Source organism: Chlorocebus sabaeus, chromosome 5 (genome assembly GCF_047675955.1).
Source record: "Chlorocebus sabaeus isolate Y175 chromosome 5, mChlSab1.0.hap1, whole genome shotgun sequence".
NCBI lineage: Eukaryota > Metazoa > Chordata > Mammalia > Primates > Cercopithecidae > Chlorocebus > Chlorocebus sabaeus.
The window spans coordinates 27,906,808-28,014,489 of record NC_132908.1 but is presented as its reverse complement, the minus strand read 5'-3'; the positions used below and the strand labels follow the sequence as shown (position 1 = coordinate 28,014,489).

At 54.6% G+C, this 107,682-nt stretch overlaps 6 protein-coding genes and 1 pseudogene across 10 annotated transcripts; 2 read left to right on the top strand and 5 right to left on the bottom strand.

Moving 5' to 3' along the window:
- Window positions 1–6,616: 6,616 nt before the first annotated feature.
- Window positions 6,617–24,905, top strand: STX1B (syntaxin 1B). Its single transcript, XM_007990460.3, has 10 exons — window positions 6,617–6,933; window positions 16,003–16,077; window positions 16,329–16,428; window positions 16,520–16,594; window positions 20,251–20,324; window positions 20,743–20,851; window positions 21,046–21,119; window positions 24,213–24,350; window positions 24,457–24,567; window positions 24,796–24,905. Exons 1-10 carry the CDS (start codon window positions 6,904–6,906, stop codon window positions 24,874–24,876), a joined length of 867 nt encoding a protein of 288 aa, XP_007988651.1. The 5' UTR covers window positions 6,617–6,903; the 3' UTR covers window positions 24,877–24,905.
- Window positions 24,906–26,777: 1,872 nt separating this feature from the next.
- Window positions 26,778–29,233, top strand: LOC140711670 (uncharacterized). The gene has a single exon (XM_073015316.1). The coding sequence runs from the start codon at window positions 26,784–26,786 to the stop codon at window positions 27,819–27,821; it is 1,038 nt and encodes a 345-aa protein (XP_072871417.1). The 5' UTR covers window positions 26,778–26,783; the 3' UTR covers window positions 27,822–29,233.
- HSD3B7 (hydroxy-delta-5-steroid dehydrogenase, 3 beta- and steroid delta-isomerase 7) lies at window positions 29,065–33,409 on the bottom strand. The gene is made up of 7 exons (XM_007990382.3): window positions 32,948–33,409; window positions 32,417–32,588; window positions 32,034–32,189; window positions 31,707–31,815; window positions 31,534–31,633; window positions 31,236–31,398; window positions 29,065–30,453 (listed from the first exon to the last, which is right to left on the bottom strand). The coding sequence occupies exons 1-7, from the start codon at window positions 33,245–33,247 to the stop codon at window positions 30,038–30,040; spliced, it is 1,416 nt and encodes a 471-aa protein (XP_007988573.2). The 5' UTR covers window positions 33,248–33,409; the 3' UTR covers window positions 29,065–30,037.
- Window positions 33,410–33,583: 174 nt separating this feature from the next.
- SETD1A (SET domain containing 1A, histone lysine methyltransferase) lies at window positions 33,584–61,359 on the bottom strand. Of its 4 annotated transcripts, none has more exons than XM_073015315.1 (20): window positions 61,178–61,359; window positions 60,597–61,065; window positions 59,691–59,855; window positions 59,386–59,481; window positions 57,060–57,330; window positions 54,809–54,930; window positions 54,341–54,570; window positions 53,209–54,058; window positions 52,285–53,070; window positions 51,610–51,786; window positions 51,083–51,170; window positions 48,997–49,154; window positions 48,766–48,853; window positions 46,782–47,123; window positions 38,324–39,376; window positions 37,843–38,015; window positions 37,647–37,757; window positions 37,318–37,437; window positions 34,476–34,613; window positions 33,584–34,397 (listed from the first exon to the last, which is right to left on the bottom strand). In XM_073015315.1, exons 3-20 carry the CDS (start codon window positions 59,838–59,840, stop codon window positions 34,224–34,226), a joined length of 5,127 nt encoding a protein of 1,708 aa, XP_072871416.1. In that variant the 5' UTR covers window positions 59,841–59,855; window positions 60,597–61,065; window positions 61,178–61,359; the 3' UTR covers window positions 33,584–34,223. The 4 variants fall into 4 exon arrangements, with proteins under 4 accessions (XP_072871416.1, XP_007988612.1, XP_007988623.1 ...); XM_007990421.3 differs by having other exon boundaries at window positions 60,636–61,065; XM_007990432.3 differs by lacking the exons at window positions 60,597–61,065; window positions 61,178–61,359 and adding an exon at window positions 60,438–60,551.
- Window positions 61,360–63,638: 2,279 nt separating this feature from the next.
- Window positions 63,639–69,649, bottom strand: ORAI3 (ORAI calcium release-activated calcium modulator 3). The gene is made up of 2 exons (XM_007990340.3): window positions 69,127–69,649; window positions 63,639–65,402 (listed from the first exon to the last, which is right to left on the bottom strand). Exons 1-2 carry the CDS (start codon window positions 69,352–69,354, stop codon window positions 64,743–64,745), a joined length of 888 nt encoding a protein of 295 aa, XP_007988531.2. The 5' UTR covers window positions 69,355–69,649; the 3' UTR covers window positions 63,639–64,742.
- Window positions 65,296–95,890, bottom strand: FBXL19 (F-box and leucine rich repeat protein 19). 2 transcript variants are annotated; one of them, XM_007990359.3, is made up of 12 exons: window positions 95,011–95,890; window positions 93,559–93,759; window positions 92,044–92,187; window positions 91,836–91,922; window positions 91,531–91,749; window positions 90,863–91,024; window positions 88,607–89,118; window positions 77,572–77,735; window positions 77,313–77,474; window positions 71,688–71,906; window positions 70,071–71,583; window positions 65,296–65,402 (listed from the first exon to the last, which is right to left on the bottom strand). In XM_007990359.3, the coding sequence occupies exons 2-11, from the start codon at window positions 93,733–93,735 to the stop codon at window positions 71,405–71,407; spliced, it is 2,025 nt and encodes a 674-aa protein (XP_007988550.1). In that variant the 5' UTR covers window positions 93,736–93,759; window positions 95,011–95,890; the 3' UTR covers window positions 65,296–65,402; window positions 70,071–71,404. The 2 variants fall into 2 exon arrangements, with proteins under 2 accessions (XP_007988550.1, XP_007988560.1); XM_007990369.3 differs by having other exon boundaries at window positions 90,992–91,024.
- A 4,312-nt stretch (window positions 95,891–100,202) lies between these two features.
- LOC140711616 (uncharacterized) lies at window positions 100,203–105,910 on the bottom strand (annotated as a pseudogene).
- Window positions 105,911–107,682: the final 1,772 nt, after the last annotated feature.

The following is a 107,682-nucleotide window of genomic DNA, read 5'->3' as shown; positions in this document are numbered from 1 at the left end:
ATCTCAAAAAAAAAAAAAAAAAAAAAAAGAAAAAAAAAAAATTAGCCAGGCGTGGTGGTGCATGCCAATAATCCCAGCTACTGGGGAGGCTGAGGCAAGAGAATCACTTGAACCCAGGAGGCAGAGGTTGCAGTGAGCCGAGATAGCGACATTGCACTCCACCCTGGGCAACAAGAGCGAAACTCCGTCTCAAAAATAAATAAATAAAACAAAATAAATAATAAAATTAGCCAGGCATAGTGGTGCGTGCCTGTAATCCCAGCTACTCAGGAGTCTGAGGCAGGAGAATCGCTTGAACCTGGGAGGTAGAGGTTGCAGTGAGCCAAGATCGCACCACTACACTCCAGCCTGGGCGACAGAGCCAGACTCCATCTCGAAAAAAAAAAAAAGAAAAAAAAAAATTAGCTAGGCATGGTGGCGCGTGCCTGTAATCCCAGTTATTGGGGAGGCTGAGGCAAGCTAATCCTTGAACCTGGGAGGCAGAGGTTGCAGTGAGCCGAGATGGCGCCACTGCACTCCAGCCTGGGTGATGGAGTGAGATGCTGTCTCAAAAAAAAAAAAAGGCTGGGCGCGGTGGCTCAAGCCTGTAATCCCAGCACTTTGGGAGGCCGAGACGGGCGGATCACGAAGTCAGGAGATCGAGACCATCCTGGCTAACCCGGTGAAACCCCGTCTCTACTAAAAATATACAAAAAAAAAACTAGCCGGGCGAGGTGGCGGGCGCCTGTAGTCCCAGCTACTCGGGAGGCTGAGGCAGGAGAATGGCGTAAACCCGGGAGGCGGAGCTTGCAGTGAGCTGAGATTCGGCCATTGCACTCCAGCCTGGGCGACAGAGCGAGACTCCGTCTCAAAAAAAAAAAAAAAAGGCTTTTGAGACAGAAACTACCACCATCTTGAAAATCAATTATTCTTTTTTGTTTTTCTTTCTCCCCCCACCCCCTTTCCTTTTATGCTGGGCTTTTAATAACGCTTAACTCTTGCTTGGCGTAAAGAACTCCAGGAAGTGGCCTTGAAAATCTAAGCAGGGAATCAAGGTTGCAGCATGTCCCGCCCTGGGAAGAATGCTGAGTGCCTCCTGTATTCCTGTTGCACCCAAACCAGTGCCAGCCAGACCACCAGATGGCCCACTGCTCAAGACTGTCATCGAGACCAGACACACTGACCCGCCTTGAGTCAATCTGAGCATAGCTTCCCTATATCTCCTCTCATAACCACCCCCTCTCATAACCAACCCCACACCGGCTGGGCGCGGTGGTTCATGCCTGTAATCCAGCACTTGGCAAGGCCGAGGTTGGGGGCTGCTGGTTGTAGGGGCGTCACTTGAGCTCAGGAGTTTCAGGCCAGCCTAGGGAGCATAGCAAGACCCCATCTCTACAAAAAAAAAAAAAAAAAAAAAATCAAAAAGTGAGTCAGGTTGGTGGCGCGCACCTATAGTTCCAGCTATTTCGGAGGCTGATGTGGGAGGATCGCTTGAGTCTGGGAGGTCAAGGCTGCAGTGAACTATAACTGTGCCACTACACTCCAGCCTGGATAACAGAGTGAGAGCTTGTCTCAAATACTAAACAAATAAATAAATAAAACCCAGCCAGCCTGAAAATTTTGAGATGAGACTTTCAGACATTAGTCTGCCATTTCCTTGGTTTGCTGGCTCTCCAAATAAACCTGCTTTCCTCCTACCAACTCTTTTTTTTTTTTTCGAGACAGCCTCATTCTATCGCCCAGGCTGGAGTGCAGTGGCATGATCTCGGCTCACTGCAACCTCTGCCTCCCGGATTCAAGCGATTCTCCTGCCTCAGCCCCTGAGTAGCTGGGATTACAGATGTGAGTCACCATGCCCAGCTGATTTTTGTATTTTTAGTAGAGGCAGGGTTTTGCCATGTTGGCCAGGCTGGTCTTGAACTCCTGACCTCAGGTGATCCGCCCGCCCTGGCCTCCCAAAGTGCTGGGATTATAGGCCTGAGCCACCGCACTCGGCCCCCAACTCTCGTCTCGTGTTTGGCATTTGGGCAATGAGCAGCTGAGCCTGGATTTGGTTATGCTTTCCCTCTAGCATCAGGAAGGCCAAGAAAGACACTGTGGTTGAACTTTGATAGAAGAGCAGGAGGTGGGCTTGGGGATGGTAGAGAGAAGGGAGTTCCAGGGGACAAGAAGGACACGAGGAAAGGCATGGAGATATGAAAATGCAGGGAATAACGGGATAGGAGTAGAGGGTCCATGAGAATAGGTAGCATGCCCTAAAGCGGAGAGCCAGGTTAGGAAATTGGGGCTTTACTCCATAAGCAATGGGAAACCAGGGAAGTTTTCTGATCAGAGGCTGGCCTGGTTATATCGATGCTTTAGAAAGTTTGGCCAGGCACAATGGCTCACACCTGTAATCCCAGCACTTGTGGGAGGCCAAGGCGAGTGGATTGCTTGAGCTCAGAAGTTCAAGACCAGCCTGAGCAACATGGTGAAACCCTGTCTCTACAAAAAATACAAAAAATTAGATGGGTGAGAAGGCACGTGCCTGTGGTCCCAGCTACTCGGGAGGCTGAAGGGGGAGGATCGTTTGAACCTGGGAGGTGGAGGTTGCAGTGAGTGGAGATTGTGCCACTGCACTCCAGCCTGGATGACAGAGCAAGAGCAAGGCGCCGTCTCAAAAAAAAAAAAAAAAAAGCGGGGCTGGGGGCAGGCACTGGGTAGAAGACTGCATAGGAAGTTCCTTCATGATTCAGGGCTACTTTGGGTAGCCCATAAGTGATCATGAATGTAATGAGCTTGAAATCACTGATCAATGAGAGGAATTGCCATATGTGTGTGCCTGTGTCCATCTTTAGAGCGGCAGCCAGATATGAGTGGTGCGCCACTCACTCATTTATTCCTATAACACATAATTACTGAGCGCCTACCATGTGCCAGGTGCCGTGGAGCCACTGGAGAACCAGCAGTGAACACAGCAGACAAAACTCCCTGCCTTCACGGGACACATTTGCTTTGTTCTTTATGCCTGAGTGAAATGGGTGAGGGAATATGCCATTTATTCATTGTGATTTTTTAGTTTGTTTGCTTTTGAGACAGAGTCTTGCTCTGTCTCCCAGGCTGGAGTGCAATGACATGATCTTGGCTCACTCCAACCTCCACCTCCCAGGTTCAAGCATACTGATTGCCTCAGCCCCCAGAGTAGCTGGGATTACAGGCACACGCTGCCACACCCGGCTAATTTTTATATTTTTATTTTTAATTTTTATGTATTTATTTATTTATTTTTGAGACAGAGTTTCGCTCTTACTGCCCAGGCTGGAGTGTAATGGCATGATCTCGGCTCACAGCAACCTCCACCTCCCGGGTTCAAGCAATTCTCCTGCCTCAGCCTCCCTAGTGCCTGGGATTACATTGGTCAGGCTGGTCTCGAACTCCCAACTTCAGGTGATCCGCCTGCTTCAGCCTCCCAAAGTGCTGGGATTACAGGCGTGAGCCACTGCACCTGGCAGGTCACATTTGTTTTGGGGGCAATCACATTAAGGACTGGGAGGAAGATATATGTAAAGGAAAGGCGCTTCATTCAAGTAGGAAGACCAGAGAGAGAAGGCTGTGCTGACGGCCCAGGTGAAAGACAGTGAAAATTAGTGAGGGACTAGACTGAACTGAGGTGGTGGGGACAGGAGAGGACCTGGAGACAGCTCTGGGTGTCACAATTGAGAGAGGAACTATAAGAGCATGCTTTTACAAGAATGGGCTGTGAGCTGGGTGCAGTGGCATGCCCCTGTAGTCCCAGCCATTCAGGAGGGTGAAGTAGGAAAACTAATTGAGCCCAGGAGTTTGAGTCCAGGGTGGGCAACAGAGTAAGACCCCATCTCTTAAAAAAAGAAAAAGAAGACAGAAGAAGAAGAAGACGAAGAGGAGGAAGAAAAAGGAGAAGGAGAAGAAGAAGAAGAGGAGGAAGAAGAAGGAGAAGGAGAAGAAGAGGAAGAAGAAGAAGGAGGAGAAGGAGGAGGAAGAAGAAGAAGGAGAAGAAGAAGAAGAAGAAAGAAAGAAGAAGAAGGAGAAGAAGAAGAAGAATGGGCTTTGCAATCAAAAGATGCAAACAAGGTCAGACACAGTGGCTTATGCCTATAATACCAGCACTTGGCAAGCCAAGGTGAGAGCCCAGGAGTTTGAGACCAGCCTCGTTTCTGGGAGAAAAAAAAAAAAAAAAGTTAAGTTAGGGCCAGGCACAGTGGCTCACACCTGCAATCCCAGCACTTTGGGAAGCCAAGGTGAGTGGATCACCTGAGGTCAAGATTTCCAGACCAGCCTGGCCAACATGGCGAAACCCTGTCTCTACTAAAAATACGAAAATTAGCCAGGCATGGTGGTAGGCACCTGTAATCACAGCTATTTGGGAAGTTGAGGCAGGAGAATCACTTGAACCTGGGAGGCGGAGGTTGCAGTGAGCCAAGATTATGCCATTGCGCTCCAGCCTGGGTGACAGAGCCAGACTCTCTCTCAAAAAAGAAAAGAAAAGAAAAGAAAATTAGCTGGACACAGTGGTGTACACCTGTAGTCCCAGCTACTCAGGAGGCTGAGATGGGAGGATCGCTTGAGCCCAGGAGGTCGAGGCTGCTGTGAGGTGTGATTGCACCACTGCACTCCAGTCTGGGAAACAGAGTGACATCCTGCCTCTGGAAAAAAAGAAAAGAAAAGGAAAAAATACAAATAAGACCCCTGCCCTTTATTAACCTTGTGAACTTGGATATGTTGTGTGACCATTCAAAGCTTCAGTGTCCTGGTCTATACACTTGGGATCTTAGCAGTGGTTACTGTGAGGTTGGGAGGTTTCTGGGAGCCACCAGCATAGTGAATACAACACGGTGGATGCCCAGAATGTGGTGGCATTATAATGATGGGGAGACAAGGACAGCTTTCTGTGCTTTGAGTGGCTGGGTGGATGGAGATGATGCCACCTCTGAGGGAGAGCACAGAAAGGAGCACTTTGGGGAGGATACAGCCACCTCCTTGAGGTCCCCACATCAGCGCTAGCCATGCCCACTATAGTCATGGGTCTACTCATGGCTCTGGTGGCATCTTCAGTCTCTGTCTTCTTGGTGCCTGGCTCAGAGCTTAGGCACATAGTAGGGGCTATCTTACAGGGGGAGGATCTGGCTCGCAGGTACAGATGTGGGCACTGCAGACACAGAGGTGCAGAAAGGTGCAGGTAGAGGGAAGAGAATGCTAGGCGTGATGGCCCAGGCCTGTAGTCTCAGCACTTTGGGAGGCTGAGGCAGGATGATCACTTGACCCTAGGAGTTCAAGACCAGCCTGGACAACATAGTGACACCCCATCTCTACAAAAAATAAAATTAGCCAGGTGTGGTGGCGTGTGCCTGTAGTCCCAGCTACTCAGGAGACTGAGGTGGGAGGATCACTTGAGCCTGGGAGGTTGAGGCTGCAGTGAGCCGAGATTGTACTACCGTACTCTAGCCTGGGTGACAGAGTGAGACCCTAACTCAAAAAATAAAAATTAAAAAAACAAAAAAAAGAGAAGAGAATGGACGGAGCCCAGGGACCCCTGAGGTTGAGGGGCTGTGGGAAAAGGGAAGGACCTGGAAGAAGGCTGGAGACAACACTCACAGGTCAGGTCGGGGGGGGGGCGGGGTGGGCGGGCGGAGCACCACAGAAGGGAGGGTTTCAGGAAGAGGGGCTCATCAGAGTCAGGGATGGTAAGGCCCGACTGGCAATGTGGGATGAGGGTTTATCAGACACGAATTTGGCACCAAGGAGGTCACTGGGTACTTGGCAAGAGAATGCCAGGTGCGGTAGCCCAGGCCTGTAATCCCAGCACTTTGGGAGGCTGAGGCAGAAGGATCGATTGAGAGTCAAGACCTGTCCCATTGGGGGCCGGCGCCCCATTGCAGGGAGTGGGAGGAGTTGGTGTGGTGTAAGGATGGGGAGAGGAAAGGTGGGCATCAGAAGAGGAGGTCACTCAGACCCTCGGGGGCGCCTGATTTCCCCTCCCACTAAGGACAAATTTCATGTTCCACAGTCAGGGCCATCTGCAGATGGGCCAGGAGGTCCTGGGAGGTAGTGAGCACCCTGTTCCCGGAGGCAGACAAGCAGAGCTCCAAGACCCACTGCAGCGGGAGAGGCCCAGGCTGTGCAACACAAGCCCCGTGTCCTTCTCGGCAAGCACCTGGCTGGTTCCCTGCATCGTAAAAACCACACAGAGGGTCAGTCTTTCTATTTCTAGTGTCTAAAGAGCCTCCTGCAGGAACACACACGGGCTCGCACCCAGAGGTGGTCGCGCGCAGCCTCACGCAGACACCAGATACAAAACATAACCGCTATCTGTGTCTACTGGAAAGGGATCCACATCCCGGCTCCCAGGTTATTCCCTGAATTCATTCCCTCACCCACTCTTTCCACCGGGCCACCCCACCCCCCCAGGCCACCCTAGCATCTCCTCTTGGCTCTCTGCATCTCTCCCTGCTCCTCGGGCTCTGCCCACCCCCACCCGCCTCCAGGCCTCTCCCGCCCCCTCCTCGGGTGTCCCCCAAGCCGGTGACTACAACCCCCAGGCGCCCCCGGCCCGGGCGCTGCGCATGCCCCCTGCTCCCTGCGCGCTCCCGCTCCCCCCGCCCTCGCTTCCTCCTCACCTCCCTCCGCCCCCCTCCCCCGCGCTCGGCTCCCGCATCCCTCCATCCTACCCTGTGCCGCAGCCGCATCGCCACCGCAGCCCGGCAGAGCCGAGCCCGGCCCAGGCCCCTGCCCCTGCCCGGCCCTCGGCCAGCAGCCCCCGGCCCCGCCCCCGCCCCCGCCCGCAGGCCCCCCGCAGCGGCCGCGGCGCCCCCCGGCGCCCCCAGACCCCGGCCTCCGGCACCGAGGCGGGAGACCGGGAGCAGCAACAGAGGCAGGAGGACGAGGAGGAGGAGGAGGAGCCGTCGCAGGATGAAGGATCGGACTCAGGAGCTGCGGAGTGTGAGCTTGGGGGTGGGGAGAATGGGGGGGCGGGACCCCAGTATTGGGGAGCGCGTGGGGATGGAGTGGGGGAGGTGCTGGAACGTGGGGGCGAAGGATGAGATCGGAGGTTGATAGCCAAGGCACCCCAATATCTTCAGGCGCCTGATGTCTCTCCAGTGAACCTGCATTTTGGGGACAGTAGCTGGAAGGGGTTGGAGGCCATTAAGACACAAGGGGGCAGGAAGGGTCTCAGGGGCCTCGAACACCCCGCATTCCCAGGAGGGCCCCGGGGTCTGGTCTGGAGATGGGAGAGAGTGGATGTCAGGAGAGACCGGAGGGGACTGTCATCCCCTGGGCAGATTTGCCAAAGAGAAGCATGGGGGCGGTGACTGGGCCAGGCTGAGAGTCTAGCAGGACCCAGATTCAGGGGATGCTACAGGGAAGGACACAGGTTGGGACTGAGATGCCAGTACCTGGCAGTGAATGAAGTGTGTGTGTGTGTGCGCACACACGCGTGTCACTCCCCATAGGGAGGGGGAATCTCTCTGAGACAGGGAGGAAAGAGGTGGCCTCCGGAGAGAGCCAGAGGGCCAAGGCCTGAGATGGGGTGACCCAGAGGTGGGAGATGGGGATGCGGAGGACAGGGCCATGGAACACGGGCCGCGCTCTGCTGGGGGGAACTGGGGCACCCCAGGCAGTCAAGGGCTGATGCAGGCCCCAGGTCTGCAGGCCCGAAGAGGCCCGGCTCCAGGAGTCTGGCCAGGCAGTCCCTGGTTTTGTGGGGACAGGGTAAAGACTGCAGTGGAGGCTGCTGCCTGGAGGAACTGGGGAGTGAGGCTGGATGAGAATGGTTTCCGGGGCAGGGAGAATGCTGGGGCATTTGGAGAAATGACCTGGGGCCAGAGGAGGCAACGCTGACAGTCCCCGCTGAGCTGGGCTGCTGGTGTCATGTTAATAAAGGTACCGGCCCGGCTAAGCTGCCCAAGGCACTGAGCCTTTACAGGGAACTGGTGGGTTGTTAACCCAGGGGTTATTACCCCATTTGACAGATGAGGAAACTGAGATTCAGGCATGGGAAGGGACTTGCCCAAGGTCACCAAGCAAGTGGGTGGGGGGCAGACTACAATCTGGGTTTCCCATCTGCCAGGTTGACACAGGTCTCTGCTTTTCTGGCCTTTGAAACAGAAGTTTCAGCACTGGGGGTGAAGAGCTGTCCCCTGGATTTCGGGGTGGGGACCCAGGTTACAGACAGAAGAGAAGGTGTTTGGAGGCAAGTGACTGTTGTCTCTGGGGACAGACAGGTTGTCAAGTGGGAAGCAAGGAGGAGCTGGTGGCTGAGGGAGGGAATTTTGAAGGTTTCTTTATTACATTTTTACTGAATATACACTCCAGCATGAGGAAAATGACAGTCATAATAAACATTGTTTGAAGTGTTTTATGCACATTCGCTCATTTTGATCCTCACAGCAATCCTATGAGACTGGTTATCTCATTTCATAGATATATAAATATCTTTTTAGATATATAGATATATGCTATCTCATTTTATAGATAAGGACCCTGAGCTCAGAGAGGTTAAGTAATTAGACCAAAGTCACACAGCTGTTAAAGGCAGAATTCAGATCCAGGCAGGCCGGCTTCAGCATCGGTGCTGTCAGTTCCCCTCCTCATGGTGCAGTTTGCAGAGCAGGCTTTCATCTGTGATCTCATTGGAGCCCCACCGACCTCCTGGCAAGTGGACAGAGAGGCTCTTTCATTTTCGAGTTGGGAAAACTGAGGCCCGGAGTGGTTGAATAACTTGCCAAAGGTCACACAGCTAGCAGGTGAGGGATCCGGACTTGAACCCAGCTCGCCGGCTACCAGGACTATTCCATGACTCCAAAACCCAGGGAAATGGAAGTGGGTTGGGATCAGGTGGTGTGGAATTGGGGTATAATTCAAGAAAGAGGGAGAGAAAAGGCTAAGCGGGGTAAGGGGGAGGCAGGGGAGGGGGAGGCCTCATGAATGAGTCAGGGGCCCCTGCTCAGAGGTAAGGAATCCTGCTGGCTGTGGCTGCCAGAGGTGGTGTGGAAGGGTGAAGGGGCTGAGTGGAGGTGGTGGCTTTGGTATTAGTCACAGCTCAGGGAAACTGGAGATTCAAGAGGGGGCGGGCGGGGTGGGAAAAGCCGACAGATTCGGGTAGTGTAAGGGTCTCCCTGCTGCAGTTGAGAGTGAGGAGGTTGGGATGCCGGAGACACTGGACAGGGTGTGGGAGACCTGGAAATGGGGTCTCTGAGACACTGGGAGGGATGAGGCAGGGGCGGTGGTGGGAGGGGATATTAGCCCAGGGGACTAATTGTCTTTCCAACAGTACCTTGGCATTCCCAAGAGGTTCTCAAGTCCGTTTGTCACACAGTGGTTTCGGGAGCCAGACTGTCTGGGTTCAAATTCTAATTTTACTACTTCCTGTGTGACCTTGGGCAAGTTGCTTAACCTCTCTGGTCCTCAATTTCTTCACATATGAATTGGGAGAAGTAAGAGTACCTGTTTCACAGGGTTATCCTGAGGATTGAAAGTAGTTAATATGCATCAAGTGCCTAGGAGGGGGCCTGGCGCCCAACAGTGCTGTGTGTCTGTTACCCAACAGATGGTTTATTTCTCTTCAACATCACACTAGCCCCCTGCGATGGGCAGGACATGACCCCTATTTTATTTTGGAGTACATTGAGGGCCAGAGGGGGAAAGAAAACCTGACTTGTCCAAGGTCAGATAACTCATAATGGTCGAGGTGGGCTTGAACCAGGGTTTTCTTCGTCCAGTTTACCAGGCAACCTTGGTTGGTGCTAGGCTGGATGTGGAGGCTGCGATGAGGAGTTAATCAGCTAAATAGGTGTCCCAGAGTCCAAGGAGTGAGGGCAGAGTGGGGCTCAAGAGGAAAGAGCGGAGCAAGTGAGGTGGAGAGGAAGGTGGGTTATGGGAGAAGACAGGAGGGGCACAGGGAGGGCTGAGGTCTGAGAGGCAGCTGTGGAGTCCAGCGGGAGAAGTGGGGAGACAACCTGGGAAGAAGGCGGGGCCTGCAGTGCAGGAGCCTGAATCTGAGGCTGGACAGGATGAAGTCTGCTGAGGGACGATCCCGAGCCCTGAAGGCCCTCAGGTATGAGGCAGGCATAGTAGGTGCTTTAGAAACACAGCCCTGAAATCACAGGCAGCGGAGACCACGAACCCTGGGTGATGGATCCATATCCTCCAGCTGCTCTGGGCTGCCTTTATTTATATTTTAAAAAATGTTTTTAGAGGCATGGTCTTCCTCTGTTGCCCAGGCTGGAGTGCAGCAGCACAATTACAACTCACTGCAGCCTCGACCTCCTGGTCTCCAGGGATCCTCCTGCCTCAGCCTCTCGAGTAGCTGGGATTACAGATGCGCACCACCATGCCTGGCTAATTCTTTTTACTTTTGTAGAGATGGGGTCTATGTTGACCAGACTGGTCTTGAACTCCTGGCCTCAAATAATCCTCCCGCCTCGCCCTCCCAAAGTGCTGGGATTCCAGGCATGAACCACCACGCTGGGCCGGCACTGGGCTTCTTTCTGACATCCAAACACACAAGTTTACCCCTGTCCGAGGACCTTCGTGCATGCTGTTCCCTCTGCCCTGAATTCTGTTTCCCCATCTTTGTGGCCCAGGGCCCAGCTCAGATGTCACCTCCCCAGAAAAGCCCTGCTGACTGTCCTGTAGAAATCCTTCCACAATCCCCCCCAATCCCCGTGTCTCTCGATCCCATCTTTCTGCTTATCTCCCTTCTGCTATTCAGCACAATCTGAAATGGTCTTGTTCACCTCCCATTGTCTGCCTCCCCCACTGGAATGCCAGCTCCCTGGAGGCAGGCCCTTCTCGCCTGTCTTCTTCACCACCACATCGCCAGCAGCACCCAGAAGAGCACCTGGCACAAATCCAACGCATCTGTTAGATGAATGAATGACTCCATGAGGCAGAGGGAGGATGAGGAAGGGGCAAGGGGTAAGGCAGGAAAGATGGAGGAGAGGTCGGGGTGAGAGGGCCAGGCTGCACGGGGGAGGGAGCAAGGAGAGGCCCCAGCCAGGGAGACAGATGGACTGAGGCAGAGGGTGGGGGAAGGGGCATGGGGGGAGGCTGCTGCCTCCGATCAAACGATGATACTTGCACCCCTGAGGGGCATGGGGAGCCCGTGTGCGTCAGTGCTGGGGCACGCATGTGTTTACACACACACACTCACACGCATGCACACTCTCTCCCTCTGACTTTTCTGTCACCCAATTCCAGTCTCTTGCCGCCTCTGTGTTTTTGTCACCATCTCACCATCTGTCTCTCTGGTCACTGACTTGCTGGCTCTCACTGTCACTCTCCTCCTTACGTTTCTGTATCTGTCCTTGATGTCGCTCCGCATCGACATACACACGAGGCCCATGTCGAGGCCCGTGGTGGCTCCGGCGTGGAAGACCTGGACTTAGGGGGCCCCTGAGGAGGTCAGGCTACAGCTGGAGGCTTGGATCTGATATGCGCAGTCCCCAGGTGCTTCTGGAAGGGGCTCAGGGGCACTGCACTCTCTCATTCAATCCCCCTCAAGTGCTCAAGGAGCCGTGTGCTATAGAGCAGAGTGCCTGGGTTTGAGTCATCCCATCAGCTGTGTGATCTTCGGCAAGTTACCCAATCTCTCTGTGCCTCCACCTCCTCATCTGTCCAATGAGAGTAAGAATATGACCTCATGGAGTGGTCGTGAGAATTAAACAAGAAATGCAGGCTGGGTGCGGTGGTTCACACCTGTCATCCCAGAGCTTTGGGAGGCCAAGGAGGGAGGAACTCCTGGAGCCCAGGAGTTTGAGACCAACCTGGGCAATATAGTGAGACCCCATCTCTCCAAAAAAAAAAAAAAGAAAAAAGAAAGAAAAAAAATGCAAAGCACTTGTAATAGCACCCAACTCATGGTAATCAGCATATATGTGTTACATGTATGTGAACTGTTATTCTCCTTGATTTGCACATGAGGAAACTGAGGCTTGAATCATTCACCTGTAACCTGAAGCCACCATAAAGTAGACTGGGGCACATTTGATCATCTTTTCCTAGGTAGTCTGGTTTGCCCACAGCCTGCTTGCTTTTTGGCTGGCCTAAGTTCTTCCAGAAATGGATGCTGTGCTCATTACTAAATATGCATCACTCAAAGCAGGGAGGGCCCCTCAAATCAGGGTAGGTACTTGCACCAGCCTGCTCATTTCAGCGACGAGGGAACTGGGGCCCAGGGAGGAGTCGAGGTTTGCCTGGGGTCACACAGCAAGACAGACGGAGGCTGGGAGGCCTGGCCTCCTGTCCAAGCTCTTCCTGCAGCCCTGGGCCCCTCCTACTGATTTTCTGTCCTGGCCGCAGGAATTCAGCAATCCTGAGGACATGGCAGAGTGGGCTCTTTGTGACCAGGAGGGACTGCCATCTGTCAGCAGGACAGAAGGGAGAGAGCCTGACATTTAGTGCCAGACAGTCTTGGGTTCAGGTCCTACCTCTGGCCTCATTTGCTGTGAAGCCTTAGGCAGGTCAAACAACCTCTCTGAGCATGTTTACTTGTCTGTAACATGGGATCGGCCAGGGGTAGGCATTGTTACCATTCAGCAAATGCAGAGACTGAGGCTCAGGGGTAAAGCCAAATGGTCTTCTAACAGCTGACCTGGGGCAAGTTCCCTTTTTTTTTTTAAGAGACGGGGTCTCGCTCTGTCACCTAGGCTGCAGTGCAGTGGTAGTGGCACAATCACGGCTCACTGCAGTCTCTCAACCTCCTAAGCTCCAGGGATCCTCCTACTTCAGCCTCCCAAGTAGCTGGGACTACAAGTGCCCACCACCATGCCCAGCTAATTTTTGTATTTTTTTGTGGAGACATGGTCTTGCTGTGTTGCCCAGGCTGGTCTTGAACTCCTGGGTTCAAGCGATCCTCCCACCAGAGCCTCCCAAAGTACTAGGATTACAGGCGTGAGCCACTACAACTGGCCTGAGTTATTTAGCTCTATGCCTCAGTTTCCCCATCTATAAACGGGGGCTATAATAATACTTCCTAGGGGCCGGGCGTGGTGGCTCACATCTGTAATCCCAACACTTTAGGAGGCTGAGGCGGGCAGATCACAAGGTCAGGAGATCAAGACCAACCTGGCCAACACGGTGAAACCCCGTCTCTACTAAAAATACAAAAAATTAGCCAGGCATGGTGGCGGGTGCCTGTAATCCCAGCTATTCGGGAGGCGGAGGCAGGAGACTGGCGTGAACCGAGGAGGCGGAGCTTGCAGTGAGCTGAAATTGCGCCACTGCACTCCAGCCTGGGCAACAGAGCGAGACTCTGTCTCAAAAATAATAATAATAATAATACCTCCGAGGGGGCTGTTGTAAGACTGAAATGGATAGGTATATGTGGAGCACGTAGAACAATGCCCAGCACATTGTAAAACACCATCTAAATATTTGCATAATTTTAATTATGTTGGCCAATGGTCCTTACAGAGTTCTAATGAAGATTAAATGAGATAACAAGAATGTAAGACTTATGCAAAAAATACCATCAAGTGATCATATTTTGCTAGGTTGTCCGGACACAGAGCCTTCCCCAGATCGGGATTTAGCAGGCGCTCACCTAAGAGGGAAAGTAACTGGGAGCGGAAAGTCAGTGGGGGAGGTAGCCCAGTCTGAAGCCTAACAGGGGTCTTTGCAGGCCTGGATGCCCATGGTTTTCCGGCCCTATATGGCCTGGGTGCCCTTGGGCAAGTCACTCTCCTTTTTCCCCTCTGGCTTCTTGTTCCCTCATCTGTGAAATGGGGACGATGATGTTTGTGCAGCTTTTCTCGCAGGGCTGGTGTGCCGAGGATCAAAATGGATTATGGATGTAAAAGTGTTTGTAAAAGGTAGAGGATTATTAGCTCCCAGCTCTCTTTGTATTTATTATACCAAATAAACCACACTGGGGCCTTCTATCTTTCTTCCTCTCTTGAGGACAAATAGGTAGCCCAGGGTGCTCCAGAGATGAACCTAAGGGAGGTGGCTCCAAGAACAACAGGAGAGATTGAAATTAGATTTTAGGAAGGACTTCCTAACGTTAGCATGGGGAAGGGAGAGAGACAGAGAACGGGAAAGTCCTCAGGCTCCCCGGCCAGGGAGAGGCCGCATGACCTGCGTGAGGCTGGTGGCTGAGTGAGTGGTTGAAGGGACGGAAAGGGCAGAGGAAGGCTTTTGGCTCTAGGGGAAGAAGGCCTTGTAGCACAGCTGGGTTTTGAGAACAGAGAAAATGAGGAGCATCATGGTAGGCCCATGGGTCCCCAGAGGTGAGCCCAGCATCCCAGAGCCTCTCAGGGTCCCCAGCTTATGCCACCTGTGCCACCCCACTTTCTGGGGGCAGCTGTGAGCCAAGATGGAGGAAACCCCCTTTCCAGGCAGATGTTTGGAATTGTCTGGAAATTCAACACAAGTGCTGAACACATTTTCCGACACAGTGTGGGCCCAGCGTCTGTGTGAAGACTCCCTGGAGTTCCATTTGGGCCAGGCTTAGCAGGAAGGCTGGGGTGGCTTCAGGAGCGTGGAGCTGGAGGCCCCCCGGGCTGTGCGGGCTTTTCCCGGGGCTGTGGGGCGCTGGTGATCCTGAGTTTTGGCTGTGTGGACTGCACCTAGGTCCCATCTGGCCCTGTCTAGGTTCAATCTGAGCTGTCTGGGATCTGTCTGGGATCTGTGTGAGCCTCGGCTAGTTCAGTCCGAGCCTGTCTGGTTTCTGTCAGGCCCTGTCTGCATTCTGCTGGGACCCTGGCGAGCTCTTCTTTTTAGATTCCAACGGACTACACCCCCAGGTGGATGCTGTTTGGATCCTGTCTTGATTTCACCCAGGCTCTGGGGGTTGGATTCTGTCTGAGCTCTGGCTGGGTTCTTTTTGGAAATCAGGATGAACTCTGTATGCATTTCCATTGGGACTGATCAGGGCTACAGATGTCATTAAGCTTGATGGGCTCAGATTTTGCCGTCAGACCTCTGTCCCAAGCAGAGAAGGACTCAGGCGTGTGTAGCACGGTGCGCCTCCCCTACAGCCTTTCCTCCTGTCCAGCTCTGAGCGTGTGTGCAGACATGAGGCTCGGAGAAGCTGGAAGAACAAGCCCAGTGAGCCCTCCCAAATGTCCTCGGGGGTGCAGCTGAACGCCAGTGTCCGCACACATCAGTGCGGCTCAGCTGAGTCTGCGTGCGGGTGAACGCCAGCATCAGTGCATCTCCATGTGGGTGTCGGGGGGCCTATTCCTGTGTGCCTTGGGTGTCAGCTCTTCTGTCTGTGTTGCGAGTCTGTCTGTCGGTGGCAGTGGTGCTGTGGGTGGGTAAATCCTTTTGTGTCTCTGAGCCCTGCGGGTGGAGGGTTGAGCAGCTGCAGGTTGCAACCGGGAAATCCAAGCCAGCAAGAGTAGGTGGGTGTGAAGTTGGAAGGGGCTGGATGAAAGGAAGTGAATCCACTGCGAGGGAGAGCCGGCTGGGAGGGGAGGGAGAGTGGGCGGGAGGAGGGGGGCACAGGGCGCAAGGGAGGTCGGGGTGCTGCCTGTGTCTCTTATCCAGCCCTCACTGCTTGCTCAACTTCGTGCCTGCCGCTGTCAGTGAAGTGACCTTGCACAGGGGACATGTCTGGTTGGGTGGGGCAGGAGAGGAAGAGAAGGAGTAAAATGAGATCCGGGCAGGAGAGCAGGGACAGTAGGGAGATCCAGGCTCCTGGGACTCCAGTCCAGGACCCTTCACGGAGCCCAGGGTCAGTTACTGCAAGCCTGACATTGAACCGGTTGTTGAAATAATTGAAATCATCGCTATTGGTTGGTCAAGGCTGACTCTGCGCCCCCAAGGCCACATCTGCCCTGAGAGGGGGTCTTTTGCCAATTTCTTCTAAGGAATCCTTTGGGCTGACAGATACTTTTGATGCCTTTGTCATCTCCCCTGCATGGGACCCCTCCCAGGACCCCTTCTCTGAGCCTAGAGCTGGGAGCAACTGTGTGTGCATGGCAGGGAGAGGGCAGGAGAGCCAGGAGCCAGCCTTGGGGACCCAGGTAGGGCCTGCTCATGGACTCAGCCTTCCTTTGCCCCCAGGCGAAAGACAGTGATGATGAAGAGGAGGTGGTCCACGTGGATCGGGACCACTTCATGGATGAGTTCTTTGAACAGGTAATGGGCCTCCAAGGCCCCCAGCCCCAGCCCCCAGCCCTAGTGCCCAGCCCCAGCCCCAGCCCCAGCCCCCAGCCCCTAGCCACCAACAACTTCCTTTTCCCTGTCCCCCACTTCCCTGCTCCTGCACTCTCCCCGGCCTTTTATCAGCCCTTCTGGGGCTAGTCCTCCCCCTGAACCCTGGCTGGTTCCCCTGGAACCCGTTGTTTGGCCTGACAACTTGGCTGGGTATAGCCGATTTTCTCCTCCAGGTGGAAGAGATCCGGGGCTGCATTGAGAAACTGTCGGAGGATGTGGAGCAGGTGAAAAAACAGCATAGCGCCATCCTGGCTGCCCCCAACCCAGATGAGAGTGAGTGTGGCTGCCAGTGACTGTGGGGTGGGAGGAGAAGGGGTCTGGGGTTCCCACCCAGACATCTCACTTGTCCTCGCTCTCCCCTTAGAGACCAAACAGGAGCTGGAGGACCTCACTGCAGACATCAAAAAGACGGCCAACAAGGTTCGGTCCAAATTGAAAGGTGAGGAGTTCAACCCCTCAACCAGGGAGGAAAAGAACTGTGGGTAGAGCATGGTGGCTCAGGCCTTTGAGAGGTCAAGGCGAGGCCAATTTGCTCGATCCCAGGAGTTCAAGACCAGCCTGGGCAACATGGCAAAACTCTGTCTCTACAAAAAATACAAAAATTAGCTGGGCCAGTTTGGGAGGCCGAGGCAGGTGAATCATGAGGTCAGGAGTTCAAGACCAGCCTGGCCAAGATGGTGAAACCCTGTCTCTACTAAAAGTACAAAAATTAGCCTGGTGTGGTGGTAGGCGCCTGTAATCCCAGGTACTCAGGAGGCTGAGGCAGAGAATTGCTTGAACCCAGGAGGTGGAGGTTGCAGGGAGCTGAGATCACACCACTGCACTCCAGTCTACGTGACAGAGAGACTCCATTTCAAAAAAAAAAAAAAAAAAATTAGCTGGGCATGATAGTGCGTGCCTCTTGTTCCAACTACTCGAGAGGCTGAGGCACAAGAATCGCTTGAGTCCAGGGTGTCAAGGCTGCAGTGAGCCGAGATCATGCTGCTGCACTCCAGCCTGAGTTACAGACAGAGACCCTGTCTCAAAAAAAAGGGGGGGAGGGGCAGGCGTGGTAGCTCACGCCTATAATCCCAACACTTTGGGAGGCCAAGGTGGGTGAATCACCTGAGGTTAGGAGTTCGAAATCCTAACTAAATTGTGGCCAAAATGGTGAAACCCCACCTCTACTAAAAATACAAAAATTATCCGGGCGTGGTGGTGGGCGCCTGTAGTCCCAGCCACTTGGGAGGCTGAGGCAGGGGAATCACTTGAACCCAGGAGGCAGAGGTTGCAGTGAGCCAAGATCGCACCACTGCACTCCAGCCTGGGGGACAGAGCAAGACTCCTCAAAAAAAAAAAAAAAAAAGAACTTTGCCATCCATTGAGAAAAACAGGCCTTTCTTTAAGGAATTTCTACAAAGCTCCAGGAGCCAGATTATTAAACAGTGAGAAAGCACAAAACCCCAGCTTTCCTCCTTGCTCCAATTCATTGGAGAAAGATGTATGATAGGAAATAAGGGAGAGGAGAGTGTTTGTCTAAATTGCAGCTGAGCCCGGCTGGTTCCACCAGCATGAAGGTTCACTAGACAAAGGTGGTCTTCCGAGTGGTTTCGATTTCATTAAGTCCTCATTTCTCCTAAGCAGGACTCCGGCATGGCACGGAGCACCCAGTGGGTGGGCCCAGCAAATGCCTCTGAATCGGTATCCTTGGCTCAGGACAGATTGGACTTGTGTGGCTGACATCAGGGGCTGGCGAGCTTTCAAGACGGCCTTGCCAAATGTTCATTTATTCACTCTAATTTAAGGACTAGGGTGCTGGTAATAACCACCTTCCCCCAAAGCACCGTGGGTTGGGAACCTCCTTGTCTGCTCATACCAGGGAAATAGCAGTGTTACCGGCACGATGTTTTGCATGCTCCTGGTAATTCCGTATCAGAAAACGTATGCTGAGCACCTCCAATGTCCGAAGCACATTGCTAGGCTTTGGGGAAGAGGAACTGTATCAGCTACCTGGCCCAGAGAGCACTGACCTTGCTCCAGAGAGAGGAGGGTATTAACTCCATGCCCTCTGGACTCAAGGGGAGGCCATAGGTGAGCCTCTGGTGTGGATTTGTAAAAACAAGCCCTTTGTACTCAGGAGAGTCTGCTGGATGGAAACTGTCTGAATCTGGGAGAATGTTAAGTGCAAATCCAGGCAGACAGAGTCCAACCTCCACCATCAGCTCACCGTGGACAAGTCCCCTACTCTCAGCTTCCTTATCAGTATAGTAAGAAAAATGAAAGCAATTTCAAAATTAGCTTGTTTTAGGGATGGGGGGTGGAGGGCATCAAAATCTTTTTTTTTTTTTTTTTTCCAAAGTCATACAAAGAATCCCAATATATATAACATAAAAGTCAGGTTGTTCTAGCTGAGCTGGAGCTGGGAGCACCTACCTGCCTGATCTCTCTTCATTCTCTGCAACAGCCCCTGAAATTCCTTCTCAGAAACAAGGTTCCTGCTGGCAGTTTAAAATCCCCTGGGCTCCGGCGGGGCGTGGTGGCTCAAGCCTGTAATCCCAGCACTTTGGGAGGCCGAGACGGGCGGATCACGAGGTCAGGAGATCGAGACCATCCTGGCTAACACGGTGAAACCCCGTCTCTACTAAAAAATACAAAAACAAAAACTAGCCGGGCTCGGTGGCGGGCGCCTGTAGTCCCAGCTACTGGAGAGGCTGAGGCAGGAGAATGGCATAAACCCAGGAGGCGGAGCTTGCAGTGAGCTGAGATCCGGCCACTGTACTCCAGCCTGGGCGACAGAGCGAGACTCCGTCTCAAAAAAAAAAAAAAAAATCCCCTGAGCTCAATGGTTTCCATCAAGCCTTGACCTTGAACACTCTCTGTAAGACCCTGGGGAGGGCTCTGTGGGTCAGGGGTTCAGGAATGCCCTGAGAAAGAAGCTGGAAAAGTGACGGTGGTTTAGAGAAGTTGACCTTTCAGACCTCCAGGAAAGAAGACAGGATTCTCTTCGTCCTCTTCCAGCTGGTGGCATGAGCTCATGCTTTGGGTGTGACCTTGAGTGAGTGGTTTCGCCTATTGGAACCTGAGTTTCTAGTCTAAAACATGAACTGGTATCACTGAAATTCCAGGAATGTTGTAAAAAGTCAGTGAGATCCTGCAAGAGACTCCTCTCTCTGGACTTGGCTCCAGCCCCAAGGCTGACAGTAGGGCCCCAACCTAGGCCAGCTGATTCCAATATCCCTGGGCCATGTGTTGCTGGGCCAGAGCTGTCACTCAATCGGGGGAGCCTTGGGGTGCCATCCGCGGGTACCTTCCTCACTGCCAGCAGAATGGAAGAGTGAGGCTCTTAGGAATGGCCTGGAGGCCGGTGAGGTCTGAGAGGGCTGGTGATTCATCCCTGCTGCATTTTCTGATTTCACCGAGGTAGATTTTACCACAATCTTTTTTTTTAGAAAATCGGAATGATAGTGTCAGGAGTGCGTGATCCAGAAGCAGGAATCTCAGTTAATCTGTGCACTTTTCCAGAACATCCTTCAGAAGTGGGAATTCCCAGATCGGGGATCACCTTGCAGGGCAGAGAGGGGGCTGCTTTCTCCCTTGGAATATCCATGTGTTTGCCCTTGAATTCCCCAGGGAAAGAGGGGCCACTAGAACCTGACCCACCTGGAGGTGACTGCCTTCCACCAGAAAAAACGCGGGCTGCGTTCTTGCCGCCTGTTCAGGGGCTGTAGGAAGTAGGGAGCACCCCACCTACAAGGCCCCTTCCCGCGGGGTGGGCCGGCACCCCCTCATGGGGTTGGACAGGAGTTACCACTGATGGGACTTTCCAAGAGCCAGTTCTGCCACTAGAACAAATAGCTCCCTTCTGTCTGGTGACCCTCTGACCTTCAGTATCCCTTCCTGCCGGCCTTCGGAACCCCCTCAAACGTCTGTTCTGTTCGTCTGTTTATCTGCTGGCTCCTAACCCTACCCTGGGGCACCGCTGCTCGCACTCGCCCTGGGAATGACCTTTCTCCCCGGGTCTGGCTCTGCCGCGGGGTGTTGACCCTTCGTACTCCCCGGACCCCCGCCCCATGTGCCCCGGGTCTCCCGCCCTTCACTGCGCCCTCTCTCCCGCAGCGATCGAGCAAAGCATTGAACAGGAGGAGGGGCTCAACCGTTCCTCCGCGGACCTGCGCATCCGCAAGACCCAGGTAGGAGGTGGCAGCCCAGCGGGGGCCGGGCCGGGACCCAACTCGGGAGGAGCCCAGGCTGGAGGCAGTGGGCCAGGACCAAGCACCAGCGGGGGCGTGGTCAGGGAGGGCTGGGGCGGGGCTCTGGGGGCGAGGGTAGAGGCGGGCGGGGCCCCCGGGCGGGGCCGAGCCGTATCTCAGCTCCGTAGCAGTGTCTCTAGCTGGTGCTGGCCTAAGATGGGGATACGGGGCGGGTAGGGAACCATGAACTTGTCAGGGTTTGGGATCGCGGCCCAGGCTGAAGAAAGGACCGTAAACTAATTCAGCGCGTCCTCCTTATTCCGCCCGTGCACTGCCTCCTCACCTGCCTCGGTCTCTGCTCCCTGACTCCCTCCCTGATTCCCTCCCTGATCCGTCTGTCCTCCCACCCCCACCGTAGCACTCCACACTGTCCCGGAAGTTCGTGGAGGTAATGACCGAATATAACGCGACCCAGTCCAAGTACCGGGACCGCTGCAAGGACCGGATCCAGCGGCAACTGGAGATCAGTGCGTGTGCCCCCCACCCCAGGACCCCAAACTCCTTGAGGCTGCCCAAGCCCCCTTCCAGGCATTTCCTCTCTGGAGGGGGCCAGTGGCCTAAGGCGGCTTGGGAGGGTGGACTCCGGATCCCCGCCCCATCACCCCAGCTCAGGCCCCCAGGCTGTCCCAGCCGCTGAGCAGGGCGTCCTTTCTTCCCGCAGCTGGAAGGACCACCACCAACGAAGAACTGGAAGACATGCTGGAGAGCGGGAAGCTGGCTATCTTCACAGATGACGTGAGCCGCGGGTGGGGCGGGTTCTGTGTTTGGAAAATTTTGCCTCCCCTCCCTAAGTTCAGGTTGAACTAAGGTCCTAAGTTCACCCTGGAAAAATGAGCAGCGGGAAGCCTGAGCCAGGAACTGGGGAATTCCATGGGAGCGGAGCAGGAAGGCACCCCCATCAGATGGCGGAGTCGTTCGTGTGCCAGGCACTGTTCTAAGCACTTTCCATCTTCACATTCACCCACCAACTCATTTAATACTCACACATCCCCTTCGAGGAAACCCCATTTCACAGATGAGGAAAACTGGCCCAGAGAGATGAAATCACTTGGCAAGATCTCAGAGAGAAGGGGAGGGCCAGGAGTTGAATCCTGTCTGGTTTCAGAGTCAGAACTCTTGAGCCATAGGATACACGACATACTCTGCTACTGAAGCAGGTCGTTTCACCAGAGAACTGATTTGCCTACATTAAAAGAAATTTTTTTTTTAATTTAAAAAAAAACTTTTTTTTTTTTGGTTCAAGGTGGAGTTTTGCTCTTGTCACCCAGGCTGGAGTGCAACGGCGAGATTTCAGCTCACTGTAATCTCCGCCTCCTGGGTTCAAGCGATTCTCCTGCCCCAGCCTCCTGAGTAGCTGGGATTACAGGCACCCACCACTTGGCCTAAAAAACCTTTTTTTGTAGAGATGGTGGGTCTTCTGCTGTTGCCCAGGCTGATCTCAAACTCCTGGGCTCAAACAATCTGCCTGTCTGAGCCTCCCAAAGTGCTGGGATTACAGATGTGAACCACCAAACCCAGCCTAATTTGCCTACGTTTTGAAGATTTTTTTTTAAAAAAGCAAGTTTTAGTTTTGCTTAGGTTTGCCCCCTGTGCTGCTCTTGACCTTTTACATATGAAAGAATGGGCTGGCTGGGCGCGGTGACTCATGCCTGTAATCCCAGCACTTTGGTACGCCGAGGCAGGTAGATCACCTGAGGTCAGGAGTTCGAGACCAGCCTGACCAACATGGCGAAACTCCATCTCTACTAAAAACACAAAAATTAATCGGGCATGGTGGTGCATGCCTGTAATCCCAGCTACTGGGGGCTGAGGCAGGAGGATCACTTGAACCTGGGAGGCGGAGGTTGCAGTAAGCCGAGATCTTGCCACTGCACTCCAGCCTGGGCACAGACTCTGTCTCTAAAAAAAAAAAAAAAAAAAAAAAGATGGGCTTTCCCCGAACCTAGTTCTTGTTTCTCTCAGTGGACTTTTGCCCCGGCCTGCCCACTCCTGTCTTCATTTTTGGAGAACTGGTCTTTGTTGAAAATGCATTGAGCAGCCCGGTATGGTGGCTCACACCCGTAATCCCAGCATTTTGGGAGGCCAAGGCAGATGGATGGCTTGAGCCCAGGAGTCCATAGACCAGCCTGGGCAACAAAGTGAGACCCCATCTCTACAAAAAAAAAGTTTTTTTTGATTTAAAAAACAGTTTCTTTTAATGTAGGCAAATCAGTTCTATGGTGAAACGACCTGCTTTAATTAGCTAGGCATGGTGGCGTGTGCCTGTGGTTGCAGCTACTCGGGAGACTGAGGTGGAAGGATTGCCTGAGTACAGGAGGTCAAGGCTGCAGTGACCTAGGCCACAGAGCGAGAACTTGTCTCAACAAAGAACAAAAACCACACACACACACACACACACACACACACACACACACACAAAGACAGGGAGACTGAACACTGTCCAAATAGCCGTTGGATGATTTCGGCTTATAGAATGGTCATAGGATAAGCAGGAGATGAGGGGAGAGGGAGTCTGGGCCTTGACTGCTGAAGGGAAGGTGTGGAGCCTTGGGTGTGGGGAGCGATGGCAGGCTGTAGAGGAGAGGAGTGGCTCAATGTGGTAAGAGCAGTGAGTAATTTGGGAAGTGAGTCACCTGGCTCAGGCTGGGTGTTTGTGGAGAGGAGGCATATCTGACTGTGGGTTGGAGTCTCTTCCCCACTGGCTGGTTTTTTTTTTTTTTTTTTTTTTTGAGGCATGGTCTCACTCTCTGGCCCATGTTGGAGTGCAGTGAAGCAATCAGCTCACTGCAGCCTCGACCTCCTGGGCTCAGGCAATCCTCCTGCCTCAGCCTCCTGAGTAGCTGGGACCACAGGTGCCACCATGTGCAGCTAATTTCCTTTTTTTTTTTTTTGTAGAGACAAAGTCTCACTATGTTGCCCAGGCTGGCCCCAAACTCCTGGGCTCGAGTGATCCTCCTGCCTTGGCCTCACAGAGTGCTGAAGTTACAGCCTCTCCCTACTCTTTTTTTATTTATTTGTTTGTTTTTTTTTTTTGAGACGGAGTCTCGCTGTGTCACCCAGGCTGGAGTGCAGTGGCGCGATCTTGGCTCACTGCAAGCTCCGCCTCCCAGGTTCACGCCATTCTCCTGCCTCAGCCTCCCAAGTTGCTGGGACTACAGGTGCCCGCCACCACACCTGGCTAATTTTTTGTATTTTTAGTAGAGACGGGTGTCACTGCATTAGCCAGGATAGTCTTGATCTGCTGACCTCATGATCCACCTGCCTTGGCCTTCCAAAGTGCTGGGATTACAGGCGTAAGCCCCCACACCTGGCCCTGACTCTTTTTTTGAGATGGAATTTCACTCTTGTTGCCCAGGCTGGAGTGCAGTGGTGTGATCTCAGATCACTGCAACCTCTGCCTCCCGGATTCAAGCAATTCTGCTGCCTCAGCCTCCCGAGTAGCTGTGATTACAGGTGCCCACCACCATGCCAGGCTAATTTTTATATTTTTAGTAGACACGAGGTGTCACCATGTTGGCCAGGCTGGTCTCAAACTCCTGACCTCAGGTGATCTACCCACCTCCCAAAGTGCTGGGATTACAGGCGTGAGCCATTGTGCCTGGCCGATGTGCACATATTAACTCACTCAGTCTTCACAACCACACTGTGAGGTGGGCAGTGTTACGATTCACGTTTTCTAGGTGGGGAAACTGAGGCCAAGAGCAGGTAAATAATGTGCCTAAGGTTTCAGCTAGTAAATGACATCGGATTTGGCCCCGGCCACTCCGCTGCGGTGGAGGCGCTCATGGGGGTGAAGGGGAATCGTAGCTCTCTCCCTCGTCGCCCTAGATCAAAATGGACTCACAGATGACGAAGCAGGCGCTGAATGAGATCGAGACAAGGCATAATGAGATCATCAAGCTGGAAACCAGCATCCGTGAGCTGCACGACATGTTTGTGGACATGGCCATGCTTGTAGAGAGCCAGGTACCAGCTCTGCCACCCATGCCACCCTGGGAACCTCCCTGGGCCCGAGGTCCCCTCTTCCAGCCTAGTCCCCATACCTCCCTGTGCACATCTCCTCTGTCTGCAGGGAGAGATGATTGACCGCATCGAGTACAACGTGGAACATTCTGTAGACTACGTGGAGCGAGCTGTGTCTGACACCAAGAAAGCAGTGAAATATCAGAGCAAGGCCCGGAGGGTGAGCAGGGCAGGCGGCTTGGGGGTAGGCGGGGGAGCCCAAGGCTGAGCCCGGGCTGAGGTGAGTGATGGCAGCGGGCGGGAAGCCTTATCTCTGGCTCTGACCTCTTCCTGTTTCTGTTTTCTCTCCCCTCTTCTCCCTGCCACCCTCTGCCCCGTCTGTCCCTGCATCTGTCCATGTGTCGGTCTCTCTCACTGTCTCCCTGTCTCGCTCCTCTTTCTGCTGCAGAAGAAAATCATGATCATCATTTGCTGTGTGGTGCTGGGGGTGGTCTTGGCGTCATCCATTGGGGGGACGCTGGGCTTGTAGGCCCCCCACCCTTCTCTCTCCCAGACCCCTCCCCCACCACATCGGGAGCAATACCCCCACCACCCCTTTCACTCCATCCCCTGCTCCAGGCTCACCCCCAAAACAGACCCAGGCAGCCCCACCCCTCCTCCACCCCCATGGCAGACCCTGGTGTCCCTGGACCTTGCCCGGCCATGGACCCCCCTGCCCCCGCACGTAGATCGCAGCAGGCGTGATTACACATGCACACCAACATGCATGCCGCCGGCACATGCTCAAGACGTGTGGACACCCCAGCGTGTGTGTGCGTGTGATGTGTGTGATGCACCAGAGCACCCCCCTGCCCCCGCCTCGGGTATGTGTGCGTGGTCTGAGCTTCCCCCTTCACCGGGGCTGTTGTGTAGACTGCAGCCGAGTGTAACACAGCTGCCCACCACGCCCCTCTCTGTCCTCTGTGAACGGTGTGTGTGTGTGAGTGAGACCACAGATCTGTGGACACGCCATTCGTGTACGTGGAATTTTGTGTTTGAGTGTTTGAACCTAATGCAACAGCAACAAAGCCACTGATACCCGAGCCCTTTGTGTCTGCTACAAACCAGGCGGGTGGTGTGTGTGTACTCACACTCACAGTCTCAGAGGATCCAGGGAGGCCCAGGTACACGCAGGCCATGGCACACACCCCATGTCTTCGTTACCCCAGGGGCTGCGGTGTGTCCCGGAAGGGTGTGTGTGTGTGTCTCTGTGTGTGTGTGTGTCTGTGTCTGTGTGTGTGTCTGTGTGTGTATGTGTGTGTGTGTGTCTGTGTGTGTATGTGTGTGTGTGTGTGTCTGTGTGTGTGTGTGTCTGTGTGTGTCTGTGTGTGTGTCTGTGTGTGTGTGTGTTTGTGTCTGTGTGTGTGTGTGTCTGTGTGTTTGTGTCTGTGTGTGTCTGTGTGTGTGTGTCTGTGTGTGTATGTGTGTGTGTCTGTGTGTGTGTGTCTGTGTGTGTGTGTGTGTATGTGTGTGTGTGTCTGTGTGTGTGTGTGTCTGTGTGTGTGTCTGTGTGTGTATGTGTGTGTGTGTGTGTATGTGTGTATGTGTGTGTGTGTGTGTCCAGGATGTGCCTGAAGTGTTGATAGGTCTCAGATAGAGCCCTCCACACTGTGTACTGGCCACCTGCTTTGGGAGGGCACAGAAATGTGTATCCTTGCTACCTAGAATGCAGCTGTATGTGTGTGGCATGCATGTGCGTGCATGTGTGTGTGTTAGGGGCTCTCTACATGGTGTGTTTTTTATTTTTTTTATTTTTTATTTTTTAGACGGAGTCTTGCTCTGTCGCCCAGGCTGGAGTGCAGTGGCGCGATCTCAGCTCACTGCAACCTGCGCCTCCCTTACTCAAGCGATTCTCATGCCTCAGCCTCCCAAGTAGCTGGGATTACAGGGACCTGCCATCACGCCCGGCTAATTTTTGTATTTTAGTAGAGATGAGGTTTTGACATGTTGGCCAGGCTGATCTCGAACTCCTGACCTCAGGTGATCCTCCTGCCTTGGTCTCCCTCAGTGCTGGCATTACAGGCCTAAGCCACCACGCCTGGCCTACGTGGTGTGTTTCTGCCGTGCGTGTTACACTCACAGACACATGTGCGTATGCACACACTTCTAAGGATGTGGCCCCATCTGGGTTTGTCTCTCCAGTTGTCCTTGCCCCGCCCCTCTCCCCAGAGGCGCTGCCCAGTGCCCGTGTGGCCACACACATGGCTACATCATTGTGCAGCCAGAGCTTCCTGCCTGCCTGGCCTCAGGGCTCTGCACGCTCACACCCAGATCCTCATCTTCCGCCGTGTCTCTGCCCAGCATAGCCCCGAGCCCCTGGAAGCTGGTACCCCTCAGTGTGCTCACACATGGCAAGGCTGAGGTGGCCCCAGGCAGGGGCCACACCAGGCACAAACCATGCATGCTGGCATGGGTGCAGGGACCACACGAATGCCTCCTGGAAGGAAAGGGCTACTTGTAGGAATGTTACTGATAAGGCAAAATGCCAAGGACTTCCCTGCACAGATCAAAGATCAGGACACGACCCCTTCCTCACACACCCGCCTTGCACCCGGGAGAGGACTGTGTGTCCCCCACTGCCCCATCGGATGCTCTGGGCTCTGCCTCAGGGAACTTGGGTTTGGGGAACTGTTTATTTCAGACGTACTGGAGTGGCCAGTGTGGCAGTGGCCACTCAGGGTGGGCTGGGTCCCGAGCCCCATCCCTGACACTTCTCCTGCTGAACCCTCAGGCTGCTGCCCACACCAGGGTGCGACTGAGGGCTACACAGGCCTGGGTTTCTGCTGCGAGGAAGGGGCTAGCACCTCCCCTGTTGTGTTGCCAGCACAGGCACAGTTTGTGGGTTTGGTGGCAGGTAGGTGGTGTGTGGGAGAAAGGACAGTGTTAGAGGCCCCTGCTCTGTGGCCCAGGAACATGAAAGGTGAACACACAAGTACACAAATGTGCCGTGCCCTGGCATGGGGCTTATGTGTGCACAGGCGAGGGACTCAGTGTGTGTGTGTGGACCCCGGGGTCCCAGGTCATGTGAAGCATACTTGTGTGTACATTTGTGTGTGTGTACATTGTGTGTGTGTGTACATTGTGTGTGTGTGCATTGTGTGTGTGTGTACATTGTGTGTATACATTTGTGTGTGTGTGCATTGTGTGTGTGCATTTGTGTGTGCATTGTGTGTGTGTACATTGTGTGTGTACATTTGTGTGTGTGTTTGTGCATTGTGTGTGTGCATTGTGTGTGTACATTGTGTGTGTGCATTGTGTGTATACATTGTGTGTGTACATTGTGTGTGTGTGCATTGTGTGTGTGTGTACATTGTGTGTGTGTGTGGCCATATAGATGTGACCTCCCAGAACACAGTACCCCTCCGCCTCTACTCCAGCTCAGACAGCCGAGCTCTCCCCCGTCCTGTGTGCGTGTCAGTATGGCCATGTGCGTAACCCCGGGTGGGCTGTCCTGAGCTGGGGGCCTGCTTGTCCCTTCCCAGAACCACCCTCTGCAGGACAGGAAGTCTGCCCCAAGTCTGGCCACAGCCTTCCTGTTCCCATCTCGGGCTGCCTGGGAGATGCCAGAGCAGACCCCAGCCCCCAGTCCCCTCTTCTGCCTGGCTGGACAGGACCCCCATTCAGCCCAGGTGTTTCTGGAAGTCCCACGGCCTTGGGGCCACAGGAGAAGGGTTGCAGCATGGCTGGGGCACCGCTCCCACCGCCTGGAGTGGCATTGGGCCCACAGCTGCCCCTCTCTGGGCCTCAGGTGGACCAGGGGATCTCCAAGGGTCTGCTGTGCCCTGACTTCCTACGCGTCCCCCGCATCCTATGATGTGTCTGCTTGTCGGCTGCTGTCTGTGTGCGTCCTGGTGTGTTGTCTGGGGGCTGGTGTCTTTTGCATGTTCTCGGACAAATGTGTGCCGCCTGCCCAGGCGCCTACAACCATCGAGCCCACGTGTGCCCCACGTGTGCCCTGCGGGTGGTCCCGGGCCTGGCCAGGGCTCAGTGCTCCTCCTCCCCCTCCTCCCTGTTCCCGTCCCTCATGAAGCACACTGCGTGTCCATCCCATGTGCCCGTGGGTCGCACGCTCTTGCCACGCCCTGAGCGTGTACACATGACGTGTTCTATGCATTCACCCTGCCCCCCAGCCCGCCCCGCAGAGGACAAGATGGGTGGCCCCCGGCTCCCTTTCCCCTAACCGCCCCTGCCCGCTGTGCAGCCGTGTGCGTTGGCGTGTGTTTCTGTGTCGCTGGCGTGTCACGTGATGTAGCTGTGTTTGCTGACATGAGCCCCTGCCCCCTTCTCTGTTTCTCCGTTGGTTTCTAGAGCTCTCTCCCTCCCCTCCCCAGAGGGGACAGGACTCCTGGGGCCTGGCTGGGGCCCAGAGCCAGGCCGCCCTCTCCTGTTAGCCCTCAGAGTCCCATTTCTCTCTATTGGTGACCAACTTGCAAATGGATAAAACACAGGAAAATCCTGCCCCCGCCCCCCCTTCCGCCCTGCATGTCCTGTCCCCAGAGCCCCCCACCCCACCCCGGGCCAGGTCGGGCCCTGTGGGACGGGAGAAATAGCAACCAATCCAACAGCGGGCGTGCTGTGTGCTCACTTCCTTCTGTCCCCACGTGGGATGGGCGCCGTGGGGAGGCGGACACGGGGTGCGGGGGGCGGGAGGGAGAGCTGGACAAACAGATGGACACAGTCGTGGATGAGGCTTTTAATCTGGGCGCAGCCAGGTACAGCATCTGGGACATCCCCAGGCCTGGGGCTGGCGATGTGCGGGGAAGGAACTTGGGTAGAGAGGTGGGAAGTGAAAGCACAGGGAGGCCGCAGCCCTCCAGAGGGGAATTCTAAGACAGACGCTTGAAGGTGAGGCCTTTGAAAAACAATGGGAACATCACCTCCCAAAGAGGGACTGAGGTGGCTGGAGGAACCAGAGCCGCCTCTGCACTCTGCACTGAGGCCTGAAGGTCATGCGTGGATGTCAGGAGAGCAGCGTGAGCCTGTGGAGCCTCTGCTCGCTTCCTGCTCAGAAAGCCAGAAGAGAGCCCGGGCAGGTCGCCAGGGCACCGACCCTCACCAAGTGGCCATCAGGACCGGGGTGAGAGGACAGAGGAAGGACACTCTGTCCCCAAACCCTGCCCTTGTATCCTGACAGCCCTAGGACTTCGAGGCGTCAGGACAAAACACAGACTCAAGGCTCCTGGATTGATGATGTGGAGGGCTTGGGCCGGGCACGGTGGCTCACACCTGTAGTTCCAGCGCTTTGGGAGGCCCAGGTGGAAAGATCACTTGAGCCTAGGAGTTCAAGACCAGCCTGGACAATATAGTGAGACCCTGTCTCTACCAAAAAAAAAAAAAAAAGCCAGGTGTGGTGGTGTGCACCTGTGGTCCCAGCTATTCAGGAGGCTGAGGCAGGAGGATCACTTGAACCCAGGAGGTTGAGGGTGCAGTGAGTTATGATCACGCCACTGCACTCCAGTCTGGGTGACAGAGCAAGACCCTGTCTCAAAAAAAAAAAAAAAAAAAAAAGTGGAGGGCTCTAGGACAGCCATTCTGGCCCCAGAGCCCTACCTCCTGCTCTGGAATGCAGCCGTCCCTTCCCCGTCCAGGTTGTGAGGGCTCAGGACCTGGGTGGATGTGCCATGATGGGCCTCCAGGCCCCAGCCCCGCCGTCACTGGGCTGAACTCCCAGCGGCCTGTACCCAGAGAATGGTGCGGGTCCGGCTATCCTCCCATGAGAACAGGGGCTCATAGCCAAAATGGCGCTGAGCCTTGTCGGTGCTGACAGTGAAGGTGGTGTTGGCCACGGCCAGCGTGTAGGGGTTCAGCAGGGGCGCGTAGAGCACCAGCGGCCGCAGCAGCCACTGCAGCAGGGCATTGAGGGCAGCGAGGAACACCAGCAGCCAGTAGGGCAGCAGTGGGCGGGCACCCACCAGCTGCAGTCCACAGGGGCCCAGGAATTCCATGTTGAAGTCCTCGTAGCTCTTGTAGGGTGATCCGTCGTAGCAGAAGTACACCTGGCCGCCCATCAGGGCTGCCCGCCGCTCCAGTTCCCGGGCTGCCAGCACATGCATCCAGGCCACATTGCCTGCCGGTGGCAGAAGAGAGGCGGACACACCCCTGAGCGCCATTGTGACACCACATCGAGGCTGCTCTCCTGGGCCACCCCCTCTTTGGGTCCAGGTAGTTGCCACCCACATCCCCATAGCAGCCTGGGAAAGGCTGCCGTTTCCCTCGCCCTGGTAGTCACTTGCTCTCCTGGGCCCGCCTGCATCTGCAAAGAACCTGGGGAGAGGATGGAGAAGCCAGGACTTGTGGGGTGGGCCCTGAGGGGCTTGGGGACTGCAGGATGGAGCGGCAGGTGACATTATTCCCTCTGTAGGTGCTACTCCCTTTTTAGTTTTAGAGATAGGGTCTTTCTCTGTCGCCCAGGCTGGAGTCCAGTTGGTGTGGTCATAGCTCACTGCAGCCTCCAACTCCTGGGCTCAGGCTGTCCTCCCGCCTCAGCCTCCCAAAGTGCTGGGATTATAGGTGTGAGCCACTGAACCCAGCCCTTTTGGTGCTGTGTAGACACTGTCCCTCTCCTCTCCTCTCCTGGGGAATGGCTGCTCCCGCAGCTGCAATCTTTGTAGCCTATGATACACTTTTTAATGTCCCAACTTGCATGGATCCTGTATTCTCTGCAGGCTGTGTAGACACATAATCACAGGCTTTCCCCACATAATCACAGTCTACCTTGGCCCATGTATAGACCACATTTTTCTAGTCAGAGTCCACACTTCTCTCCCAGGGTCATATGGGTCCCGCCCCCTTCTAGAGCAAGTGCTCCTGTCATGTTCTCAGCCTCCCCCTGCCTAGCCCAGTCCTCACCCACGTAGACCCGGCCATGCTCCACAGAGGCCGGGATGGCCCGGAAGAGCCAACCTCCCAGGCGCAGACCCTGGCGGTAGAAGTCCCTCATGATCTGGTGGCCTTCACCGTAGATGCCCGTGGGACGAAGGGCACACGTCACCAGGGGCAGCCCCCCATGGACCTGGTGGCAAAGGCAGGCACTGCTGAGACCTGAGACCTGACAGCTCGCTCTCAGCCCCAGCCTCCCTGGGCTGGCGGGGTAAGGGGGTGTACAGGGCAGGAGCCCCATCTCTGCGCCTCCTATTTCTGGGCTCACCTCCCTCCCATTGGCCTCTAGGACCAGCCGCTCAGCCAGGGCCTTGCTGCAAGGATAGGGGTGCCTGTGCACTGCTTCGTATAGGGTGTCTTCGTTGCCCCTGGTGGGAGGAGAAGGAAGACTCAATGCTGAGGGAAATGGGCTCTTAGAGGACAGGAGGGCCTGCCACTCACCTGTAGAAGGGGTGACCTTTGGTGTTAGGCCCCACGACTTCCATGCTGCTGGTGTAGACCAGGAACCGTGTTCCAGTCTGCACACAAGCCTGGATCACGTTCCGGGTGCCTGGCAGAGGAGGGGGTGTATCCAGGCTGCAGCTTCCTCCCTCTCTGCATCTTCCTCCTCCCCATCCCAGGTCCAGGAAAAACCACAACAGGTCAGGGGAGGCGGGGGCAGGGCTGTCAATAGGACAGCTTGTCCCAGGGGAGTCACAGGAGGTCAAGGCCAAAGACAGAGTGGGGAACAAACAAGCAAGATGGCCAGGAGTATCCAGGGCTCCTCACCCTGCACGTTGACCTCATGGATGGTCTCAGGACTGGCCCTGCCAAACACGTCTACCAGCCCAGCGGTGTGGATGACCACATGGGCTCCGGCCACAGCTGCTGCCACCTCATGGGCCTCGGTCACATCCCCCTGGATGGCAGTCACCCTCACAGGCCCTGGCCGGGGTTGGAGGACACAGGCCATGTCAGAGCTGGGGCCAGAGGCCAGAAACTGGGTTCATCTTCCACTCTGGAGTCACGTTCCCAATGTGACTCACTCGTCCCATCCATGTGGACAGAAACTAGCATCATCTGTTCCACTGCAGGGGTGGGGATCCCAGCTTTGGAAGGGATGGGGAAGCAGCGTCCACACCCTCTCCGCCACAAGCTCCCCCAACACGAACCTGTCTTCAGCTCCTCCAGCCAGGGACCCAGGTGTCGGTCAAAGACCCGCAGCTCCCCAAGCCGGGGCTCCCGCTGCAGCAGCATTCGCACCACGTGCTCTCCCAGGAAGCCGCAGCCCCCTGTGACCAGGTACACCAGCTTCTGGGCCTGTGCAGAGTCGGCCATGCCCGGCTGGGGAAGAGACCTTGGCTCACCCAGGGACTGGCTGCCACCTGCCGCAACCACCTGTTACTGCTGGAGGTGCCCTGGAGCACTGACGAGGCTGGCGTTTGGGGGGAGGGCAGAACTGATCCTGGGAGCTGCAGCAACCAGGCCACCAGTCATCTGCCCCTGCTGATGGCTGAGTTATGGAGAGAGGGACGGGCTTGGGGTACAGGAAAGGGTCAGGGTTTGGGGAGAGAGATCTGAGGGCAGTAAAAGGGTGGGGAGGCCGGGAGTTGAGGGAGGTGGAGGGAAGGTTATAGGAAGGCGGGAAGGGCCGGATGGAGGGAAAGGCCACCTGGGTGGGCACTGGCAGCGCCTCTGCCTACCTGCAGCCGCTGTCCCAGGGTGCCCAGACTGGCCTGGAGGGGCCCTCTTCTTTCGTCCAGGGCTGGCCAGCCCACACACCGTCCCCTTCCGCTGGCTCCTCCTTCTCCCTCCTGCCCCATTCCAGGAACAGAGACCCGCCCAGGCACAACCCCCACCACTTGCCCTAAGGCGCCCCCTGGCGGCCACTCTGTGCTCCACTGGCATCCCCATCCAGCGGAGAACTTGGGGGGATGAAGTTGGAACTTGCTGAATGGGCTAAGGGGTCCGGGGCTCTGGGTGGAGCCAGCAGGTGACCTCATCCCACAGTGTGACCTCAGGCCTTCCCTCCCGCTGGGCTTCCCAGGAGGCCAGAGGCCCAGCTGCAGCTGTGGTTCTGGGAAGGGGAGGCCTGACCTTGGCACCGCCCTGGCGGGCACTGGTGGGGGATTCCTGGTATGGGTGCGGCTGCGGCTGCCACAGCCTGTCTAGGGGTCCAAAGCAGTCTCGGGGCCTCCGCAGGTCTGGGTTGTTGCCTGAAGGCCCCTTTACCAGCCCCACACTTCAGGTACTCAGTTTTGCCTCTCTTCATCTTGCCCAATCCTCCGTGCCCTCCACCCCCAACCCCTCACTCCTGCCCAAATACACTGACCAAGCACTTTTGTACAATAAAGTTTAATCACAATTATAAAAATGTGGCGTCAGGTTTGCGCTATTAACATATGTACAGTCCAGCCCAGCAGAAGGGGCCCACCCCACCATCCTGGCCTGGCTGAGCCGGGGCGTGACACCAGGGTGGGAGGGTGACCCTCAGGGTCTGGCAGGAACAGATGAGGCAGGGTTCCAGGCACGGAGTCCCCAGGACTGGGGGTGCAGAGCCCCCCCAGGGGGAGAACATGGCCACTGCCCCAGAGACCCCTAAACTGGGGAGGGGTACACGCAGGGCATAAGGGGAAGTCCCCATTAACACAAAGCGAGAGGACTGTGCAGCCCCCAGGACAGAATCTGTACAGGCCGGCACCCCAGGTTTCCACAGGAAACAGCTGCTGGCTGCTACAAAACATTTACAGCTTCTTCTCCGCAAAGAAAAACAATCAGGGGGTGGTGGGCAGGGGCGACAGGAGAGGCAGAAGCTGCCTCCAGGGACTGAGGCTCCCTCGCTGGGCTTGGGGCCCCCCAACCCCACGCTTGGAGATGGGGGCATGTGGGCCCTGCTGAGCCCACTAAGGCTGGGGGGTGCTGGGAGCTCAGGGCACCAGGGGGAATAAATAGGGGTGTGGGCACCCGTCCTGCCCCACCTCAGTTTAGGGAGCCCCGGCAGCTCTCCGTGCCGCACAGACACGGGATCTTGTTGTCTTCCAGTGGGAACTTGTAGTCATAGGTGATCTCCTCGTCCACGCCGATAGGCTGCTTGGAGTAGATCACAATCTTCTTCTGGGACTCGATGGTGATGACCTTGGCGTAGCAGTTGGGCTGCGGAGGGAAGGGCATGTGAGCCGTGGCCACCCCCACCGACCCCCGAACTCCTGCCCCAGCCAGCCCCTGACGCACCGTGCAGCAGTGGTTGATGAACCTGGCCAGGTTGCCACACTTGGTGGCATCGATGATGGTGTCATGGTCCACCCGGAACAGGTAGCTGCTGCCAATGCCCTCCTGCACGTAGCGCTTCTCCCGCATGTCGGCCACCATCTGCCAGGGTGAGATGCGATGGTCAGGGAAGAGCCCCCCACTTCCTGCCCCTGAGCACACCTGCCAGCCAGCACCCCAGGTCCATGCCCACCAGGCCTGGAGCTGCAGCTCTGCCTCCGGCTCCCGCTAACCCGGCACTGACTCTCTCGACTCTGCTTCCAGGAGCCCTCCCTCTTTGGGGCAGCATAAGTCACCGGCAGGGGACTCCAGGGAAATGTGCATCGGGAAGGAGAGCCACTGGCTCCTTCAAGCATCTGCCTGATCACAGTGGGGTCCCCGGACTGCTGGGGCAAGTCTGGGGCTGGGGCAGCTCCTGAAATGACAGTGGCCATGTCACCAATGGCACCCTGCTCATCTCTCCTCCCTGGACCTCTCTCCAAAACAGGCACCTGTTGGCTGCCACTGACCAATGCAAATAGCAGGCCGCCCATGTTAGGCCCTGCACCCCTGTGAGGAGCAACCCTTACTTCCCAGAAGACAGTGAGGAGCCTCTGTGTGCCCTCCTCGGGTGACCTCACTCCCTTCCAGAGCCTCAGCCACCAGCTGTGTGGTGGGGACTCCTCCCAAACTTCCATTTCCAGCCAAAAGCCACCTCAGTGGAGCTGCTGGGCGTCGTCCCCTAGATGTCCCTGGGGCATTGCAACCCCACATGTCCAGACTAGAGCTCATCTTGACCACCTATCTGTTCTTCCTCCTCACTCCCAGCTCACTGGCCATCCCACCATACTCCCAGCGGCTAAGAGCAGCACTGAGGGCCTCCTATCCCCCTCACCCTCTCACTGCTGAGCTCAGTCAACCACCTTGCACCTTCTCTGTCACCTCTGCTGCCACTGCTTGGGTCGGGCCACCTTTGCCTTTGCCTGGACACTGGTGTCAGCCTAGACAGGGAGCTCACTAGCCACGGGGCCCTCTCCTGCGGAAGGCTCCGGGACTTTCCTCCTCTCTCGCCACAGGCCCAAGTGGATTCACAGGCTCCCAAGCCCGTGCAGTCTGGGCTCCCTGTCCCCTCCAGCCTCCAGCTGCATGTCGCTGCCACTGGCCCTGGTTTCTTTTTTTTCCTTGAGACGGAGTTTTGCTCTATCACCCAGGCTGGAGTACAATGGCGTGATCTTCGCTCACTGCAACCTCTGTCTCCCACGTCCAAGCGATTCTCCTGCCTTAGGCTCCCTAGTAGCTGGGATTACAGGCGCCTGCCACCATGCCCGGCTAATTTTTGTATTTTTAGTAGAGATGGGGTTTTATCATGTTGGCCAGGCTGGTCTTGCACTCCTGACCTCAGGTGATCCGCCTGCCTCAGCCTCCCAAAGTGTTGGGATTACAGGCGTGAGCCATCGAGCCCGGCCATGGCCCTGGTTTCTAATGAGCCAAGCTGACCTCCATATTCTCACAAGACAACCCTGCCTCCAGGCCCGTGCACGTGGTGTCCCGCAACTAAGCACACACACAATGCCACTCGCCTGGGCCTGTGAGCTCCTTTCAGCTTTGCTCAAGCACCATGGTCTCCAGGAGGTCTTAGGCCCCCCAGGTGTGTGTTCCCATGGCCCAACTCCCCAGATCTTGTGAATACCAAATGCCATCCTTTTGGCTTTTGTTTTTTCTAGAGACATGGCCTCGCCCTGTTGCCCAGGCTGGAGTGCAGTGGTGCAGTCTTGGCTCATGGCAGCCTCCACCTTGTGGTCTCAAGTGATCCTCACACCTCAGCTTCCTGGGTAGCTGGGACCACAAGCATGCACCACCATGCCCGGCTAGCTTTAGTATTTTTTGCAGAAACGGGGTCTGGCAATATTGCTCAGGCTGGAACACCATCCTTTTGTGTGGATACTTGTTCAGTGTCTGTCCTCCTGCTTCCCAGGCCCTTTGAAAGGCAGCAGCACGGGCCGGGCGCGGTGGCTCAAGCCTGTAATCCCAGCACTTTGGGAGGCTGAGACGGGCGGATCAAGAGGTCAGGAGATCGAGACTATCCTGGCCAACATGGTGAAACCCCGTCTCTACTAAAAAATACAAAAAACTAGCTGGGTGAGGTGGCGGGCGCCTGTAGTCCCAGCTACTCGGGAGGCTGAGGCAGGAGAATGGTGTAAACCCGGGAGGCGGAGCTTGCAGTGAGCTGGGATCCGGCCACTGCACTCCAGCCTGGGCGACAGAGCGAGACTCTGTCTCAAAAAACAAAAACAAAAACAAAAACAAAAAAAAAAGGAGCAAGGCTTGGACGGACACGATGGCTCACACCTGTAATCCCAGCACTTTGAAAGGCCGAGGCAGGCAGATCACAAGGTCAGGAGATCAAGACCATCCTGGCCAACATGGTGAAACCCTGTTTCTACTAAAAATACAAAAATTAGCTGCACATGGTACACGCCTGTAGTACCAGCTACTCAGGAGGCTGAGGCACGAGAATTGCTTGAACCCAGGAGGCAGAGGTTGCAGTGAGCCAAAATTGTGCCCCTGCACTCCAGCCTGGCAACAGAGAGAGACTATGTCTCAAAAAAAAAAAAAAAAAAAGAAAGGGAGCAGTGCCATTAGCTGTGCCTCCTGCTGGACCACTGACAACTGCTGCTGACCACACTGGAGGGAGGCTGGTCTCACTGGCTAGGTACCGGGGCTAGGGGGTGTGCGAGGCTTTAACCAGGACAAATGGCATGTGTGTGAGCCCCCATGCCGTCTTGCTGCATCAGAAGCCGGGGCGGGGCTGGGAGTGCAATCTCACCTGACGGATGTTCTGACCCACGTATTCGATGACCATCTCGTCAGCAGCAATGGGTTCCATGGCAAACAGACCCCACTCGTGGATCCGGCTCCGGCCAAATCGGAGCTTCTTCTTCCGGAACTGGGGAGCAGAAGGGAGACTCAACTGCCAGACGCCTGCCACACCCCAGACCCTCGCTCTTCCCAGACTTCCTGGGCAGAGAGCATTCTGGCCGCTTACCCCCCAACTCCACCTGAGGCAGCCACAGGAGCCTGTTGGGTGGTCCCCTGGCCTCTGCCCCTTCCTGCCCCACTCTACCCCACCCAGGCCCTCCCGCAGCCCGGTCTCACCTTGAGCTGGTTGAGTTTCAGCAGGTCACTGTCCATGATGGCGGAGGTACCGATGGCGCTCAGCAGCCGCCGTTGCTCGGACCGGCGCTCGGATAGCACGCGGTTCGTCCCCTGTGAGATGCAGGGCAGGGAGGAGGTCAGCAGGGCAGAGAGGTGAGTGGCGGGAGGAGCATGCGGCGGCGGGGGTCGGGCCCACCTGAGTGTCCACGCCCTCCAGCTGCCGGGCCGAGACTGGGCACACATCCAGGTACTTGTCCTTCTCCTTCTTGCTGATGGGGTAGTAGCCTTCGCTACGGGCCGAGCCTGTCTGGTGCTCCCGGGGCCCATCCTGGGGCCGCCGCTTGCGTTTTGGGGTGGTCAGGTTGGTGAGTGCAGGGTGTTAAGGAAGAGAACGGCTCCTCTCTGGCCACCCGCGTCCCAGCCAAAGGAGAGGGCAGGGCCCACGCCGCTGAAGGTACTCAGGTGAGGGAGAGGGGAGGAAGCCCCAGCCCCATGGTTCCTGCCAGAAATGCTTTGGAAGGCAGAAGAGGCACCAGGAGGAGAGAAAAAGATGGCTTGGAGCCAGAGGGGAGGCAGAGTCGGGGACAGATGCAGGTGCCAGAAGGGGTCAGAGGAGGACCCAAGCCCACGTGTGTCCCGGGGAAGGCTGCCGGCCCCAGCGCCCACGCTCAGGATATTTGTGTGATGAACCCAATGGGTGTCGTTGAGCCAGTCGGCCCCGCTCGTCTGCTGCAGCAGCCGCTCATACGTGAGCCGCAGGTAACTCATGTCCTCTGAGTCCAGGCCCGAGTTCCAAATGTCGTACAGGATGGTCATCTGTTCAAACTCACTGCGCGGCTCGTAGGCGCGGGGCGGCCGTGGCGGGGGTGGGGGTGGCGGGCGGCGGCGCCGGGCGTGGGAGCGGAGGCTGCGCCTCCGGAGGGCGCCCTCCCCATCACTGCTGCTGCTGCTGTCAGAGGACTCCTCCTCCTCCTCCTCTTCCTCCTCCTCCTCCTCCTCCTCTTCGCCCTCCTCCCGCTGCTGCTGCAGTTGCTGCGGCTTGGGCTCCTCCGCCTCAGCCACCACCACCTCGGGGGCCTCCAGGACCTCATCGGCTGGGGAACTGAAGAGGGCGGCGGGTGCAGGCACTGGCTCTGGGGGCCGCGGGGCCAGCGCCGGTGCTGTGGGCTTGATGGCCAGGGCGTAGTTGTGCTCCAGGAGGATGTGGCTGAGCAGGGGCCCGGGGCGCTCAGCCTCGTCCGATGTTTCTGTGGCCTCTGAGTCGTCAACAGCAGGCAGGGAAGGCAGCCCCCGCCGGGCAGGGGTCAGGGCCAGATCAGCCAGGACCGCCAGGTCTACCTCTGTCCCTGGCTCAGCCTCCTCTTCCTCTGTGGCACGGCCTCGGCCTCCAGCCCGGCTCCGGCTTCCTCGGGACACCTCCTCCGGCCAACTCTTGACCAAAGATGCATGGTCCAGGGGCAGGTTGCGGATGGTCCGCTCCACGCCCCGGGGGGCCTTGCGGGAGGCTGGGCCGGGAGACTTGGCCTGTGGCGGTGTGGCTGGAGGGGGCTCTGGGGCTGGCACCACCTCAATGGCAGAGAAGGAGACAGTTTTCCGGCGTTTCTTGGGTGGGGGCAGGAGGGGGATGGGAGAAGAGGGACGCTCATCGGGGCATGGGGCGGCGGCCGGGGGCCCAGCAGGTGGTTCTGGGGGAGGTGGGGGCACACTGGGGGGCAGCTCCTCCGTGGGGCCTGGGAAGGAAGCACACAGGAAGGAAAGGAGGTCAGGGCGACCCAGGCTCAGCCGCCCTGGCCGCCCATGACCACAGGCCGTCTGCTCTCCCCCGCTTCCACCCAGGAACCTCGGGGGAACACAGACACTCTGGCCTCAGCCCCACATCCCAACAAGATGAACTACCTTGATGAGAGGTTGTTTCCCACCTGTTCGTTCCCACTGTGACACGTGTGAGGTACACACACACCTTCCATGTCCTCCAGGAGCCACAGTCCAATGGGGGACACCACCAAAACATAAGCTGTAGCCACACTGAGAAGAGCGGCACCACTTGCCCTGGACTCTGCTTTCCTACCCAGACTAGCAGGACAGCCCTGTGCCCAGGCCCCAGCCATGTCCCATGCCAAGGACCCAGTCAGCCACATTTCAGCTAAAACATCCATTACCTCCACCATAAACAATATTCTCAGTTTAGCGAGGCGAACATGATACAACCTAAAAAGCAGCATCTCTGTATTAAAATACTTTATGAAACTTGCCTTCCTCCCCATCCCCTACAGAACTGGAACATGCCCTGGGGGGAGGGGCAGGAGACAGCCCTGCCAGAGAAGTGGGGCTGGGGCGGAGATCCCAGGATGCGGGTGGCTGGGGAGGGAACACATTGGCTCCAAGCTGGGGGTGCTGCCTCCCCAAAGCACCCCCGGGACAGGGAGTGCATCCTCCCTTGGCCACCATCCGTGGGAAAGCCTGCATGAGGCTCTCAGAGCCAGCCCGATGGATTTTGTGCCTAACACCAATCACACCTCTTACATAGAGTAATTCATGTAATCCTCCCAACAGCTCAAAGAGGTTCCTATCTTTTTCTTTTTTCCCGAGATGGAGTCTCGCCCCATTGCCAGGTGGGAGTGCAGTGGCACGATCTCGGCTCACTGCAACCTCCGCCTCTCAGGTTCAAGCGATCCTCCCGCCTCAGCCTCCCGAGTAGCTGGACTACAGGCATGTGCCACCACACCCAGCTAATTTTTGTATTTTTAGTAGAGTTTTATCATGTTGGCCAGGATGGTCTCGATCTCTTGACCTCCTGCTCTGCCCGCCTTGACCTCCCAAAGTGCTGGGATTACAGGCGTGAGCCACCACGCCCAGCAGAGGGTCCTATCTTACAGACAGGGAAACTGAGGCACAGAGATGCGGTCACAGTTACCAGATGACAGAACAAGCTCTGCTCCCAGGCCATGTGGGTTGAGCTCATGCTCTGAACTGCAGCCCAGGGACTCACTGGCTTCACAACTGGCTTCCCCACTCAGTGCCAACAGGGCCCAGCACCAGGCCCAGCCCTAGAAGGCAGCAATTCACCTGAGTCCACCGCACTCCCAACCCTGGCGCCCTGAGCCAGGCCCTCGGCTGCACCTTAGGCTCTGGACACCCGCTGGGGTCTCAGCCTGTGGCAGCAACCCACTCCAGGAAGCTAGCAAGGACCCAGATTCGCCCAGGTCTCCTCTCACCTTCCTCCCCAACACGCTGGGGCAGCGCCCCCAATGGACCACCTCGAGCTTTAGCCTACATGTCCTCGGGAAGCCTCGCTTGAAGGAGAACACATTCCTCCACCAGCACAGCTGCTGCACACACACTTCCCTCTGCGACTGTCCCGAAGGAAACCTGCCCATCCCTTCATTTAGGAGACAACTTTTGGGGGCACCTGCCCAGTCAATACGACTCCCACCACCTTCCTCTGAGAACTGCTCTACCGCCACGCTCAGGTCCATGGGGCGAGTCCCCAGAAGCCAGTTGCTACTGCATAACCTGCCCCTACCCAGGGCCATCACTAAGATGGTGGTGACTGAAACTGGTTCCGGTTATCAGAAACTCAGTGAACTGGCTGGGTGAGGGGGCTCACGTCTGTAATCCCAGCACTTTGGAAGCCCAAGGTGGGTGGATCACGAGGTCAAGAGATCGAGACCATCCTGACCAACATGGTGAAATCCTGTCTCCACTAAAAATACAACAATTAGCTGGGCGTGGTGGCGTGTGCCTTAGTCCCAGCTACTCAGGAGGCTGAGGCAGGAGAATCACTTAAACCTGGGAGGCTGAGAATTCAGTGAGTCGAGATGGCGCCACTGCACTCCAGCCTGGCGACAGAGCAAGACTCTGTCTCCAAAAAAAAAAAAAAAAGAAAAGAAATTCAGTGAGTCTTCACTAAGGACCCTTCGCTCAGAGCCATGGCTCCTCTGTCCTTGGTAACTCAGGTGCTCTCTCATTATCCAGACAACAAGGGGCTGCCTGCATCTTCCTCTCCTCTCCCACCTCTGCCACCTCCCCAGGGGACTTCACGATCACGCCTGTTTACCTGGATTCTCGCATCTCCAGTGATCCCCTTCAATCACCCTCAGCTCCCCTCAAGCAGCCACACATCTGGCCTTGTCAACCCCCAGAATGGCTCCCCCTTGAAGATTCCCCATCCTCTCCAACATTCCCCACTGTCCATTCAGTCCGCCCCACTGCACCTTCAACTTCCCATCCCTCAGTTTCCCTCTAGCACATCACCCTCTTCTTAACTTCCTCCTCCACCCTGCCCAGACCACAGGGCCGGTACTTTGCCCTCTCCCGTCCCGGCACCTTCCACAGCCCCAGGTCCTCATCCTTCCACTACCTCTACCCTGTGGAGCCAGCCAGCAGCCTCCTCTCCGCTCATCCCCAGGCCCCAGCTCTGGCAGGGCCTTCCAGCATGGGGAGGCCCAGGCAAGAGGCTCGCTCTGTCTCCAGGCTACAGTGCCGCGGCACAATCACTGTTTACTACAGCCTCCTCAACCTCCTAGGCTCAAGCAATCCTCCTGACTCAGTCTTCCCAGGAGCTGGGACCACAGGCTCATGCCACTAGGCCCAGCTCCTTTTTTGTTGTTGTTGTTAGCCAGACTGGTCTCACACTTCTGGGCTCAAGAGATTTTCCTGCCTCGGTCTCCCAAAGTGCTGGGATTGCATGTGTGAGCCACCGCGCCCGGACTGGAGCAACTTTCATCCTCATTTCTCCACTTTCCAAGGTTCTTACTCCACCCTTCCGCTCACACTCCTACAGCACAGGGTTAAAAGAGGCCTCAGGCACAACACCCCCATCTTCCTGCCTCCCCACTGAAGGGTATACCTGCATCAGATCTGGAGGCTACTCCTCCGCCTCCCCAAGAAGGCCATGCCAGCAAGCATTCCTCTCTCCCGGCGCATCTACCTGGCCCTGCTTTCCTTCAGTGGAACACGCCCAAGCCTCACCTACTTGGAAAAGCTAACCCCTCCCCTCAACCCTGTCCTCTCTTCTTGCTCTCTCTCCAACTCTGGCTGGGTAACGTTGAGCTTATTCCTGCACCTCACTAAGCCTTGAAGCCCTCATCTATAAAATGGGAATCATAGGGAGGTTGTGGGGCAAGCGCAGTGGCTCACACCTGTAATCCCAGTACTTTGGGAGGCCAAGGTGGGCTGATAACTTGAGGTCAGGAGTTCGAGACCAGCCTGGGCAACATGGTGAGACCTGTCTCAACTAAAAATACAAAAATTAGCCAGGTGTGGCAGCGTGCACCTGTAATCTTGCTGCTTGGGAAGCTGAGGCAGGAGAATTGCATGAAACCGGGAAGCAGAGGTTGCAGTGAGCTGAGGTTGCACCACTGCACTCCTGCCTGGGTAACACAATGAGGCTCCATCTCAGAAAAAAAAAAAAAAAAAAAAAAAAGGGGAGGTTGTGGGGATTCAATGAATTGTCAACATGCTATGCCCAGAGCCTGGCACACATGGGTACTTGACACATGGGAGCTGATGTCACAACCCCCAACTCTCCATTTTTTTTTTTTTTGAGACAAAGTCTTGCTGTCGCCCAGGCTGGAGTGCAGTAGTACAATCTCAGCTCACTGCAGCCTCCACCTCCCAGGTTCAGGTGATTCTCCTGCCTCAGGCTCCTGAGCAGCTGGGATTACAGGTGCCTGCCAACCATGCATGGCTAATTTTTTTTTTTTTTTGGAGACAGTCTCACTCTGTCACCAGGCTGGAATACAGTGGCACGATCGCGGCTCACTGCAACCTCCGCTTCCCAGGTTCAAGCGATTCTCCTGCCTCAGTCTCCCGAGTAGCTGGGATTACAGGTGTGCGCCACTATGCCCAGCTAGTTTTTGTATTTTTAGTAGAGATGGGGTTTAACCATGTTGGTGTTGGCCAGAATGGTCTTGATCTCTTGACCTCGTGATCAGCCTGCCTCAGCCTCCCAAAGTGCTGGGATTACAGGCATGAGCCATTGCACCCAGCCTAATTTTCGTATTTTTAGTTGTGACGAGGTTTCACCATGTTGGCTAGACTAGTCTCGAACTCCTGACCTAAAGTGATCTGCCCACCTCAGCCTCCCAAAGTGCTAGGATTACAGGTGTGAGCCACTGCCCCCGGCCCCAACTCTCCTTTTTATCTCAGCAAGAGTGGTCCACCCTTCCAGAAAACTCCCCTCCCCTCATTCCTTAACACCCTATACCTTGGCTTCAGTCTGAACCACTCAAATGAAACTGATAAGGTCACCAATGACCTCGTAACTGTCAAATCCAACAGATACTGCCTATCTCAGCCTTGCTGGTGGTCTGGTGATACAAGGCCACTCCCTCCTTCGCAGAACCTCTCCACTACCTGCTTCCCTTCTCGCCTCTAGTCACCCCTCTCAGCCTCCTTGGGCCCTGCTTGCCTATTGCTCTCACAGGACGGGAAGGCTCTGCGTTTTCTCTCCCTCCACTCGCCTACCTGGGTCTACAAGTGAATTCACTGCTGTACTTCCAAGACCTAAGCACCGATCTCATATCTGGCCTACCATTCTTTCCAGACCCCAGAACCATGGATCCAACGGCCACTGTTTCCACCGGGAAGCCCCAGGAGCATCTCAAACGCTACCCCAACTACACTCATCGGTTTTCTTCCTAATCCTGATTTTCTTCCCGAGTTTCTTTTCTGGGGGAAGTTTAACCAAGTCATCCTACCTCCTAAATTTCTCTCCAATCCTCACCCCCATTTCTACTCCACTCTTCTGCCACATTAGAACCCCTCGGCTTTGGTTCATGCCATTAAAGCTCACCAGAATCCTTTCAAACCTCCTCATGTCACCCACCTCCTTCCTCCCCTCTTCTAAATCTCTCCTCCTCCTGCTAGAATGGGCTTTCTGAAATGCAGATATGGTGAGCCCCTCTCCTTCCTGCTCTGATGAGAATGGAAGAGGACTAAGAGCCATGCCTTCTGACCTGCCGGTGACCCCACAGGCCCTTCTGCTACCCGGTGGGCCCAGAAGAGGTTGGAGAGTCATCTGAGGTGTAATGAGAGCCTCAACTCCCCTCTCACGGAGTCTGGAGCTTAGTAGAGTGCATCAGTGTGAGGAGATCTTCCTGTGGGCGCTGCCTATCTCAGACCATGGATTCCCAACAACGTGCAACTGGGAGCCCCGGGGAGGCCACATACATCTTCACAGCACACCTTGTCTTTGAGATGGGAGTCTCACTCTGTCACTCAGGCTGGAATGCAGTGGCATGATCTCCGTTCACTGCAAACTCCACCTCCCAGGTTCAAGCGGTTCTCGTGCCTCCACCTCCCGAGTAGCTGGGACTACAGGCGCACACCACCAAACCTGGCTAATTTTTGTATTTTTTGGTAGACATGGTTTCACCATGTTGACCAGGCTGGTCTCGAACTCCTGACCTCAAGTGATGTGCCCGCCTCGGCCTCCTAAAGTTCATAGCACATCTTGAACACTGACTTATTTGATCCATCCTTGTCCAATCTACCTAAGTCCAAGCTACCACCATAATTCGCCTTGCATTCTACAATAGCCACTTAAGAGGCGCCCTACTTCCACTGTGGCCCCTTTCCAAGCTTTCTCTCTGCACTACATTTTTTTGAAACACACATATGACCATGTCATTACTCTGATGGGTTTCTACTTCAAAATAAAGGCCAAATTCCTGACAATGGCTGGCCTATACGTCCTATACTACCCTCACTCACTTCTCCAGTTTCAGCCACCCCACCACCCCCTTGTGCTCAACCCTCTGGAGGGTCGGCTTTCTTCCCCAGGTCTTTGAACCCGCTGCTTCCCCTGCCGGAGGGCCTTGGCACATGCTAAGCCAGCTGTTCTGCCTGCTTTGCCCAGACTTCAGCTCAGCAGTACCTCAGCAGGAAGCCCTCCTCCTTCTGCAGGTGTGCTCCGGCTGGCTGCCCTGCGCTTCTTCCTGGTGCTTCTCATGGTTTGTAACCACAGGTTTTCCTAGGTATTCTTTTTCTTTTTTTTTTTTTTGAGACAGGGTCTCGCTCTGCCACCCAGGCTGGAGTACAGTGGTGTGTGATCTTGGCTCACTACAACCTCTGCCTCCTGGGCTCAAGCGATCCTCCCACCTCAGCCTCCCAAGCAGCTGGGATCACAGGTGTGTGCCACCATGCCTGGCTAATTTTTGTAGAGACAGGGTTTCACCATGTTTCCCAGGCTGGTCTTTTCTTTCTCTTTTTTGAGACACAGTCTCGCTCTGTTGCCCAGGCTGGAGTGCAGTGGAGCGATCTCAGCTCACTGCAAGCTCCGCCTCCCAGCTTCACGCCATTCTCCTGCCTCAGCCTCCCAAGTAGCTGGGACTACAGGCGCCCACCATCACACCCGGCTAATTTTTTGTATTTTTTAATAGAGACAGGGTTTCACCATGTTAGCCAGGATGGTCTCGATCTCCTGACCTCGCGATCCGCCTGTCTTGGCCTCCCAAAGTGCTGAGATTACAGGCGTGAGCCACCATGCCCAGCCTCCTATGTATTTCTTACTCAATGAAGATGTCTTTCCCTATAGACTGTAAGCTTGATGAGTGAGAACGCTGCCTGCAAGGCTCAACTTCCCATCCCCTGCACCTACTGTTTGGCTGCAATGAGCACTCAATAAATACCTATTGCTTGAAAGAGTGGTTCCCGCAGCAGGCTAAGCTATGCGAATGTGCTAGAGTATAACAACAAATCCACAAAGGAAAGCAGCTAGAACCAAGTTCTGTGTTAATGTTCATACTTGTTTTCTACCTATTTGCCCATTTAATCACCTGCACTTAATCACTACTCACTGAAGAACAGGCTTAAGAAAAATTAGGAGGAAAAACTTACTCAATTGGGTACTTTCTCCTTAATTTACTTGAGAGGAGACCAACCCATTTTACTTTAGTAGCCAGCTTAGCCTGGGGTTCTGTAAACCACCATGACAGTGCAGTTTGAGTGTGTCAGACAATCAGTGTCTCCAGAAGGGAATGACAAGAGATTTTTTTGTATGTTTTTCTAATAAAGTCACACTATTAGAAGTACACAATAAATGCAAGCACCACTGTTTTCTCTCTCTCTCTCTCTCTCTCACACACACACACACCCACACACAGATCCAACTGACACTCCTGTGGCACCTACCTGCAGGCCTTGCTGGAGATGTCTCCTGTTCGGGCAGGGGTGTGACTGGGGAGCCTGCAACCCTCTCTGGCGCTGGCACCTCCACAGGTGCTGGTGTGGGCACTGGGACTTCCCTGGGGGGCGGGGAGGCTGAGGAAAGGGCTGCTGGCCGCTCCTCTTCCTCTTCATCTTCAGAGGAGGACTCAGAGGATGAAGAGGATGAGGAGGACGAGGACGATGAGGAGGAGGAGGATGAGGAGCTGGAAGAGCTGCTGCTCTCGGAGTCCGATGTGCTGTCATTTTCGCCATCTGAGTCAGCATACAGAGAACATTTGGAGGACGAATCGCTTTCCTCGTCCTCACCTGGAAATCCAGAAGGGGCAGTCAGGAGAGGTGGGCTCCTCACTCACTCCCTGCTGTGGATGCTGGGCTCTGGGCTAGGGACGGGGAAGTCCAACAGACCAAGGAGCTGCACAAGCAAACCATTTTCACTGTGAGATAAACATCAGCACGCGGGGAGGATGGCAAAGGAAGCCCCAGACTCTGTCTAAAGAGGCCCAACAGGGAAGGTATCCCGGGGGACGAGGTGAACTCAAGGACAAGGAGTCCACCACGCAGACATGGGGACTACATAGGGATGTCCAAGGTAAGAGGAAGTGGAGGCTTGGAGATTGGCAGGCAGGCTGCTCTGGCACTCGAACCTTCCCAAAGTGGGTCTTGGGACTCAATCTGGACGAAGGACTGGGTGAAAAAGGATTCTGGGCTGAAAAGCTTAAAAAACACGACAGGTTCTACACTCTGAGACTGCTCATGTATGGAAAGGGCTCAAAGAAACTGAAGAATTTCATAGTTTTTGAGGAACAGAATTGGGTAAGTTAGACTAGAAGGTGGTGGTGGCAGCTGGGAAGGGGACTGGAGGAGGGCGAGATGGAGCTGAACACAGCAGGGCCAGGAGATAAAAACAGCCCACAGTGTTGGGCTAGGGGGACACCCTGCGGAGAACTGGTTGTCAGGAAGGACCTTATGGAAGGAAGTCACAGAGTCAGGGGTGCATTTTAGGAAAGAGATTCTATAAGCAGTTTGGAAAATCAACTGGAATAGAGGGAGAAGGACAGAAACAGAGACAGGGAAATCAGTCAAGACTGCTGCAAGAGGCTGGGTGCAGTGGCTCACACCTGAAAGCCCAGCACTTTGGGAGGCTGAGGTGGGTGGATCACTTGAGGTCAGGAGTTCGAGACCAGCCTGGCCAACATGATAAAACCCCATCTCTACTAAAAATACAAAAATCAGCCAGGTGTGGTGGCTCACGCCTGTAATCCCAGCACCTTGGGAGGCTGAGTCAGGAAAATTGCTGGAACCAGGGAGGTGGAGGTTGCAGTGAGCCAAGATCGCATCACTGCACTCCAGCCTGAGCAACAAAGCGAGACTCCGTCTCAAAAAAAAAAAAAAAAAAATCCAGGTGTAGTGGCTCACGCCTGTAATCCCAGCACTTTGGGAGGCTGAGGTGGGTGGATTGCCTGAGGTCAGGAGTTCAAGACCAGCCTGGCCAACATAGTGAAACCCTGTCTCTACTAAAAATACAAAAAAATAGCTGGGTGTGGTGGCAGGTGCCTGTAATCCCAGCTACTAGGGGGGCTGAGACAGGAGAAACACTTGAACTCAGGAGGCGGAGGTTACAGTGAGCTGAGACTGCGCCATTGCACTCCAGCCTGGGCAACAAGAGTGAGACTCTCATAAAAAAAAAAAAAAAAAAAGATTCTTCCAGGCTGTCCTTTTGGACAGCTATGTCTCAGCAGAAGAGGGAGCAGGAGGGAGCATTTTGAGCATTGAGCTTATTGCTGTCAAGGGGCCAAGGGTTCTTAAGAATGTGGCCCAAACAGATGCCCTCGCAGAGGGCAAAGGTGACCCACAAGCCCAAGGAAGGTCATGTGGGCTCAGAAAAGGGCTAGCCAGGCAGCCGAACCCCTCCTCCGAGCCCAAAGTCAATTCCGCTGTCTGTGCTCACCATCCGACACCCCTGTCTCCTTCTTTGTGGTATCCACAGCTTCCTCTCGATCTTCATCTTCCTCATCTTCCTCGTCATCCTCCTCATCCTTAAGAAAAAGGACAAATGGGGACTAACAACAGGAAAGGGACAACTGGTCCTCCACCAGGCACAGCTGCCTGGGCTCCAACCACAGAGATGTTGGCTACGGGGAAGCAGGCTTCAGATGGGAGCCAGCGCCCAGGCCCTCACCTTCTCCGAGGAGGACTCCTGGGACGCCTCCTCCCCTTCGCTATCCAGAGCAAAGGATTTGCGGTGCTTGCCCTGGGTCTTGCCTCGTTCTTCATCCCGCTTCGGGGGCTTGGTCCCCGGACGTCCGGGCTCTCCAGCCTCCTTCTCTCGCTCAGGGTCTAGGCCAACAGAGTGGTAGTTGGGGAAATTTACCATCAACCACAAGATACTTGCCCTGCACAACGGCTTTACATACACTATTACCAATCTTCCTGTTGGTCTTCATTTTACAGATGAGAATTTGGAAGCTCACCAGAGAAACGCAAACACCTCACAGTTACCTCATGTTTCATAGTTTGGTTTTGGTTTTTGAGCCAGGGTCTTGCTCTGTCACTCAGGCTGGGGTGCAGTGGCGTGATCACAGCTCACTGCAGCCTCAACCTGCTGGGCTCAAGCAATCCTCCTGCCTCAGCCTCCTGAGTAACTGGGACTATAAAGGGCCATGCTATCACACCCAGCTAATTTTTAAAAATTTCTGTAGAGACAGGGTCTACCTATGTTGCTCAGGCTGGTATTGGACTCCTGAGTTCAAGTGATCCTGCTGCCTCAGTCTCCTGAAGTGCTGGGATTACAGGCGTGAGCCATCGTGCCTGGCCTTTATATATATATACACATACGTATATATATACACACATACGTATATATATACACACACACATAAATATACAAACACACACACACGGCTGTTGTGTATTTTTAGTAGAGACAGGGTTGTGCCATGTTGGCCAGGCTGGTCTTGAACTCCTGACTTCAGGTATATATACATCTGTGTGTGTATATATATGTTTTTTTTTTTTCTTGAGATGGAGTCTCACTTTGCCGCCTGGTTGGAGTGCAGTGGCGCAATCTTGGCTCACTGCAACCTCCACCTCCCGGGTTCAAGCAATTCTCCTGCCTCAGCCTCCCGAGTAGCTGGGACTATAGGCACCCGCCACCACACCTGGCTAATTTTTGTATTTTTAGTAGAGACGGGGTTTCACCACGTTGGCCAGGATGGTCTTGATCTCTTGACCTCGTGATTCGCCCACCTCAGCCTCCCAAAATGCTGAGATTACAGGTGAACGCCACCGTGCCTGGCCTTCATATATATACACATGTATATACACACACATATATACATATATATACATATCTACACACACATATGTACACATAAATATATATATACACATATATACATATATATGCATATAAAAATACATATATATATATATATATATATTTTTTTTTTTTTGAGACACAGTCTCATGCTATCACCCAGGCTGAAGTGCCGTGGCATGATCTTGGCTCACTGTAACCTCCACCTCCTGGGTTCAAGTGATTCTTGTGCCTCAGCCTCCCAAGTAGCTGGGATCACAGGTGAACACCACCATGCCTGGCTGTTTTGTAATTTTAGTAGAGACAGGGTTGTGCCATGTTGGCCAGGCTGGTCTTGAACTCCTGACTTCAGGTGATCCTCCTGCCTCAGCCTCCGAAGTGCTGGGATTATAGGCAAGAGCCACTGTGCCCAGCCCACACAGTTTTAAATATGTCCTGCCCATTTGATCTTGTATCATTTTCTGGTCGGGTGGAAGCGGGAGCTGATTTGTTATGCCTAGCCCAAGAAAAGAGTACGAGGGCCAGTGGGTCTCCAGGGAAGCAGATCTGACTCAGTGGGGAAGTTTCCAGGCCATGGTAGCTATCAAGCAAGGGCTGAAACTCAAGCACACTAGGAGGAAGGTGGTAGGAGGGCATGAGCATCAGGTGGGAAACTTGGGGAGATGCCTCGTTTAACTTGGAATTCCGTGATTCCAGACACTGAATTTCATGGGTGGAAAAACCCAAAATACAGAAAATGTAAATCAGCAGACCAGAGGAAGACCCGCAACTACAATCCGGGGATAACCCTACCTGGTGTATCCCACACCTCTCAGAACTGCTGCATTTCAACCCTGCACCTCCACCTGGCTCTGCCCTCAGAACGACCCAACCCCTTCATCCCCGACCCTTGCTCTCCCATCAGAACCCACACAGACCACCCCTTCTCCTTATGCCTGACCCTGCTCACCGTCTTCATCTTCCTCAGCAGGAGTGGAGGGACGAGGCCTCTTTTCCTCACTGGCCTCGGAAATTTCTGATGGTTCTTTCCGCTTTACCTGGGGAATGGGGAGAAGATGGGGCTCGTTTAGAACTCAAATACTCAGGCAGAGCACGGTGGCTCACTCCCGTAATCCTAGCACTTTTGAGAGGCCAAGGCAGGTGGATCACCTGAGGTTAGGAGTTCAAGACCAGCGTGGCCAACATAGTGAAATGCCACCTCTACTAAAAATACAAAAATTAGCCGGGCATGGTGGCGGGCGCCTGTAACCCCAGCTACTCAGGAGGCTGAGGCAGGAGAATCGCTTGAACCCGGGAGGCGGAGGTTGCAGTGAGCTCCACCGCACTCCAGCCTGGGCAACAGAGCAAGACTCTGTCTCAAAAATAAAAAAAAAAAAGAGCTCAAACGCTCATAGTTCCTGACCAGCCCTATCCCAAGGAAGGGGGCACCCCTCTCCCTTTCCCCACCCTACCCCACAAAACGACAGTTCTGAGTACCTTGAATGAAGGCAGCCGCAGGGCCCCTCGCAGCCCTGACCCAAAGGCGAAGGCCTCGATGCCCGTAGTGCCCCCGCTCTTGGCCCAGTCCACAAGGGACAGCAGGCCAGGCTCCTTCAGCTTTGTCTTCTCTTTATCCTCCTCCTTGGCTTGCTGCTTGGCCGCGTTCTGGAATGGCTGCAGGCAGCAGTGGGGCTGAGCCCCAGCGCCCAGAACCCAGGCATTCCCTCCTGCCTGAGACCTACTCCCGGACCCCAGGAATACAGAACGCATCTACTTGCTGCTCCATATCTTGGTCACACCTGTCCCAGCCCCCACAAGGCATTTTCTCAAAAGTCTGCTCATTTCGCCCACCAGCCTTAAGAAATAGCCACCATTCCCACTTCACAAATAGCAAAATGGAAGACCAAAGTTTGAAGAGACCTAAGGGCCTTGTCCACCACAAGCAACCAAGCAATGGAACCAGGACAAAGCTCTGCTGCCTCCCAGGCCCATCTGTGCCTGCTTCTCTGTGCCCCCAACTCCCCTGCCCAGTCAGGGCGGCCCTGAGGGCCTGCGGCCTCTCTCCACTCGCCTCCGTTACCTGTCTCCTCTGAGCTGTGCAGCCTGGAGGAGTCAGAGGCTCACTTCCTCCTGCAGAGCCCAGGGCTCCCTGGTCCCAGGTGCTGGCCTCACCTTGGCCTTCTCCTCCTTGCTCTCCCACCACTGGTCAAAGGCTCCGAAGGCCACGTTCTCCACCATCTTGCGGTTGAGGTCTCGCTGCATGATGCTCTTCATCTCCTGGACCAACATGGCGAGCACACGGCCCACGGTGCCTGCCGTCGGGAGGGTCTTGCCCTCTGCCAGCTCTGCTTCTTCCCTGGGTGGCAGCCGGGCCTCCTCTCCCGAGACTGAGGAGGAGGGCAGGGGCTCGGCTGCCATGGGCACGGGCAGGTGGTAGGCCTCCCGTGAGTATGCCCCTCTGCCCTCCTGCCCCTGTGCATATAGAGCATAGGGCAAGCCGTAGGCTGCCTCCTGGGGGGGTGGGAATGGGAGGAAGGCCTCCCCAAAGGTCCCACCGGGGGGACCAGCTGAGGCGGCAATCAATCCCTTGCCCTGCCGCAGCTGATGGAGTCGAGTTAACATCTGGGTCTGCATCTGGAAGGACATAGGCATCCCTCCCCACTGAGCCCCAAGTCGGTCCATGAGCTCCAGGGAGTTCACAAAGTCATAGATGTGCGGGGGTGGTGGAGGAGGTGGGGGGTACTCCGGGGGCGGCGGCCCATCAGGTCTGGGTGGGAGGAGGTAGGCAGGCTGGTGGGGAGGATAACCAAGGGGAAGGGACGCCAGGTAGGGAGGAGGAGGAGGCGGGGGAGGGGGAGGCGGCGGAGGCTGCTGAGGGGGCGTCGGGGCTGGAGGGGGTGAGCCACCCCGGTCGTCATCGGAGATCTCCATGTCGTCTCCGGAAGAGCATGGAGAAGCCTGCGGGGGCAGAGGAGGGTCACAGAAGGCTTCTGTTGTCCCAAACCTTACTTTCTCGTCTAGTTCCCTTCCCTCTCCCCTAGGCCCAACCCTGACTCCCAGAGCCCAGGTGCCTCCTCTGGCTGACCCCAATCTCACCTGGTTCTGTCCGTTTGCCTTGGGAGACTCCCGGGTAGCCCCTGGCTCCCCACTCCCTGTAGGTGCCACATCCTCAAAATTAGCTGGGGCTGGAGGGGGTGTGCAGGGCCCATGCCCTGACCCAGAAGGCACCTCACTCCCTGCATCTCTGGCCCCAAGGCCCACGCTGCTGTTCTCTTCCTCCTCCTCTGTGTCAGAGGCCAGGAAGGAAAACTTGGAGCGCTGCTCCTTCAGCAGCATCTCGATGCGGGAATCCAGGCTGCTGTGCTGGGCGAAGGGCACGCTCTCATTGGTGGTCTCTGGGGCTGGGGAGCCGGAGCGGGCAGGTGAGGCTGGGCGGGGGGAAGTCCGAACTTCTTCTCTCTCAGGGCTGGGCCCTCCTCCACTCCCGCCTCCGCCAGGTTCTGGAGGCTCCGGGGGTGGAGCCTCTGAGGCAGGAGGCCGGTAGTCCTGGTCGGCGGGCCGGCTGGGCTCGGGGGGCAGGTAGGAGGTATAGGAAGGTGGGAAGCACTCAGCTGTATTTTCAGCAAAAGGGGCTCCAGGGGGATCCTCCCGCGTGGCCCGGCGTGGTGGGTAGGAAGTATGGCGCTGGTAGCGATTCCAGCTTTCATAATACGCTGGGTAGTTTGAGTCAGAACTACGAAACTGAGAGGACGAGGAGGAAGAGGATGACGAGGAGGATGAGGACAAAGAGGAGGAAGAGGCGGAGGATGCTGCGGTGGCTGCAGTGGTGGCGGCGATGGCCGTGGAGGCGGTTGTGGAGGCTGAAGATGCAGAGAAGTGGCGGCGGGAAAAGGCATCTTGGTAGCTGTTCTCTGACCGCCGGGGCTTGAAGGAGGTTGAAGTGGTGCTGGAGAAGAAGCAGGGGAGTTAGGTGGGCTCAGCTCTCTACGACCAAACCAGAGCGTCCTGGGTCCCAGGGCCCAAAGCCCCTCTAGTCTGCCCTCAAAAGAAGAGCTATATGTTGGGTTCCTAGCTAGTGTGTTCCCTGAGGACAGCAATTTGTTGACTGAATCCACAGAAAAACTAGGACAAATTATTTCCAATTCCCTCTTGGAGAGACTCTGGGCTTCTTCCCAGTGGCAGCTCCCAGACTCTGCGGGCGGGGCCCCAGGCGGGGTCTGCTCTGTACCTGCTGGAGTAGGCGGAGTCCTGAGAGTAGGGGGTGCTGCCCCGAGACGTGTAGGGGGTTCCTTGGGAGGACTGAGGGGTGAATTGGCCAAAGGAAGATGGGGTATCTTGTCGGCTGCTGGAGAAGCTTGTGTCCTGGGAGCAGGGGGTGCCGTTGCCAGGAGTGCCCACTGCAGTGGTGCCTGCTGGGTAGGCAGCAGTGTCGGAGGAAGAGCGACGGCGGGATTCAGCCTGGAGCGACAGAGCAGGGCAAGGAGAGAGGAATGGGCTCAAGACACCACTTGAAAACCTGCCCTTCCCCAAACCAGAAATCCTATTTCCCTGTCTTTTGAAAGCATCTCAGCAGCTTTGCTTGGCTCTTCTTATGTTTAACAGGGAAGCCTGGAACCTCCCGAAGACTGCTCCTGCTCCAGGCACCCGGGCACCATGCCCACATGGCTAGGGGCTGTGGCAGCCACAAGCTTCTCACCGTCTCAGTGGCTACACCCGAGCCTTGGAACTTCTCACTCAGGGCCTTGCCCCCAGTGGGCACAGTCTGAGGGGTGTAGGAGCCATTGACAATTAGTTCATAGTATTTCATTCGTTGTTGTCCTGGAGGGAGGGAAATGGGAACCAATTGTCAGATGGAGACACTAACTCCTTCCTGATCTGGTATTCCTGCTTCTTTCTCAGGCCTCAAGTTTCCTACAATTTCTTGGAGTCTGGGTTTCAGGATTTCAGTTCTCCTACCATAACTCTACCTTTGGGATCTTCTACCTCATCTCTACCTCTGAACTACCAAAAACAACATATATTACGACACTTCACGATTTACCAAAAACACTTCTACTTATTTTACCCGTGCTGGATCACCAGAAGGGAAGCATCAGTACCTCTGTTCTACAGGCTTAAAAGTGACCTACACAAAGTCACAGAATTGGTCAGTGAAAGAATTGGAATTCAAACCCAGAGGCTTGATCACCCCATGCTCTTTATCCTGTAAACTAAAGCCTGCAGAAGAGCAACCTGGGGACTAACGGATCCCGCAGGTGCCGTGAACACCTCAGCAACACCTTGTGAGGAGGGAAACATGGTATTTTAAAACCATGAAATTTCACACAAAAACCCATATTTCTGGCTGGAGTGCAGTGGTATGATGTAACTTCCACCTCCCAGATTCAAGTGATTCTCATGCCTCAGCCTCCCGAGTGGCTGGGATTATAAGCATGAACCACCACGTCTGGCTAATTTTTGTTATTTTTAAGAGATGGGGTTTCACCATGTTGACCAGGCTGGTCTCGAACTCCTGTCCTCAGGTGATCCGCCCACCCTGGCCTCCCAGAGTGCTGGGATTACAGGCGTGAGCCACCGCATGCCTGGCCCTGGCTTTTTTTTTTTTTTTTTTTTTTGAGATGGAGTCTCACTCTGTCACCCAGGCTGGAGTGCAGTGGCCGGATCTCAGCTCACTGCAAGCTCCGCCTCCCAGGTTTACACCATTCTCCCGCCTCAGCCTCCCAAGTAGCTGGGACTACAGGCGACCGCCACCACGCCCGGCTAGTTTTTTTGTATTTTTTTTTAGTAGAGAAGGGGTTTAACCGTGTTAGCCAGGATGGCTGGCTTTCTTTTACAAATCAAATTCAGGAATGTTAAACCTCATTCCCACTTGCAAACTGGCCAGTGCCTACTAACGGCTGCCTCCTTCAGACAATACTGCAATCTGCAGCTCGCCACAGAACCCACTGCTCCCCATCACTCAACACAGAAGCCCAGATCACCTCGCTTGCATTCACAGCTCCTTTACTATCTCAAATTTTCAAACCAAAAAACACAGAAAATCCAGTGAATCTGGCATTAAAACCTATATAGGTTATAGAACAGCGTATAGAAAAGAGCCCGGCCACAGTGGCTCACGCCTGTAATACCAGTACTTTGGGAGGCTGAGGCAGGCAGATCACTTGAGGTCAGGAGTTCAAGACCAGCCTGGCTAACAGGGTGAAACCCTAGCTCTACTAAAAATACAAAAATTAGCTGGGCGTGGTGGCATGCACCTGTAATCCTAGCTACTCAGGAGACTGAGGCAGAAGAATCGCTTGAACCTGGGAGGTGGAGGTTGCAGTGAGCCAAGATTGTGCCACTGCACTCCAGCCTGGGTGACAGAGCAAGATTCCGTCTCAAAAAAAAAAAAAGAAAGAAAGAAAGAAAAATTAAAAAACAGGCTGAGCAGTGTAGCGAGACTTCATCTCTGCAAATAATCAAAAAAATTTTGGCCAGGTATGGTGGTGCGTGCCTGTAATCCCAGCTACTCAGGAGGCTGGGGTGGCTGAGCCCAGGAGTTGGAGGCTGCAGTGAGGAAAGATCACGCCACTGCTCTCCAGTCTGGGTGACACAGCAGGATCCTGTCTCAAAAACCAACCAACCAACCAACCTGACCTGGGCTGATTTACTACAATCTATTCATCCTACCTAGTACAACCCTTCATATGATTTTTTTTTTTTTTTTTTTTTTTTTAACAGATAGTTATGTGCTTGATTATGGCCTATTGCCCAACCTTGCTGGAGACACCACACACACAAATTCATGTACCATAATTCCACTCTAAAATCTGATCTGATTTCAGAAACACAACTGGCCCCAATAGTTTCAGATCATGACCCTGGGTGCCTGCCTGACCCTGACAGGTATTTGCATGTGCAACCTCCGTTGGAGGCCAAGCCTGAGTGGCAGGCAGAGGAGTCCTCACCTTTGATGTCAAGCTGGGCATGGATGATGTTGCCCATGACGGAGGTAAGGTGGAGGTTTTTGACTGTTTCCTTGGCGCCCCGAGTGCTCGTGAAGAGCACACGGGCCAGGCCCAGGTGCTTGCGCGTACGGGGGTGAAGGAGGATCTCTACCTCTTCCACCTCACCGTACTTACGGCACATATCCTTCAGGAAGGTCTCCCGCACGTTGTCATTCAGCCTTGCAAAAGTCACTTCCTTCAGTGGAATCTGTCCAATATAGAACTCGTCCAGCTGGGGAAAGAACAGGAGTTGGTATTGGGTCTCAACACTGACCACTGTTTCTTTGTCCTTCAGGAAACTTTAGCAAGCTCCACGAAGTCAAGAGAGAGATCCAGGAAAGTGACGGACAAGGGAAGGGGCCCATAATAAGGGATCCATCAGACCTGGCCCCTTTTCCCTGAATTCTCACCATAGAATAGCAAGAATTAAGAACAAAAATGTGCAAACTAGGCCGGGTGTGCTAGCTCACATCTATAATCCCAACACTTTGGGAGGATGAGGTGGATGGATCACCAGAAGTCAGGAGTTCAAGACCAGCCTGTCCAACATGATAAAACCCTGTCTCTACTAAAAATACAAAAAAAAAATTTAGCTGGGTATGGTGGTGGGTACCTGTAATCCCAGCTACTCAAGAGGCTGAGGCAGGAGAATTGCTTGAACCTGGCAGGCAGAGGTTGCACTAAGCTGATATCACACCACTGCACTCCAGCCTGGGCAACAAAGCAAGACTCAGTCTCAAAAAAAAAAAGAAAGAAATGTACATACTGAGGAATAAACATACGTGGAGAGAACGAGCTGCAGAGCGATGATTCCCCAGCTCAGCCTTTATTAGGTAACTACCATGAACAAGGCACCGGAAATACAGAGATAGAAAGGAAGAGATTTCCATACAGAAAAGTAGCAAGATATGCACATACAAACACAACACGACTCAGTGGCAGCGGACGTGTACATGGTATTCTGGAGCCCAGAGAAGGAAACCTTTGTACAGAGTATAATCAGGGAAGAATTCATAAAGATGGTGTCATTCTTACTGAGATTTGGGGATTAACATTCCATCAAATGACAAGGACCCCTAGGACACGGAAGTATAAAATAACTTGGTGTTTCCGAAAAACTGCAAAGCATATGGTGTGGATGCAACACAGGGGTGTGGTGTCAAGTCAGAGGATAAGGCTTGGCCAGATCAATAACCATACATGTCAATGCCCCAAAACATAGACTTGGCAACAAAAGGAAAATAGAAGAGCAGTGAGCCAAAGAGACAAATGACAGCAAGGCAGAGGAGAAACAGAGGAAAGAACGAAGGCAAGGAGATCAGGTGAAATGAATACCAAGATCTACGTTACGTGGCAATGAGAATAGAAAGATGAAGAACAAAAAGGAAAAGAGCCAGGAGGACTTGGTGACCGACTGTGAGAGAAAAGGAGAGAATCAAAGGCTGCCAGGCTATGCAGCTGAGTTGATGGTACTGCCACGTATGAGCAGAGGGAAAATGAAAGAGATAGGTTAACGGGGTAGATAATTTATTTTAAATCTCTTAATTCTGAGACATCTGTGTGGCCTCCAAATGAAACTCTCCCCCTACTAGGCATACAAGCCTGGAGATGTCGGCTGGAAACAGATATTTGGAAGTCATCAAAATTTAGGTACTAGTTGAAGCTGTAGGTGTGAAAGAGATTGTCCAAGTAAAGTGTACAAAGTAAAAAAAAAAAAAAAAAAAAAAAAAAAAGTGAAGAAGAAGGAGGATGAAGGGACCCCACAGACAATTTATTTAGAAAGGAAGAATAAAGAATCAGAGAAGGAAATGAAGAACCACCAGTGTTCCAGGCCCAGTTCAAGGCCTGAAGAATATCCTGCCTAGGGTGGGGAATGGGAGTCCTCGAAGGAAATAAGATGGAAATGACATCGCCAAATGAGAGGTGGGGAACAGTGCAATCCAGGTAGGCAGTGGCCTTGTCACTCCCCTTGACTGTCAAGGAACTGGGAGATCCCACTGTTGTGTGCTATGCACTGTCTAGGTATAGCAGCTAAACAGTCTTTACCTCACCCTTCAAGAAGTCAACACCCCAGCCACCAGAGATACACTTAGGACACCTGACCTGCACCTTTCTAGAAGACTAAGTGTACCTCCTGTCCAGAACAACTGAGACTCAACAGTCTCAGAGGTTGCTAGATCTCGCTGAGACCCTTTCATTGGAAACCCTTTTTATTCAGCTATAGTGCCAAGACGCATCCTCCATACCCTCTTAGGACTACCACACTAGAAGCCCAGCAGACACGTACCTTAAACTTAGGGACTGGGAGGGAAAAGTCTCTGTTTTTGGACCTGACATGGCAACGGGGGTCTTGGAGGTCTTCGACTGGTATATACTTTGAGTCCTAGGAAGGAAAGCAGTAGCAGAAAGAGAGCTCAGGGTGAATCCAGGCTGGGGAACTCTAAGAAGCCCATCTGGACACGCACATGCAAAACATGGGTTCAACTGCCCACTTTCAAGAAGGCAGGCTACCATTCTAGGTGCTGAACAGAATCACAGAAGACAGGGGCACCTGGAGCTCCCTGGATGGCAAGCAAAGGCCCGGGCACTCACGTTGACACTGAAGTGGACTCCGTCATAGCGGTACACCTTCTGAGAAGGCCTGCGCAGGGCAGGGTCCAAGGCAGGATCCACGATGAGCTTGTAGTTCCGCCACTGGAAGCTCGGGGCCTTCTGCCCATCTCCCCCACCTTCCTGATCCATCTTTGCTCATTTACACTGTCAGGGAAAGGGGGACACGCAAGAAGGGTCACGACTTGGGCCTGATTCCCCTGCCTTTCCTCACTGGCCAGCTCTGATTCCAGATTCTCCCATCACTCCAGTTTCCACCCCTCACCCTGACCCGGGGCTCCCCCGGATTCTCCCCCAAGTACCCTCTGTCTCGCCACAACAACCCAGCCTCTCTCCACCTCCTAACTCTACTGTCAGGCCCCCAGGCCCGTCTCGAGCCCCCTTACCTTCCCGCTCTCCCTAGCGCGCGCCCCACTTGGCCTCGGCGCAAGACCCCTCCCCCGCCTCCTGCAGGCCCCGCCCCCTCCCGCCTCCTCACCGGCCAGCGGCCCGGGCCGAGCCCGGCCACGGCTCCCACACACCCGCTCGCGTCCCCGCGCCCCGATCCTCCGGCCGAAAGGTGGCACCTCTTCGGGGCGTTGGAAACACCGCGAGACCGAGACCCGGCTTCGACCCCGAATCCGGGAGGGGGGTGGGGGGAACGCGCGCCGCTGCCCTCTCCTCCCGCCCCGGCGCGTTCTGCACCCCCAAGCAGGTCTCCGCGCACGCGCGCCGGGCGGCCCCACTCACCCGCTCCTGGCGAGCGGCTCCCCTCCCCCCACCCCGCGCGGCACCTCAGCGGCGCGAGGCGGCGGCGGCGGCAGCGCGAGACCCGGCCCCGCAGCGGTGGCGGCGGCGGCGCCCCCCCACCACCACCTCCCCGGCGCGCGCACCAAACACCACCGCCACCTGCGCGAGGCCCAGCGGGCACAGGGTGTGCATTCGCACTTTCGCCACAGGCGCTGCCCGGGGACCCACGGGGCCGGGGATAGCGGCTTCGTCTCGGCCGGCGCCCGGGAAGGCTCGGGAGTTGCGGCCCAGGGAGCCTGGAGATTGGCCGCATCCCCCGGAGAGTCGGCTTCGCCACGACGATCCAGATGCTGCGGCCCGGGACGCTTGACGAATCGGCTGCGACGAAAGCTGCGACTAGTCCCTGAGGAAAAGGGGCGGGGCAGAGGGGAGGAGGCCAGCCAGCGCTGGGGAAGCTTCAGTGGCGCGTTCGGGAGACGCAGATTCGCCGGGCGGGCGGGGCGAGTCGCTGGACAGGATGCGCGCCGCTTTGCTCCTCTTCCCCGTCCCTTCCTTGCACGGCCAAAGTCTGAGAGGCTGCAGATTCGCCACTGTTCCCGGCCTCAGCCGCAGCCTCCCCTTCATCCGCCTTGGTGGAGTCAAGAAAATAACGGCCCGTTAGCCAATCCCTGCTAGCAGAATCGACAACTTTTTCTGGATTTTTCTTACTGGCCCAAGTGAGAGGATAGCCCGCTTCTGACCCTGGGGAAAATGCCTCCAGCCCAGAGCTCCTGTCAGAGTCCGATGATAATTTTCAGCCGAGTATCGAGGGACCCGAGGAATTCTGAGGATCCGGCCTGGCGAATCTGCGGATTCCGCTGTGGGCGGGGCCGACTCAAGGGGCGTGGTTAGGGCGTGCGGAGCAAGGGACTAGGGGGCGCCTCCGGGAGGACCCACCAGGACTCACCCGGATGGGAGGGGCGGCCGGGAGGTGGAAAAACACAACCGTGAGCGGTGACTCAGGCGGTTTGTCCCGCCTCGCACATAAATGCAGAGTGCCTTTCCTTCCCGTTATCGTCTTTGGGTGTCTGGCTGCTTAGGATGCCCATTTGCCAGATGGGGAGAGAGAGGCCTGTAGAAGGTGCCCTACTTTGCCGTACTCAAACCCACCATTAGTGGTTAAATCCAGGGACTGCTTCAAGGTTTTCTGATGAGCCTAGTGGGGCCTAAGTGCCCTTAAATGGGCCTTGTAATAATAAACGAGGTCCTACAGGAACGGGACTGGACTGGTGTCCTCCTGGCGTCAAGGTCCCAGTACCCGCTTCTTTGGCTATGGCGCCGTATACTCACAGGATCCCTCCGCACGAGGGCAGCAGCGGCCCAGGCCTACACCTAAAACTCGGGCTGAGGTCTTCTTAAGGCTGAGAGCACCCTTTTGATCCCGTGTGGACGCCGGCACTCCCAGGAGGCCCCTTTTCCTGAGCTGAGGATGCCCCAGGCTCCTGATATGTGTACATCAGGCCCTCGCTATATGACCTTGGGCTAGCCATTGACCTTTCTAAGTTTCAGAGTCTTCCTTTAAACTTGGATGTCAATTTGTAGACAGCCAAACAGTGCAGAAAAGACCCTTAGAGCCTGGTTTATGCAAATTCACCATTTAAGTAATAGGAAAAGGTGGAAGGGAGACTTATCCAAGGTCTCACACCACAAGATAGAAGAAGATTAGGACTAAAATTTTGAGGGAAATAAGCCTGAAAAAATTAATTTACGTGGAGGCATAGGTGTTGAGATCATATTCCTTTCTGTTCTAGTTGAAAGGCACTGGTTCCTTTTCTCAAATCAAAGAGAGATTCCCATGTAAGGGGTAAAGATAGTCCAAGTTCAGTTTCATGGACTAACTGTGTGGTTTTGGGCAAGATCTTCAGCCTTCTTGGGCCTGTTTCCTTATCTCTGAAATGAAAATGATAAAGGCTTAATTTAACGCTTGAGGTGTTGGGGGAGTTAAATAAGATAACCTATGAAAGGCCCCTAGTATGTGGTAGTTGCTCAAGAAAGAAACTTGAGGTCAGGTGCAGTGGCTAACACTTGTAATCTCAGTACTTTGGGAGGCCAAGGTGGGAGGATGACTTGAGCCCAAGAGTTCAAGACCAGCCTGGACAACATAGTGAGACCCTCCTCTCTACAAAAAAAAAAAAAATTAATTAGCTGGGTTGGTGGCACATGCCTGTGGTACCAGCTATTTGGGAGGCTGAGGCGGTAGGCTCATGAGCCTGGGAAGTCAAGGCTGCAGTGAGCCAAGATTGCACAGCTGCACTCCGGCCCGTGTGATGGCTCATGCCTGTAATCCCAGTACTTTAGGAGGCTAAGGCGGGCGGATCACTAGGTCAGGAGATCGAGACCATCCTGGCTAACACGGTGAAACACTGTCTCTACTAAAAATACAAAAAAATTAGCTGGGCATGGTGGCGGGCACCTGTAGTCCCAGCTACTCAGGAGGCTAAGGCAGGAGAATGGCGCGAACCCGGGAGGTGGTGCTTGCAGTGAGCTGAGATCATGCCACTGCACTCCAGTCTTGGTGACAGTGCGAGACAGAGTGAGACTCCGTCTCAAAAAAAAAAAAAAAAAAAAAGAGTAAGACTCTGTCTCAAAAAGAAAGAAAAATCTATACTAAATACTCAGGGAGGGTGGGGCGTGGTGGCTCTCGCCTGTAATCCCAGCACTTCGGGAGGCCAAGGCAGGTGGATCACCTGAGGTCAGGAGTTTGAGACCAGATTGGCCAACATGGCGAAACCCCGTCTCTACTAAAAATACAAAAATTAGCCATGTGTGGTGGCGCACACCTGTAATCCCGGCTACTCAGGTTTCTCGGCTGAGGCAGGAGAACTGCTTGAACCCGGGAGACAGAGGTTACAGTGAGCCGAGATCGCACCACTGCACTTCAGCCTGGGCAACACAAGACTCCATCTCTAAATAAATAAATAAAACTCAGTGGAAGAGATAGAGACTCTGAACTCAGGGACAAGAGTTCAAAGCCTATAGCCTTGGAATAACTCTCCCCATTCAGAAGCTGTTGGCTCTTGTTAGCATCTGACAGGGTTACACCTGAAACCCACTCCCCTCCCAGGTCCTGTCCACCCAAACTTGCCACCACCCAGCTCTTGGGAACAAGTAAAGTTATCCTAAGAAGGCCTGCCCTGCATCCCGTTCACAGCAACAGAGACATCTGTGAAACATGATTTATTATATAAAACAAGGTGCATCCAAATTCAGTGTCAGAAAAGCTTTGTATTCCAAGGGCTAAGGACTGGACCTTCTCCCTTAAAACCTCCTCACCTAACCCTTGCTAAGGAATCAGGCCCGGGGCAGAGGCTGTCCGTCTCTAAAGATCCCAGCCCTGGCCCAGAGGGGAGAACAAGTTTGGTGCATAGCGTGGTGCTAGGGCAGTGGGTCAGGCACCATCCCTCCTGCGAGTGGCCATAGGTCACCACGGTAGGGGAAGGTGGGGAGCTCCAACCTCCAAAGATAGGTTCATTGTAGGAAAAGCTAGACCAATGCCTGGGGTAGAAACACCCAAATCCCTCTACAACAACTAAAGCAAGAATGTGGAACCCATCGAAATCTTCCCCCAAAATGCCAACCATAAAATAGATTCTACAGAAATAAAGCAAGGAATCCCAGCACTTTGGGAGGCCGAAGCAGGAGGTTCACTTGAGCCCAGGAGTTTGAGACCAGTCTGGGAACATGGCGAAACCCCGTCTCTACAAAAAATACAAAACAATTAGTCGGGTGTTGCAGTGCACACTTGTAGTACCAGCTACTTACTACCTGGGAGGCTGTGGTGGGAGAATCTTTTGAGCCTGGAAGGTCGAGGCTACAGTGAGCTGTGACTATATCACTACGCTCTAGCCTGGGCAACAGAGAGAGACTGTCTAAAAAAAAAAAAAATTAAACCAAGGGTTGGCTGCCTTGTGATCTTCCCATCCTGTATAGGAATGGAAATGGTGGCTAAGGTCAGCACCGAAGGTCCCACAAGCTCTCCCTGCCTCCCCTATATCTACGGCATGATCCTTCAACTGAGGCCAGCCCAGGTGCAGAGTAGCTTGCAAAACTCAAGGGACAGACTGATGGGGAAAATCCCTGGGAATGTAGGAGCTGCCCCAAGGCCCAGCCCAGAGGACCCTGCAGGCAGGAATCTGACCTCTGCCTGAGAGTGGCCACTGCAAGTGGCTCCAGCCAGGGGATGGGGGGAATGAGGTCTGTAGGCCCCTGAGGCCTCTTGCAGACCCGGGAGGGAGGCAGTGCTTGCAGCAGTGGCTAACACCAGCCTCACACAGCCTGCAGCTCCCCCTGCAGGCGATTCAGTTCCTCTAGTTCCTGCTTATAGCGGTCAGTCTTGTGTGCCACCAAGGAGCGGTAGAAATGCAGGGCAAAGGCCACAAACACGAGCCCCACGGGTACCATGATGGCTGTGGAGGCCATTGCTGCTTGCCAGCCTGGCCCATGGGACACCCCACCACCACAGGTTTGCCGGGTTGGGCAGGCTGGCTCAGCCTGGGACGGTGCTGTGGATGCAGAGGATGGTGGGAGATTGGAAGCTGGACTAGGGGAGGTAGCCACTGGTGCCAGAGTCCCGGGCACCCGGGATGTGGGCACCATGGGGGTCTGTGTGTCCAAGGGAGCCCCAATGGGCACAAACTTGACCCAACCAACCAGGACAACTTCAGCAAGGAAGAGAAAGGTGCCCAGGGCAGTGGAGAAGCCCCAGGCCAGCTCCACGTAGCGGTGCAGTCTCTGGTGTGGTGACTGGTGGACAGAGTTGAGGTTGTGGATGTTGCTCACAGCTTCAATGTGGGGCAGCAGACACGTGGAGACCATGAGTGCAAAGAGGTGCACAGCCACCAGCACGGTGGTGCAGGCACTGAAGGCCACCAGCAGGCCTGGCGGGTACTCGTGGTCGCTCTCCAGCTGCACCTCCACCATGGCCACCTGCAGGGACAAGAGGGGATGGACTGACTCCCCATAACCTCCTCAACTGTAGAGATTTTTTCCGCCTATTGGGATACATCACTGATACGTATCCCTAGGACCTGGAACTGTGCCTGGCAGAAAGCAGAGACATTCAGTCTCCATTGAGTAAACGAATGGACAGCTTTGCAAAGGCTCTGTTCTGGTTTCCCCACCTGCCTATCAAGAGGGCTGGGTGGCCGGGCGTGGTGGCTCATGCCTAGAATGCCAGCACTTTGGGAGGCCAAAGTGTGTGGATCACCTGAGGTCAGGAGTTTGAGACCAGCCTGGACAACATGGCAAAACCCCGTCTCTACTAAAAGTACAAAAATTAGCTGGGCATCGTGGTACATGCCTGTAATCCCAGCTACTTGGGAGGCTGAAGCAGGAGAACTGCTTGAACCCAGGAGGCAGAAGTTCGAGTGAGCCAAGATCATGCCACTGCACTCCAGCCTGGGCAACAGAGCAAGACTCTGTCTCGGGGGAAAAAAAAAAAAAAAAAAAGAGGGCTGGGCTGGATGACTTGCTTCTGACAGGTTTACTGCATAGGGATCAAACAGCAGATTCTGGAGCTGGGCTGCCTGGGCTCATTCTGTGCTCGAGCTGTGTAATCTTGAGCAAGTCAGTTCTCTGTGTGCCTCAATTTCCTATCTGGAAATGGAGATTGATAACAGCACCTCCCTGCCTTGTAGGGTTGGTATAAACATTAAATGAAATATACATGAAATGGGCTGGGCGTGGTGGCTCACGCCTTTCATCCCAACACTTTGGGAGGCCGAGTCGGGTGGATCACCTGAGGTCAGGAGTTCAAGACCAGCCTGGCCAACATGGTGAAACCCTGTCTCTACTAAAAATACAAAAATTAGCTGGGCGTGGTGGTGTGCACCTGTAATCCCAGCTACTCAGGAACTTTGGAGGCTGAGGCAGGAGAATTGCTTGAACCCAGGAAGCAGAGGTTGCAGTGAGCCGAGATCACACCACTGCACTCCAGCCTGGGTGACAAAGTGGGACTCTGTCTCAAAAAAAAAAAAAAAGAAAGAAAGAAGGAAAGAAGGAAGGAAGGAAGGAAGGAAGGAAGGAAAGGAGGAAGGAAAGGAAGAAGGAAAGGAAGAAGGAAAGGAAGAAGGAAAGGAAGAAGGAAAGGAAGAGGAAAGGAAGAGGAAAGGAACAGGCCAGGCACAGAGTAAGCAGTATGTACGTGTTTGCTGTTCTTGCTATGGTGAGTGCTAAAGTCTGAGGACAGAGTTTACAAATCAGCACACTGTGGACCACTTCCAGCTTGCAGACGTGTTTTGCTTGGCTCACACAGTGTGTTTCTTAAAAAATGAAGATGTTGCCAACTTGTAAAACCCAAGAGAGTTCTTATATCCCTATTTCCAGATCCCCTTGAAAACTTGGAAGAACTGGCCACACTTGGCCCGCGTTCCTGCACGGCAACTATCAGCTCAAATCAGTCATGGCTGCTCCCCTTGGAAAGGTAATGGGGTCTCTCTCTCTCTCTCTCTTTTTTTTTTTTTTTTCTGTAGATGCCAGGTCTTGCTATGTTGCCCAGGCTGGCTGGACTTGAACTCCTGGGCTCAAGCGATCCTCCTGCCTTGGCCTCCCAAAGTGCTGGGATGAACAGTGTGAGCCATCACCCTTGAATGTCAGGGGATCTCTTGCTTGCTAGTCCCTACCCAGCCAACTTGGCATCCATATTACTTGCCTGGCCCTTTGCAGACATTTAAGTTGATGACCCTATTCTAGGAATGTATAAATTTGGAGTCTGGAACCAGACTGCTTAGGCTCAAATCCTGCCACTTACTTGCTGTGGGACCTTGGCCAGGTGTCTTAACATCTCTGATCCTCAGTTTCCTCATCTGTAAAATGGCCAGAGTAGCAGTACCCACTTTGTAGGCTAACAGATGATGTACATAAAGGCACTGAGGGCAGTGCCTGGTGCTTAGTGACAGCTGGATACAATTTGTATAATGCTATTCTAACTTAGGCCACCTGAGTTTCAGAATCCCACTCTCTCCCCATCCGTGGTTCTTGTAGGGTCCATTCGATTGCTCTGGGCCTGGGGAAAGAAGAAGGTAGGTGTAGAGGCTGGCGGGTGGAGGCAGGAAAGCAGGGCTGAGTATTTTGGGAAACTGGGCCATGGCAGGTGTCAGGAGGTGTTTTCCACAGACAGGGATCTGGGCCAGGCTTAGTCCTGGTTTCTCCCAGAGCCTGGTCCAGCCTCGGTCTCCCCTGCTAGGACTGTGGCCAGTCCTGCCCCCAGAACCTAAACCTCCAGCCCCTTACTCCTGCAGAGAAGGCTCGGGCCCTTAAGCTGTCACCCCGGCAACCTGCACGTTCTGCTGTGGAGGGATTGTCTCCTTGGGAACAGCCTGGACCACGGGGTTGACCTCCCTCAGCTCAGGTGGCTGCTCTCTTCCCTCTGCAGGCTGTGTAGATGAAGGGGCACCAACGCCCTGTCCCCAGGTGATGTCCCCCATCAGGAAAGGTAAGCTGGTCTGTAGATTCTGGGAACCCACGTAGAAGACCATAGGCTTATGATGACCCTTAGGGTTAGAGAGTTTCCCTGTCATTGTTCAAATATGGAGGTTATGACACAGATGGGGCAGGGACTAGCCCAGATCCCCTAACTCCATGGTCCCCACCCCAACTGCCTCTGATATCCATCCCCACAGGAGTGCGTTCCCCAAAGTACCTCCTGCAGCTCACTTTCTTCTTTTTCCTGGGGTGATGGTGGGGAAACCCCAGACTAACAGAGCAGCAACCCTGGGTCCCAGTTCATTCACTCCTGCCCAGAGGCGAGACCTTTGCTTTCCACACCTGTCCAATTGGACTAGCAGGCTAGTCTGAGCCATCCTTGGTGAGTCGCCTGCTCTGGCATGCTTGGCTCACCCTGGGGCGGGTACTTGGCGGGCTACAGAGGGCGCACCCTCCATGATCTCACAGTTTCCCACTGGCTTGCAAGGGGGGTGGAGGCCTGTCCAGGGTCACATAGCTGGCCACAAGCAGGGAGGAGCCAGGACTGTGTCTGTTGATCCTCACCCTGGGACCTCCCTCCATCCCACTTCCTGTGAGGCCACTGCTGGGACAGACCGTTAGCCGACACCGTCCTCCTGCACCTGTGGTTTATCAGCTTGAGAATCGCTTATCAGTTTCCTCATGGGCCTTCTCCCCAGCGGCTCCCTCCCGGGCATGATCTCTTGTCAGTTTTCCTGGTTGACACTAGCACCCCTTGGGCCTGCTGGAGAGTGGCCACATTCCCTGGGATGGGCCCAACTTCAGCTGAGTGACCCTGCCACCCAGCTGATCCATCTCGAGCACCCCCGCCTGTTGATGCAGCCCCCACCCAGCTGACCTGCCTTTGAAGCTGGCACTGGGACTTAGGAACCACTTCTGCCAGGAACAGGCTCCGTCTGAACCACTCTGCCTTATCGTTGCAGTCAACCCCACTGGTGATTTGTTCACCCCACTCCCTCTATGACACCTTTAGGACCTTAGTGTCCTCCGGTGGCCCCATCTCCTGGGGGCCCCTGTACACACACATCCGTAAGAAGGGACTTGCTCAGTCCCTTGGGACCTTGTTCCTTCCCCCTTGACGAAAGCCCCCTCTGCCCTGTGTCCCTTGACACCTGTTTACTTTGCTACCCCCAACCTGTGCCCCCCACGTGCTCTGCCCCACCGTATGTGCCCCCTCCCGGCCCCTCACCATGGCGAAGCCCGAGAGCAGGGCAGACGTGCGGCTGGAAGCTTTGAGCTTGGCCCGGCTGAGGTAGAGGCGGCGCCAGCTGAGCGCCCGCAGCGAGTGCTGACTGGCCCCCATGAGGTCCAGGTAGCCGCGGTGCACGAACTCCCGGTACGTGGCCGAGCCTGCAGGGCTCTCGCCCTCCGGGTTCAGCGGGGCCTGCTCGCACGCGTCCTCCTCGCCGCCCTTCATCCTGGGGGCGGCGGCACCAGGCGGTCACTACGGGGCGGAGGCGCCTCGGGGGCCCCAGCTGGGCCGGCCCAAGCCCAGGGGCGGCCCCATCCCCCGATAGGGCAAGCAGGATGCCGGCGGCGGGCGCCCAGGAAGAGGCGGCCCCAGCGGAGCAGGAAGAGAGGCGTCTGCGGGGAGCCCCAGGGGCCGGAGCGGGACAGCGGAGGCCGAAACAGGAACTGGGGCAGAGGCGGAGCCGGGCTGGCCACATGATGGGGTGGAGCTGGGGACCGAGTCCCCGTGGTCCCGGGCCCACAGATTCCCCGCGACCCCTACCCACCAAGAACATCATCCAAGCGCCCGGACCCCACCGAGGTGCACGCCAGCCACAGCCACCTCCAAGGTACAGCTGGATACCCCAGGTGTCCACACTTTCAAATCCCTCCCAAAATGAACCCAGGAGAGGTGAGCCCACTCATCTGTAGGTAGGGACCCTGCACACACACACACAAACTCCGCAGTCCCGGCTGGAAGATTTTGAATTTTATAGCAAACCGTATTGTACAGACCCGGGGCCCAGGGGCCCAGCCCGGCTGGGTCCCCCTCTTGCCCCTTGCCGGGCTGCCTCCTCCCTCCCTCAAGCGGCCCCATCCTCAAGCCTCTCGCTATCCCCAGGCCCCTCCCCTCCGGCCTTTGGTCCGCCCAGCCCTCCCCCCACCCGCGCACCTCCCTGTTACCTGAGGTATGTGGATAGATCTCCCCTCCCCTACATGGTAAGCCCCGGCCCCCCGGAGGCCTGCGTGAAGGGGCGGGACCTGACCCGGCTCCTCCCCCGGGCTCCGAAGCCCCACCCCGCGCTGGAAGAAAGGGCGGGAAGGAGGGCCAGCAGAGTCTGTTACTAGGTTCCCATGGCAACTAAGAGGGGCCATTTCCAGCCTTAGCACTGGCATCGGGAGGTGTCCGTTGGCTGCTATTTCCATGGCAACCAGGAGTGGCAGTTCCCTGGGCAAATGGGATACAAGTTTCCGTGACGATGAAAGAGTGGGAAGAGCCAGGCTGGAGGAGTCCCATAGTCCCCATCCTTGGGCTTGCGCCCCCAGCCATAATGCAGGTCCGGCGGGTGCCGCCGCTCAATACAGTAAAACAAGAACGAGCCTGGGGGTGGCGCAGTCCCAAATGGGCACCCACCGGCCCCGTCTCAGGTCTCAAGTCCAAGCTGGTCCAGTCCCCCTCACACTCCGGCTCCCCCAGGTCCGAGGTTCCCCCGGTTCAAGTAACACTTCAGTACAGATGAATGTTCAAGTATTGTGCGGAGAGGCGGGCAGGGGTTGGGGCGCCCCTCGCCACTCCCCTGGGCCGCGAGCTGAAGAGCGGCTGCCCGCGGCCCCCACTCCTTACAATAGCTGCCGTTTTCAGTGACGTTCAAGGAGTCAGGGTCGGGGGAAGGAACTGAAGCCTGGGGAGGGGGGAAGCAGAGAGGTGACCCCCAAGGGGGTATTGCTGTCCCCACACCTGCTCTCATCCCCACCTCCAGCTCAGCCCCGGCTTGCCCCTGGCTCCCCTACCTCTGACACCTGGATACCCAATTGCTCCTCCAGTTTTCCTTTTGTGGCCCCCCCACCCCCCAATCGAAGTAACTGGTCTTTGTTCCCTGAACCCTTGGTGGTCTGCTGTCTGCCCCGCCCCCCGCCCCTTCCACCTCCCCCAGGCCCTGGCTCCCATATCCTCTGTGTGTCCTTTCCCCATTCTCCCCCCCAACACTTGAACCATAACCCCCCTCCCACCGTCCCTTCGGCTCAGCACCCTCCAGTACCTCTGACCCACTCCCCCCAGGGGATGGACAATGAAGCAGGTAGCAGGGGGAGGACATGGGAAGGAGAAACCCCCAGAGATATCAGTGCAGGGGGGAAAGAAGGGGGTGGCTGGCTTGAGTCCCTGGGTGGGAATCCCAAGTCACTGACACTCAGGAATCCCGGGGTGGTGAGGTGGGAACCTGGCCTCCCAGCAGGGGTGAAATGAAGCCGGAGGTCCAGGCTCCTGTCGAGTCCGGGGGAGGGTGGGGGGCGCCCAACTAGCTGTCCTTGAGAAGCAGCTTCTCCTCAGGGCAGCGGAAGGGGCCAGGGGGCCCGGCGGCTGCCAGCCGGGCACAAGCTTCGGGTGAGAGCTGGCGGCAAGAGCGCAGGTCTAGGCGGCGTAGACGAGGGCAGCGGCGGAACAGCGGGAGGCAGTGGTCCGTTAGGCGGTGGCAACCTGGGGATGGGGCAGTGGCAGCTGAGACCAGGCAGGTGAGCAAGGGGTTGGCACTGGCCGTGGGGACCCACAGGCTGGCAGGACGGATGGGGAACTGTGCTTACCAGCAAGATTGAGGTGCACCAGGGTCTCCCGGAGTGGGGACGTGGGGGCCGTGAGGAGATGAACACTGGGGTCCCCGACGTGGGCGCAGTGGCTCAGGTCCAGGGCGCTCAGCTGGGGTGCGTGGCGCAGCAGGAGCCGCAGGGAGGCATCTGTCAGCTCCAGACCTGCCAGGCGCAGTTCTGCCACCCCCTGCAGCCGACCACGGCTCTCTGTTTGCCCTGGGCAGCCAGATGAGAGGTCAGCACTCCTGGCCACTCCCATCCCTGCGCCCAGGTATCCAGACCATCTCCCCTCCACCTGCTTCCCACATGAGTGAGTGACCTGTTGCACTCTGCGGCTTGCTCTTCTCAAAAACACCCTCATGACCTGACCTCATCTGTCCACTCCTCACATCACCTCATCGGAGGCCTTCCATGATTATTGTATTTGAGACTACAATATTCTGCCAGGCGTGGTGGCTCATGCCTGTAATCTCGGCACTTTGGGAGGCCGAAGCGGGCGGATCACAAGGTCAGGAGTTCAAGGCCAGCCTGGCCAACATGGTGAAACCCCACCTCTACTAAAAATACAAAAATTAGCCGGGCATGGTGGCAGGTGCCTGTAATCCCAGCTACTCAGGAGGCTGAGGCAGGAGAATCACTTGAACCCAGGAGGTGGAGGTTGCAGTGAGCCAAGATTGTGCCACTGCAGCCTGGGCAACAGAGCGAGACTCCATCTCTAAATAAATAAATAAATAAATAAGTCTGGGGACCTCCCCTCCTCTCTCTTGCTAGCTGTCTTGCCATGTGACATGCAGACTCCTTCACATTCCATCAAGAGTAAAAGCTACCTGAGGCCTCCCCAGAAGTTGAGCAGATGCAGGCACCACGCTTCCTGTACAGCAGAACCCTGAGCCAATTCAATCTCTTTTCTTTATAAATTACCCAGCCTCAGGTATTTCTTTATAGTAATGCAAAAACTAATGTAATTCCCCACATTCCTACCACTTCCTTGCATCATTTTTTCCTCTTTTCTCACCATTTGACATATTATATGCATTTTTCTGACATATATACGTTTTCCTTTTCTTTTTTACCCCCCGAGACAGAGTCTTGCTCTGGTGTGCCGTGGTGTGATCTTGGGTCACTGCAACCTCCGCCTCCCGGGTTCAAGCAATTCTCGTGCCTCAGCCTCCCGAGTAGCTGGGATTACAGGCGCACACCACCATGCCTGGCTAATTTTTGTATTTTTAGTACAGACAGCGTTTCACCACATTGGCCAGGCTAGTCTCGAACTCCTGACCTCATGATCCACCCACCTCAGCCTCCCAAAGTTCTGGGATTACACACATGAGCCACTGCGCCCGGCCATATATACATTTTTCTTATTAATCTTTCTCTCCTGCCACAAGACTGTCAGTACTACCAAGGCAGGAATTTTTGTCTGCTATTCATTGCTACAGTCCCAGCAACTGAGACACAGTAGGTGTTCAATTTATTTTCGTTCATTCATTCATCAGACACATGACATCCCTGATGGACCTACCATCCGGGCCCTTCTCCCACTTCCCTCCCCTCCATGGTCAGTAAGTCCCCATCAGGAGCCTCTCTTTTCTCCCTGGTCACCACTCGGGGTCAACACAACTGGTGCCTGAACTCCTGGCCCAGCCTCCTCACCTGCTACACTTCTCTGCTCTTCTTTCTGGCATCCAGAAAGCTGATCTCAAATACAAATGGGACAGCATCCCTTCTCTAAAACTCTCTGAGGGTGCCTCAAAGAGGTCTAGCCTCCTTGGTAGAACATCCCAGTTCCTATAAGGTCTCAGCTGCTAACTCCTCTCCCTTACCCCTGAACACCTGGGCCACATTCCACAGGTGGCCCTGCCTGAGAGACTCTGCCTGCCTCATGTCCCTCTGTCCCTGGTTTTCAGGTCTGAGCTCAGAGGCTCCCTGCTCCCCAATCTGTAGGATCCAAGTGTTCACACCCTTCATCTTGGCATCCAAAGAATATAGTCTACATTTATTTTATGCCAATGGCTCTCAAACTAGAGAGGCTTCAAAGTCACCTGGAAGGGCTGGTTAAAAGGGATTGCTGGTCCCAGCTGGGCGCGGTGGCTCACGCCTGTAATCCCAGCACTTTGGGAGGCTGAGGCAGGCGGATCATCAGGTCAGGAGTTCGAGACCAGCCTGGCCAACATGGTGAAACCCCGTCTCTACTAAAAATACAAAAAAAATCAGTTGGGCGTGGTGGTGCATGCCTGTAATCCCAGCTACTCAGGAGGCTGAGACAGGAGAATCAATCGCCTGAACCCGGGAGGCAGAGGTTGTAGTGAGCCGAGATTGCGCCACTATACTCTAGCCTGGGCGACAGATCAAGACTCCATCTCAAAAAAAAAAAAAAAAAAAGGGATTGCTTGTCCCATCCCCAGAGTTTAGGCAGGTCTACAGGTTCATTTGTTTTTGAGACAGGGTCTTGCTCTGTCGCCCAGGCTGGAGTGCAGTGGTACAATCACAGCTTACTGCAGCCTCAACCTCTCTGTAACTCACTGTAGCCTTGATCCTCCCATCTTGGCCTCCCAAAGTGCTGGGATTACAGGCCTGAGCCACTGCGCCTGACCAGAGTTTACTTTTTTTTTTTTTTGAGATGGAGTCTTGCTCTGTCACCCAGGCTGGAGTACAGTGGTGCAATCTCGGCTCACTGCAACTTCCACCTCCCAGGTTCAAGCAATCTCCTGCCTCAGCCTCCCAAGTAGTTGGGATTAAAAGAATGTGCCACCATGCCCGGCTAATTTTTCTATTTTTTTTAGTAGAGACAGGGTTTCACCATGTTGGCCAGGCTGGTCTCGAACTCCTGACCTCAAGTGATCTGCCCACCTCGGCCTCCCAAAGTGCTGGGATTACAAGTGTGAGCCACCACGCCTGGCCCAGGGTTTACTTTTTTTTTTAACAAGTTCTCCAGTGTTGTGGATGCTGCTGGTCCCCAGACCATACTTTAAGAACCACAGCCTTGGGAGACAAGATCTCTGATCATCATTCCTGTTTACGGCCAGGAAACCCAGGCCCGGTGATGCTGAATCTGAACTCTTACCACAATGTTGTCTGCCTCCCAGGCACCAGCCTATCCCTAAGATAAACTATTAATAGATCAGATGGCACGAACCATGAGGCTGCCCTCCAAACGTGTTTTATGGAGTCTACAGAATGCTAAAAATGTCCTTAATGACTAACACTACAAAAAAGACATTTTTATAAATAAATTTATATACTGAGCTTTTCCTTGAAGAATCGTAAGATGTGGCCTCACTAGGCACTCCTTTCCACCAGATGATGACTGTGGGGAGCTGGGCGGCTAGGTGCCACTCCTAATGTCCTGCACCAGTGCATCACTTCTGTTACCTCCCAGGTCAACTCAATGGGCACTTGACTTTGCAAGTCCTAAATTGTAACCCCACCTCCTGTCTTTGAGGAGCCAAGGGCCTGGAAAGGGGATACCTTTACAGATGCCCTCAACCTTGGGCCATAGCTAAAGGCCCAAGGAGGAAAGGCCCATAGAGGAAAGCAGAGGAAAGAGAAGTCATTTCTGGCTTGGGCAGGAAGGACTGGGCATCAGTGAGGATTTCACTGAGGTGGTGGCATTTAAGCTGGGCAAGAGTTGGAAGGTGTATGGCACTGTTCACAATACTATGCAGCCATAAAAAAGAATGAGATTATGTCCTTTACAGGAACATAGATGGAGTTGGAGGCCATTATCCTTGGCAAACTAATGCAGGAACAGAAATTTCATGTTCTCACTTAAAGGTGGGAGCTAAATGATGAGAACACATGGACACATCCATGGGAATAACACACCCTGGAGCCTTTTGGAGGGAGGAGGGAGAGGATCAGGAGAAATAATTAACGGTAAATAGACTTAATACCTGGGTGATGAAATAATCGGTACAACAAACCCCCATGACACAAGTTTACCCATGTAACAAACCTGCACATATACCCCTGAACTTAAAAGTTAAGAAAATAATAATAAAACTGAAAAAAAAAAAAAAAAAAAAAAGGCCCACCTTCGTGAGCTCCTGATAAAGGACTGAACTGATCTGAATTCTAGCAGGAGGAAATGGACCAGTCAGCACCTTCCCACCTCCCAGGATGCACCATTCCCAATGCCCACCTCACCCCCTACCCATAGCTCTCCAACTCAGTCCGGTTCCAGTAAGAGTGGACAATGGCTGAGTGCTCTTGCCTGACTGGGTGACCTGCAGCAGTCAATCCCTTAGGGCCTCCAGTGCCTCATCTAGAATGTGGGAAGAATCCTAGTTGCTTCTCTATTCTCCCCTTCCAGGGCTGCTGTGGAGGGGGTGGGGTGGGAGGAAGGGAACTATGAAAGAGAGGGGTGAAAGAACTCCAAAAGAAAAGATTCTTCTGGCTGGGCGTGGTGGCTCACGCCTATAATCCAACACTTTGGAAGGCAGAGGTAGGCAGATCACTTGAGACAAGGAGTTCGAGACCAGCCTGGGCAACACAATGAAACCCTGTTTCCATAAGAATTATAAAAAAATTAGCCAGGTTTAGGGGGCCAGGCGCAGTGGCTCACACCTGTAATCCCAGCACTTTGGGAGGCCGAGACGGGCGGATCACGAGATCAGGAGATCGAGACCATCCTGGCTAACATGGTGAAACCCCGTCTCTACTAAACAAAATACAAAAAATTATCCAGGCGTGGTAGTGGAGGCAGGAGAATGGCGTGAACCCGGGAGGCGGAGGTTGCAGTGAGCCGAGATTGCACCACTGCACTCCAGCCTGGGTGACAGAGCGAGACTCTTTCAAAAAAAAAAAAAATTAGCCAGTCGTGGTGACACACGACTGTAGGCCCAGCTACTTAGGAGACTGAGGTAGGGAGGATCATTTGAACCCAGGAGGCATAAATTGCAGTGAGCTGAGATCTCGCCACTGCACTCCAGCCTGGGTGATAGAGCCAGATGGTCTCAAAAAACACAAACACAAACAAACAAACAAAAGGATTATCTTATTTCAGGGGCCTGCAAATCTCCTTTTGAAAATCTTTCCTCAAACTAGACTTCTCCAATCCTGATTGCCTGCTCATTCAAGTTATTCATTCAACAGCTATCTGCAAAGCAGGCACTGGGGCACCAGCCAGTGCTTGCCCTCAGGGAGCTGCAGACCCTGGCAGGAGGGCACAGATGTGCATCAAGGCACTCCACAATTGCCCAGTATTATGCTGGTGGGCTGCTCTCAAAGCTGACAGGGACTCTGAGCTCAGTGTGGGGTGGGATCAGGGAGAGCTTCTTGGAGGAGTGGCATTTATACCCAGGCCTAAAGGATGATGAGATTTAAGTAGATGAAGAGAGATGGCCTCTGCTTCCAGCATCCCCCTCTGCCAATATGGGCCTCCTGCTCCACCAAACTGTTGGGTCTCATGCTCCCTGGGAAAACCCTGTCCCTTTCAAGGCTCAAAGTACACAGCAGGTGGGTGAATGAATAATGCCCAACCAGGGCCTTCCTATTCAAACTCATGTGTTCTTTCCTTTCTTCAAATACTTTACCATCCAGCATGAGTCAGAAGAGACCTGAGAGGCCTCCTACCCTACCCTTGCCCAGCCCATCCTCCAGAAAAGCAAACAGAGGCTGCACCTGGTTTGGTGTCTGGTGGAGGCAGCAGCAGCTCCCGGAGCTGGGAGTCTTTAACATCCTCGATCCAGCGAAGGTCCAGGAGCCGCAGGGCTGGCAGTGGGGCTGAGCCCAGGGCAGAGACGGAGAGCCAGGAGCAGCCAGAGAGCACCAGCTCCTGCAGGCCTTCGGGGATAGGGGGCAGTCAGGAAGCGGGTGCCGTGAGGACTCCATCCCAGGCCTGTCCCTGTCACCACCCTGTCCTCCACACCACACACCCTACCTTGTAGTCGGTTCAGAAGCCACATGAGCTGCTTCTTGGAGACACCTGTCCAGCTGAGGTCCAGGGCACGGGGCTGGCGGCGAACTACACCACTGAGCATGGGCGGGGTCAGTGACTTCCGCCGGCTCAGGTCCATTCGAGGCCACAGACGCTTGTCATAGCACCTAGCGGCCACAGGGGGGAGACAGAGACCTCAGCCCTCAGTTCTCAGCAGCCCACAGTTCCCAGGCTCCCCAGCTCCAGCTCCAAGGGTGTACCTCAGCTCTCTTCTGGCCACACAGACAACAGGGTGGCAAGAAGCACCTGGCCTCGGCCAAGAACACTGGGACTGGAACCCAACTCCATCACTAACTGGAAATGAGACCCTGGGCAAGTCTGCTCCTCTCCCTGAGCCTCAGAAGCCTCGTTTATGATCAAAGGCAATAGCCCCCCACTCTGCTTGGCCACAGGGCAGCTGTCAGGACACACCGGCTCATTCCAGCTGTGGGCCTCCCAGCATAGAAAGCATGCTGCCCAACACATACACAAATGCCACACATGCTGCCTGATGTCAGGCCAAGGGGACTGGTGTTATCCAGTCGTCTCCAGCCACCCTTGGGCTTCTCGATTCCTAACTGAGTTCCAGCGCTCTTGGGTCCTTGCCTTCTTTACTCATCTCTGCCTCTGATCCACACCTGCCCCATCTTGACAGTCAGCTGCCCGCAGCTGGACTTACAGTCCTAATATCTTCCCATTACATTACTGTGTTCCTCCAACTAGAATGTAAATTCCACAAGGGCAGATTTGCCTTTTCCACTTTTTGAAAAAAAATTTTTTTGAGACAGGGTCTCACTCTGTCACCCAGGCTGGACACTATCGTGGCTCACTGCAGCCTCAACCTACTGGGCTCAAGCAATCCTCCCACTTCAGCCTCCTGAGTAGCTGGGACCACAGGCACATGTCACTACACCTGGCTAATTTTTATTTTATTTTATTTTATTTTTTTTGAGACGGAGTCTCGCTCTGTCACCCAGGCTGGAGTGCAGTGGCGCGATCCCGGCTCACTGCAAGCTCCGCCTCCCGGGTTCACGCCATTCTCCTGCCTCAGCCTCCCAAGTAGCTGGGACTACAGGTGCCTGCCACCACGCCCGGCTAATTTTTTTGTATTTTTTAGTAGAGACGGGGTTTCACCGTGTTAGCCAGGATGGTCTCGATCTCCTGACCTCGTGATCCGCCCGTCTCGGCCTCCCAAAGTGCTGGGATTACAGGCTTGAGCCACCGCGCCCGGCCTCTGGCTAATTTTTAAACAATTTTTTTGCAAACACAGGGTCTCACTATGTCGCCCAGGCTCGTCTTGAACTCCTGGCCTCAAGTGATCCTCCTGCCTTGGCCTCCCAAAACACTGGGATTACAAGCATGAGCTACTGCACCCAGCTGTGCATTTGTAATGAATGAATCAAGCTAGTAATTACTTAAAAGCTTCCACTGACCACTCTCCCCTACCTCCTCATCTACAGCATTTCATTTATTCTCTGATTATGGAAGGCCTTTTAGGTCCCAAATATTGAAGCTACTGAATGAGGCCTGAACAACATTAAACAGGTTTCCTAACCCCAGCACTCCACAGGCCTCGACAGACTATCTAACATGCAGTGGGCTGGGTGCAGTGGCTCACACCTGTAATCCCAGCACTTTGGGAGGCCAAAGTGGGTGGATCACGAGGACAGGAGTTCGAGAACAGCCTGGCCAAAATAGTGAAACCCCGTCTCTACTAAAAGTACAAAAAATTAGCCGGGTGTGGTGGCGGGCGCCTGTAATCCTAGCTACTCGGGAGGCTGAGGCAGGAGAATCACTTGAACCCAGGAGGTGGAGGTTGCAGCAAGCCAAGATCGCGCCACTGCACTCCAGCCTGGGCGACTGTGCGAGACTCCATCTCAAAAATAACAAAAAAAACAACAAACAAAAACATGCAGTGAATTGGAGAAGGGCTTCTCAAACTTACTTCCCCAGGAACCCTTCCCAACCTCTCCCAAGGTAATCTAATAACACTGTAGTACACTGAAGTTCCTCTGGACTCAGTTTGAGAACTCTCTTCTCGTTCAGTAGTTCTCAAAGGCAAGTCTGGAAATACCTCCAAGACTCAATGGACTATGTCAGAAGCAGGCCCAGGTAGCTTTTTTTTTTTTTCCCCTTGAGACAGCGTCTTGCTTAGTCTCCCAGGCTGGGGTGCAATGCTGCGATCATAGCTCACTGCAACCTCAAACTCCTGGGCTCAAGCCATCCTCCCACCTCAGCCTCCTGAGCAGATGGGACCACAGGCATATGCCACCACACCTTTTTTTTTTTTTTGAGACGGAGTTTCGCTCTTATTGCCCAGGCTGGAGTGCAATAGTGTGATCTTGGCTCACTGAAACCACCGCCTCCCGATTTCAAGCGATTCTCCTGCCTCAGCCTCCAGAGTAGCTGGGATTACAGGCATGCGCCACTGCGCCTGGCTAATTTTTTGTATTTTTAGTAGAGATGGGGTTTTTCCATGTTGGGCAGGCTGGTCTCGAACTCCTGAGCTCAGGCGATCCTTCCCTTGGCCTCCCAAGGGAAGCTGTCTCTTGCTTCCCTCCCTGCCCTCATGACTCTGAAAGGCTTTTCCTTGCAGAAGCCCTGGGCTGGGGCAGTGATTCCCAAGCTCCAGTATTTGCTGTTCACTTATCTGCATAACATGATTTATCTTTGAATCATCTCCTCTTTGCACTTAAAACCAGTATTCTTTCCCATAAATATGTTAATCTTGAAAATAAACACAAAAGGCTGGGCTTGGTGGCTCACGCCTGTAATCCCAGCACTTTGAGAGGCCGAGACAGGTGGATCACAAGGTCAGGAGCTCGAGACCATCCTGGCTAACACAGTGAAACCCTGTCTCTACTAAAAATACAAAAAAAAAATTAGCCGGGCATGATGGTGGGCGCCTGTAGTTCCAGCTACTTGGGAGGCTGAGGCAGGAGAATGGCGTGAACCTGGGAGGTGGAGCTTGCAAGTGAACCCAGACTGCACCACTGCACTCCAGCCTGGGCGACAGAGCGAGACTCCATCTCAAAAAATAAATAAATAAAATAAAATAAACACAAAAAAACCAGACCAGAGTTATTAAACCCTAGCCAGGTGTTGCCGTTGCTTTAGGCTACTACCTGAAGACTACTTTTGTTAAACAGGGAGATAAGTATCAGAGAAGTGTTAGAAAAAGCACCCAATGGAGAAGACTTCCTTTCCAAAACTCAGAGGGATTAAGCCATACTTTTGTGTCACTGAAAAATGCCAGGCCTACTCCAGAGGCCCAGTGTGTCGTTTTATTATTTTTTTGAGACAAAGTCTCACTCTGTCACCCAGGCTAGAGTGCAGTGGTGCAATCATAGCTCGCTGCAGCCTCAAACTCCTGGGCTCAAGTGATCCCCCTGCCTCAGCCTCCCATGTAGCTGGGACCACAGGTATGCTTAGCTAATTTTTTCTTTTTAAATAGAGATGGGGTTCTCACTATATTGCCCAAGCTGGTCTTGAACCCCTGGGCTCAAGCAATTCTCCTGCCTCAGCCTCCCAAAGTGCTGGGATTACAGGCGTGAGCCACCGGGCCCAGCCCTGGTGTGACGTTTTTTTTAGAGAAGGCTGAGGGCACAGACACCAAGGCTTTAGTCCAAACACCTTCACCTCTCTGCCACCCGCTCTCCTGTTCCCTCCTACCCTCACCCTGCTTTTCTGGCATTCTAGCCTCTCCCTCTCCTGATTCCTTCCTCTCAACTAATAAACATCTGCAAATCTCTCCAATTCAAAACATGAAAAGGAAAAAAACCAACTCACGCGCGACCCAGCTTCTGCCCCTAGGTCCTGCCCCTTTGCTCTTTCAGTGAGCAAGAAAATCGGTGACATCTGCCACATCCAAAACCTCTCTCTGCCCACTGTGACCCCGCCACAACTGTCACCACTTCCTTGAAGCCACTTCCCTTCCACGGTCCACAGCTGAAAGGAAGCCCCTTTCCCTGGGGGCACCCACAGGCCCCCAACTGTGTTTCTGTATCATACTGCACAAGTGCCAGGCCACACACTTACTTGCCCACCTACAGACACAGTGCTGTCTAATGCCAACATGTTGTGGCACATGCTGTGCCTCTGCCAGAAATGCCAACCCAGAGCCTTCGTGACTCGGCTCCAGTGCCTCCTCTTCCAGGAAGTCTCCCGTACCCTTCCTTGGCTAGAGCTCATCAGTCCCCCTGCTCTTGTGCAACCAGGACACTAGGGTTAAACCTCAGAGGGGCAACCAAGAGTCACTGAGGGCTGAGTGTCTGGCTTCCACTGGGCATGGAGGAGGCAAAGATGACAGGTTCCTGCCATACAGTCAGAGAGACAAGGACAGTCCACAGTAACTGAGGCGACAGGTGGCATGGTAAGAGTCACCTCAAGGACTGGGTGGGGGAGCCTCCTGGGGGAACAATGCCTGACCTGAGACTCCAAGGAAAGCAGCAGTTACTTCAGCAAGGGGAGGGGGAGGAGGGTGTGTGTTCCAGATGGGGAAGAACCTGCGTCCAGGCCCACGAGAGACAAAACGGAGAGCTCTGGAAACCCCAGGCCACAGGAACTCATCATCATAACCAGAGTCATGCTGATCACAGTGACTTCAGCACCACTAACCAGCCATTATTCAGGGTTCACTGTGTGCCAGGCACTGTCCCATGCATTAAGCAGTGAACCTCATGCCAGCCCTAGGAGGTCAACATTACCATTATCATCTTCTTTCTACGGTAAAGAAAATAAGGCAGGCGGGCGTGATGGCTCACGCCTGTTAATCCCAGCACTTTGGGAGGCCAAGGTGGGCGGATCACGAGGTAAGGAGTTCAAGACCAGCCTGGTCAACATAGTGAAACCCGGTCTCTACTAAAAATACAAAAATTAGCTGGGTGTGGTGGCACACGCCTGTAGTCCCAGCTACTTGGCAGGCTGAGGCAGGAGAATCACTTGAACCAGGGAGGCGGAGGTTGCAGTGAGCTGAGACCACAGCATCCCACTCCAGCCTGGGTGTCAGACTCCGCCTCAAAAAAAAAAAAAAAAAAAAAAAAAGCCAGGTGCGCTGGCTCACACCTGTAATCCCAGCACTTCTGGAGGCCGAAGCGGGTGGATCATGAGGTCAGGAGATCGAGACCATCCTGGCTAACACGGTGAAACCCCATCTCTACTAAAAAAAAATACAAAAAATTAGCCGGGCATGGTGGCAGGCACCTGTAGTCCCAGCTACTCGGGCGGCTGAGGCAGGATGACGGCGTGAACCCGGGAGGTGGAGCTTGCAGTGAGCTGAGATCGTGCCACTGCACTCCATCCAGCCTGGGCAACAAAGCGAGACTCCATTTAAAAAAAAAAAAAAAATTAGGCCCAGAGAGGTTGAGAAACATATTCAAGGCACCACAACTACCATGTGGTAGGGAGCAGAGGCAGGGTTCCACCTAGCCAGCCTGGGTGAAAGCCTGAATTCTGAGGAGAGAAGAGGCACGGGTGGAGCTGCAAAGGAGGGATGGGGCGGGGTATCAAGGAGGGCTTGAATGTCAAGGAAGGCTGGAATGCCAGGCCACAGACTGTCATGGTCACTGAGCCCAGAGCTGAGGATGTGAGCTGTGAGGATCTAAATCCCAACTCTGCCACCTCCAGGCTTTGGGGGGCCTCAGGCAAGTCACTCGCCCTGTGTGGGCTTCCATTTCCCAAACTGTACAGTGGGGTGAAGAACAGCGCTTCCTTCAGAGGTTGCTGCGACAAGGAAGGGACACAGTTCAGGGAAGTGGTTGGTGCAGTCAGTGGGCCCAGTTCAAGTCCATATGTCCAACAGGACTGCGATGGTGGGCGTTTGTTGTGAGGGTGACAGGGAGCCACAGGTGGGTTCTAAGCTGGAGAATGACACTGAGACAAGAGGCAGGGAAAGCTCTAAGAGCCAAGGTGTGCCATCGTCCCAGAAACATGTGGCTTGACGCCAAAGTCCCCTAACCCATTCACTTCCTCCTGGACTCCAGCCACCCCGCAATGAGTCCTTTCCTACTAGGCTGACCTGCAAACCCTCAATTCCAATCCTAACCCTCCCTCTTGCAGAAGCCCTGGGGAACAAAGAGTTGGACCAGCCCTTACTGCCCCCTGAGGGCTCACAGCCCCTAGGGCTCCAAGCACTGCCAGTTCCGCCCTCTTGGAGGTCACTGAGCCCCAATGCCACCACTGTTCTCCAATCTGTCCACCTCCAGGCCCTACCCGACCATGATCACCTTGGGTTCCAGTCCCTTCCTCGCTGCCCTCTCTCTATCCATGTCCTCAAAAGCCCCAACCCTCTTCCTTGCAACTCAACAAACCCTGCATGCCTCCCCTGCCACCCTCTCTCCACTCTTCACTCTTAAGGGATCACTTCACTTTCCAGTTCCAAGAGAAGATGGAAGCCACCAGACAGGAAAGCCTCAGCCTCCTGCTCTCCCCTACACATGCCCCTCCAGCGCCACCCTCTGTACATCTTTCCACCCTGCATCCTGGTTTCCTCTCCTCCACTCATTCAGCGAAGATGATCTCACTGCCCACTGTCCGCCAGGTGCCGTTAGACACCAGGGACACAGCAGGAACAAACAAATCAAGTCCCTGCCTGGGAGCTGATGCCCTCGACTCCATTCATTCTGGCTTTGGACCCCCCTCAGCCCCCAGAGCACAGCTAAGGACCCAAGGTCTCCTGGTAGCAACAACCACCACTTCCTGGTCCTTGATCTCCCACGGCCTGTCGTCAGCATCCACCTCTGCTCACCACATTCCCTCCTGCCTCACTCTCTACTCAGGGGCATACCTCTGGCCGTGGGCTCCTCCAATTCTCTGGCTAGGCTCTTACTCTAACTCACAAGTACTGATGTATGATCTTTTGCCCTCTTCATCAAAGCTGCTTGGCTTGCTACCTACAGGCTGAGAACTCCCAAACTTGTATCTTTCTCTTGAGCATCAGACCCACACTTCCTGAGCACACCACACACGTCAGTCATCTGAGCTCTTTACCTTCCCCGAACATGCTCCTTCTGAGCCTGGGGAATGATGCTGTTGCCCATACAGGCTCCTGGGTCAGAAACTCACCTGAGGGTTACCCTGCTGTCCCCACTGCCAGTTAGTCACCAAGTCCAAGCCATTCCACCTTTTTTTTTTTTTTTTTTGAGATGGAATCTTGCTCTGTTGGCCAGGCTGGAGTGCAGTGGCTCGATCTCGGCTCACTGCAACCTCCGCCTCCCGAGTTCAAGCGATTCTCCTGTCTCAGCCTCCCAAGTAGCTGGGATTACAGGCACCCACCACCATGCCCAGCTAATTTTTGTATTTTTAGTAGAGAGAGGGCTTCACCATGTTGGCCAGGCTGGTCTCGAACTCCTGACCTCAGGTGATTTGCCTGCCTCGGCCTCCGAAAGTGCTAGGAATTACAGTCATGAGCCACCATGCCCGGCTTTTTTTTTTTTTTTTGAGACAGAGTTTCTCTCTCTCTGACCAGGCTGGATGGAGTGCAGTGGCATGATCTCGACTCACTGTAACCTCTGCTGCCCAAGTTCAAGTGATTCTCCTGTCCCAGTCTCCTGAGTAGCTGAACTACAGCTGTGTGCCACCATGCCTGGCTAAATTTTTTGTATTTCTAGTAGAGACGGGGTCTCACCATGTTGGCCAGGCTGGTGTTGAACTCCTGACCTCAAGTGATCCACCTGTCTCGGCCTCCTGAAGTGCTGCGATTACAAGCATGAGCCATCATGCCCGGCCCAAGCCATTCCACTTCTTAAAAAGTTCTTACACCGAGCGTGGTGGCTCATGCTTATAATCCCAGCACTTGGGAGGCGGAGGTGGGTGGATCACCTGAGGTCAAGAGTTCAAGACCAGCCTGACCAACATGGAGAAACCTCCATCTCTACTAAAAATACAAAATTAGCCAGGCATAGTGGCACATGCCTGTAATCCCAACACTTTAGGAGGCCAAGGTGGAAGGATCACTTGAGGCCAGAAGTTCAAGACCAGCCTAGGTAATAGCAAGTCCCCGGTTCCTGCAAAAAGTTTTAAAAATTGGCCAGGCACAGTGGCATGTGCCTGCAATCCCAGCTACTCAGGAGGCTGAGGCAGGAAGATTGCTTGAGCCCAGGAGGTTGAAGCTGCAATGAGCTATGACCGCACCACTACACTCCAGACTGGGTAACAGAGACAGACCTCTCTCTAAAAAAGAAAAACAAAACAAAACAAAAGGCCTGGCAAGGTGGCTCACACCTGTAATCCAAGCACTTTGGGAGGCCAAGGCAGGTGAATCACCTGAGGTCAGGAGTTCGAGACCAGCCTGACCAATATGGCAAAACCCCAGCTCTACTAAAAATACAAAAACTAGGCTGGGCATGGTGGCTCATGCCTGTAATCTCAGCACTTTGGGAGGCTGAGGCAGGCGAATCACCTGAGGTCAACCTTGTCTCTCCTAAAAAAGTACAAAAATTAGCCGCGCATAGTGCTGTATGCCTGTAGTCCCAGCTACTCAGGAGGCTGAGACAGGAGAATTACTTGAACCTGGGAGGCAGAGGTTGCAGTGAGCGGAGATTGCGCCCAGGCACTCCAGCCTGGGTGATAGAGCAAGACTCCATTTCAAAAAAAAAAATTATTCAGGCATGGTGGCGGGCACTTGTAGTCCCAGCTACCTGGGAGGCTGAGACAGGAGAATCACTTGAACCTGGGAGGCGGGGGCTGCAGTGAGCCGAGATCACACCACTGCACTCCAGCCTGGGCAATAGAGTAAGCCTCTGTCAAAAAAAAAAAAAAAAAAAGTTATCATTGCAAATCTTTCCCCACTGCTGCTGCTTCTGTGCCCAGACCTGGCAGAGCCTCCTGAGTGGTTCTGCTGTGCCCCCACAGGCCCCTGCTCTCCCCAGCTCTTGTGCTTTTCATTGAGAGGTGCCATCTGATTATTTAGTACCCTCTAGGCACTGTGCTGAGGGCTTTGCAGGAATCACTTCACTTAACCCCACAAGGTGAGTATTCATACAAACCCAGACCGCAGATGAGAAAACCAAGGCCTGGAGAGGTATCGCTCTCCACACATGGCCACACAGCCAGTGAAACCCAAGGACGCAGACTCCAGGGCCTACACTGGGAGCCACTGCCTCTCCCTTTGTCTGCTTCAGGCCACACGTCTCCCGTTGAAGCAGAAATTAGGTCCCTTTCAGTCTGGCTCCCACATGCCAGGCACAGAGTTGGCCTTGAAGGGGCCTCAGCAAACATTTACCTGATTAGTACATGAGGCGGGTGTCATCCCCTGCAACTTCTGTAACTATCTGCTTCTATGTTGCAGCTTAACTATATGCTTTTCAAGGGCACAGATCTACATTCTGAGGCCTAACAGGCTGTGCTTTCAGCAACTATTTGCAACTAAGTAAATACTGGCTACAATGAGGGCTCTTTCTCAGTAATTCCTATTTCCCAGGTACTGTGCTCAGTTCTTCCTGTGTATTAGCTCAAGAAAACACTATGCAAGAGTGCTGATTGTCTGGTTTTTCAGATGAAGAAACCAAGGCACAGGAAGTTAAGTGACTGGCCTAATGGTTTACAGCTTCATCAGCTGTAACCATAACCGGTAGCTCATTCCTGTAATCCTAGCACTTTGGGAGGCCGAGGCGGGCACATTACTTGAGATCAGGAGTTGGGAGACCAGCCTGGCCAACATGGTGATACTCTATCTCTACTAAAAATACAAAAAAAAAAAAAAATTAGCCGGGTGCGGTAGTGGGTGCCTGTAATCCCAGTTATTCTGGAGGCCGAGGCAGGGGAATTGCTTGAATCTGGGAGACAGAGGTTGCAGTGAACCAAGATCGTGCCACTGCACACCAGCCTGGGTCACAGAGTGGGGCTCCGACTTAAAAACAAAAAAAACAGATTCTGTCGCAGGCAATTTGCCTTCAGAGCTTACACTCTGGTACTTTTGGCTGCACGATCTCTGCAGATACCAGAAGGCACCAGTGGCCCAGAGCTGGTCCCAAAAGAAGACTAGAGTTTGAGTTCAGCCATGAACTTGTACTATAAGTTCAGGTGTCCCTTTTCCCTCACAGGGCTGCCATTATGAAGGTCAGATCAGCTAACCCTGGTGCAGCGCCCAACAGGGAGCCTGGTCCCAGCCACAGCGAGTCCCTGGGAAAGAGCCTGATAGCCTCGTTTACTGCAACATTTCTTGGGCACTCACACCGCCCTTTGTCCCGTGCTAGGGACATGAAGATAAAACAGACACAGTTATCTGCTCCCACCCCAGCAACTGACGGGAACATGAAATGAGTAAATGAATGAAGGCTTGTCAACACGCCGAAGGCCTCTGTGTGCTCTACAAGGGGAACAGTGCACTGTGGGAGTTTGATGGAGAGAAAGAGGAATTTTGTTGGGGGCGAGATCAGAGAAGAAGACAAGAGGCTCCGGAGGATGACCGACATTTCTAATCGAGGCTGCGGGGATGGGGGATGGGCAGAGGGTGTTAGTGGTGGCTCCAGGGCAGAAGGAAAGCAGGAACTGAGTCAGGAGGTTCAAGCCTGGCTGTCTTTCGAGGGCAGGGGCAGCCCAGCACATGGCGTTCTCCTATGTGAATGGAACCAACCATCAGACTGTTTTCGGAAGTGGCAGTATGAGAAGTGACAATGCGGTACAGCGCTCAGTGCTATGGCTGACACACACCAGACACAATATAATCACTACTATTAGGAGGAAAGGCACTGGAGCCAAAGGGCCTAAGTTCCAATGCCTGGTTCTACCACCACTTCCCTTCCACATGACCTTGGGCCTCAGCTTCATCTGAAAAAGGGGAAAATAACCTCTACCTCAAAGTTGTCTGGGGAAATAAGCCCGTAAGTGCAAAGTAACTTGCATGTGGTAAACACAGAAGGATGCACTGTAATCTGTACACGCTAGAGAAGTATCCCCAATATAAAAGCAAGGCCCAGAGAGGGCCAGAGACCTACCGCAGGTCACCCAGCAAGCGGGAAGCCTGCTGGCCACGGAACGCAGGCCTGTCCAGGCCACTCACCAGCGGCTCCAAGTTCGGCAGACTCGCATGCAGATACACAGCTCCCGTGGCCCAAGGTGCTGGAAGACGCGAAGCCAGGCGGCCCGGGGCAGGGGGTGGTCGGATCCAGCAGCCAAGGGGAGTGTGTCGGGCTCAGGGCTTCGAGGCGGGGGCCGCACCACGTGCCGCTCCAGCTGTGGAGGCCGGGGTGGTGGGGCGGGGCCCAGGGGCCAGCTGAGCAGGGGCCCCCCGCTGCCAGGGCGCACAGCCCGCCGCCCCCCGCGGTTCTCTTTCTCGCCAGAACTTCCCCGGGCTGGCCGTCGCCCATTCCGGGCCTCGCCAGGGGCTTCGTCCTCACTCAGCGATGTGCCTGAAGAGTCGGAGTCGGAGTCTGAGTCCGAGGAGGAAGAGGAGGTGTCAGGCACCCGTTCCAGCAGCTGGCACATCCGCTTGAAACGTTCTAACTTCTCCCTCTGCGGGGACGGGGACGGCACCGCTGGGCCCTCTGCAGAGGCCAAAGGCGGCTTTGGTTTCTGCAGGGAGACAGGGTTGATGCTGTTCTAGGGCCTGGGATACATTTTCCCACCCCCCTACCCCAAGGAGTCATCAGGGGATGAACAGCCCAAGGGAGAGTCCTGAGTTCCAGCCCTGGCTCTGCTCAGGACAGTGGGAGACCTTGCTAAAGCCACTGCCAGGCCCTGGGCCTCAGTTTCCTCATTGGTAACAGAAGGGTGCTAATTAAAATAATTTCTAGCTGGGCATGGTGGCTCATGCCTGTAATCCTAGCACTTTGGGATGCTGAGGCGGGAGGATCATGAGGTCAAGAGATCAAGACCATCCTGCCAACATGGTGAAACCCCTTCTCTACTAAAAATACAAAAATTAACTGGGCATGGTGGTACGAGTCTGTAGTCCCAGCTACTCGGGAGGCTAAGGCAGAATTGCTTGAACCCAGGAGGTGGAGGCTGCAGTGGGCCAAGATTGCACTACTGCACTCCAGTATGGGCGACAGAGGGAGACTGTCTCAAAATAAAATAAAATAAAATAAAATAAAATAAAATAAAATAAATTTCCAGCCCTTATGGATTTGCATGGCTTAGGCAGTTCCAAAAGCAATAGGGAATGGAGAAATGAGAGACTCGCTTTGAGTCCTGGCTTGCCCTCCCCTCTGGATGGCTGTGGGAAGCCCCTGCTTCATCATCTACTACCCAGACCAGCTGGAGTAGGCGTCTGTCCACCAACTGAGGGTAACAGTGACTGGCCCCATGAGCAGCACCCTACACCGGCTGACTCACTCCGTCCTCACAGTCCTAACACAGTGCTGACCTGGGCCACTCTTTTTAGACATGAGGAAACTGAGGCTTAAAGGCACGAAGTGACTTGTCCAAGGTTACAAACTGACAAACAGCAAAGGCAGGATTTGGACCCAATCAGGCGGACTCCTGTGTTGAGTGTCCACGCCAAGTAATATCTCAACTCTGGCTTTACTGTATGACTTGGACAAGTCTTCAAACTTCTCTGGGCCTTATTTCCCTTGAATCGAGGTAAATTTTATAGCTTACAAAGCTCACTGCCTTTCAGAACCTCGTTAGACATATACAGTTCTGCAGAATAAGGGGGCAAGGCAGACAGCAGCATCTTCACTTCATGGATAAAGAAACTAAGGCCTCAGCACTTTGGGAGGCCGAGGCAGGCGGATCACGAGGTCAGGAGATCGAGACCATCCTGGCTAACATGGTGAAACCCCGTCTCTACTAAAAATACAAAAAAAATTAGCCGGGCGTGGTGGTGGGCGCCTGTAGTCCCAGCTACTTGGGAAGCTGAGGCAGGAGAATGGCGTGAACCTGGGAGGCGGAGCTTGTAGTAAGCTGAGATTGCGCCACTGCACTCCAGCCTGGGCGACAGAGCAAGACCCCATCTCAACAAAAGAAAAAAACAACAACAACAAAAAAAATAAGGCTCAGGGTGGCCGACAAGCTTCTAGGACCATACAAAGAGTAAACAGAGAAATTTGAACTCAGTTCTCTCCCCTGTAAGGCTTGGAAAGATGAGGCAAGTAGGTCAGATAGCCCTAAGGGTTTTTGGGAAGTCAGGGGCTCCTGTGGCCTGGACACAACCCACCCTCCCACCCAACTCATCCCAGGAGTCCAGACGCCCACCATAGCCAAGTGGGGCTGGGGCAGAACAAGGTGAGCAGGAAGGGACAGTCCTCAGGCTCCAGGGTGAAGGGTGGGGCAAGGGAAGGTGGGAAGGGGAGGGAGGAGGTCCCCGGCACACCTCCCAGTTCTCGGGAGGGAGCCCAGGGTGGCAGGATGAGAAAGCCTGGCTCGGATTCAGAACCCTGGGGGGCAGCAGGCCCGGGCCGCCTGGGTCCGATCCTCGGAGGAGGCAGGCGTCTCCACCCACCTTCTTCAGGTGCCTCTCTCGGCCTCCTTTCACCTACCAGGGTGAGAGGGAGATATGGGGGAAGGGAGAGACCCCATTAGGCCCTCATGGGTCAGAAATCTAAGGTCCATGCCCTCCTCTTAGACTACAAGTCCCAGAAGCCCCCGTCCCAGGGATAACTCTGAGCATGCTCACCTTGCACCCAGCGTCCTAGCCCACTGAGCATGCTCCATCTCCTCTTTCCTCCCCTCAGGCCCTCTCCAGCCCCTCCCTCCTCCCATGCAGGGATGATCTGAGCATGCTCTCTCCTGCCTCCCTAACCCACCCAGGGCTCCCAAAGCTTCCAGCAGTGCCAGCTCACCTCACCTGTCCCCCGCTCCTCCACATTGAGCATGCTCTATCCTCCCCCACCACCCAACTCCTGAACTACATCTCCCAACAGCCCTTGGGGGAACCCACGGAGCACCGCTCCCAGGCCCACACACCCCCACAGAACCAGCCAGGACTACAGCTCCCAGAATTCCTAAGGCCAGGCCTAGTGAGCATGCTCCGTGGCTCACCTTTTTCCTTGGGGTGGGGGGCTCATTCCCTGCCTCCCTTTCCTTTCGTTTGGGGGGCCCAGGCACGTCCTCTTGGGGGGGGCCGGCAGGCAGGGGGCCCTTGCGCCTAGGCGGGGGTGGTGGAAGCGGCGGCTCCTCTGTCAGCTTCCATCCGCTCCCCAAGCTGGCGCCCTCCTCGCCGTTGTCGGCCCTACGGCGGCCAGGCCCCTCACCTGAATCCTAGGTGGGACGGAAGCTGGAGGTGAGGGCCTGCACAGCTCCCCGACCCACCACCTACCCATAGCTCAACCCAGCCCAGCCCCTACCTTGCTGGTGCGGCCTTCCTGGGTGCAGCGAGGGCACTCCCAGCAGTTGGGGATCTCTGCATTGATGACACCCTCAGCCTTCCCCATCTGTAGGCAAGATGGCAGCGAGTGGGGGGTTGGCCAGGAAGCCCAGAGCCCGGGTGCCCCCCCACTCCCTGCTCCCTGCCAATCTGCCCCACCCCAGTTGCCAGGATTCCAGGGCCATCACCTTCAGGCAGCCAGGGTGGACGATCTCGTTGCAGATTGTGCACTCCATGAGGCTCAAACCAAATTTCTCTTCCTCTCCCTCCACCGTGTCCTCCTTCCCAGCCTCCCCACACAAGAGGCACACAGCTGTGTGTGGGAGCACCGGCTGTTGGGGGAGAGGGGACATCAGGGGCCCCGAAAGCTAACAACAGGGGAAAGACCCTTCCTTCTAGGGACCCTGGCCAGCTGCCGGATGAGGTGCAGCACCCACGGGCCAAACTGGGTCTGATCCTGAGTTTGCTCCTTTTGGGAGTGTGACCTCAAGCAACTAATTTAACCTCCTTAAGTCTCCATTTCTGCATCTGCAGAATGGGGCTAAGAATCTTTCCCTCGCAGGACTCTTGGGAGAGCAAGATGATACATGAGAGACACTGATATGTAGCTGTTATAACCTGTGACTGTTATAGCTGGACCCAGGGCCAGTGTGACCCTGAAATTACAGCTGGCTTTGGAGAGGACAGGAACACTCAGAGCGTGGGGAAGACAGCTTGGGGTGATACCGAGGTCGCTCCATGAGAGTCCAAGGGTTGCTCTGAATCCCACAATGAACCCGGTTTTGGCAAGACCCCCTGGGAACACTACCGAAGTCACTAGTCCTGGGGAAGTGGGGGCAGCCTCAGGCAGTGTGACTTTGGGGAAGACAGTGGTAGAACTGAGTCATAACAAGGATGCGGCAGAATCAAGGAAGATGCAGGTAGTGGGAGAAGAAAGAGTGAGGCAAGGGGTTGGGGGAGAAAAGAAAAGAAGTGACGGGCTGAAGGGTGAAGAGACCAACCAGGAAAGAGCAGCAGGAGGAAGAGAGGGAGGTGGCAGAGTGGGGAGGGGGACGCAGGATGCAGCTGGCTCCTCGCGGCTGCTGGGGAAGGGCCGTGCTCTGGAGCCCAGGGACGCTCAAAGGATGAGGAAGGCAGGGCGGAAACCCATGCTTCCCTAATCCCTACTGTGTGCTGGGCCTTGTGGTAGACACATTCGCGTCCATGCCATTGTTTAATCTTTACAACTCAGCAAAGGAAACATTTTACAGAGAAGGAACCTGAGGTTCATTCAACGTTATTTGCTCAAGGTCACATAAAGGGTGAGCTTGGCCTCAAATCCAAGACCACCCTTGGTGAGGAATAGGCCAGAGAAGGGCAAGACCTGTTGGAAGGACGCCATCTCTGGGGATGGGCCCCTCCTGCACAGAGACCTCTTGGGGGGTGGTAAAGCAGGGGTTGGGCATTCTGTGGGGGTGTGACTCTGAGAGCTGGGAAGAGCCTCAAAGTAGGGACTAGGTCAGATCCTTCTGTGCACCTGGACGCTGCCCCTAGCTTGGAGCTGAGGACATAAATGGACGTTGACACAAACTAGTGAATGAAGGGAGGAAATGAGCTAGTGAACAAACAGCTACTCTACAGGACAGGCTGGGAGGCAGTCACCAGCCATCCCAGGGAGGTATTGGGAAGGGTGGGCAGAGCTCAAAGGTGGGGGCAGAACTCACGGCAGTGCACTGCCGGAGCAGGCACGACTGCTTCATGCGCCCGGGCCCCCCGAACTTCTTCATGTCTCGGCAGAAGTGGCAATCCCCGCACTCAGTTCGCACACAGGCCCGGCAGCGGCGGCAGCGGGTTCGGCGTCGGCGCGCTCCGGCCCCCGGCCCCCGGCTGCTCGACGACATTGGGGGCGTCAGCAACGCCGAGGGCTGTGGGTGGATGGTGGCAGGGTAAGATGGGCCCACTGGGGCCCTGGCCTGGGAGACTCCCAGCAGCTCCCTCCACCCATAGACAGCTAGAGCCTGCCCTCTTCCCCAGGGGGACAAGGAGGTCACCCCATCCTGTGTATCTGGGGGCCAATCCTCTACTCATGGCCTGTCTCCCTGCAGCAGCTCAAGAGGAGCCCAAGAACCGCTTCCTCAGGGTCCCACCCCTAGCCCAGGGAGCAGGAGGGGATACCCAAGCCCTCTCCTCTGCCATCCCCACACACTAGAGCTCCTTGGAAAGGTCAGGCACTCCTTGTCCGTGGTGTTAGCTTGGAGAGGTCCCAACTCTTCCCCTGTTATCAGAGTGTAGAATACCCCAGGCTCTCCCCATCCTCAATCTGGGGTAAACTGCCCAGATTCACCTCCCAGATACCCACAGATTCCTAGACGGAAGCTCCGGACTTTTCTTCCCCCTACCCCGCCACCGCCCTTCATCCACAGCAGCCATCCAATCTCTCTTCCCCTCAACCCAGTTATCCTCCCCAGATCTAGCGAGATCCTTGCCCCCAAGCCTCTAACGATCTCCTCTGCCCACTAACATCCCAGGGCTCTGACAACCCAGGAGATGCTTCTTCAGAGACCCTTCTCAGCCCAAGATCTCAGCCCCTCTTGTTCCCCACAGGGCTCCCTCCTCTAGGACATCCTCCTCTTGGATCCCTCAGGTCCACCTGGGCAATCTCCCAGATTCCTTGGGATTCTAGAATCCAGCCTGACATCTCCCCAGAACTCAGGCTGGGCTCAGTCCTAGGCCCCCCAGCATCCCGGGCTGCTTTCATCCCTAATCATCTAGAATCCCTTGGGCTCCCCCTCCCATGGAAACCAGATCCTCCAAGATCCCATGTGGAATTAGAAGCCTGGAGGGTCTCTTTCCAGTCAGAGTCTTACCCCAGATTCCCCCTTTCCAGGGACTTCCATACCCATCCATGGGGCTAAGGGGCCCTCCAGCGCTCCAGGGGAGGGGCCTGGAGGGCGGCGACTGCAGGCGGGGGTGGGGGCTTTCAAGGAGAAGCAGGGTCTAGGAAGGAGGGCCAGTTCCCCAGGGTGGAGAGGTCATAGGAAGGAGGGCTGGAGATGAGTTTGGAGCAGAGAGAGGGTGAGGCTGGGGGCGGGGAAGGTAGAGAGAGGCCGGGCTGAGGATGAATGGGAGTGGGCGCTGCCCAGGTCTGGGGGTGAGGAGGAGCCGCATGAACCCACCTCACACGTGTCCCGGGAGCCATCTCTCCCTTCTCGGCAGCTCCCGGCGGGTCGGCGGCCATCGGCGGCGGGGGGGCCGGGCGGCGCGGGGCGCGGAACGCTCAGAACGCCGGGGTCCACGGCCCCCCGAGGGCGCTCGGCCCCTCCCTCCGGCGGAGGCCGGGACGGCGGCGAGTGGAGATGGGGGGCGCCGGGGGCGAGGCCCTCCCACGGGCTGCGGCGCGGCCCTTCCAGGGGGAGGTCCTGCTCTGGGGGGCTCAGTCCCTCAGCCCCCCCAGGCCAACGGGGGCTCCTTGGGCGCAGGGTGCTCAGCTTCTGCCCGGGGCCCACTCAGTCCCGGGTCCGAGTCCCAGCTCCCCTCCCCCCGCCCCACCCCGCCTCTCCCCAGCGCCCCTGGCCCTTTAACTGGCCCCTTCCCGGACCCCACTGCCCAGGGGTCCAGGGCCAGGCCTGGGCCCCCCCACCGTTTCCGGGGTTCAAACCCCGCCCACCGCCGGTTCCCGGGGAGGGGGGGGTCGCTGTAACCTGCCCCCCTCCCCTGGGCCCGCCCCTGGACTGCGACCCCCTGCCCTACGGCTATGAGGCGAGCGGAGGGGGGTGAAGGAAGCTGCTCCGGCCCCGCCCCCCCAGCCCGCGCGCACCCCCGACCTCTCCCCCTCCCCCCAGCGCGCGACCCTCGGGAGATAGGGATTTAAATAAAATTTGAATAAATCCCCCTCCTCAAGCGGGAGGGTGGAAGGATAGAGGGGGAGAGGGAAAGGGGAAGGGGGTAGTTGGGGTGTCTTAACCCCCCTGGTCCCCCAGCCCCGCGCTGCTACGGCCCGGGGCCCTGGCCGCCTCTCTCATCCCTCCTCAGCTCCTTCCTCCTTCCTCCTCTCTTTCCCCCTCCCCTCCCTCCTCCTTCCCTCCTCCTCCTCCTCCTCCTCTTTACTCCCTCCTTCTCCCAGAGGAACCCCGCCCCCTTCCCCCTCCTTTCTCCACCACCTCCACTTTCTAGGACGAGCGCGCGCAGGGCTCGACGGGAGTTGTAGTCCTGCAGCCACTGATACTACGGGGAAACAATGGGACGCTGGGGGCAGCGGGAACTACAAACAGGATGGCGGAGGGCGTGCCCAGCCGGGAGCCGAGGATGCCGGGAGTTAGAGTCCCGTTGCCCCGAGGCTCCCAGTTGCAGAACATCGAGAAGGAGCGGGAACGATGACTACAAACAAGATGGCCTTCTCCCCCGACCCGACCTCCTTCCCAGGCACTCACACGCCCTCCTGTCCACAACCCTCCGCGTGTGTGATACCTGACGGGAGTCGCAGTCCATCTGCTGCCTTCCCGCTGCCATTTCTACTCGTCAGGAACAATGGAAAGGTGAAAAGGAACGAGGACTACAAGCAAGATGGCGGAAGAGGGACCTACACCTGACTAGTAGTCGATCTTACGAGGTGCGATGGGATTAGTAGTTTTCTAGCCTTCCAGTGTTCCTTCAGAATGGTGGAACCAGGAGGACGAGGAGACTACCATAAAGATGGCAGGCCACCTAGTCTCTCCCGGTCTCCGCTTTTCACCACCTTGGGCACCTCGCCCGCCTGTGGTCTCGAAATCCCCCCAACCAGTGGCGCACGGCCTGACGGGAGTTGCAGTCTCCCGGCTCCCGTCTATCATCTCCAGTCGAGACAATGGAAGGGGATGGGGCGGGGCCACCGGCAAAGATGGCGGCTGCAGGGCTGGGGCGACGGTGACACGGGATGTGTAGTCCAGGCGCCTAGCCTCTTCCCTGCGGAAATAAAGGAGAGGACTACGATAAAGATGGCGACCTCTCCCCTCGACCTCTGCGCCAGTGCCTGCTGGGAAATGTAGTTCCCTGCCGAGCGCAACAGAGAAAGTACGTCGCTGTTGAAATGTGAATCCCGGCGGACACGCCAAATTGCGAGCCGACGGATACGGAAAGACTGTTTTCTCCTCTCCCCGCCGCCCACCTCTGAACAGCCTGGCGGGAAATGTAGTCCCAAGCTTTCACTCGCGAGTGGAGGGGGAGGATTTATTTCACCGGTAGGGATCAGTGAGGGTAGGGGAGAAAGACGTCGGGCGATCCAGGAATAAAGAATGTCCGCCTCCCCATGGGGTGAGGACTTCGCGCTTCAGGGGAGGGCCCTTAAAGGAAGGCAACAGGAATCCATCAGTCTTGTCGACCAGGGGGGCGTGGTTCTCGTCGAGAGTGCATTTACACTCTTGTACCCTAGAAAGCCTGGGCGCCTCCCACTCGATTCCTGCTCCTTAGACCTCCGGGAACCAGTGTCTTACAAGGCGTGCGGGCTCCAGGGAAAAGGACGTGGAGTCACAGCGAATCCCCGCCCCGCCCCGGGAAGCCCCCAAACCTTGCTTTTTCTCATCTGCAAAATGGGGACAATAGGGATAATGATCCCCACCCCGAAGCACAGTTGGGAGTGTTAAGCCAATATTCTTGTCACCAAAGTGCCCAACTATGGCACGGGGCACGCGGTGGTGGACCCTTTCTAAGGTCCCTTCCTGCCCGGCCGTTCTGGGAGCCCAGGAATCCATGATGCCGGACGGAGTTAGCTTCTGTGAGAAGAAAACTGACGGGCAGGCTCCTCCCAGCTTGAACCGACCCCAGCCGCTCCTCATCGGGATCCTCCAGCGTCTGTTACCGAGCACTGCTCCCAGGGGGCGCTCAATCTCCATTCGACTGGGGTACTACAAACACGATTTCCGCAACGTGGAGTTGCAGGCGCTGCACGCTGTCCAGCCTCATCCCCTGCCTGATTTCCAGTCAGCCTTGGAGGCCTAGACACTTCAACTGCCTATGCAAATGGAACGGCTTCTCATCTCTCTGCCGTTTTTTGTTCTTTTGTGTGTTTTAAGGTCTTGCTGTGTCTCTTGGGTTGGAGTGTAGTAGCAGGACCAGTTTGCTGCAGCCTCGACCTCCTGGACTTAAGCGATCCTCCTGCCTCAGCCTTGTGAACACCTGGGACTTCAGGCACGCGCCACCACACCCAGCTAATTTTTAAACTATAATTTTTTTTTTTTGTTCAGACGAAATCTTGATATGTTGCCCAGGCTGGTCTTGAACTCCTGGCCACAAGTGTTCCTCCCGCCTTGGCCTCCCTAAGTGTTGGGATTATACGGTGAGCCAGCAGCCATAACCCCCTTCTCAATCTTCCTCCTCCCCTGGAAAACCTCCTCACTTCTGACCCCAAGACAGCCCTCTCCCCTTCCCTCTTTCTCCTGTGTTTGGTGGACCAGCCCCAGCAAGGACTTGGTGGTTGTGGTTTTTCTATCAGGGATGTCAATGACTGACCAGTGTCCTGTGAAGTCTCAACTTGGCAGAAACTTGCCCAAGGCTAGATGGGAGGCTCCTTTGCAGCTCAGGCTTTATCAGTCAGAAAATCCCTCGCCCTCCCTAGAGGATTGGCTGTCCCCTCTATCCTCACTGCTTGAATTTGGTGTTGCATGATTGATTTCTACCCTGTTCCCTCTGCTTGAGGGCTATCCTCTCCACGCCCATCTCACTCCTCCACCCAGTTCACTATTCATCCTTCAGGTCTCTATTTATGTATTTATTATTTGTTGTTCTACTCTCTCACCTTTCTAAAAGGTCTCTATTTAAATCCCACTGTCAATCCCAGCACTTCGGGAGGCCTAGGCGGGCGGATCATGAGGTCAGGAGTTCGAGATCAGGAATGGCCAGTATGGTGAAACCCTGTCTCTCCTAAAAGTACAAAAATTAGCTGGGCATGGTGGCATGTGCCTGTAATCCCAACTACTTAAGAGGCTGAGGCAGGAAAATTGCTTGAACCCGGGAGGCGGAGGTTACAGTGAGCCGAGATCATGCCACTGCACTCCATCATGGGTGACAGAGCAAGGCTCTGTCTCAAATAAATAAATAAATATGTCACTGTCCTGGCCAGTTGCAGTGGCTAACACCTATAATCCCAACACTTCGGGAGGCCAAGGTGAGAGGATAACTTAAGACTAGGAGTTGAAGACCAGCCAAGGCAACATAGCGAGGCCCCATCTTTACAAAAATACAAAAATTAGCTGGACGTGTAGTCCCAGCTACTTGGGAGGCTGAGGGGCAAGGATTGCTTGAGGCCAGGAGATTGAGCCTGCAGTGAGCTATGACGATGCCACTCACTGCATTCAAGCCTGGGTGACAGAGCAAGACCCTGCTCCTGGACATATTACTAAGTGCTTTCAGCATTTCATTTGATCCTCATAAAAATCTTATGAAGGCCAGGCATAGTGGCTCATGCCTGTAATCTCAGCACTTTGAGAGGCCAAGGCAGGTGAGTCACCTGGGATCCCGAGACCAGCCTGACCAATATGGTGAAACCCCGTCTCTACTAAAAATAGAAAAATTAGCCAGGTGTAGTGGTGTGTACCCGTAGTCCCAGCTTTTTAGGAGGCTGAGAAAAGAGAACTGTTTGAACCTGGGAGGCAGAGGTTGCAGTAAGCCAAGATCGCATCACTGCACTGCCGCCTGGGCAACAGCGAGACTCCATCTCAAAAAAAAAAAAACAAACAAATCTTATGAGGTTGAATTCCATTTTAGAGACGAGGAAACTGGGACCCTCAACTGTGCAGAACGGATGAGTGGTACTGCCAGAATTCAAACCCCAGACTCCGGAACTCATGCTCAGAACTACTACAACGTTCACAAACGGAGCAAATCCAGTCTTGTGTGCATTTAGTTTGGCATAGCAACAATACCACATTTCTCAGGCAAAATGGATTTCCAGCTTCTCTTGAAAAATCCTGAAATCTAGTCCAGGACCGTGGACAGTATTTAAAAAAAGAAAATGAAGAAAAGGCCGGGCATGGTGGCTCACACCTGTAATCCCAACACTTTGGGAGGCCAAGGTGGGTGGATCACTTGAGGCCAGGAGTTTAAGACCAGCCTGGCCAACATGGTGAAACCCCGTCTCTACTAAAAATACAAAAATTAGCCAAGCGTGGTGGCATGCACCTGTAGTCCCAGCTACTCAGGAGGCTGAGGCATGAGAATTCCTTGAACCTGGGAGGCAGAGACTGCAGTGAGTGGAGACAATGCCACTACACTTTAGCCTGGACAACAGAGCGAGACTCGGTCTCGACTCGGTCTCAAAAAAAAAAAAAAAAAAAAGGGCTGAGTGCGGTGGCTAACACCTGTAATCCCAGCACTTTGGGAGGCCAAGGTGGGCAGATTACCTGGGGTCGGGAGTTTGAGACCAGCCTGACCAACATGGAGAAACCCCATCTCTACTAAAAATACAAAATTAGTCAGGCATGGTGGCGCATGCCTGTAATCCCAGCTACTCAGGAAGCTGAGGCAGGAGAATCACTTGACCTGGGAAGGCAGAGGTTGCAGTGAGCCAAAATCGCGCCACTGCACTCCGGCCTGGGCAACAAGAGTGAAACTCCGTCTCAAAAAAACAAAAAAGAAGAAGAAAAAGAAGGCTTTTATAGCTTCTGCCTAGAAGTGACACATGTCAATTCAGCTCATATTTTATTGACCAGTCAAACACCTAACCCTGGCCAGGCAAAGTGGCTCATGCACATAATCCCAACACTTTGGGAGGCCGAGTTGGGCAAACCCAGGAGCCCAAGGCCAGCGTGGGCAACTTGGCAAGGCTGTCTCTGCAAGAGAATACAAAAATTAGCCGGGTTGGTGGCACACATCTGTAGTCCTAGCTACTCGGGAGGCTGAGGTGGGAGGATCGCTTGAGCCCAGGAGGTCCGGGCTGCAGTGAGCCATGATTTAGCCACTGCACTCCAGCCTGGGCGACAGAGCGAGACCTTGTCTGAAAATAATACAGAGATAGCCATAACTAATTAAAGGGGTTAGAGAAGCCGACTCTTGCCACATGCTTGGAAGGAGAAGAACCGGAAAACTTGTGGACAGCCCTTATCACAAGCACAGCTTCCTGTGGTTCCCAGGGGAAGGTAGTGCCGCCGGATGGAGGCTTTTTCTGGGATACCACCCACTGCAAGGCACCCAATAATTGAACTCTTGTTACGTGGGATGGCAACATCCATATAGAACAGTGGAGTCTGATTGACACTGACCAAGGTGGGCGAGTGAATGGAAAATGCCTCTGTGAGAAGCTCAGGGTCAGCCTTGGGATCAGCAATCACTAAAAAGCCAAGCTCCCCAAGTTGCAATGGATCTGGTTACTGAAAACCCCAGAAGTGAAGTGCCCAGCAGTGTGTATGGCTTCAGGTGGCCGAGGAACATGTTTTTTTTTTTTGTTTTTTTTGTTTTTTTTGTTTTTTTTGAGACGGAGTCTTGCTCTGTAGCCCGGGCTGGAGTGCAGTGGCCGGATCTCAGCTCACTGCAAGCTCCGCCTCCCGGGTTCCCGCCATTCTCCTGCCTCAGCCTCCGGAGTAGCTGGGACTACAGGCGCCCGCCACCTCGCCCGGCTAGTTTTTTGTATTTTTAGTAGAGACGGGGTTTCACCGTGTTAGCCAGGATGGTCTCGATCTCCTGACCTCGTGATCCACCCGTCTCGGCCTCCCTAAGTGCTGGGATTACAGGCTTGAGCCACCGCGCCCGGCCGGAACATGTTAGCAGACTTCACTGGCCAGTGATCCTGGGGGAATGGATGGCATTGATGGGTGGGTTTGGGTTTATTTTCTTTTTTTAGACAGGGTCTTGCTCTCTTGCCCAGGCTGGTGTGAAGTGGTGCAGTCATAATTCAATGCAGCCTCAACCTCCTGGGATCAAGTGATCTTCAGCCTCTGGAAGTGCTGGGAATATAGGCATGAGCCACCACAGGAAGCCAATAGCTGGGTTTCTACTGGCAAAATTAAAAAAAAAATCAATCAGGTATGGTGGTGCCTGCCTGTAGTACCAGCTACTCAGGAGGCTGGGGTGGGAGATTGAGCCTGGAAGGTCAAAGCTGCAGTGAGCCACGACTGAGCCACTGCATTCCAGCCTAGGGAACAGAATGATACCTCATCTCTAAACATAAAAAATATAAATAAATAAATATTAAATGGTAGTTGGCTACCATTGAAAATATTTAAATGTCAATCTAAGATTAAATACTTTAAAAAGTCTGAGGTACAGAATGGAATATACTATACACGTTATGAATACTAGTAAATTAAAAGTAGCAATATAATGAAGAAAAATCTGGGTGTAGGGAAAGAGTGAAGAAAATGTTAAAAATTAATAGCAACTGGGCTGGGCATGGTGGCTCACACCTGTAATCTCAGCACTTTGGGAGGTCAAGGCAGGCGGGTCACTTAAGCCCAGGAGTTCCAGACTAGCCTGGCCAAGATGGTGAAACCTGGTCTCTACTAGAAATGTAAAAATTAGCCGGGCGTGTTGTCTCATGCCTGTAATCCCCACTACTCGGGAGGTTGAGGCATGAGAATCTCTTGAACCTGGGAGGCGGAGCTTGCAGTGAGCCGAGATCACGCCACTGCACTCCAGCCTGAGCGACAGAGTGAGACTCCTTCTGAAAAAAAAAAAAAAAAAAAAAATGCACAAAGGCAGGACTTGAACGGAAGCCCACTGCCTCCTAAATTGCTGGGTTTCCCAAGAATTCAGCTTCTAGTGTGACCAAAACAAAGATAAAGACAAGTCGACCTGCAGGGTGGGACACAATGGGGGTAGAGTGGGGCGAGCTGCTGACCTCTGACTTTGTCTAGACAGATGCCTTGGACAACAGAGCTGGGCCTGGGGTGAGGCTAATTCCTCCAGATGTGAAGAAACACCTTAGAGGGGCCGGGCGCGGTGGCTCACACCTGTAACCCCAACACTTTGGGAGGCCGAGGCAGCTGGATCACCTGAGGTTAGGAGTCTGTGACCAGCCTGGCCAACATGGTGAAACCCTCTATTAAAAATACAAAAATTAGCCGGGCGTGGTGGTGGGCGCCTGTAATCCCAGCTACTCGGGAGGCTGAGGCAGGAGAATCACTTGAACCTGGGAGGTGGAGGTTGCATTGAGCCAATTGTGCCACGCACTGCAGCCTGGGAAACAGAGCGAGATTCTGTCTCAAAAAACTAAACTAAAATAAATAAATAATGAGTTTATCCCGCATGGTTTTCAAATCTTTTTTTTTTTAACTTGGAAGAATCTTACAGGAAATATCATTTATGATGAAGAAACGTTTATCTTAAGTTCCACAGTTCTTTCAGTTAAACTTCTATTTCTATTCGTTTTGTTAAATTCAAATAAAGTTAAATGTAATTTTAAAAATATGATATCTAGGCCGGGCGCGGTGGCTCAAGCCTGTAATCCCAGCACTTTGGGAGGCCGAGACGGGCGGATCACGAGGTCAGGAGATCGAGACCATCCTGGCTAACACGGTGAAACCCCATCTCTACTAAAAAATACAAAAAACTAGCCGGGCGAGGTGGCGGGCGCCTGTACTCCCAGCTACTCGGGAGGCTGAGGCAGGAGAATGGCGTGAACCTGGGAGGCGGAGCTTGCAGTGAGCTGAGATCCAGCCACTGCACTCCAGCCTGGGCGACAGAGCGAGACTCCGTCTCAAAAAAAAAAAAAAAAAACGATATCTAGTATTGATTGATTGTCATAAAATCTTTTTCTGTTTATCTGATCAGATGTCTGGAATGATGCTCACTAAATGTTAACACAGTCATAGTTATTTCTGGGTGGTGAAATAGGGAGGTTTGTTGGTTTCGTCTTTGTTCATTTATGATCTGCTTCAAGTTTTAAAATGAACAGGTATTTTAACAATAATGATAAAGTTACTAATCTTTTTCTTTTTTTTTTTCTTTTTTGAGACAAAGCGTCCCTCTGTCGCCCAGGCTGGAGTACAGTGGTGCCATCTTGGCTCACTGCAACCTCTGCCTCCCAGGTTCAAGCAATTCTCATGCCTCAGCTTCCTGAGTAGCTGGGATTACAGGTGTGTGCTACCATGCCTGGCTAATTTTTTGTATTTTTAGTAGAGACGGGATTTTGCCATGTTGGTCAAGCTGGTCTTGAACTCCTGGCCTCAAACAATCTGCCCGGCTCAGCCTCCCAAAGTGCTGGGATTACAGGTATGAGCCACTGCACCCAGCCCCTACCTTTGTTCATTACTAGCTTGGACAAGTTCCTTAGCTTCTCTGAGCCTCAGTTTGCTCCCTTATCTGGAAACTGGGATAATAATTCCCACTCACAGGTTCTCACTGATTCCACCCATCAAGTGCCCTGTCCCCTACTATGAGGCCCCTCCTGGGCCTGTCAAGGGTTGCCCCAGTAACATATAATGCCCCCAACCAATGGCAAAGGCTCAATGTCCCACAAGCCTGTGCCTGGACCCCAGCCCTATGCCCTGGCTACACATGTGCTCCCAAGAGATCTGGTACCTTTGCTCAAGCATGACCCAGTGTTGTCCAGAAAACCACAGTGGGGCCCATTCAAAACAGAGGCAAAGTGCTGGGCGCAGTGGCTCACACCTGTAATCTCAGCACTTTGAGAGGCTAAGGCAAGGGGATCACTTGAGGCCAGGAGTTCAAGACCAGCCTGGGCAACATAGCGAGACTCCTGTCTCTACAAAAAATAAAAATATTAGCCAGGCAAGGTGGTGTGCACCTGTAGTCCCAGCTACTCAGGAGGCTGAGATGGGAGAATTGCTTGAGCCTGGGAGGTCAAGGTTTCAGTGAACTGTGATCACACCACTGCACTCCAGCCTGGGTGACAGAGTGACATCCTGTATTTAAAAAAAAAAAAAAAAAAAAGGCCGGGCACGGTGGCTCACACGTGTAATCCCAGCACTTTGAGAGGCTGAGGCGGGTGGATCACAAGGTCAGGAGTTCAAAACCAGCCTGGCCAACATGGTGAAACCCCATGGTGAAACATCCAGCCTGGGAGACAGAGTGAGACTCTGTCTCAAAAAAAAAAAAAAAAAAAGGATGAACAAAGGCAGGTCTTGAACCAAAGCCCACTGCCTCCTAAACTGCTGGGATTCCCAAGGTATCAGCTTCTGGTGTAACCAAAACAGAGATGGAGACAAGTTGGCCTGCAGGGTGGGGCACAATGGGGGTAGAGGGGGCAAAGCTGCTGACCTCTGACCTCTGCTGAGACAGATGCCTTGGACAACAGAGCTGGGTCTGGGGTAAAGATAATTCCTCCAGATGTGAAGAACACCTTGAGGGGGCCGGGCGTGGTGGCTCACGCTTGTAATCCCAGCACTTTGGGAGGCCAAGGCAGGAGGACCACTTGAGGTCAGGAGTTGTGACCAGCCTGGCCAACATGGTGAAACCCCGTCTCTACAAAAAAATACAAAAATTAGCCAGGTGTGGTGGCATATGCCTGTAATCCCAGCTACTCGGGAGGCTGAGGGAGCAGAATCGCTTGAACCCAGGAGGTGGAGGTTGCAGTGAGCTGAAATCATGCCACTGCACTCTAGCCTGGGTGACAGAGCAAGATTCCATCTCAAAAAAAAAAAAAAAAAAAGGGTGGCTCAAGTCTGTAATCCCAGCACTTTGGGAGGCTGAGGAGGGCGGATCATGAGGTCAGGAGATCGAGACCATCCTGGCTAACACGGTGAAACCCTGTCTCTATTAAAAATACAAAAAATTAGCCGGGCGTGGTGGCGTGTGCCTGTAGTCCCAGCTACTCGGGAGGCTGAGGCAGGAGAATGCTGTGAACTCAGGAGGTGGAGGTTGCAGTGAGCTAAGACCGCGCCACTGCACTCCAGCCTGGGCGACAGAATGAGACTCCGTCTCAAAAAAAATAAAACAAAAAACAAAAAAACACCTGGGGTGGGGGGCAGAGACAGAGAAAGGGAGGGAAGCCCCAGAGAGAGGCGAGTGGTGGTGGGCTCTGGCAGGATTAGCCTGCCCTCCCAGGTGAGGCCTGCCCCATGTATACTGTCCACCTGTGAATAGTACCAGATCAAGTATCCGCCTCACTCTCCCCTCCTCTCCCTCCTCTTCCACCTGCTCCACTACCATGGCATGGCCCACGCCTCGGTGCACCCATTCAATGGGCCTCCTGTAATCCCCTGACATCACCAACTGCCTGGCACAGGCCCTGCCGGCCAGCCCTGGCAGCCCCCAACCTTGGAGAGCCTGTTTAAGACCCCTCACCTCAGAATCCATCTTTTCCTTCAAACTCCTCCCTCCTTCAGCTCACAGTTCAGATCTGGAACCCCACAGCCAGCCCCAAGCTGGGGACAGGAGTCTAGCCTCTGTTGTGTGACTCCAGGTAAGTAGCTGCCCCTTTCTGGGCCTCAGGCTCCTTATCTAAGTCTTCCCAACATCCAGCTCATCGCATCAACCTGTCTGGGCTTCTTCTCAGCACCATGTCACTTTAGGAAACCTTGCTGTTTGTTAATTCACATGTTTCGTGCTGGTCTCCCCCACTGGACTGTGTGCCCGTGAGGCAGGGACCTTACCTGCCTTACTATTCACCCTGGTGCTGGCACACAGTAGGTGCTCTGTTAATACCTACTGGGGTCAGGTGCAGTGGCTCACCCCTGTAATCCTAACATTTTGAAAGGCCAAGGTGGGAGGATCACTTGAGCCTGGGAGGTGGCTACAGTGAGTTATGATGGTGCCACTGCACTCCAGCCTGGGGAACAGAGCAAGACCCTGTCTCTCTCTCTCTCTCTCTTTTTTTTTTTTGAGATGGAGTCTCGCTCTGTCACCCAGGCTGGAGTGCAGTGGTGCGATCTCAGCTCACTGCAACCTCCGCCTCCCAGGTTCAAGCAATTCTCCTGCCTCAGCCTCTGTAGTAGCTGGGATTACAGGTCTGTGCCACCACACTCGGCTAATATTTTTGTAGTTTTAGTAGAGACAGGATTTCACCATGTTGGCCAGGCTGGTCTCAAACTCCTGACCTCAAGTGATCCACCCGCTTCAGCCTCCCAAATTTCTGAGATTACAGCTGTGAGCCACCACACCCGGCCAACCCTGTCTCTTAGAAAAACACCTGTTGGCCAGGCACAGTGGCTCATGTCTGTAATCCCAGCACTTTGGGAGGGTGAGGCAGGCAGATCATGAGGTCAGGAGTTCGAGACCAGCCTGACCAACATGGCGAAACCCCGTCTCTACTAAAAATATACAAGTTAGCTGGGCGTGGTGGCACTTGCCTATAATCCCAGCTACTCAGGAGGCTGAGGCAGGAGAATCGCTTGAAACTGGGAGGCGAAGCAGAGGTTGCAGTGAGCTGATATCATGCCACTGCACTCCAGCCTGGGCAACAGAGTGAGACTCTGTCTCAAAAATAAAAACATAAAAAAACAAAAATAAAACACCTCTTGATTGACCGTGTGGGCCCCTCTGCGTCCAGGTCACCACCTGAGCAGGAAAACTAGGGTGGAGCAGGATTACAGCCTGCTAGGGTGGGAGTCTGACCGATCACTGCCTGACTCAGGGGGTGGGCAGGGAATGAGAACTGAACATTGGCTCCTCGATGGAGAGATTGCGGAAGCACTGGAGAAAGACCAGAACCCAGCGTCTGCCTCTCTGACCCTGCACCTCTGCTACAAGGCTTCCCCAAGGGACAGGGTCTCAAGTGTGTGTATGTAAGTCCAAGTGTGTTGTGCCTGGGCAAAGGGATGAGATCTCCTGGTGTATCAGAGGCGGAGATGTGGCCAGATCCCATGATCCCTGGTCCCCACCTCTGCGTGCATCTGTGGGCATGAGGTGTGTGTCCCACGTCTGCTCTGTGCAGGCGCCTCTGGCTGGGCCCCCAGGGATGCAGTATGGGTTCTCCTGTGTGC

Bases quoted from the DNA above. Each gene is read 5' to 3' on its own strand.
- STX1B (XM_007990460.3), top strand. From the start codon at position 6,904: ATGAAGGATCGGACTCAGGAGCTGCGGAGT. The intron at 16,595-20,250 runs GTGAGGAGTTCA...TCTCTCCCGCAG, and splicing joins GGTTCGGTCCAAATTGAAAG to CGATCGAGCAAAGCATTGAA. The intron at 24,568-24,795 runs GTGAGCAGGGCA...TTTCTGCTGCAG, and splicing joins ATCAGAGCAAGGCCCGGAGG to AAGAAAATCATGATCATCAT.
- LOC140711670 (XM_073015316.1), top strand. From the start codon at position 26,784: ATGCATGCTGGCATGGGTGCAGGGACCACACGAATGCCTCCTGGAAGG.
- HSD3B7 (XM_007990382.3), bottom strand. From the start codon at position 33,247: ATGAGGTCACCTGCTGGCTCCACCCAGAGCCCCGGACCCCTTAGCCCA. The intron at 31,816-32,033 runs GTGAGGAGCCCT...CTCCTCTGCCAG, and splicing joins CCATGAGGTCAACGTGCAGG to GCACCCGGAACGTGATCCAG. The intron at 31,399-31,533 runs GTGAGCCCAGAA...CTTTGCCACCAG, and splicing joins TAGAGGCCAATGGGAGGGAG to GTCCATGGGGGGCTGCCCCT.
- SETD1A (XM_073015315.1), bottom strand. From the start codon at position 59,840: ATGGATCAGGAAGGTGGGGGAGATGGGCAGAAGGCCCCGAGCTTCCAG. The intron at 54,571-54,808 runs GTGAGAAGCTTG...CTGTCGCTCCAG, and splicing joins CGGGTGTAGCCACTGAGACG to GCTGAATCCCGCCGTCGCTC. The intron at 34,614-37,317 runs GTGAGATTGCAC...TCACCCTGGCAG, and splicing joins TGGGTCAGAACATCCGTCAG to ATGGTGGCCGACATGCGGGA.
- ORAI3 (XM_007990340.3), bottom strand. From the start codon at position 69,354: ATGAAGGGCGGCGAGGAGGACGCGTGCGAGCAGGCCCCGCTGAACCCG. The intron at 65,403-69,126 runs GTGAGGGGCCGG...TTGTCCCTGCAG, and splicing joins TGCTCTCGGGCTTCGCCATG to GTGGCCATGGTGGAGGTGCA.
- FBXL19 (XM_007990359.3), bottom strand. From the start codon at position 93,735: ATGTCGTCGAGCAGCCGGGGGCCGGGGGCCGGAGCGCGCCGACGCCGA. The intron at 91,750-91,835 runs GTAGGGGCTGGG...CGTCCCACCTAG, and splicing joins AGGAAGGCCGCACCAGCAAG to GATTCAGGTGAGGGGCCTGG. The intron at 71,907-77,312 runs GTGCAGCCTCTG...CTGGCTGCCCAG, and splicing joins TCCACCAGACACCAAACCAG to GGCAAACAGAGAGCCGTGGT.